This window comes from Oryzias latipes, chromosome 7 (assembly GCF_053564925.1).
Source record: "Oryzias latipes strain Hd-rR chromosome 7, Olatipes_Hd-rR_3.1".
Taxonomy (NCBI): domain Eukaryota; kingdom Metazoa; phylum Chordata; class Actinopteri; order Beloniformes; family Adrianichthyidae; genus Oryzias; species Oryzias latipes.
In genome coordinates, this window is record NC_136243.1 from 3,226,755 (window position 1) to 3,370,933 (window position 144,179).

The following is a 144,179-nucleotide window of genomic DNA, read 5'->3' on the forward strand; positions in this document are numbered from 1 at the left end:
TGGATCCGCATCAAGACCTGGACCCGCACCACGACGTGGACCTACATCTAGACCTGGACCCACATCAAGACCTTGATCCGCATCAAGACCTGGATCCGCATCAAGACCTGGATCCGCATCAAGACCTGGATCCGCATCAAGACCTGGATCCGCATCAAGACCTGGATCCGCATCAAGGCCGCGACCTGTTTTTCTGAAATTACTTTCAAAATATGTAAGCCTCCAGCAGGAAGCAGCGTCACCCTTACGTGTTTCTGACATTATCCATACAAATACCTCACAATAATGGTGCGTTTCATTTTCATGACGTTCCTTGAGGTGGCTGTACGAGTGTGGAGGGAACTGTAAGACACACCTGCGCTCCCTTTAAGATCCAGCTGCTCCACTCTGACCCTCCAAGGGCTCAGACAACCCAAAAACCCTCCAGGGCTCACATTAGCCCCAAGTCTTTGTGTTTTGGGCTTCACTTAGAGCTCAAAATCTGATACTGTGGTTTATGATGACAGCTGCAGGAAATAGATGCAGTGTGTAAAGTATGTGGCAGAGAGAGCAGTAAGAGAGTCAGAATGCAGGGAAAGCCTTTGGCTAAACTTTAATCACCGGACTGTTTGGTTCAGGGGTCAGCAGACCTAAAGTCTAGCAGCCATTTGAATCCACTTCCCAAAAACCCAACAGAAATTCCATCAACCCCTTCAATGATTACAAAAACACGTGCAGTTTTATTCATCCTGTATATGTTAGTGGAAGAAATTAAACTTTAGAACTATAACGTTAAAATTGCAAATGTTTCTGTACATAAAACCAGACCTCTATTGTGAACTCCATCTTGAAAATACATGTGCATGTTCAGGATGAATACTTTTCTAAATTAAACGTAATTTAAGAAATTATGGACACTTTCCGCTTTTCATATCAAGCATATGCATCATTTTTGTTGAGAAAGTGTCCTTCCAGGTAAAATCAACACGCATTTCACCTTAATTAGAAAAGAGAGAGAAGGAATGATCCAGGGACATCTAGGAAGCTGTGCAAGCATGTGTGCGTGTATGGATGTGTGTGTTTATGCTGCACGTGTGTTAGGTATGTGCGTGTGGGATGTGCATGTGCTGCACACTACATGTGTATCCTGCATGCTGTGTGTGCTGCAAGTGTGCGTGTGCAGGGGCGTGCACAGGATTTCAGAGGGGCAGGGGCTCAAAGTCAGAAAAGGGCAACAAAAACACTTTTTATGTCCTTTAAACAATACGGAAATCAGGTAAACTACTAATAGATAAATACTCAGCTACTGTAGGTTTGTCATTTCTTTTATGTAAATAGCTATTGTCAACATGAGTTTGCTCACTTTATCACAGACGTGGCAGACATCAGAGCAATAAAACACTGGAGGCTGTTTCTGTTGGTACAATGTGCTGCAGGCAGAATCACGAATCAAGTTTAATCCAGATGGGAATATATTAAACGTAGACATTCTACAAATTTTATTCCCAGAATCTTGAAATTATCATTAACACTCAATGATATGATAGTGTTGCTGTGAAGATTCTGCAGTTTTTCAGTGTTTCTGGTCCTGTTCTGTCCTCTGTCAGTCACTCCAGGGTCATGTCAATCATCCACAGCTGTCTTCATTTCTGTTCATTGTCTTCAGGTAGTAGAAGTGTCTGGTTTTCAGTTCTTCATTGTCAGATCATCTGCTTTTTCTCCTGTTTATTGATTAAATGTTTGTTTCTGCCTCCAAGCCCAGTTTCCTACATTTTGGTTCCTACACCTCCAGTTCCTGACAGCTGGATCCAGTGTGACTCTGGTTCTAGATTGGGATTCACAGCTAAATTCTCTTTTGCATCTTATCCTCCAAACACAGGTTTGTGTTGTGATTGGCAAGATTTTAACACATAGGATTGTGAAACTGAATGACAGAGTTTAAAGAAGACGATTGTAATCAGAAAATATTTCGTTTAATAGATAAATGTAGTGTCAGACCTGTAGTGAGGAAGCTATGAACTCTCCATGAATACTGTTCATTTATTCTGAAAATTCCCCCGGTGTTTTTTTTTTTGTTTCCTGTCCCTGAACCATCTGTGTTGAATTGATGAGCCGCTCAGAGGTTGATGTCAGGGTTGTGTTCAGCTCAAGAACAAAAAAACAGCAAATGTGGCAACTTTTGGCAGAAGCAGCCTTCAGACAGAAAACCAAAATGGACGCGTGTTCAGTCTGAACTAACTACACACGATGGCTTTAGTGGGAATTTAACGACACAAGTGTGTTTTACTAATATTTATTGATAAAATAAAACAAATGAAACATTTTGTGTTTGTGTGTTTGCAGGCTGGGGTGGGGCTGGAGAGGGGGGCGAAGGTGGGGGGGGCCATCCAGTGAGTCGCCCAGGGCGTCAAACTGACCAGGACTGCCTCTGTGTGTGTGTCATGCGCTGCTACTACACGTGTGTGTGTTCGTGGTGTGTGTGTGTGTCTTTGTGTGTGTTCAGTACTTCTTGTGGATGTGTGAATGTGATGCGTGCTTCAAGAGGGGGTGTGCATGTGCTGTGTGTGTGTGTGTGTGTGTGTGCTGTATATGAGCTGGACTTTTCAGAACTAGTTTAGGATCCACTCCAATCCACCCCTAAACCGCCCGTAAACGCCGGTTTTGCGTTCAGTGATCTTCACGGGGACTGCAGGCTCCTGGTTTTCAGGATTATGAAAAAGCAGATGAAACGCACTCGCACAGGCACACACACTGTCACGTAACTGTAACCCTTCCAGTGTGAGTCCTGCTTTGCCACTAAGCACACTGTACCGACTGCTACACAGTCACCCAAACACACACATGCACACACAAACACAGCTTTTGGGTTTATTCTCCTTCAGTGGAGCACAGACCACAGACGTCCAAAGAGAAAAACTCAAGAAGGAGAAGAAATGAAGTGATGGTGGAAATGAGAGGACTGTCACATTAGCTAAAGTGCTTTACAGCTGTGTGTAAATATATACACACAGTGTCATGAGTATATATATATATATATATATATATATATATATAGATGCAGTCCCTAAACACTTAATTAGAAACACCTGTTTAGTCTGCAGTAATGTAATCCTGCAGCTCTGCCTTACTTTCTGCCCCTGACGAGGTTCCACAGTTTGATGGTTCCAGCTTCCATGCTGACAGGTTCTTGTGCTGCTGGCTTTGGGGAGATTCTGTCTTTGTTTCTTCAACTCAACCAATTACTTCAGTTGTAACAAGCTGTGATGGACTGTGGAGATGTGGGGCTGATGATTAAGTGATCACGGGGATGGGCTCCAGCAGAGGTTACTGCTCCCTCAGATCCAACAGAATTGTGTCAAATAACTAATCCAGCTGTTCAGAAACGCTCCTGTTGAGTCTTTTGTTAGCCTGCAGTGCTCAATGCAGACACATTCTGAAAACACTTCGGTCCAAGTGAGGACTTTGATTACATGGAGCAAGAAGACCCAGGTTGGGTCTGAATTCCTTCACTACTCACCCTTTTCACCATTTTCTAGTGCATTTCCAAATCCAGTGTCCTAGAAATTTCCCAGAGGTGTCTGCGAAAAATCAGTGTGCATCAATGCTCACTAGATCGGCAAATATAGACCACAATGCATTGCATCAGAACAATTTATGCCAAACTACTGTATTTAAATGTATTTTTTTAATAAACCATCAACGTTTTCATCTTCACAGGGCAGTGGACTCATAAATAATTATCCCAAAACGCTCCTATTACCGGTAATTAGATTTTAACTTTGTGAAATCAATGACGTCATTTCCGCCATTAAAAAAAAAGTAGTGAGCATGTTTTACGATTGCCTTCAAAATTCAGGGCACTGCATAGTGCTGCAATATATAGTATTTTAATAGTTAGGGGTTAGGGTGGGAATTCTGACACAACACAAGTGTCTTGGGGAGTCAACAGCAGGGGTCAGCAACCATTAAACACTAAAGTTTGGTTCAGGTTCTTAACCAAACCAGGTCTACAGATCATCTGTGTATTAAATATATATTGGATGCCCCAAGATTAAGGCATGAAAAAGCCCCACAAGTGACAGAAAATGAGCACATCAAGATCCTGTGGGACCAATGGAATGGACAATCTGCTGATGGATGCAGCATCTCTGATGGCAGCTACACCAGGATGAAGAAAAAAGTTTGAAAATGGCTGAAGGTAGCCCTGGAGAAGATGCTGTGAGTGAATGACAAGGATGACAACAGTATTAACAGCATCGTCAGGGATCTGCATAAATCTGATTCCTCTGAAGGAAACTGACAAACTGTCTCACTCTCCCTTTGAAGCAGGAAAGCTCCTCCATGCTTTTATCTCCTCTAGACTTGATTACTGCAGTGCATTTCCCACTGGGAAAGACTTGATTTCAATTCAATTCAGTTTTATTGGTATAGCCAAATATTACAACACAGTTGTCTCAACAAGCTTCACTAATTGTACAAAAATAAGATCAGTTTTAAAATAAAATAGCTTATTGCTAAAGTTAACTAAACAGAAAAAACGTACACTCTCCTTCTCGATAACTCCAAAAAAAAGAAAAGAAGAAACCTCAGGGATGATTTGTGGTGTCAGAAGTCAGAACTCTGTCTCCCCCTCTGGTCACCAGCAGGAACCATCTCCAGAGTACTCAATGCACTACAGCTCCCAGCAACCCCAGCGTGCACTTCATGGATCCCACAAACCTGACTCTCAATCAATCACAGCATATTTAAGCTCTGCACTGAGTGAGACTCGGTGAGAAGTATTGTTTGTGCAACTCTGCCTTCATTAGCGGTATGTCCGGATCTGATCTTCTGTTTCCTGTTAGCCTTCCGCCTGCCCTGACTCTCGCCTGGACTCTGACTATCCTGTCTCTTCTTGATGATCTCATGGCTGTTGTTGACCCCTGCCTGCCTGACCCTGATTTAGCTTTAGCAGAGCTAATGAACCTGCTGCATTTGGATCCAGCCATCTGTCTGTTCTTGTAACATATGGTTAATCTGAACTCATCACATCTGTGCTGGCATCTCCTCTCCCGCATCTTTTACAGGGTTGACTGTATAGACCCCTCCCCCTTCATGGTCCAAACAGGAAGTAACCACCATTCTTACTTTGATCTTTTTTAACATGTTCTTTTAAAACCTTTTTAACAAATATTTTTTTCTATAGTTCAAGTCAGTCAAGTTATAAACTGACCAATTAGATGCCTCGTTAAATGAGGTGTTCTTGTGTCGAACCGAAGCGCTTGTTTGATAGATTCTCCTGAGCCCTCTTTCAATGGAATGGGTGTGGTCTTCTAATGTGCTCACCAATGATTGGAGAGAACAGTTGCCATAGAAATGTGGAGTCAGACCAATCAGTGCTTACTGATGATTTCTGGTTCCAATATTGCGACGGCCGTATTCCAAAAAAATGGCAACTGAATTGAATTCATGGAACTGGAACCAGGAGTAAACCAATTTCTAGGGGTAACATGACACTCGCTCAGTCCAGTTCCCTTATACAGTCAATAGGTTTAACACAACTTTTTTTAAATTATCACAGTAACCATGGAGTAAACCTCCCCAACCAATGAGATTCAAACTGCGGTCCTGTCCAACAGATGACTGAGCTGCTACTTCACAGTAACATGTCTGCAATACCGTCTGCTATTACCTCTTATTTTCAGACATCCTGTGTGTCATGTATCTGCAAAACAACATTGAGAGTGGTGCTTTTTCACGACGATGGAGCGGAGAGGATCACAACTGAACCTGTCAGAGTTATGTTCAGGGCAGAATAGAGAGGCAGGAAAAGTGTTTAGCAGCTTTAGGCTCCAAAAGGGATCTGGGTGGGGGAACAATGCATGATGCACGTTATTAGCAAACATTTCATTCTGTAGAATCCCACAAAACCTGTATAGGACGCGGGGGGGTGGCTTTGGTAGTGCATGATGGAGGCTGTTTCCTTCATCAACCATAGACTGGTGCACTCAAAGGGTTAATCATGACAACATGTAATCACAAAATAGATGGGAAAAATGCCTTATTTTAGATGGCACAGACTGAGTGAGATGGAAAAACAGAACTAGTGAGAGACAAAGTCAAAGAGAGATAAAAGTGGGATGATGAAGTGATAAAAGAGGGAAACCGAGAAAAAGTGATGTGAGCAAAGGAGGAGGCCTGGAGAGAGATAGAGCAGAGCGATAGAGTGATGAAAAGACAGAAAGTGATTTGAAAGAGAGAGTGATAAAACCAAGGGATACACGGAGGGGGGAGCAGTCCTGCCTTGTTGCTAGGCAACTGAGCAGCTCCTCTTTGAAGTTTTCTGCCATTGTTTTTTTTTTCAACAATCAGGTCACTGCCAGGCTCAGCAGTAACCATAGCAACCACCTCAGCACCACACCTGCTGGCTGTCCTGTCCTCCAGCAGTGATCCACCTCAGGCTGACACTGGACACCTGAAACCTCAGATTTTCTAAGTCCAGTTTGACAAGGATTGGAAGGGCCTGGGGTCTCATGAGCAGAATGTGTTGGTCAGTCAAATCCCCTCAAAGATGTCAACGTCAGCTGCAGAAAAAGGCCTGACTCCTTAGGTTCTTCTGTTGTCAGACACGGTTGTGTTTTTTCACATACCTGACGTGTTTTGACCTACGTCTTCGTCAGAGTCGTCATTGATGATGAAGAACCTAAGAAGTCAGTTAATAATACAGACACTATAAACGTTATTGAACTAATACGTGAAAGACCTTAGGGTTTACTAATCTCACTTTGAACCACGAGCACATTTCTGTCAGTTCTCTTCTTTGGACGACTGGATTGTCAGTTTGTGCTCACACTTGAGAAACGCCCCCACCCTCTGAAGGGGTCAGGAGAGTTTTCACACCAGTCCAAATGGAGTCATCGACTTTATCTGGGAAACTAGCTCTGGTTTAGACCAAACAGTCCTGGCCTGCACAAACCCTAAGGTTAAATGTTTTGATGCTTCAGTCAGAGCAGACGATCTTGTCTGTCACCCCGAAGCTGTAGACTTGAAGTCAGAGTGGCCCAAACACAGCAGCATCCGCTTCAGAATGGCTGCTGTTGATAAGAATCTGGCAACAGCAGCGATCCGGTCAAGAGCCGAGCAGAAAGCAGACATTAGAGAATTGAGCAACTGACAGAAGAAGAGCGGGCCAAATGACGTGAGACTGATAAACCTCCAAGTCTTCTGGAGAAGTTAAAACTCACCAGCATGTCTCTCATTCCAACTTTGATGACTCAGTCTGCTGATACCATTATTCTCAGAATCATTTTATCATCTGCAGCAGACCTGGTGCCCCTCCTTATAAACTCATTCATAACACCTAGGAGTTAACAGGCCATAAAAGTTTCTGTTTCATCTCTCGACAAATCACACTCTTTGTTAAAAAAAAAACTCCACATAAAGAGTGCTTCAGACGTTAGAAGTCTGTGACACTCAAGCAGATGTGTTGGATATTATACAAACCTCAGAGAAGTCAAAGTAAATACAGAGTGAAGCTCAGAGAAGTGGCTCTGCTCTGCAGCTTGGACTTCATAAACCGTTCTGAAGTCTGAAGCAACAGCTGCAGGCACACACACGTTTTCCCGCACATCAGAGTCCGCACATGCTACTGTTGCAAGACTTTAAAGAAGGAGGCACACACCCTCACGCCCTCACTCACATTGTCATGCATGCTGCTGGTTGTTTCATGCCAACTATAAAGATTAATGACAGATAGGCATCGATTTACACTGTGGAGGGGGAGAGGAAGGGACAAAAAGGGTTTCTTTGGAAGTAAAAAATAACTGCTGATGGAAACTTAAAAACACATGTGAGGAAAAATGTTTTACCTCAAGCAAAGAAACGTTCAGCCTTCCTCAACATCACCAAAGTTCCTTCCGTCCTTCATCCTAGAAAATGACTGAAAAGTGGAGAATGTGAAAAGAGAAGAATGATAAACAAAAAAAGGGGAAATCAAAGCAAAACCAACAAAGCAATAAAGATAGGGGGCTAGAAGCAGTAAAAAAAAACATTAGAAAAGTGAGGATGGATCAAGAACTAGACCCTCAACTGGCTTTAATTAAGAAAATTACAGAGACTGACAGAGAGGTTAAAACCAGAACTGTCAGCTGATTACAGGGTGATGGCGGCCCCAGTCTAAACCTGAACGTAGACCAACCCCAACTTTACGTTATTTTGGGCTCCAGCTGGAAACTGGGAGTCTGCCTCTGCAAACTAACCACATGCCTGCAGGCTGAATTGGGCTGGCATTCACTTTCACTGCTTCAGAAATGTTAAAGTTTTATGCCAATGGAGTCATCTCTGCCTAATTCATCGCATCTTCATACAGTGTTTGTTCAGTAGATCCTTCAAATCGTCTTTGACTCTCAGACCTTTGCTAAGATTTCTTGTTGATAGTCTCCTTGATTGGGGACTTTTTGTAAGAGCTTCTTTTTGCTTCGTGACAATGTCATGAGTTCCCCTCTGGCTCTCAAGCAAGCAATCAAATGAGCAACTACTCAATCAATTATTAAAAGCACCCCCCCTTCATCCACCTATACGTCTATCCATCCATTCATCCATCTGCCAGCTCATACATCAGTCTGTTCATCCACCCACTAGTCCTCTGCTACCTGTGACTTCATCGTTCCACTTCACTTCCTCTCATTTACACACAGATTCTCTGTCTTGCTGCTGTTGACCTTCATTCTTATCCTTTCCAGAACAAATCTGCACCTCTCTAGATGTCCTACCTCCTGCTTTCACTACAGAGCAGAATGTCATCTGCAAACATCATGATCCACATCCTGTGTATTCTCATCTGTCAGTCTGTCCATCACCACAGTCAACAAGAAAGAGTTCAAAGCTGATCCTTGGTGCAGTCCAACCTCCACCTTCATCACCCACAGAACATCTCACCACTGTCTTCCAGCTCCCATCCATGTCCTGAACAGCTCCAACGTTCCTCTCTGCTGCTCCACACTTCCTCATCCAAACCAGCTCCTCTCTCTGGATCCTGTCCTGGACTTTCTCTACATCTGCAAAGACCTGATGCAGATCCTTCTGACCTTCTCTGTTCTTCTCCAGAAACACCCTCAAAGCAAATATTTCATCTGTGCTTCTCTGTCTCTGCATGAAACCAAACTGTTGCTCACAAATGTTCACCTCTGACGTCAGTCTAGCTTCCTCTCCTCTTTCCCATAATTCATTGTGTCTCATCAGTTTGATTCCTCTGTAGTTTCTCTGCACTTCTCCATTTTTCTTCAAAATGGAACCAGAACTCTTCTCCTCCATTTCTCATCACTCTTTCATTCTCCAAGATCTTGTTCTACAGCCCAGTCAGAAACTCTTCTGCCACCTTTCCTAAACTCTTCCAGACCTCCACAGGTTCATTGTTAGGACCAACTTCCACTCTTCATCCTCTTCATTCTCTTCTTCCTCACTTTCTCATCACTGATCTTTGTCGCTCCATGACATCCACCTCTTCTCCTCTGTGTTCTCTAACATGTTCCTCGTTCCTCAGTTCTTCAAAGTTCTCCTTCCATCTTTCTATCACACTGGTTGAACTTGTCGACACATTTCCATCTCTGTCCATCATCCTCCTAACCTTCTGAACATCCTTCCATCTCTGTTTCTCTGTCTCGCCTGTACAGATCCACCTCCTCCTCTTTTCTGTCCAACCTGTCATTCGAGTCCTCATACACCCTTTGTCTGGTCTTTGCCACCTCCACCTCCACCTTTACCTAGTGCTGCATCTTTCTGTACTCCTGTTTGCTGTCCTTTAATTGTAACCTTTTGCTCTTAACACTATCCTGAACTTCTTCATTCCAGATGAAACACCAAGTAAATTCCTCTCAGTTGCCTTCATGACTTGCAGAGACTCTTTCTCCAGAGACTCTTTCCACTCCTCACTGAAAGCCACACTCCACTTTTTCCTTTTTGGCCTTCACCACTGAATCCTCTGCTCAACCCTTTCCTTCTTCATCTTCATCACCACCAGTATACAGTTTTTTTTCTCCAGCTTTAGACCAACCTGAATGGCCTGGTTTTACTCTAAGATAACATAGAATTTAACTTGTTTGTTTCATTTATGTGAAATGTTTGCCCATTAAGTTGATAACTTCTAGAAAACAGAAACATTTTAATATGCAGTGTTTACATAACAGGTTCACCAAAAGCTTTTAATGATGTGTAGTCAAGATCAATCAAAATAAAATGCTCTTTAACTCAGACTTTGGTGTTCGAGCTTCCCACCAGGGATGTCTGAAGTTTTAGTTTGAGCTTGAGGTTTTTTCTCAGATTAATGCGGCTCTTATCAGTGAGACGGTGGTGGAGAGGAGGCCTTCTTTTTGGTCACAGACTTTGTTTAGCTGTGTGACAATGCTCAAGTTCACCATTGGTCTTTGGATGCCACAGCCAGATTCAACTTAAAAAACACCATTTTATGCACAAAACGAAAATAAACTGTGTTTTCCTCCCTCCACTCCTATATAGTAGGGCAAAAAAAGTATTCAGTCAGCCACCAATTGTGCATGCCTGTAATTTTCATCATATGCAGACCTCAACTATGAGAAAAAAGGAGAAAAAAATTCAGAAAATCTCATTGTCTGGTTTTTAAAGAATTTCTTTGTAAATTATGGTGAAAAAAGTATTTGTTCAATAACAAGACTTCAACTCAATCCTTTGTTATATACCCATTGTTGGCATTGACAGCAGTCAAACGTACTCTGTAAGTCTTCACTAGGTTTTCACAAACTGTTGCTGGTATTTTGGCCCATTCCTCCATGCAGATCTCCTCTAGAGCAGTGATTTTTTTTTTATTGGACAACACAGACTTTCAAGATTGTCTATGGGGTTGAGATCTGGAGACTGGCTAGGCCACTTCAGGACCTTGAAATGCTTCTTATGAAGCCACTCCTTCGTTACCCGGGCAACAGTGTCTTTAGGATGGTTGTCATGGTGAAAGACGTTTAATCTTCAATGCTGATGGAAGGAGGTTTTTACTCCAAATCTGACCATACATGGCCCCATTCATTATATCGTTTACACAGATCAGTTATTCTGGTCCCTTTGCTGAAAAACAGCCCTAAATCATGATGTTTCCACCCCCGTGCTTTACAGTAGGTCTGGTGGTCTCTGGATGCAGCTCAGCATTCTTTCTCCTCCAAACACGACCAGTAGAGTTCTTACCAAAAAGTTCTATTTTGGTTTCATCTGACCATTGGACATTCTCCCAATCCTCTTCTGGATCATCCAAATGCTCTCTAGCTAACTTTAGACGGGCCTGCACATGTACTGGCTTAAGCAGAAGTGTGACTGTTTGAGGTTGTGGACAGGTGTCTTTTCTATAGATAACCCTAACAGGTAACCAGTGGAGGACAGAGGATCCTCTAAAGAAGAAGTTACAGGTCTGTGAGAGACAAAAATCCTGCTTGTTTATAGATGAACAAATACTTATTTTCCACCATAATTGATTGATCTTGACTACACGTCGTTAAAAGCTTTTGGTCAACCTGTTATGTAAACACTGCATATTAAAATGTTTCTGTTTTTCCTAAAAGTTATCAACCTAATGGGCAAACATTTCACATTAATGAAATGAACAAGTTAAATGTTATGTTGTCTTAGAGTAAAACCAGGCCATTCAGGTTGGTCTAAAGCTGGAGAAAAAAACTTTATACTGGTGGTGATGAAGATGAAGAAGGAAAGGGTTGAGCAGAGGATCAAGTGGTGAAGGCTAAAAAGGAAAAAGTGCAGTGTGGCTTCAACTTCCAGCTTCAGACTCCTCATCCTCTCTGACTCTCTCTTCATCTGTAGAACATTCTTAGCAAGCTCTTCCTTGCAGATCTTTGGATTGCAGCTGTGACAGTGATGCTAGTCTTTCTGCTGTTTTGTAATTGTAATGAAATCAAAAATAGTTCATCACATTTCCTATAAAAGTGCATCTGTTTAACACTTTGTGTTTTGCTTAATGTTAAATTTGTGGTTGTCCTGAAAGTGAGTGAGTAAAAGTTCAGCTGCAGCAAATCTTCCATGATGTAAATTATGTCATTCTGTTCAGTTTCCCCTGATGGTTTTCTGTTGTTATTTATCAAAATGTGTATCATAAAATGAATTATTTTGGGCCCTTTTTAGCATTTGTGACAACAGTGAGATCAAGACCTTTTTCCAGTCTTGACTACTGTTGGGGAACTTGGTTGGTGCTTTATTTAAAGTTCACCTTGAAACAAACATCGACATTAACTGATGTTGACAATCTTGGAGCCACACTTGCATTATTTTGAAAAAATCTGTTTACTAAATCTTCTCTCAGCTGAGAAAGTTCAGTTCTGAGTAAAATGACATGGAGATTTCTGTGGCAGTCATGGTGACACTTTACCATCGTACTACCACCACAATGACTGACTGTTGCTCTGATTCTTAAGTGAAAGGATGTGACAGTTTGAGTCCAGGTGTAACGGAATGCACATCTGTGCAATTCAGAATTGATTTTAAAGTTCTTTTATTGGTTTACAAATGTTTTTATGGTCTCGGGCCTTCATATTTATCTGACATGATTTTAAAGTATGAGCCCTCGCGGACCCTGAGGTCCTCTGATACCGGCCTTTTGGTTATCCCAAAAGTTAGAACAAAAACATACGGCGAGGCCTCATTCAGTTTTTACGGACCTCGCCTGTGGAACAGCCTCCCAGAGAGCCTCAGGGCCGCAGAGACTGTTCATGTTTTTAAAGGAAGGCTTAAGACCTACCTTATTAATTTAGCTTTTAGCTGAATTTTAGGATTTTTTTTTTTATATTTTTATTATTTATTATGTATTTATTTATTTTTTATTTTATTATTATTTTTTTAACTAGTTTTATGTATGTATGTATGTAAATACATTTATTTATTTATTTATTCTATTAATTTTTAAGTCGCTCTTACCATTTCATATGCCTATTAAGGTTTATGTAATTATTAGTTTTTTGTCCATGTTTTATATATATTTTAATTTTACTCCTTTTACATTTTATTACACTCCAGTGTTTTCCTCTGAGGGATCCTCCATATCTGTGACTGACCCTTCTCAGTGAGCGGGGACGCTGCAGTGGGATCTCCTGGGTCTGACTCTTTTGATCGGATCTGGGGGGTTCTGTGGTAGTGTTCTCCGTGAATTTGGGTTGGGGGGTCGCTGATGTGGAGATGTCGCCAAAATATCGTTTCCCCACTTCAGGACAAAGCCAGGTCTCTACATTCTATCATTTTATCACTTATTTATTTATTTATTTATTTGATGTGTGTGTGTGTGTGTTTGTGTTTTTGCGGGGGGGGAGGTTGTCGCACGGTTTGTCTTGTCATCTTGTTTTTAAATTTTATTGTATTTTATGCACAGCACTTTGAGTGACATATGTTGTTGAAAAAGTGCTATATAAATAAAGGTTGAATTGATTTGATTTGATCTTAAGAGAGTTCCTGTCTATCTCATCAACAGAACATTTGTCCAAATGTGTTTTTTGGTGATCTAGATGTTTCCTTGTGTTATTTTTTCCTCAGCTGTATTTCTCTTCTTCAACTCTCCCATGGATCCATTTTTATCCAAGCATCTCTGTACTGAGCTCCTGGATGAATCCTTCTTGGATCCATTTTTGTCTGTTTCAGTCTCCATGTGTGGATGAACAGTGGCTCTCTGGAGAGCTGCAGAGATGTATTTTAACGTTCTAAAACATGACAGAAACTGGGATTACGTTTCTGTCAGAGATCTTTCAGCTGCTAAACTGTCAGACAGTTTCAGGGATTTCTTCATTCTGCAGTTCTGACACTGATCAGGTCTGAGTGGCTCCAGGAGAAGCTGAACTCAGCTTCAAAAAGTTTAATTCTCCACATTTGGAGTGAGGGCAGTGCTCTTAACATCAGTCACTCTGATTCTCTGAGGTAAGCAGCGTGTTTCTAGTTTGACTTTATTAACTTCAAAACAGTTTGGATGAGTCTAAAAGGATCCTCATGTCTGTCAATCAAATGATGTCATCTTCTTGTCCTCCATGTTCTCATGGGATCCCACATGACTGCTTCTTCATTCCAAACTGAGCTCAAATACAGCTCTCCTCTTCTGCTCCTCCCCCTTTCTATCTCCCCTCTCATGTGCGTACCCCAACCCCCATCGCCTGTGTTTTTGCATGGATGTCCTCGCCGCATGTGCACATGGCCCTGCATCGTCAGTGAGTCTTCCAGCTAAAATGAAAGGGTTGCTCTGCAGCTCAGCAGGTTCCACTCACCCTTCAAACCGCTGCAGACATGGACAAGTTCATGGTCGTCAGTGTGTTATCAAATGCAGAGAACAGTAGTGATGTTTACACTCTAAAAAGAGTATTTGGGCTGTAGTTGGAAAGATTAACTTTTTTACAATGATCTAACTTAATTATTTAGTTTGGTGAAAATAAATCTTTTTTTTTAGTTCATTCAACTTTAAAATAACACGTAGTTGTCTGACATAGTTATTTTACTTTCAATCAACTTAATTCAATTAAGTTGGTGTAACTTTGGTGTGAAGCTGTCATGATGTCATAACGTAAGGGAGTGCAAGGAATTGTGGGATACAATTTTCTTTGCCTACCTGGACAGATTGGGGTTTAAGTGTGAGTTTTTGTCCATGGGTTTTGTTGTCTAGCTGTTTTACTCTGTTTTAATTAGTAATTTAACCTGTTATGTTTTATTTCTTTCTGCACCATGAGTTAGAGTTTGGGAGAGGATGATGACCAACACCCTTGCGTCACTGTATGTCCCAATATTAAAGTCATTTTGTGATGATAGATGATAGATTAAAAAAAACTGCCTTTCTGAGCATTTCTTTGATCAAATCAGGGTGAATCGGGAGAAGAGTTTTGCTGTTGGAAAATTCTTGTATTTGTTATGTACTAACTTCAATCGGTAGCCAAAACCTCCCTGCTCCGCTCTATTCTGATTCCTCCACTGTCAGACAATTAGATCCATGAACGTCTTTGTTTTCCTGGTCTGAGCTGGAATCTGGATCTGAGCTGTACGGTTGGACAGCTTCAGTATTTTTGTTGCAACGGTTATGTGAGCTTGGGGTTGAGAGAGGCTATAAGCGATAGTAGGAGAGTTTAAAAGGAGGGATGATGGGAAATTACTCTGTGTCAACAGCCACATCAGTGCTGCTAACATTTCTACTGAACTCCTGTCACTCTGCAGAAACTACTGTATGTCTTAGATAACAGATTGTAGGTTTGAGTCCATGATTGCGACTCGTTGTCCCAATGGCTCCCTGCTTGTCCCTCAGCATGAAGGGGTTGGATTCGGGAATTCAACCCTCAACTTCAGCCCCCCTCAGGGGAGGTTCAAATGCAGAGAACTAGTTCTGGGAAACTCAGTGGTGTGGAGCACTGATGGGACAAAACATCACCTTCCATCTGACCACCAAAGAGCTGCTTCCTTAGAAGACCCAGCTACTGGAGCACGAAGCCAAAGACCCGGTCCAACACTTCGGACTCTGAGCTGGAACCGGTCTGATGGACCAGGGGCCTCAGGATTTCTCTCTCTCTCATTCATCTCCTATGTCTCTCTGTCAGTCTCTCTCCACATCTGGCTCCTGGAGGAGAAAAACAGCAGATTAAGGAGCCGGACTGAACCAACGAGTAGCGCTGGAAGGGGTGTCTTACAGCTGCGTGTTTTCCACGCACGCACCGTTGCCTCCGCGCCCACAGCTCTCACTGCCCGTGCACGCATGCGCAAGTGTGTGCTCCGGTTTGAGGTTCTCCCGACCCGGTTAGAGGACGTTCACCTCGTTAAGGTGACCGCCTGTGGCTGCCGTCCCCCCGTCGCTGGGTGGTGCAGTCTGGCAGGGGGCTGGCTGTGGCTGGGCCGCTGCAGACGAGCCGAGCCGAGCAGAGTCAAGGCAGGCTGCGAGTGTCCGGGAGAGCCGCCCCGTTCTGGAACAATTTCTCTCTCTTGCCTCCGGGGACTTTTTATTTTTATTTTTTACCTGCGTGGGCCCCGCCCTCACTGTGGGACCACCTGAGCGCGAGCGTGTGTGTGAGGAACACGCAGCGGCGGCACGCGCGCGGGACTCGGGACTTAAATCACGGATCGGACTCTGCTGCTCGATACCCGCAGGTAGGTCTGCGGGACAGCGCACGCGCTGGGCCGCAGGGGCCGGGGCAGATCCTGATGGTGTGTGCCTCTCGGAGCCCGCGTGCGCGTGGTGTTTGGGGGTGAACGCCGCATCTCTGCTCACGTGCACGTGGAAATCTCCCTTTCCAAATCAGTGAGAGGTCGTGCAGGACCGGGTTCCACGGGGAGGGGGCTAACTACCCCAGGTGGGGCTGCCCCCTCCTCCCCCCGGTGCGGTTCTGAACGTGTTCGGTTCGGTGCTTAAGGACGCTTTTTCCTCGTTGGGGTGGGGGGTGGGGGGGTGAATAGGGGGTCTTGGAGGCAGCAGGGCTCCAGACGCCGATCCATTAAGGAAGAACAAAGGGGGGAGGCTGCAGAATCCGCTCCGGCGGATCCGACCCCGCGCACCGTCCTCCCGCCGTCCGCGCGCCCTCTCCGGTTCTGCAGGTTGTCCGCCTGCATGCGCGCGCCCGTGCATCCTCCGAACCTGCAGGCTGCGGATCGGAACCGTTCCTAGCCTGTTTGGCCCATACCGACGCTGGGCTGAAGTCTACCGATCTGACAGACTGATTTAGACTGAAAAGCCGAACGTGATTGATGTGTGTGCGTGTGCGCGCGCGTGTGTGTGTATCAGTAAACAGTAAACAATCTACAGGAAGTCATCTGTGATTAAACAACAACAAAGCTTTATTTAAACAAATCAAACTTCTGCAGCTGTTACATCTCACCTGATGGGGTGGCCTCTCCAGTGTGAGTTGTGTTCAGCACGTGCTCAGATGATCAATACCTGATCCATCAGAGGTCATCACGGATCAATAAGAAAGGAGATGAGATTAATTTATGACAGAAACTGCCTGAAGATCAGCTGCAGCCTCCAATATCAGTCAGAGCAAAGCAGGACCTCTGACATTCTTCCCTTCACGTTCCGTCTTTGTGAGGAGCAAACAGCAGCTGTCTGACGTTTCAAATCAATCAGGTAATCAATCAGCAGAGCAGATCGCCCGCTTTGATCCGCAGAGAGCCTCACCTCTGACCTGCAGGAACTCCGTCCAGGTTCCTTCTCCTAAATCATTCACAGGAAAATGGTCCAGAATTGACGCCTCATTTTACATCGAAAGCATTTTTTCAGTTTCCAGCGGACAGAAGACGATAGCTTTTTGTGAGAGCAACGATGATGAACAATGATGTGAAAGACCCGAGTCTGGACCTGAAGAGTCTCGCTCGATCTGGTCAGAAGGTGAGGAGCCACAGAAACGGGGTTTTGGGTGCAGCTTGCAGTGGGTGAAGGTCACTCGTCTGCTGTTGGCGGCGGCACAAACGGTCTCAGCGTTTAGCGAAGAGAGGAAACTGGAGCCGCTCTCCCCATCAACTCTGATCGTCCTCCTGCTCATCTCATCTACAGGCTCCCATCTCTGACCAAAACCATTCCGAGAAATCAAGTGTTTGTTGGGCTTTTCTAGACGGATTTACCCGTTTTTCCTGAAAGAATACAGCGCAGATCTGAAGCTGCTCTGCACCATCCTTTTTTAGAGAAGCACCCATCTGACTCGTCAGTAGAGAAAGCTCTGTCTGACTGCTCATTCGCTGGAGTCCAAGGACGAGTCACCGTCTTTTATCACATCAGCAGTCTAATACCACATGTTCTTCCAGACCCAAAGGCCAGCGCTGCTGTCGTTCAGAGCTTTCAGCTGCTACCGATGAACACCAACACGCTCCGTTTGTCTGCAACACTGAACGGCCGCAGTCTTTCCCGCCTTCCGCCGGCTTCGCTGCTGGTTCTCAGGTCACAGTGGGATTCTGCTTTACAGAAACCTCACTTTTCTGTGAGCCGTCACACCTTCATCTGAGTGAAAGTCCCTAGAAAATAGAGGAGTGTGGGCACTTGCCTCAGAGAAGGTCTGTACTTTATTCTGTGTAGTTCCTTTCTCTGTAAAACCACTGCCAAACACTAGATGGCATTGTGGGCTCTTTTGCTGTAGCTGTAGTTAGGGAAGCACAATAGCAAAATATAGATTTTTGATATGCATGTTGGCTAAAAACAAAAACAAAAATCGGATATATGAACCTGTTTGAAACTCTTGGAATCAAAGTCCCAGCTGTGTTTTCAGTCACACTTTGTAGTCTAGACTAAAAGGAGACAAACATTCACCTTAAGAGTAGAACCATTTTCTAAAGGATTAACAATACAGCTCACATCTGGGGTCTAAGGTTTTAATTCAATTAAGAAACACCGTCTTCTCCACGGTATATATGGGTACCATGTCTTTGGCTATGCGAAGCGACCGCTTTGGTTATTGTTCTCCACCGTGCCCCTTTCCTAGGGAGGGGTACCGAACCCCAGTATTGAACGAGCCCCGGGGCAACATTCTGCTGCAAATGAATACCGGTACAAGTAATAATTACAATGCAGTATTCTTTATTAACAAATAACTGTAACAACTAACTACTATCTAACTAATAAACTAACTACCGTATTTTCCGGATTATAAGTCGCCCTTTTTTTCATAGTTTGGCAGGGGGTGCGACTTATACTCCGCAGCGACTTATATTAGAACTAAATTGAAATAAATACATTGTTAACCCTCCTGTTATGTTCATTTGTGAGGAACAGAGATGATGTTCCTGGGTCAATTTGATGTATGAGGTATGTTAAGTGTTAAGAGTATGTTAAGTGACTCAGCAAACTTTTTTTTACAGTAAGATCTTGAAGGCTAACAACATAATATTCTATTTTCCAATGATTTCATAGATTCAGAAATGCAATAAAAATGACTACATTCTACAAATACAGGATGAAAACAGAGTATTAGTTGGACAGTGATGCTTCATGAAAAGAATAAATAAATAAGTATGAGAAAGAATTACTGTGAAATTATGAGATAAACATTCTGCTATGATTGTGTCATATAAGGTTGTGAAAGTTATTAGTTCTTGGTCTCAGATTTTGTCAAATAAATTTCCTGTCAAAATGTGACTTATAGTCCAGTGTGACTTATACTCCGGAGTGACTTATAGTCCGGAAAATACGGTATATAGGTGTTGTAGAATGAGTGTGCGTGTGTGTGTGTGTGTGTGTGTGTGTGTGTGTGTCAGCACACTGCGTGTGCCGTGCGAGAGTGAGTGACAGCGTGCAGAAGTGTTGGGGTGCGTTCATGTTTGGAGATACGGAGTGAAGGAGATCAGTAATAAAGGTTTCCCCAGGTGTTGGAATAGGTTTGTGGTGCTGCTGCCTTTGACTGCGATGGGCTGTAGGGCAATGTTGTAGCGTGTGGGGGGGGTGGGGGGGGGGGGGTCTCTTCTTCCACGTCTGTGGCAGTAAACCCAGACCAGTTCAACAGATGATTTGATTCCTGTCTTGGGAAAAAACTTCCCTCTCTCACCGGTAGCCATGCTGTCTTTTGCTGTTACATGTGTGCTATGTTGTTGTTTGTCACTTGTCATACCGCCGTGTGAAACTAACGCTACGGAAGCTCTGGGGAGCCAAAAATGCGCCATCACACAAAAACTAGATTTAGTTATTTTTTAAATCACCCGTAACAAAAAATTCGAATTAATTCATTCAATCGATTTTTCGCCCAGGCCTTATTCCATATTAATTACATCTAATCCAGTTCACTTCAGTTTGCTTCTTCAAAAAGGAGAAAGGAAGGAGATGAGCTGCAGAGAGGAATCTCTGCAAACAGAACTCCAGAAACGATGAATTCTGGTCCTTCAGCTGAGTTTTCATTGGTTCCAGGAGTCAGAGTAAAAGCAGTGCTTCTGGGGGTGTGGCTTTATGATGGAAACAGGTGGGAAAACTGGTAGCTGTTACAAAGCAGGTTTTTTTGGATACATGTACAGGTATCAATGCTTTAGCCGCTTTTTAGCAGGAGCTCTGTATGAATTCACATGAGTGTGTATGTGGAAGTGTGTATTTTAGCTGGAGAGGCTCTCTGTGGCAGTGAGTTTGGTGTCTTTGTCCAGTCATCAGCAGACGGTAATGAACTTCTGTTTAGTTCAGGACCGCTTGATGGCTGCATTCCAACATACCTGAACCAGGTAACCGGTCATGAGTATGGCTTGGGCATGTGGGAATCATGCAGACATGTTGCCCATCCCAGTGAGTAATCTGACTACTGTCATGACAGATTTGACATCACAGAATTGAATCATTTGGTTTTGTTATTGCAAAGGTTTTCAGAAACATTGTGGCTTCAGGACTGCTTACCTGAACCCAAAGGATCAGAACCATTTCCTGGATGTTCTGGAAAAGTTTGTTTTCTCCAAGAACACAAGCGAAGCTTTCCACCTGATGGATCATCCTCATGGTGTTACTGGAAAACCATAAGAGCAGTATTGATCTGGCGTGTTTGTGTGACCTTGTGTCAGTGGTCATCATGTCAGTTTAAGGCCTACTGTGTTTTGGTTGGATCTCCTCAGACATGGAAGCAGAGGGATCAGGGTTCCTGATGGAGATCATCGTCAAGGGCATCTTCATCATTGGTGCCCTTGATGATGATGGATATGAAGCACTGTTGGCGTGAAATGACTCAGTCAGTGGTGAGGAAACACTGATTCAGTGAAACTGCTTTGATAGTTGGAGGAAACAAAGGGGCAGAGGATTATTCCTTAGCTTTTACAATTCTGCTCAAGTCAGAAACCAAAGAGACTGAAGTGTCAAAGTAATTTGATTTAGAATAGAAATGTCTTCTTTGACTGAGGAGATGATTTTTATTATGATGCCAATCAAAGGCGTGTATTTTCTCATGTGAGCTCTTTTCACAGCTTTTGTTTCTAATTTGTTCAGAAATGACAAACACTGATCCTCAGCCAGGATTTGAACCTGGACCTTCTCACTGAGGAGAGAGTGCTAACCACTGCTCCACCTACCTCACTAATATCTGTTAGTTTATCGTTTAATGACTACATGTCAGTGATGTTTGAAACAAATATGCTTTGTCCATATTGTCTCCAAAGACTGTCCCCATCTGTAACACAAAGCAGAAACTGAGTCCCAGTTTAATCCTGAAGAAAGGCTAGACGTCCTCACAGCTCTGACACTTACCCGAGTTCACTTACAAACACCTTTTCAGGATGGGAAAGCCTGCAGGAAGTAATCTGCTGACTTTCTCCCCCCTCTGGGAGCGCTGACCTCCACTCTGCACCGGCCGTGTTTGGATTTTGTCCTAAGAGGCCAGGGTCAAAGGCATACATGGCCGTGTGAGAGCGTGTCTGTTTTAGCAGCAGTTACTGCAGTACTATACTTAGGAATGAGAGTATTCCAGTATCCCTGCTCTGTCAAAGAGGGGCTGGATCATGGATTCATCAGAAACCAGAATCAAACACCTCCTCTGCTGTGTGGTGAGAGCTGGCCTCTTTAATGTGAAGACTACAAAAGAACTTTACATTTTCAGGTTGAGAGTTTGTAAAAAATACACTTTTTCCCCCCAGAAACACCAATCTGAGTGTTATTTCAAACTGATGGCAGGAAATTAGAAGTGATGTCGTCTTTAACTGACTGACTAGTTGGTTGAATGCTATAAAGCGTTGAAGCGGTTAAATACTATAAAAACTTCATCCCACTGTTTTCCTGTTTCTCTTTCTTTATCACTGTATCTTTCACAATATTATGCCGCTTACCTCCTTCTACATCTTTTCCACTATGTTAACCATTCAACTATCAAAATGTTCAGCTCTTCCATCTTTTTCCAGCTCCGACTTTTGGTTCTTCAAATCCTTGAACTTTTCAAGATATTCCAGGATTTCCAGGAGTTTTGCTTCCATTGAAATACATGGGAAATCCTTGGTGCAGAAGCTCGCTGGTTCAATACCCAGCTCTGGCATTTTTCACAAAAATATCTTTTTTTTATTGTGCTGTTTTACTTTATTTATGGTCAACTTTGATCTGTATTTATTCATTGCTAATTATTACCCTTTAGGTTTTATTTTCATTCAGCAGTATAGCATTTAACCCTGCTTTTTCTTCTGGATATACAGCTCCTTTTAGTTTTAGCTGATGTCATGGATAAGCTCAGCTGAGAATAATCTGACCAATCATTGCATGTTAATCCTGTACTACATACATGATGTCATATTACCAACAGAAGGACTGTGTTCCTTTGCCATATCATGGTTTACCTTTGGCAGTTCTGCTATTTTGCAGATTTTATTCATTGCAGTTTTGCATACTTTTTATTTTTACAGTGCATTGTGTTCTGTGTCCTGATTGGCTGTTGATCCTGTCAATCAATCTCCTCTGTGCCAAGACTTCTGCACAGAATGTGTTCAGCCTGCCAGAGTTACATCTCAGATTGTGAAATTGTGATCAGATTTTTGTATTCATTCCATAATTCCCCCCCGGATAGATGAGGGAACACTGTCCACATAACAGGAAGTGCAGAGGTGAAAGCTCAGAGCCCTGTGGTACACCTGAACTGACTGCATAGTTCAATTCAAACCATCCTGTGATGGTTATGAAAAACAGTGCAAAGACAGATCTATATGTTAAGACGCTCTGGATTCAGTTCTGTGACATTCATCCCATCACTGGGGTTCCTCTTTAAAGCCTTTTTTCTCTGCAACAGCCATTTGTAATCCGAATCACACGTGTCACATTGATGCAATTGGGGTCTGATGTTAGATGTCCAAGACTGCGGTTTTCAGGTTTTCTGAAGCTCAGCACCGCTGCTGCCGGACCTAAGATGAATGTTTCAACATTCATAACATTTCAGTTCAGAACAGCAATCGGGCAAAAACATGAATTCTGCAGCAGCTTAATGGAAGCTCCGGGATATTTTGCAGGACTTTGTATTTAATCATTTATATGCTAAATACGTTCTGAGAAAAACGCCTTTGAGCATTTCAGTGAGACAGAAAATGACTGAGCTCTCCTTAGTGGCGTTTAACATTCGTCTTTCAGACCTGGGGGGTGAACATTTATTATAAGAGTTATAATTTAAAACTATTCTCTTCGTGTCTTTTTGTCTTTGCGTTTCAGTCTCTTGTGAATGCATTTCTCTCAATCAGGATGGCAAAAGTCCATCTCTCCAATGAAACAGGAGAAATGCATCATCTCATGCCACTGAGGCCTAGTGTGGTTAGAGGGTGCAGCCGCTCAGAGTGGACGGGCATGGTCCTGGTCAGGGCTTCTCTGGGCAGTGTCGGCTTTGACAAGTGTTTCTGCAACAGTCCGAGGTCTGGAAGTGGGTCAGACTTTAGGTGGTGGTGTGTGAGGGGGATAGAGATGACTGAGCGTGCTTTGATGTGAGTTGTAAATGTGCGTCCATCCTCTCTGCAAACATCGATCCCGTTTTCACCTGGTGGTCGTGTGGCTGAATGCATCTGAAACTGTGGGTGAGGCTCACACGGACCCATCGTCATGTCAAATGTTGGATGAGCTGACCGGGATGCTCGGTACCTCCATGTGTTGTTCTTCGTGACAAAGCCGTAAAGTCATGTGTGGGTGTTTGCCGGGATGATCCCTTTCCTCAGGGACTCTGCTCAATCAATCAAGCAAACGTGCACCGGCTGGACCACAAACAGGATTAGGACTCAAACCTCTTGTTGGGTTGAGGTCCAAGCTGCCAGATGGCCTCTGCTGAGTGGAGACTTTGGCAGGTCCATAACATCAGGTTGCATGTTTTCAGTTCACTGGAACTGCTTAAAAAGTGTTCTTGGTAATAAAATCTGAATTGTGTTAATTGAAAACATATTAAGATGTTTTAATTTTAGGCAGATGAGTTTCAGTAGATGCATAAGTGCTGGACTGAGGGGAGCTAGGAGGTAAACTGATCACTGCTGCAGGTCCTGGTGTGTGAGAGTCTTACTATGTAAGTAAATGGTGTGTACTTATAGTACACACATATGTATATAGTGCTTTACTACCTTCTGAGAAGCTCCAAAGTTCTTTACAGTCACATTCCCATTCACCCATGCACACACATTCACTCTGCTGCTGAACACTGTCTGGTACCAACTTAAACCACCTTGGCTGCCCCTGTGTCTTGCTCAAGGACACTTTGACACATGGGAACCAAACCTGCGATCTTCAGATAGCTCCCCCTCTGCACCACAGCTAACCACAAACACGTAAACATGAACAAACTGGACCTTCAAGCTTTGCCCTCTGTTGGAGGAGGACGATTTGAAGATTTTGGGGAGGGAAGGAGCTAACTGCCCCCACCACTGGGTGGATTCTACTCTGATGTAGTGGAACTCAGGAGTTCTGTACGGGTTCGGTTCTGGATCATCTGGATTGTGTGGCGTCATACTGTAACCGTAGTGTAAAGAGAGAAATCAGTACAGTGCAAATCCTGAGGATGTCTTTGTTCCAAAACATTGTTGTCTTAAGAAAAGAATATTTTGAATGAATCCTCTGAACATGTTGAAGCTGCTCTTTATGATAAACTTTATGATCCTCACTCACATCAGACGCACTTTATTGTCCTGAAGGGAGCTTTGTCTTATTGTGCTTCTGCAAAACGCCTCTTTAGATCCATGACAGCAGGAAGAGTCATAACCGTCAGCACAGTTTCTGCATCCACATTTCTCTTCTTAACACGCCACAACAGTATCAGTAAACAACAGTAGGGTGACTGAAATGTGGCTGAACAGTAATGCCCGGCGTCTGACCTGTTTGCACCAACAGAAGGATTCAGACCCTTGACATCAGGCGGGCCAGGTGAGCGGCCACACCCGCCTCAGCCATCCTGAGGAAACCTAGAAGCCTTTCTCATGAACACTTCATTTAGGGGAGAAGACTGTTGGAGATGGTTTAAAAAAGAAACGTCTTTAAATTTAGAACTTCATTTACACAAATGTGGAGAAGATTGTTTGGAACATATTCTGGGCTTTCATCTTTCACCCGGGTTTGAAGGCTGAACGTTGCTGTTTGAACATCTGAGAAAGGCTACATTTTTTTACTTGATGTGTTGTATTGTATGATTCTTGGATGTCTGTGACCTTGCTGTCTGCTAACAGCCAGTTTTCACACAGAGGAGATTCACCGGCACACAGGAGGAAAGGTTGGTATCAAACCTGGGACATAGCAAGCTGGAAAACAGCCGGTTCTGCCTCTCTGTCAGTGACTCAGTTGATTATTGATGGTAAGGAGGCACCAAAAGGTTAGAGTAATAAAGGGGGAGCAGGATACCAGGAGAGTCTTTACAGCTGCAGGTAGTGGGAGCTGACATTGTTGGTTTTCACCGTCCTGTATTCATCAAAGGCAGGATGATGAACGGAGCCGGTGCTTCTCTGTTCCTGAGTCGCATCAAGGCGATTCCTGCAGTTTGTCTTTCTTTTTTCTGTCTAAGCACTTTAAGCTGCTGAGTTTCTGTGCAGCAATGATGACTTTCATTAAAGTTGCAGCATGCGGCCCTCTTAGGGGATGTGCTTCTGTGTGTTCTTCTGCTGCCTCTCATTTTTCGCGTCCTGCTTCTAATTGAGCTTTTGCAATGTCCTGATTTCAGAGACTTGCATCAGCCTCTGAGGGGCGCCGCTCTTGAAGGACTGGACCAACGTGAGCTTCAGGCTCCTCACAGGCTGTGAAATTATATCCAGCAGGTTGTGGGCTCAGTCTAGAAGGAAATCAGGATTTCTGGAGAATAATTTGGTCTAGAGTCCTCCCCCGTCCCTTCATAGAGTTCTTCTGCTGTTTCGTCTTTGTGTTTCATTTTTCGGTTAGAAAACTTGAAGGTTTTGTAAAGTCTAAAGAACGTGTGGCGCTGAATGTGGCCGGCAGTGCCTAATGACTGAATTAGTCTGGTGAACCTCCCTCACCTCCTTCCTTGTCTTCATTTGTGATGGATGAAGTCCAGCCCTGGCTTTCACTGCTCATTCATCCAATCAGTGATCACTTTCAGAGCTCTTTATGACCCCTGCCAGGGGTAAACACAGAGCTTGGTGCAGTTTAATGCAGCGTGACTTGGCTGACGGTGGCAGGAGTACACTGTTGGGTTTTCTGTCAGAGTAGCATCCTTCGGGTCACAAGTCACCTACAACATCCAATGGATGAACGGCTTTCTTGATGTTACTTTTTCAAGTTTAAAACATTCAACTATGGTTGCATACAAATACAGATTCCAGTGTTATCATTTTGATTGACAGAGTTCCCTCATTTTTTGCAGGAGTTATGGACTAAAGTTAACTAGTGATAGGTGTAATCCACAAAGTAGGAATTTAGATGTTTTGAGCCGTAAAACTCCTCACTACACACTTTTCCACTTTTTTCAGAAATCGGGAACATTTTCACCCTTTTTAGCTGTTAAATTTAATAGAAAAATAAGTCATGGATTATGGAATAAATTAAAATCTATGCTGTGATCTGAGATTCGATAAAAAATTGTCCAGGAGACACCGAGGAGATTGATTGACGGTGTCTACAGCCAAGCATGACGCAGAAGCCAATGCGCCGGGAAAAAAAGCATGCAGAACTGCTTCATGAAAAATCTGCGACACAGCAAGAGCATGAACGGTCTGCAATTTTCCGAGGAACCACTGTTGCCCCTCCTTATTCTCTCATCATTATTTATTAGGGGTGTAATTAACTGAATCAGAAGAAGAATGCGAAACTGTCTGGGGCAGAATCGAATCAAATCGACCAACACCATTAAAAATGGTTTCAAAATGAAATAAATCGATAACCGGATTGGAAAATACCATTTGGATTGAAACATAGTAGGTTTATTTGACTACACGGTAAAACCAACCAATTGGAGCGGACAACACACGTGATGTCATTAAAACGGATCAGTCCATCATTCCAGTCCAATGTGTGGACAGACTTTGAATAAAGTCATGTGATTATCCAGTGTCTAGAATGTTCTAAGAATGTTCCCTTTGGATTCTTTGGATGTGGGAAAACAACAGTGGTGAACTTTAGGAAACTAACATGTGAATGGATTTGACATTCATTCTAGTTTACTTGTTTGTTTGGACACAGATTTCATTTCCACTTGATGATCTGGAAGAAATCCAAGAATCTGGAAAACTTCATTGTTCAGTAGCAGGAATTTCTGTCTGAGTCTCACTGGCTTCATTTAGACAACTAGCCCAGATGGTTGTTTTCATTTTCTTATCAATCGTTACTGAAGAATCCCTTACGTCAGGATTTTTGATTTTTGTTATTTGATTTGATTTGATTTGTGAAATGGTTTATTTCAAGCAATCAAATATGAATAATACACAAAACCAATACAATCATCAGTTATACATTCATACAATGACGGATCCTACTTAGGATAATTAGACGTATTAATAAATATTGCTTGAAAGGGAGTGGAAGGAAATGAATTTATATAATCCCACCCCTGTTCTACCGTAACCATTTTATGACATGATTTATCAATATCCGGTTCCTAACTTCTATCAGACAGAATTAAGATGATTGTTGAAGTTTCAGTCTGTTCCATCATCATAACTAGAAGCAGAAGAACAGACCATGACTGGCAGGTACTGGTCTGTGAATAGACCAGTACCTGCCAGTCATGGAATCCTGGTGCCTTTAATGTCAGACAGTCGTCCAACAAAAGTTGTCCTGTTTATATCTGATTGTCCTAACTTTACGTCCCAACGTGGGATCAGTGTGACAATGTCCTCAGACATCATAGATCGTCCTTTTTCCTTTTTGATCTCCATTCTCATTTGTTCTCTCCTCTGCATCATGTAGATGACGCCCCCCCCCCCCCCCCCCCCGGCAGCACCTGCATAGGTCCAGCTACCTGTATGTGGCGGGTAAACCTCTGTAGGCATCTTCAAGAGCACATGTGTAGATGTGACTGCCGTGTGGTTTTACCTGCCTCTGCATGTTTTCTGTTGGAGGGGAAACTGGTCGGTCATTGGGTTTCATGAGGCCCCCGTTAAAAAAGGGACGTAGGTCAAACTGTGAAGCAAAGACGGTCAAAGACCAGGGGCCTCATTTATAAACGTTGCGTACGCACAAAAGAAGGCGTACGCCACTCTCTACGCAATAGTTGAGATTTATAAAAAGCAAACTTGACGGGAAAATGTGCGGTCCTTCACACAAGCTCTGACCCAGGCGTACGCACAAAAACGGGTGAAAGGAGAAACGGCGACACCGTCGGCAGATGGAAGAAACACGTGAAAGTGACAGTGTGTGCCAAATTGTGCTGGCATGTGCTGTGCTACACAATGTGGCACAGCTTAAAAACGTGCCTCTACCCCCTGGCGCTGATTGCTGTGTTGGCCCCGACCCTGAACCCCATCCCCACGCATTTGAGCCAAATGCTGCTGCTGTGCGCCAGCGTTTGGAAGTGATGCGTCGCTTGTAAAGAAAAAGAGGTGTGGAAAATATTATTTATTTAAGAATTCCCTCATCGTGCAGTTTATTTCAGTCAGGGCGATCTTGATTTCGCCCAACTCCTTGGCCACCTCTCTGATTGAACTACTGACTTCCCTCTGCATTTCAAGGACTGCATCGGTGAGGACGCGTCCACTGCTGGAGGGTTGAGAGCCGCGTGCCGTGGAGACGCTGGGTCCAGACGGCTGCTCAGCTGCAGCATCGTAACCACTGGAACACCCAGCAACTAAAATAAAATTGTTCTATATTAATAATCTGTAATTGTGTAGCCTGCATACATGTGACTTGACTGCATTCATTTGAATTATTTCTCTTTCCTGTGTCAGCCTGACCCTGGCGCGTCGGCGTCCCCTCCGTCTCAGTCAGGTGACTGAGGCGGAGGAGGACGCCGATAAGGGGGACTTAATAGGGATTCCCCAATAATAGCGGCCAGTTTCTCATCAAGAGGGGTCAGCTCCGGTCCCCCACCCCCCCACGTGGCAGACACACTCTGGCAATGCAGCGCTAGACGTTTCTTTGCCTCGACTTTGATGTCCGATCATTTCTTTCATTTCTTTTTTATTTCGGCCACGTCCGAGGTTGTGAGGCTACAGCATTTACGCGTCTGCCACCGTTTGCCACTCACGTGCCTTTTTGGCATTAGTAATGCCCACACTGTGCCCCAAACAACACTTTTCTCCTCTTTTCCACCTCGCCAACGATAACTTCTACTTCACATTGAGTGAAGTTACGTTTTTTTGATTTCCCCTCTGTGTTTGCCATGATTTAGCAAGCCATGAATATTAATTTGTGGGCGTTTCACGGACTATTTATGGGCAACTATGGGCGTGTCATGTAGCCGCAAAAGCTGCGCTGCATTTAGAATCGGTTGTGATTTATAAAGGGAAAGATGCGTAGGATGTGCGTGCGCACGGTTTTATAAATCCGAATATTTCTGTGCGTACGCACGTCCTATGTTTCATCCGTACGCCACTTCTGACGCAAATCCTACGCAAAGTTTTATAAATGAGGCCCCAGGACACCACCAGGCCCACCATTAAACAGGCTCGCCATTTTAGGGCTGAAATGACCCGTAGCATGGAACAAATGATGGGTTATTGGTTTTAAGGTCATTATTTTACCCTCATAAATCTCTAAGACAGATTGAAGTTCTGCAGCTTCTTTACTGATCATATGAAATCATTAACTTAACCTCACTTAATGTTTATCAGGTTTGTTAGAGCTTTTTTGTTATTTCTATGATTCAATGTCTCGTGTGCATTTGATTATACATTAATATACACCGATTTTTCTCAAGATTAAAGACATACAGTATATAAAAGCATTTAAGATTAAAACTACATTTCTGAGTATTTCTTTATTGAAATCATGATGAATCAGGAGCAGATGACAACCTGCGGATTAAAATAGCTCTGGGTTTTAATGTAGAAACAGAAATGGTGGGGCCAAAAACTCCCTGCTCTGCCACATTCCGATGCAAAGGAAATGATGGGATATTAGTGGAGGCTTACTTCTATGCCAACAGTCCCGACCAACAACTCAGAAGTGAATTTCTAATAAACTCCTGCTGCTCTGCAGAAACTATGTCCTAGAAAACAACACAGCTTTTTGAGATTTTGGCTAAAAACATGATCATCATAATTAACAGACCACTGGGGAACATTTCTACAAAAGTAAAAGATGACTGGAGTGAGACTTTAACACGTCTAACTCTAATGTTGTTGCTGGTTACTGATGGTTTTTTTTTTTGGATGGTGTGATTTTTACTGACTCTGATTTCTTTGTGTAAAATGTAAATTCATTTAAGTACAAACATCGATGAATGTTTTTTTTTTTACCCAAAAGTTTAATTTTTATTGATTTTCCTTGTAAAACTTGCCGGTCAGGTGGAAAACTGGGCCAGTTCCCAGGTGTCACAGCATTTAGACCTTTAGACCATTTAAACCTCAGGGGGGTCAACATGAAGGAGGGATCCTCCCCCAGGACGGACAGGCGGTGTACCAGAACTCTTAGAGAAGAATTAACTTATCTAACCCTACAACTACATATATAAAGTCCAGCAGACGAGCTTCATCCAGATGGAGTTGGGGGACGGCTGGGGGCCTGTCGGCCCCCTTTTCTCCCTTTTATTCCATAAAACAGGAGCTTGGTGGCTAAAGGCTCTACCTCCAACTGTAGTTTTACTAATTCTAGGAACCACAAGCAGTCCTGCATTTAGTGAGTGAAGTGTTCTGATCGGGCGGTGAGGCTGTAGGAGGTCTATGAGCTACCACGTCAGCTGCTATCAGGTTATTTTTCTCAGTCCACGTGTTTGTCTGTTTTACTCATATTAGCAGTTCAAAGACAGTTTGTGTATTTTCACAAGAATGAATGCCTGTTTGATGGGGATCATCAGAATGTGGATCTGATTTTGGCCTAGGCTCTATTTCCTTCTGTGTTTGTGCGGGTCTAAGGCCACACCGCCAGTGTGTTGTTTCTTTGTGTGTGTTTGTGCGATGCTCTTCTGATCTAATGGATCAGCTGATGGAAGCTGAGGACGCTGAGCCTGTAAACACGTCTGACTCTTAGTGGTTACGGCGGAGGCTACATTAGCCTCAGCATTTAGTTAAACAAACACGGTTCAGAGGCAGAACGGAACAAGCCATGGAGATTAGCATCGACGGACGGTCCCACAGAGACACAACAGACCAGCTGATCATTTCCTCATCTGCTCTCTCCATCATGTCTCCACACTCGCATTCACCATAGAAACAAAACAACAGAGGCTAAAATATAGTTGGTGTCATTGCTTAGCTAATAATCAAGCTACCTGATGAAAGGTTTGGAGTAGAATGTAGTTGACATATTTCAGGGTGACATTTGTGATCAGAACCATAAAAGATCCACAGAACAATGTAGACAAACAACACATGAACACTTCAGGCACAGCTGGGCTTATTGTCTTTTAGAGGTGCTGGGAGTGATCATCACAATGTCCTTTTCAGTCACAAAATAGGTAGGAAAACCGAATTTGGGAAAAGTTTTCCTGAGATTTTTGAAGTGTCGGTTTGGTCCTCCGTCCCGGCGCTCCTGCTGCGCCTCCTCCCTCCCTCCTCTGTTTAATGAGCAGTGTCTGATTGTGCTGGGAGCTGCAGAGTGTAATTAGCAGCTCGGACTGCTGGAGCAGAGCTGACCTGCATCTCCAGAGAGTCGCTGTTATTTACCTCAAGTCATCAGCAGCAAGGCGAAGCTGAGATTTACAGACCGACAGTGAAGCCGCCTCGCTGTGGGACGGCGCGCCGGCATGTTAACCATCAGCAGCCGCATCAGACAGTTTACAGCGGTTGGTAATTACAGGGGCTGGCTGAGAGGAGGACGCACTGAAATGAAAGTGGACGTGTTAACAGACTGTGTGCTTTACAGCTCATTGTGTTTATATAATTACAGGAAGTCACACAAGAATCAGGCTAAATCACATCAGTTATTTTGTCTCTAACACCGTAAATTGACTTCTTTTTTACAGATGAAAACAATGCCTGTTTTTTACATTTAATTATTATTTATAAGTAGAACAAATGACACAACGCCAGAGCCTCACAGAGGGAGCCGTCTGCTGAAACAAAGCGAGGCATTTAGAGGGAATGTCTTTGAAGGAAAAGCAAACGCAAAAAAAAACAAAAAACAAATGTTCTGTTTGGAGTCTGAAGAACTGGTTAACCTGGACCTGTTGAACACAAACCTTTAGACTTCAATATGTTTGGACAAGCAATCCAGAAAAAGCTAGAAAAGAGGACCCAAAGTCTGTAAGATAACTGACGGTGTGTATTTCCTCTGGAGGAGCTCCAAACATGGTTTACATCACAGACATTAGAATGAACAGGAACTGCTTTGACAGGTTGGAATGAGTCCTCAGTGGATGAGGTGGATGGTTGTTGGCTCCAGGCTGGATGGACTGTAGGTACTCAAACCTTCTAATGCTTGTGAGAAAATGTGACTTTCACCTGTCAGTCATCTGGAGGGCCCCCCCCCACGTGTGCAGGAGAAGCCGTGTTTGCTTTCAGGTTCTGGAAAACAGGATGTCTCTGGCATCTGAGTGTTGGGGGACATCTGAATGAAGCTGAGAGTCACAGAGACTGAACCCCTCTAGCCAACCCAGATTATCTTCTTAAACTATTTCCTTTTATTTATTTTTAATCTTTAACCAGCAGAATTCCCATGAGATTTCAAATCTCTTTTGCATGAGAGTGGAGCCAAAGAGAACAGTCATCCTGTCAGAGAAAGCCAAGCAGGCAAACGTCTGTCTCTACCACCATGTTTAAAGTCGCACTCCCATCATCTGTCATCGATTTCACAGTGTTCCCAGTGGTCTTTAATGATGATGATGCTGTTTTTAGCCAAAATCTAAAAATTCTAGGACATAGTTTCTGCAGAGCAGCAGCAGTTCATTAGAAGTTCACCTCTGAGCTGTTGGTGGGACTGTTGGCGTGGAGGAAGCTTTTTCCTCATTTTTCATCATCCCTTTGTTTACGCTTTTTCCCGCTAGCTTACAGCCCCTCACACCCCCGAGCTAACATTAGGAGTCCAACAAAAATGGCAGCAAGATGGTATCTATTCATCCGTCCAGTTTAGATCCAGGAAAACAAAGACGATCATGGATCTATGTGTCTGCAGGTGGATGATCAGAATGGAGCGGAGCAGGGAGCTTGAATCCTGCCAACTCTAGCAGCTGCATCACAGCTCAAGGCTTTTTCCAACTTCCTTTTTGTTGTCTGCTCCCGATTCACCATGATTTGAATCAAAAAATTCTCAGAGATGCAGTTTCAATCTGATTTTTTCTGTATACATCTCCTCCATCATATGAGCAATGCTACAAGAACATGTTCGAAACCCAAACAACAGGATTGTTATTGGAGTGGGTCTATGGTCGCACACGTCAGTGAATCTGACCAAAACAAAGAGTGAGGGTGTGTAGAGTCTGCAGGTGACAATGTAGAGAACTGTGGTGTGTTCAAACAGAACCTGTGGGATGCTCTAAACTGGACCCACTGCTGACTCTGTGAACTCAGAGACACTGTGGGTGACTCCACTATTGAAGATGTTTGGACTGGCATTTGTGGTCCTCTTCATCTGGATAGCCTGAGCTGGACTGAAGGAGCTTTGATCCTTGAGGGGAGTTTAGTAGGTACTGAACGGCCTTCTTGCTCTGTTTTTTAAATGGAAAAGCTAAAAGTAAAAATCTAAATTCAATTTTGAAAAGTGTTTTCTCTTGGTTTTTATTTATGAAAGCTTTAGACATTGGCTATTGTTGATATCAGCAAAAATTCATTTTCGTCTATCCTGTAAACAAGACTGTAAATGAACTTAATTCTGTCAACAGTTGCATGTTTTCCTTTGTGACTTTTATACAAACAGACCAAATGAATGGGCTTTAGAGCTTATCAGCATTCTGACCTTCAATGGAGAGTTCAGTTAAAACATTTCTTTCTAAAAATATGTTGGTATTTGGATTAATAACGGCCTTTTTCATCTCTTTCATTAAAAGCTTGAATCTGAGACGCTTTTCCCACAGACTTACCGTCTGTCTGTTATCGTTAGGAAATGTCTTGACACCAGGAAATCACGAATTCAATCCATGGTTGCGTCAGATCAAAGGATCTCGAAACCCGCTGTAGCAAAGGTGCTACAAGCGCTTTTTTGTTTGCCTTCCCTTACTCCACTCATAGACTATTTCCCAGCAGGGCTCAGGCACGGATGACATGTATGCCGGTAATGTAGGGGGCAGTGCTTAACATGGTTATGCTATTCGTGTCGGCTCGTGCTCACAACAGTCAGTGCCCGGGGATGCTGACAGAGCCGTCACAACCACCAGAAGGGCCATATGTTGGGGTTAGATGGCCATGGTATGGTCTAACTGCTGAGCTGTAAATGGGATCCAATAGCTCACTGCTTAAATGTGAAAAACTGAAGGAATTGGGCTTGGATTGAGGAGTTAAACCAGCAACTGATTCCTATTGGAGATGTAACTGCAGGTCACCACTCTCCTAGAAGATGGGAGAAGAAGGTGTCTGATAATAATGAGCTCTTAACTTTACTTTCCAGAGTATGCCATAGAATGGGGCCTCATCATCATTATCATCATCATCATCATCATCATCATCATCATCATCAGATGTCAAAATGCTTAAAAGATCATTAGTTCTAGGTTGAAAATAAAAAAAATAAACATAATTCATCAAATCCACAAACTGGTTTTATTTAATGCTGGAGCCGTTCCTGGTGACAGAAAAAACACGCTCCTTGAACTACAGTTGACGTAAATCCAACGGATTTAGAAGCGGAAAAGCAGCTTTGCATCTGTATGCAACACTAGTCGCTTCTCATAGAGTTACGGTAATTCAAAAAGTGTCAACACTGGAGCCACAACTGGGGTGCTAAAGGGTTTGAGAGCAATTTCTTTTTTTTTATTCCAGCAAAAACAATGCTTAACGAACATCAGTTAATCCTTCATGTAAGAGCTTGGCTTCATTAAGGAATGTTCCACCCTTGATCACAAACAGAAGTGGTCCCTGGATCAGGTCATTATATCATCAGTTGGTCCGTTTATGTCACTAGTTATGTGAAAATGTCCTTCAAAAGGGAAATTGGTTAGAAATGTTCATAAAAAATCAATCTGAAATCTAATATCAAATCTAATCAAACCTTGAATTTGCTAATTCAAATTAAATTGATTGGACATTTTAGCTGTCCAGCACTTCAGTGTATAATACCATGTCCTGTCATAACACGCCATTGGGAATTATAGAAGTAAATCTATTGACTCAGTCAAGTCTCAATAGACTTGCTTTGGTTGTCACTTTACCTCTCAGCTGTTGTGTCTCATTAGACGAATCCAACTTGCATCACTTTCATTTAAAGTTCCCACAATCTTTTTATCAGAACTCTCAAATAATAATTTGCAATGATTAATTTTATGACATTTACACATCAGATAAAAATTCAAAATAGATAGTTGCGCCTTTTCTCCTTTACCGACTCACTCTTTCAGATCTGACCAGCCAGAAACTCTGCAATCCACTCCAGGGGAGAAACTCAGGTTTGAAATGACTTTGAATGTGAGAAAATGTCCAGTTTGGTTGGCATTAAAAGAAAGTTTTACATCCAACAAAGGACTGCTCTGTGGCATGTTGCAGTTGAGAGAGACCGTATTAGATAATCAAAACTTGACACTCTGAGTTTTATCAGAAATCAACAGAAGAGGTCCTGAAACCATGCCATGAGGAACCCCTTTGGTCAGGTTAGTCAGGTTCTGGCGCTTAGACTTGTTGGCTGCATAATATTCACCATTCCAGGGTATGTGTGTTTGCCTTTGGTTTTACCTTAGTACTGCACATTGCTAGTGTTTAGTCTGCAGAGTGGTTTTGGTGTCGTTGAGTGAAGCTTGACCGAAGACGTTTTTAACAGAAGCTTCTCTGACATTTTTCCTCTTCTGGTCTCAGAGTTTGTGAAGAACATACAGCTTCACGGTTCCATTCAAGAACTTCACCAATTGACCGTTTCTCAGGCTCCACCCAGCTGCTGCATCACTGCCCACCAGGGACTCGTAAACTCAGCGCTCCACCCTTCATAATGCAGTGCCCCCCACCCCCTTCGCTTGACCCTCCCATCACCCCTCGGTTTCTGACAGAGGCTCTGTGCGAATCTCAGGCTCAGAAAAGCACACAACAAAGACTCATTGTGCCACAGCTTCCTGGTGAGAGCGGCTGCAGGGAGGTCTGATCCTGAGATGCTCAGAGATAAGAGCCCAGAGGGGAGCTGGGGGGTAACGAGTTACTCATTGAGACCGTGTCAAAAACAGCTGGTGTTGGATGGCTTTGAGTCCACACTGAGGCTGAGTGTTGGCGCAGACAATGAGGATTGGGGGTCAGCTCTGTAGTTTTGACAATGAAAGAAAGAAATGTTTTCATTTTAGACGACCAGAAAGCAGGCTGTACAGGTGTGCACAGGTGGTCAGATGCACCTCCATTGCTGAATGTGACAGGACTTCTACCAACACAAAGATCAGCCTCTGCAGGACAAGTGTGGCTTATGTTGACTAACAGGAAAATATAAAATATAGAAAAGAGTTGTGTTGATTTACCATAGTCAGTCAATTAGATGAAAAGGTTCTCATTTTAAAGCAGGGCTTTTCCTCTTGTTTGAGTGTGAATCATTTGGAGAATCAGAGAAACACTGCTGCTATTCAAGGAGTGTGTGTGTGTGTGTGTGTGTGTGTGGGGGGGGGGGGGGGGGGGGGGTTCTGGTACCAGATAATAAGCACACACTTATTTTCAGTGAAGGAAGGAAGACTGATGACGCTCCATGAAGGCCGTTTGTGTCTGTGCTGCTTTTATCCAACTCTGTCTCAGATGCTCAGCATCTTAACGTCTCGACGTGTTAAAATCAAAGTCCTCGCATCAAATGTTATTCCTTCTGATAATTGAGTACAGCTTTCATAATTACTTAATGACTTGAGGTGAAGGATCTGCTTTTGATCTGACAGCAGAGCTGACGTTAACTGACTGCAGCTCCAGTCAGTTAACGTCATGGACTTTGCATTGAAAAGCTTTTCATACAGTCGTGGAGAACATTCAGAACCAAAAGTGATGCCATAGATCATCTGATCCAGATGAACACAGATCTCAACTTTACCAGGCTCTTACTGTTCATGGATTTTTAAATCAGGGATCTGACTCGTTTAAACTGCATGGTGCTTTTGGCCTTCGACTCAGTGTCTTAACTTAAGGGTTCTGACGGGTCTGCTCTAGTTGAATACGGAAATCAGATTTGGGGTCTGTGAGGACAGAAGTTTTGGAGAACAAACGTCCTCCCTGCTGCAGTAAAAACAAACACGTGCACACTGAGCATGTGCAGAGCGACTGCTTCAGTGAGGCGATGGATGCTCCGGAGAAACCGCAGTCCAGTTAGAGAAACTCTTATCGGTGTCTTGTGTCTGGCCAGCTGCCCGCCTGTGCACACTTTCAGACCCACACAGGGTCCATCTGTTGACCTCTCTGCTGCCCCGCCCTCAGCTCAGCAGGGTAATTAACTAATGTGCTGATCTTTCACTGCCTCTTTGTGTTTCTGCATGTGTGTGTCTCAAGGTTAAAATTATTATCCTCTGAATTTCTCTGCCATGGCAGTAAAACCTTTATCTGTAAGGCCTGGTCTGGTTCCACTTGCATTAATCTGACCTTTCTCAGTGTTAATCTGAGCTCTGTCTGTATTAAACTGAGCTCTGTGTTCATTATCTGAGCTCTCCCTGCATTAATCTGAGTTCTGTCTGCATTAATCTGAGCTCTGTGTGCATTAATCTGAGCTCTGTCTATTAATCTGAAATCTATTTGCGTCAATCTGAGCTCTTTCAGTGTTAATCTGAGCTCTGTGTGCATTAATCTGAGCTCTCACTGTGTTAATCTCAGCTCTGTTTGCCATAATGTAGTTCGTTTTTGCATTAAATTGCCCTCTCTTCCCTAATATGAGTTTTTCCTGTCTGCGTTAATCTGAGCTCTGTTTTTAATCTGAGCTCTGTCTGCATTAATCTGAGCATGATCGTAAGGTTGAAGGTTCGATTCCCGCCTTGCACGCCCATGAGTCGAAGTGTCCTTGGGCAAGACACTGAACCCCACCTTGCCTCTGGTGGTAGGCGGGCGCCTGTGTTTGGCAGCGGAGCGACCACCAGTGTGTGACTGTGTGTGTGAATGTGTGTGTGACTGGGTGAATGGGTCTGTGACTGTAAAGCGCTTTGTCCTTGTAGGAAGAAAGGCGCTATATAAGTATACGCCATTTACCATTTAGCTCTGTCTGCGTTAATCCAAGATCTGTCTGCATTAATCTGAGATCTGTCTGCGCTAACTGAGCTCTGCATTAAACTGAGCTCTGTGTGGATTAATCTCAGCTACTCTGCAATAATCCGAGTTTTGTCTGCAATAATCCAAGTTCTGTGTGCATTACTCTGAGCTCTGTCTGTGTTATCTGAGCTCTGTATACATTAATCTCAGCTCTGTCTGCATTATCTGAGCTCTATCTGAATTCTTCTGAGTTCTGTCTGCTTTATCTGAGGTCTGTGTGCATTATTCTGAGCTCTTTCAGTGTTAATCTGAGCTCTGTCTGCATTAATCTGAGCCCTATGTGCATTAATATGAGCTCTATTTGCATTAATCTGAGCTCTCACTGTGTTAATTTCAGCTCTGTTTGCCAAAATGTAGGTCGTTTTTGCATTAAATTGCCCTCTCTGCCTAATGAGTGTTTCCTGTCTGCGTTACTCTGAGCCCTGTTTTTGATCTGAGCTCTGTCTGCATTAATCTGAGCTCTGTCTGCATTAATCCGAGCTCTGTCTGCATTATCCGAGCTTTGTCTGCATTAATCTGAGTTTTGTGTGCGTTAATCTGAGCTCTGTCTATTAATCTGAAATCTATTTGCGTTAATCTGAGCTCTGTATGCGTTACTCTGAGCCCTGCTTTTATTTTGAGCTCTGTCTGCATTAATCCGAGCTCTGTTTGCATTATCCGAGCTCTGACTGCATTAATATGAGCTCTGTCTGCATCAATCTGAGCTCTGTCTACAGTAATCTGAGCTCTGTATGTGTTATCTGAGCTCTGTGTGCATTAATCCTAGCTCTCACTGTGTTAATTTCAGCTCTGTTTGCCAAAATGTAGGTCGTTTTTGCATTTAATTGCCCTCTCTGCCTAATGAGTGTTTCCTGTCTGCAATACTCTGAGCCCTGTTTTTAATCTGAGCTCTGTCTGCATAATCCGAGCTCTGTCTGCATTAATCTGAGCTCTGTGTGCATTAATCTGAGTTTTGTCTATTAATCTGAAATCTATTTGCGTTAATCTGAGCTCTGTCTGCATTAATCTGAGTTCTGTTTTAATCTGAGCTCTGTGTGCATTAATCTCAGCTCTGTCTGCATTAATCTCAGCTCTGTCTGCATTAATCTGACCTTTGTTTTAATCTGAGCTCTGTCTGCATTAATCTGAGCTCTTTCAGTGTTAATCTGAGCTCTTTCTGCATTGATCTGAGCTCTGTCTACATTAATCTGAGCTCTGTATGCGTTATCTGAGCTTTGTCTGCATTAATGTTAGCTCTCACTGTGTTAATCTCAGCTCTGTTTGCCAAAATGTAGGTCGTTTTTGTATTAAATTGCCCTCTCTGACTTAATGAGTTTTGCCAGTCTGCAATAATGTGAGCTCTGTTTTTAATATGAGCTCTGTGTGCATTAATCTGAGTTTTTTCAGTGTTAATCTGATCTCTGTCTGCATTAATCTGAGCTCTCTGTTCATTAATATGAGCTCTATTTGCATTCATCCGAGCTCTGTCTACATTAATCTGAGCTCTGTCTGCATTAATCTGAGCTCTGTCTACATTAATCTGAGCTCTGTCTGCATCAATCTGAGCTTTGTCTACATTAATCTGAGCTCTGTATGCGTTATCTGAGCTTTGTCTGCATTAATCTTAGCTCTCACTGTGTTAATCTCAGCTCTGTTTGCCAAAATGTAGGTCGTTTTTGCATTAAATTGCCCTCTCTGCCTAATGAGTTTTTCCTGTCTGCGTTATTCTGAGCTCTGTTTTTAATCTGAGCTCTGTCTGCATTAATCCGTGCTCTGTCTGAATTATCCGAGATCTGTCTGCATTAATCTGAGCTCTGTCTATTAATCTGAAATCTATTTGCGTTAATCTGAGCTCTTTCAGTGTTAATCTGAGCTCTGTGTGCATTAATGTGAGCTCTGTCTGCATTAATCTGAGCTCTATGTGCATTAATATGAGCTCTATTTGCATTCATCTGAGCTCTGTCTACATTAATCTGAGCTCTGTCTGCATTAATCTGAGCTCTGTCTACATTAATCTGAGCTCTGTATGCGTTATCTGAGCTTTGTCTGCATTAATCTCAGCTCTGTCTGCATTAATCTCAGCTCTGTCTGCATTAATCTCAGCTCTGTCTGCATTAATCTGACCTTTGTTTTAATCTGAGCTCTGTCTGCATTAATCTGAGCTCTTTCAGTGTTAATCTGAGCTCTTTCTGCATTGATCTGAGCTCTGTCTACATTAATCTGAGCTCTGTATGCGTTATCTGAGCTTTGTCTGCATTAATCTTAGCTCTCACTGTGTTAATCTCAGCTCTGTTTGCCAAAATGTAGGTCGTTTTTGTATTAAATTGCCCTCTCTGACTTAATGAGTTTTGCCAGTCTGCAATAATGTGAGCTCTGTTTTTAATCTGAGCTCTGTGTGCATTAATCTGAGTTTTTTCAGTGTTAATCTGATCTCTGTCTGCATTAATCTGAGCTCTCTGTTCATTAATATGAGCTCTATTTGCATTCATCCGAGCTCTGTCTACATTAATCTGAGCTCTGTCTGCATTAATCTGAGCTCTGTCTACATTAATCTGAGCTCTGTCTGCATCAATCTGAGCTTTGTCTACATTAATCTGAGCTCTGTATGCGTTATCTGAGCTTTGTCTGCATTAATCTTAGCTCTCACTGTGTTAATCTCAGCTCTGTTTGCCAAAATGTAGGTCGTTTTTGCATTAAATTGCCCTCTCTGCCTAATGAGTTTTTCCTGTCTGCGTTATTCTGAGCTCTGTTTTTAATCTGAGCTCTGTCTGCATTAATCCGTGCTCTGTCTGAATTATCCGAGCTCTGTCTGCATTAATCTGAGCTCTGTCTATTAATCTGAAATCTATTTGCGTTAATCTGAGCTCTTTCAGTGTTAATCTGAGCTCTGTGTGCATTAATGTGAGCTCTGTCTGCATTAATCTGAGCTCTATGTGCATTAATATGAGCTCTATTTGCATTCATCTGAGCTCTGTCTACATTAATCTGAGCTCTGTCTGCATTAATCTGAGCTCTGTCTACATTAATCTGAGCTCTGTATGCGTTATCTGAGCTTTGTCTGCATTAATCTCAGCTCTGTCTGCATTAATCTCAGCTCTGTCTGCATTAATCTGACCTTTGTTTTAATCTGAGTTCTATCTGCATTAATCTGAGCTCTTTCAGTGTTAATCTGAGCTCTGTCTGCATTAATCTGAGCCCTATGTGCATTAATATGAGCTCTATTTGCGTTAATCTGAGCTCTGTCTACGTTATCTGAGCTTTGTCTGCATTAATCTGAGCTCTCACTGTGTTAATTTCAGCTGTGTTTGCCAAAATGTAGGTCGTTTTTGCATTAAATTGCCCTCTCTGCCTGATGAGTTTTTCCTGTCTGCGTTACTCTGAGCTCTGCTTTTAATCTGAGCTCTGTCTGCATTAATCCGAGCTCTGTCTGCATTAATCTGAGCTCTGTCTGCATCAATCTGAGCTTTGTCTGCATTAATCTTAGCTCTCACTGTGTTAATCTCAGCTCTGTTTGCCAAAATGTAGGTCGTTTTTGTATTAAATTGTCCTCTCTGACTTAATATGAGTTTTGCCAGTCTGCATTAATCTGAACTTTTTTTTTAATCTGAGCTCTTTGTGCATTAATCTGAGCTCTATGTGAATAATATGAGCTGAATTTGCGTTAATCTGAGCTCTGTCTATGTTATCTGAGCTTTGTCTGCATTGATCTGAGCTCTGACTGTGTTAATTTCAGCTCTGTTTGCCATAATGTAGGTCGTTTTTGCATTAAATTGCCCTCTCTTCCCTTATATGAGTTTTTCCTGTCTGCGTTAATCTGAGTTTTTCTGAGTCTTCATTTTCCAGCAGAAACATTTAGAAACTCTGTGCTGCCTGACTGAGAATGTCTCTTTCTCCTCTCTCTACAGTCATGTCCACCTGAAGCAGACTCTTCATCAGACCTGAAGCACCTCCTCCTCCTCCTCCTCCTCCTCCCCCCTACTCCTCTCTTTTCCCCACGTCCTCTGCTCTTCGGAGTTTTTCTCTTCCTCTTCACCATGCTTTCCTTTTCTCTGCTCCTTTCCGTTCTTCTTTCCCTCCTCCCCCCTCTCCCCCTCCTGTCTGCCCCCGCTGCCCCCCCCTCTTCGGGGTCGGGCAGGGCGGTGTACCGAGTCTTTAACACCTCGCTCACCCACCTAACCATCCACCGTAGGACAGGTGAGGTGTTTGTCGGTGCCGTCAACCGTGTGATCAAGCTGTCCCCCAATCTGACGGAGCTGAAGAGTCATGAGACCGGACCTGTAGAGGACAATGACATGTGTTACCCCCCTCCCAGCATGAGGAACTGCGCCCACGGGTTGGTCCTCACCTCTCTATCTCTTCCACACGTGCAATCGTTTTTTTGGTAACTTCCTGTTAATGTTGGGGTCACTTCCTGTCTTGAAGCGTACCGTCCACTCATTCATTTTCTCTCGTCTGACACGGCTGCTCTCTCATTTCTCCCGCCCCTGTCTCCCCCACAGACTGGTGAATTTGGATAACGTGAACAAGCTCTTGCTGGTGGATTATACCGGGAACAGACTGGTGGCCTGCGGCTCCATCTGGCAGGGAGTCTGTCAGTTTCTTAGACTGGAGGACCTCTTCAAACTGGGAGAGCCGCATCACCGCAAGGAGCACTACCTCTCAGGGGCCAGAGAGGCTGATGGGATGGCAGGTAGGTGATGGCCGAGGGAGCACAAAGGGCAAGAACGGGCCCTGTTTTTGAGAAGTATCAAGAAAGAGTAAGAATACCTGAACCTGGTCAGAAGTCATCCGACAGACTCCAGCCTGACCTGATGTACCAACATGGAAAAGATTACCTGGACAGGTTTAGCAACAGCCGGTTAGCATTTTCAAGAAAATGTTTAAACTAGCGTAAACTGGTTTAGTCTGCTTTGACACTGGGATGTGTGGTCCACACATGTGAGCAGCAGTGTAAAGTATTATTCATTCATTCAGGTTTCCCTGGTTTGGGGGATTTTAAAAAGCTTCCTGTGCATTCCAGAGCAGAGTACATTTAGAGCATCACAATATTTAGCAGTTCCACCTTAAATCAGCTGCTCCGGAGTTGAGATTGAATCTGAATCTGAATGAGCAGCCCAGCAGCTGCTATGTGTTCATGAATGCCACCAGATCCTGTTCTGCCCAGTGTTGGTCTGGTCATCCAGCTGACTGTTGGATTCTGATGAAGACTACATCCGTTGTTTCATGGCATCAGTGAAGTCACTTGGATTTTTCTATGGTGCGCCTAAAGAAATTCCATGATTGCAGCGGTGAGCCCAGCCGTTCTGTGGGGAAAAAGCTAAAGTCTGTGCCTCTGAAAGTCTCCATCCTGTGTGAGTTTGTAGGTGTAACACACCGTTGTTTATGAGAGTCGTTCAGTTTGGGTCTGTGTGCACAAGGTGTGTGTGCACGACAGTCAGAGCAAATCTATAAAAAGTCTGTCAAAATTCTTTAGAAAGTGTCTATTGGCACGTCATTTTTAAAATATGTACGGTCAGCCCTGAACTTATTTTGGCCGCATGGACCTAGAGGAAAGGTTAAGGTCAGGGATAAACCATCAAATAGTTCCGGGGCAAACTGTTTCTAGAGTTCACCGTCTTGCAAGGGATAGATCAAATGTGGAGAACAGATTTCACACACCTACAGTAGGTGTGTGGCAGGCAGTACATGCGGCCAACAACAAGATGCAACATTGAAGGCTCCTAGAATGAGTGTGGGCAGCGCAGGGATGCACATCTAGGCTGCATGTGTGGCCAACATGGATTTCCATCAGTTTGGAAACCTTGAGATTCGATCGGTTGGTGGATCTGGGAAGAGCCACTGTTTCGTCCCTCTGCACATTAGATCCATGTTGTGAGCCGGGCTTACGCTAGGCGTCTCCTGAAAACCTCTGCTGTCAGTCCAGCAGAGGATACGCCTCTTCGGCTACATGGTTTCTGACAAATCTCAAATGTTCTAATCAGTTTTGACTGATTGTGTGGAGTCATGTCCAGATTCAGCTGTTAGTTCCAGACCTCCAAACAGTTTCTTCATGCTTCTGTGCTTCCACTCACACGTCCACAGAGAAACACACTGTGATGAAGAAGCTTTGGAGCTTTGAGGACTGTCATTCACACCGGACACACAGATCTAAAGCTTTTCCCCAAGTCTGCTCCATACAGGTTTTGTTCCAGGACAGTTTGGACTCTTTTTTTGCTGAACATCTTTGGAGAGTGAACTGACCCTCTTCTTCCTCTGTAGGAGTGGTTGTGGATGAAGATGACTGGATCTCTGACCCCGCAAAGAAAAAGCCGGTGAAGGGCAGCAGTCGGCTCTTCATCGGCGCCGCCATCGACGGGAAGTCGGAGTATTTCCCCACGCTGTCCAGCAGGAAGCTGGTGGCTGACGAGGAGAACATGGACATGTTCTCTCTGGTTTACCAGGATGAGTTTGTGTCCTCACAGATCAAGATCCCGTCCGACACGCTGTCGACCTATCCAGCTTTTGACATTTACTACATCTACGGGTTCTCCAGTCGCACGTACGTGTACTTCCTGACCCTGCAGCTGGACACGCAGCTGACCCAGATGGATGCGGGCGGGGAGAAGTTCTTTACCTCCAAGATTGTCAGGTTGTGCTCCAACGACACACTGTTTTACTCCTACGTGGAGTTTCCTCTGGGCTGCACCAAAGATGGCGTTGAGTATCGTCTGGTTCAGGCTGCCTACAAGCAGAAACCAGGACGTCGGCTGGCCCAGGCGCTTGGATTGTCTGAAGATGACGACATCCTGTTTGTCGTCTTCTCTCAGGTCCCAGGATTAGTTGTTTTCTGGCTTTAGGGTTTTCTAGCCAGTATGGCAGCTGAAGCAGTGATGCTGACACTCTGGCTGTGGTTTGTGTTTGTTCAGGGTCAGAAGAACCGCTCCAACCCGCCCAGAGAGACGGTCCTCTGCCTGTTCACGCTGTACAACATCAACATGGCCATCAGAGAGAAGATCCACTCCTGTTACAGAGGAGAGGGGAAGCTGTCGTTGTCATGGCTACTCAACAGAGAGCTGAACTGCATCCCCACAGTAAGTTACCCAACACCGCCACAGGGCGTCCATTAGAACCTGACACAGTCCTGTGGATGCGGTCCTGAGGTCTGGTTCCTGTCAGAACCGGTTCCTATACTGTCTCCATGTTCTGAATCATTCTGCAAACATGAGACGGAGCGAATCTCTCTTCCTGTGGAACGCCGCCGCAGGCCGCCCCCTTAGGCTACAACGCCGCGGTCATGTTCACATCCCTTTCACAATATTTACCCAAACCCTGCCTTCCAGTCCGAATTCAGCTCTCCAACAGAACCGGGTCCCCCCCTCTGCCTGCCTGGACCGTGCTGGATTGAACTGCTTCAATTCAGGGACACCAAAACTATTTAGAGTCCAGAATCAGGATAAAATGTGAAGAGTTAGAGAGGCGAGTGTGTCTGCAGTGGGGTTACTCCAGGTCGGGGGTAGATGATGTTCTTATTCATGACGGCAACGGCCTGCAGTCGTAACCATGACAACCCGGCAGGGAAACCCGCCAGGAGTCAAGTCTCTGGCCCGGCCTGGATTTGTGGGCAGGGGACTGGATTGGATCTTGAGTTTAGGTTGCCCATGGCAACCTACCGACTAGCCATCCAGTCACAGCCGTGAGCGCAAGAAAGTGATGACAAATAACCCAACTGTCAACGTGTGTGTGTGAGTGTGTGAGTGCTTCCTTTAACAGTCAAAAGAAAAGAGGAAGGATGGGGGTGGAGCTTACTTCCAGCTCTGACCTCCTTCTTTTATCAGAAACCACAGGGATTGTGTGGGTGTGTGGGTGTGTGTTAGTGTGTGTGCGCTTGCATCCGTGTGGGTGTGAGAGTGTGTGTGCGCGTGCATCCATGTGTGTGTGTGTGTTAGTAAAATCTGCTCAGAAGAGTTTGTTGGGGGTCAGGAGCATGCTGTGGGCGTGGCTTCAGGGTTCAGAATACCTGTCTTCAGCTCTGCACCTTTGAAGCAAATGTAAAGGACCAGAGAGAATCACTGATCCATTGAAGGCTAAATCTGACAGAGACGTGAACAGCAGGAATCCTGCTTCTATGGAAGAGGAGCTCACCCTTTGTGAGGGTTTCCACACACTTTCTTAAACGCCGTGGATTCTATCCTGCAACATGGCGTAATGTGGCGTTCGCCCAGGTCTTCAATGTGCACAGAAGCTCAGAGGCTCAGCAAGGAACTGCAGAAAAACTGAATGTGAGGTTTCCTCTTACAAAAGCTATTTTAATACAATTTAGGAGGACAAAAAAAAACAGTGAGTGAGTCTGTTCTAGCAGATTCTAGAAAATGTTATAACATTTTGAATTGGGACAAGTTTTGGTTTGAAACTAAATGTACATTTTTTTCAAAGAGATGGAGGTCAGACGTTTCATCCATGTTTGCACAGTAAACCTGACCCACATGTGTGTTCTCCTCATAAACTATGTGACAATTAGAACAACTCAGAACTGAACGGATGAACTATGCATTTATGCATAACTGCTATAAACTCAGAGCTCACTAACAGGGATCAGAACAAACCGCTGATGTTCAAATGTCTCTGCGGATGCAAACGTAAAGGTGAAAACTTTACACGTCTTTTTTTTTCTTAATAAATTCAAGCATTTGGGTTAAACTGTTTCAACAACTGTTTGCACATAAAGGGCTTTCTGGAAAGGGGGGGGCTGGTACAGTTCCAGGTGGGACACCATGGTTTCAAAGGCATACCAGGTTCCTGTCTGATGTCGCCTTTATTTTCCAACATCTGTCAAGAGTTCTTTTCTGAGAGGATCGTCCACATGGAAGCTGACACCGTGTTTTCATGGGGGGGGGGGGGTCATAAGAGGGGATTTCTTCCCCACAAAGGTAAATGTCAGGGAATTCCACACAGAAGAAGCTTTGAGGATGAAGAGGAAGTCTAAACCCACTCAAAGAGGCCCTGAAGCTTTGCCTCTAATCCCCACACCAGCTTCTAGATTCAGAAGATCTGACCCTAAAAGGTGAAAACAAGAATGGTGGTAAAAATATCTGCCCCCAGACCTGTGCTGCAGGGTTCATCCGGGGATCACCCACCCTCAGTGAAAACACGTCTACCAAAGAATGGTTGCATGGCGGTGAGCCGCTGCTTTGGAGTCAAACGTGGCCTTCAGTCAGTCTCATCTGGCTCAGACTGGGTCAGACTTAGGTCCCAAACCAGTTTGGGGCCATAAACCTACCAGTGAAGTCAGGAAATCCAGTCCACATGCAGCTCTTAAGATGTTTACCATGTGAATCTGTCATGAAACGTCTTTCTACAGGTCTTCCTGCAGATAAACACCCGTTTGTGTCCTTATCAGATAATTCTGATCCACACGTGTGACGGGCAGAGAACAGAACAAACGTGTTTTAGTCGGGCTCCGCCTGCCTGCAGCAGACCTTCACGGGGAAGGAATGGAGTGCAGATGACTCACCTGTAAAGGTCTTGGATTGCCTGTTTGCCCACACTGAGCATGCATGGACTGTCAAACAGTGCTGCTTTGTGGAGGAGAGTGTTGTGGTCCTCTGAGCCTGAACCCTTCAGCTGAACCAGGCAGCATGCATGAAATCATTATGTCAACAGCTGATTCTGCACCGGATCTTTCATGGAAACAAAGCATTCTACTTTTGTACAGGTCATCCAGCGACCATGCGGATTTGCTGTCATTTGTTCCCGGATTCCTTTCAGCTTCTGCGGCTCCTTCCGCTGACCGTCCCTCACCGGAGCAGCATTTTAGCTTTGGAGCGGTTCAAGCCCGCTCTCTGCAGGAATGCCATTCCTCCTATTTCTTCTTTTGTCCCTTTTCTGGTGTAACGCCGTGTTTCCTGCCCTGACTCCACGGTTTGTTGACGTTTGCTGCAAATGTCAGAGTCAGCTGACAAACGTGGATTAGCGTGTAGTTTGAACCAATCTTTCTTCTTGAATTAATTTCTTGACGGGGTTTCATGGCAGCCCCCATTGTTGCAGCTGACAGCTCTGTTGTTGGGGCCATGCTTCCTGTCAGTCAGCTGATCATCAGTCTCCAGACGCTCACTCATTTGCATTTTTAGAGGAGCATCTTGCTTTTTACTCCAGAAAGGAACCAATTAAAACAAAAGCCTGAACAAAATGCTTTGTAAATGATTTTTAAATGATTCCCCCCCCATGTTTCCCCTCTGAAGCTGAGATGAAACAGGAGTTCCTGATGTTTACATTTACTCCGCTCTGCGTCTGTTGCATCAGAAGCAGAAAACACAGAAACGGCTGTGGTTTCCATGAAGCTGCTCTTCACCATGAAAGCCTGACAGCAGAAGAAAGGCTGCTGCAGCGTTTCAGAGCCTCAAAGTTCTGCTCTGTGAGGCACGGAGGCCTTTAACCCGCTGATGAGGGGGTGTTGGCCGACCTCTGAGGGAGAGGCCCCTTTAATAACCTGTTTCCTAACAGCCAGACTCTGTGAGGGAAACTCCACCAGAGCTGCACTTTGGAGCAGACAGAACCAGGAGAGGTCAGGGAAAAGAGTTTCCTGCTGAGCAGAGGTTCATCACTGGAGAACGGTGACCTTTCAGCTGGAACAGCTGAGATCCACAAACGAACCCCAATACTGAGATGAGGAGCGTTGTTTCTGAGGATGTGGGCTAAATCCTGTCTCTGAAGCAGGAGAACGGATCTGAAAGGTTTTTGGCCTCCTCAGCTAAAGTTCTGCTCATTTCACATTTGATACATCCTTCGGTCATTTGAACAATGAAGGATTCTGGATATTCTGTGCTGTCAAAGGTCAGATTGAGTCAATGGGTGACTGACAGTTCAGAGATGGGGGGGGGGGGGGGGTAGCAGCTGGCTTCCTGTGGAAAGCTTCTATGGTTGGATGAAGCCCAGCGTTCCACAAACGCAGGTTCCTCTCAGATGTGGCCCTTTTTGCAGAGAAACAAACATTTGTGTTTTATAGAGAATTGTTACTAGTAAAAAACTCTGTTTTGGTGCACTTTGTGCTTCTCCACTGACGTTCCTCTGTCCGTCTGCAGCCCCACCAGATTGGAGACGACTTCTGCGGCCTGGTGCTGAACCAGCCCCTCGGAGGCCTGAGGGTGATCGAGGGCTTCCCGCTGTACGAGGACCGGACCGAGGGCATGGGGGCCGTGGCTGGCTACACCTACGGGGAGCACACTGTGGTGTTTGTGGGGACCCGGAGCGGCCAGCTGAAGAAGGTAGGGCCCGGGGGGGGGGCAGATTAAGGTGCCTTTGGTCTCTGTGCTGATTCTGAGGTGTGAGTTTCCGGCATTTGGTGAGAAAGGAAGGAGGGAAGTGAAACAAAGAAGAATAGACAGGAAAAATGATGAAAAGTGTGTGTGTGAGTGTGGTGGTGGTGGTGGTGGGGGGGTGTCAGCGTGCTCTGTGCTTAGCTTATTTAGATCTGGTTCTGGTTAGCTCTGTGTGGTATTCGGGTTCTGAGGTTGAATTCTCCCCATCCTTGAATTTGTCTGTTGTGTTCTGTTGTCTTTAGAACCACCTTTCCCGGTTCTGAAGCTGCTGTTTATGCTTTAGTCACATGACCTGCGTGGGGGTCGACCCGCACGGGTGCTCTGGGTTTTTGGGTTGTCCTGGCCCTTGGGGGGTCGTAGAGGAGCGGTTGCATCTTTACGGGAGGGCAGGTTCCCATGACGCTCATGTGTCCACCTTAAGAGACGTCATGAAAATGGATTGTACCGTTGTGGTGCATGTGCTAAATGTATCATGAAGTATTTGTAGGGATGACGTACAGGTGATGCTGTCGTACGGTGGGAAAAATCTTTTTGTCCTAACCAAATAAAATAGTTTTTACAAAAATGTTATATTATATCAGACAGCACAGAACTCCCCTTATGTGTTGTTTAGGTGTTCAGTTCGCCGCATTGCCCGTAGGAAGAGAAATCGGCCGTATCTGCCCGAAGGGGCAGCAGGGAGGAAGGCTGTGATCCATGAACCTGGTCTCTGTGTTAAGACGCCTTTCATCAGCATGACATTCAAAATGAATGCTCCTCTGTTGTAATAAATGTATTGATGGATTTGAATCCCTCTGTGTGTCCAGGCTGCTGTGTTGATCCATTACTCCTATGATCAGTTTTCTGAAAACAGCTTTTCTGTTAGTTTTTGATGCAATGGCTCACATTAGTATTGATGAAGTTTCCTTCTTTGTTCAGTTTGGGATGCTAGAAATGAAAAATCTTTTGATCTTAACTGAATAAAACTGTTTATAAAAAAATGTTTAGATTGAATTATACAGGATTGAAACATAAATCAACTCATGATCCTGTGAATTTAAATCAGTCCAGGATTTGGCAGTGATGCCAGGCCCTATTGTAAGTAATCTGAATAGTAGTACTATTAGTAGTACTATTGAAAGAATAAGATGATCAGACCTGAACCGCCTCCCCTGAAACCTTTCAAAGCAGGACTAGAAAGTGCGTTGATCCTGGTTGTTTAGTGTGAGATCTTCACCTTCTGACAGTCTCCCTCCCTCCCACTGAATTCCAACCCCCCCCCCTCTGCGAACCTGCAGCCAGACGTTACAAAACACAGCTGCAGGCTATACAGTAAATGCAACCGTCGATAAAAAGAATGTCAACATTTCAGAGAGAAAGACAAACAAGGAAAAACAGTGGAGGTCTCCTCTGAATAAAGAACACGTCTCTAAAGTCGCCCTGCGATCATCTTTTGACCAAAGGTCTTCAGGTCATGTATGTGCCGTCTGGTGTTTGGTTTGGGGATATTTTAGAATGTCCGTCATTATTTCTTCGCGGCAGTGTAGACGCTACTTGGCGTCTATCTTCTTCGCTGGTATGTGTGCTCAGCAAGGCAGTTTTGTGTTTGAGCGCCCCCAAGTTGTGTTTTACTGTAACTTCAGAGGCTCCAGACAGGTGTGCAAATGCGCCGTTCTCATTGGTCGTTTAGTTTCCGACGCGGCGCGTCGAACCAAAAAAACGACTCGAGGCGTTTTTTAAAAAGTGCCGCTTTGACGCGTGGCGTTATTTCGCGTCGGTGTGCACACTCACATTGGTGCCCTTTGTTTAGTCACGAGGCGTTACACGTCGGCGAATATCGCGCGCGAAATTCGTCCCGGTGTGAACAGGCCTTTACACTCCCGCCCACAACAGCATACTCAGAAATGCAATTTTTATCTTAATTTTCTTTATCTTTGTCCTCCACCATCAGGAAAATGCTTCTAGATCGTGTTAAAGGCACCAAAAACACCATTTTCATTGGAGTGGGTCTTTCAAAGTACACTATAAACAGTCACAAATGCTATAGAATATTAGCATAAACCCCTTTAGACTGATCTCATCTAAGCAAAACTAGTCCAGGGGGGGTTCTGGCCCGATTCTTACCCAGAGAGTAAAACAATAATAATTATAATACATTTTATTTAGAAAGAAATGCGCTTTATATTTAGAAAAAAATGTCAAAGTGCTAAAACCTCCACACCAACTTAAGGACACTTTCAAAATAAAACTCCAAAAAGGATGCAGCTGTGGAGCTACAGGTGAGTTTTCTTTCCTTTTCGTCAGACAAATGTAAGAACACAAGAAGTGGTTTACCGTCTCTGTAGAAACCAAGTCAGGAGTCTAAACTGGCTTCTGGACCTCCAGAGGTGGGCTTGGAGAACGGTTCTCAGCAGAAGATTGGTCCAGTGGAGCTGCTCCCACATCTGCCCACAGTCCTGATAAAGTGAGTCAGGCTCCACCTTCAATCCTTCTGCCGGTTCATCACCGCCGGCTTAGTTCCTATAAAACAACGTCCAAGAAGACATTTGGGCCTTTAGCTTAAAAAAGACAAGTTTGCCGTTTTAGACAACATTCTAAATAAATAAAGAAGTTTAGAATAAAACAATCAAATTAAACTGATTAAACTGTGTTTAGGCATTTAAGGCATTGATATCAGATGAAAAGTTATGAACCGGATAATGATTAATCATGTAATAAAATGGTTACATTAGGACAGGGATTATATAAATTCATTTCCCTCCACTCCCTTTCAAGCAATCTTTGGTTTAATATCTAATTATACCAAGTTTGATACGTCTTTGAATGAATATCTGAATGCTTATTGTATTGTTTTGTCCATTATTCTGTGATTACTTGAAATAAACCATTTCAAATCAAATAAAAACTGATTGTAATCGCATTCATCCACCAACCCAGAGAGAGACGCAGCACTTCCTGTAGTCTGTTTGATGGGTGTGGTTATAGCACGTCTTTATTCCAAGACAGCTGTTTCATTTGCTTTTCCATTGGTTCTCCTAGTTGAAGGTTAATCTTGTAACTAGTTATTTCACAATGTCTTAAGGGTACGAGAGGTGTGGCAGAGATTGTACAGGTGAACAGGGGCATGTCATCCTTTTTCTAAGCCCACCTTCACTGACCTTCACTGACCTTTTCATGGTCCAGTTTTGCCGGTGTTGAGGCGGTGCGGCTTATTCTGCTTGTTCTCATTTCTAAGGAAATCTGAATCTTTGGTGACTGCGTTTTCTACATTGATTATTGTAGCTGTCATTTCTGAGAGGAATCATAGATTTGAGCTGGAAGCCATTGTTGTCTCCAATGACAAGGAGCCACTATTTCGTATTTTGCTTGGAGATGGGCTGGTATCCCACTGGGTTGTGGGACTGTTGGGCCTCATGATCTACTTTGGAATTCATTTTCCCTAAACATGAGTCACTGTCATCAATATTCAGGGTTATGAATGATCCCTTTGTTGTCACAGCACATTTTAAAGACTGCATCAGTTTAGCAAACACAACAAAATAACTTCTATAGGGAACGCCAGCAGGAAGCCAACTGACATGGTCCATGGTCCATGGATGGATGCACTCCTGAACTTTGGGAGTGTTTTCAGGACCTGTTTGTTCATGCGTCACTACCAGAGCAGCAGCGTTTCACCAGGCCAGGCTGACGGCTCACCTGTGGCTCCGGCACAAAGCATTCCTGTGGCTCCTAATTTGAAAGCTCTGACTGTCTCTCTGTGGGACGAGAGCTTCAGCTAATGAATTGAATTAAGCAGTGTATGTGTGTGTGTGTGTGTGTGTGTGTGTGTGTGTGTGTGTGTGTGTGTGTGTTTGTCTGGGGGGGGTAACTTGAATGACTGATAAACAAAACGACGAGACGTTATAAACTGAGCTTCATGCATGGATAAGGCACATTCTGACAATTGACTGCATAAGAGAGCTGGACTGCGTGACCCCGCCCCCCCTGGCGTTCCGAACAGGAAGTACCTGGTGGCTCCAAGAAGCCAAAATCCCACAGACTTGTTTAGACATAAACAGCTGTAATCAGTCATTCTATTGGTCAGAAGAAGCATTCTGGATCTGATACCTTTGATGATCCTCATTTTGTTTCAAGATATTTTTTCTTCATTATAAGTTATTTAAGATAAACTTGCCAATCAGATGCGTCAATAAAATCATGTGGTGCCCGCTGGCCCCCACCTCGAATGTTTGACTGACAGATTGATCTGAACGCACTTTCAGTGGAAGGGGTGTGGACTTTGAACAAGCTTGCTCCTGATTGGTGACAGTAGTTGCTATAGAAACCAATGCTCAGACCGCCTCACTGTCGTCTGGCTCCAAATGCCGCCGTCTGTTTCCTGGAAAACTGGCTTCTCTTGGCTGGACGGGAGGGCGACCGTTTTTGTTAGTCACGTCACACCATCTCAGTCCAGTTCTCGGAGACCGTCAGCGGTCCTGACTCAGTGGTGAAAAACCTTCATTTCTGCTCTAAGCAGCGATCTCTTGGTTTGGTCAGGGGGAAACTTTGGGATGTCAGCGATGAAGATGATGAAGACGAGGGCTGGATCTTTCCTCACAGGTGAGCGGCCCCCCGCCCTCAGAAGAGGAGCGGTTCAGTGCAGAGATCCTGCCGTCTGAAAGCCGCTCCTAACAGCAGCCATGAATCTTGGTTGGGGGAGCGCCGTGGGGGGTGTGCTGCACCTCGGGCTGTCCCCCGACACTTTGCTGTGATGAAGGAAGAACAACAAGTCATAACTCAGACCCGGTGTTGACTTTATCTTCCTCAGACAGGCTGCTGCTCCTCCTCCTCGCTGCTCCCTCTCACTTCAGCACATCTTCCTCTTTTCCTTCAGCATTTATCTTTGTCAGATTTCACGTTTCAAGGTTTAATTTAGCTCGTTTGGTTTTGAACAAAAACTTGATATCATTTTAAAACAGGTTTTATGACTGAAAACTCAAAACTACAAGAAAATGACTCAAACATCCAATGTTAGATATCAGATGATGTTTATCTTAGAAACAATCCAACCACCATGCTCAGTAATAAGCAGCGTTTTTGAGTTGCGCAGAAGCAGCGTCATCATGAAAATGTGATGAAGAATGCAGACGGGACAGACGCTTCATCGCTGCAGCTCTGCTCTCAAAGCCGATGAAGAGCAGCAAACAGGTGAAGCTCCTGCAGAAACTGCTTCCTCTGAAGCTTTAAGGCTGCATGTGGATCCAGAGCAGGCGGCTTGGTCCCACAGCCAGACTCTGATGAGCTTTCCCTGGTCGCCTGCCGCAGTCGGGGCGACACCGGCCAAGTCTGAGGATGGTTCCACAGACCGGGAGGGTTTGTCCTCAGTGGATCAAGCTCCTCACATTTTACATAAAGTCAACAAGAAGAGGTGCCTGTAAATCTCCACCTTAATTGGAACATTCCACCTTAACAGAAAGGAGGAATGTTGTCTTGTTTGGGTCCTTAACAGATGAGAATAAAGGAACTCCATAGAACGACTTTGGTACCAAACAGAACTGGATGGTTCTGTTCTGCTGAAACATGAGCCGACACCACAAACCAGACCCTCCAGTCAGCGAGGAAGAACCGGCTTCTGTTTAGTGTCTCCTCAGCTTCACTCATCATGAAATGACCGCTGCTCTCTGTCCTCCTCCTCTTCCTCGTCTTGGTTCTGGATAAGACACAGCATTTGGTTTGCATTCAGAGTTTATTTACCAGACTTGAGCGGAACCGTCTTTGGCTCTGAGATCCTCTTAGATCTAGTCGATGTGCAGAATTCTTTTTGCTGTCCTCAAATGTTCTTCCTCAGAACAAACAGACTCCTCCTCCTCAGACCCACACATGGATCTCCTGCTGCAGCCCAGCTGAGGAGGAGTTTCTGTGGGAGCAGGAGCTTCACCACGCTGCTGTCCTCTTCTGGATTAGTTTCCATAGCAACAGAAGTAATTGTTTGTATCAGCTGATCTGACAGCAGCAAATGAGAGGACGGGAACCCGGAGGTCCCAGGAGGAAGGGTGTGTGTGTGTCGGTTCAGGTCGTTTTTCAAATGGGTCCAGACCAGCTGGAAGGTCCGGAAACAGATTCTAAAGATGTTCTGGGTTTTTGGGGTGAGGTTTGACAGTGATGGGCCCACACAAGTGTGTGTTGTTTAAGTTGCGTTCTCTGGTGAAACCACTGACCCATTCGGGCCCAGAGCTCATGCTGGGGCCTGGTTTTGAGGTTCTGCAGGTTCTGGAACCCACTGAAGGGTCTGCGCTTGTTGATGTGAAACAAAAAGACTGGAATGAATGTAAAGTCCTAGTAAAGCCTTCCCTGCAAGCTTGAGAGTGTGCGAGAGAGTCCTTGTTGTGCTTCCAAAACAAACAGGCCTGGGGGGGGGGCATCCTGCAATGACCGCAACCCCCCCCCCCACCCCACCCCCCCCACACACACACACAAACCAAACTTCATGCTGCGGAGCTCATCTGCAGATCCACATTTGAACAAAAGCTCAAATGTTTCTGAAGGAAGTTGCTCCTCCTCCAAGAGACGGGAGGCAAAGGCTGGAGGCTCCTCCCACCTTAACCATAGATTCACAGATGCACACACTTGTGCACGCGCAAAGTCACTGATGTAGCACTAAAAGAGACCCACTCCTCAGACCTTCAATGAAAATGGGGTGACTGAATGCAGGAGCCGCTGAGGAACAAGAAACGTCCAGAGAAACAGCTTAAAACAGGGGCCTTTTTTCTGAGCCTCGTATCCCTAAAGTTGACTGAATTGTGCGGCTTCATGAGCAGAGATCAGATCCTCCACCTTCCAGCCTCAAGACTGAAGCAGCGCTAAAGGACCACAGCTCGTCCTTTCATATGGACTCATCTGTGTTTGTCTTCAGTCTGAAGCAAACGGTTAAAACAAAGCCCACCACACTGTAGTACACTGTGTGTACTTTGACTACACACATCTGTGCAGACACTGTTACAAACACACATGCAGACTCCTGGACACTTTAAAAAACCCATTCCAATGACGGTGGTGTTTTTAGTGATTTTAACATGTTCTTGTTGCATTTTTCTCCTAATTGAGAACATTGGCGGAGGCCCCAGGGAACGTCTTGGGGTCCCCCCAAAGGAGCTGGAGGAAGTGGGCGGGGGGAGGGAAGTCTGGACATCCTCGCTTTAGACTGCTGCCCCCACAACCCGGTCTTGGATTAGCAGAAGATGAACGGATGGATGGATGGATGGATGGAGGACATGTAAACTAGAATTTAACATTAAAAGTGGGTTTATGACCATGTTTTTATTCAAATCGCCTTTGACCAGTAGCAGATGAAGACCGGATGTTTGAAAATATCAGACTTATGACGCAGCTACTGCCAAAAATCTGGCTTTTCTCCGCTCCAAATCTAAATCCTCCACTTGCAGAAAGATTGTCCTCTCCGAGCTGCCGTCGGCTCCAAAGTGTGCACCTGGATTCCTCTGATGGTGCTTACAGTTGCGTTGCTGGCTTAATGTTAGCTCGGGCTTGTCAGGTGCTTGTCGCTAGCAGGAGAGAATGTAAACAAAGGCATGCTGGGAGATTAGCTTGGCTAACTTGCGCACCAACAGTCCTGTCCAATCCAAAGGCTAATTTCTGAGTTCCTGCAGCTCTGCAGAAACTATGTGTACCACACAGACTTTTTGATTTTTGACTAAATATTGCAGAATTATAATCAAAAGACCACCTGAACGATTTTACAGTCGAGAAAAATCTAGTTGGAGTGGGACTCAGACTGAGTTTGTGAGGTTAGGTGATTGACATCTGCCAGTTTGTTGTCGGTTATCTGAACTGGTCGGGGTCCAGCCCCGGGTACCCGGGACCCGGGGTCCAGCTCGGACGCCGGGGTCCAGCTCTTCATGTCAGGCCCGCCTCTCTGTCCGTTCCTAAAGCACCACAGCTGAAACTGCTGCCAAAGTAGCTGGTGATTAGAGATGCTCTGCTGCGCCGCCTCCCTGAGTCAAGAAGAAAAATGAGAAACTGTTGTGTTTTTTTGGCAGATCGAGTCTGACAGCCTGAAAGGTTTTTCAAAGAAAAAAGGACTTCCTCCTCATCCTTTTATCCACGAACACAAAGTGAATTAGTGGAGACGAGTCGGCCAATCAGCTGCAGCATTCAGAGGAAAGAGAGCCATTATTGGCTAATGAGACGACGGGGAATTAAAGCTTTTATTCTAATAACAGTAATGTCTGTTTGCAAGCGAGCTGCCTGCACCTGCTTCCCTCCTCTGCTGTTTTCAGCTACAAGTGGGGAGTGGATCCTCACAGCGAGCTGAGAGGGAAATGAATCTGTTGATTCAGATTTTTATGGATGATTATTTCCAGAAGAAGGCTGCACCTGCTTTTCTTTCAGAGCGGAGCAGAAATCTGGAGGCGAACCAGACCTCAGCCGATGTCAGAGCGAATGAAGAGCTGCTTCCTCTAATGATCATTATTGATTAGCTAGGGATTTGTGAGATGGCTGCACCTGTGCAGCTCACCTGACAGCACGTCACCTGCTTTGTTCTCCCCCTCACCTGCAAATACAATCTGAGGAAAAACGAGTCATCGGTGGATTCAGGCACAAAAGGAACTGTGCCGAGACGGCAAGCGGCGTTTTACTCAGATGGAAAACGATGATGATGATGATGAAGATGCAGAGAAAAGCTGGTGCTGGGCTGCTCTGAGCGGAGTTTTCAGTCTGGAAAAGAGGTTTCTCCTTTGAGGAGACGTGTTTCAGCTGCTGGAAATGACTAACGGCTTCAAAGCTATTAACTGCAGTTAAAGATCAACAGCAGTTTCAAAATAAACCGTTTCAATCTTAATTGTGGTCACATATGAGGGAAGGAAAATAACTGTAAATTAGTCCTGAAGGAATGGATTTTTTAACTGGTTAATTATGCAGACAGCTGATCCCAATCTGCAGCAGTTTACTGTCAGCCTCTGTCGTCTGAAGGATCAGTCTTTACTGAACCTGCAGCAGCTTCCAGATGCTGTATTTGTATGAAGGGGGGGGGGGGGTGAGTTTTCCTCACATTTTCAGGTGTTTTAAGCTCATTGAAAACGGTCGGGACAGGCTTTCAGGTTAACTGAGTAACTTTCAGTTAGAATGCTTTTAACACGTTACAGTCTGGCATAAGTTGGGTTCCTGTGGTTTTGGTATAATCCCTTCTTAGGCTTTCTTAAAGTTTTTAGTTTATAATGGGCTATAATGAGAAGTTTTGGGGGCGCTGATGTGGATAACTGAGGCAGTTTGACTAGAATATCTCATTTGTATTATTTAGTAGTATTGAGATTTTTGAAGCATACTAAGCTGTAGTCACAACTCATGATGGCCTTAATAATGACTTGGGCCGCCGTATGACCCGTACATGATCAGTGCATGTAGCTTCCATTATTCTGACAAACACTCATGATACACTTACCACACGCATGACAATGGTACATTCCATCCTGACATTCCTTAAAGTCCTCCTCCAAAGGAAATCATGTTTTTTGACACATTTAGTCAAAGCCCCCTGATCTGCCCCGTCCAGCGTGCACAAGCCCCCTGATCTGCCCCGTCCAGCGTGCACAAGCCCCCTGATCTGCCCCGTCCAGCGTGCACAAGGTCAGGTGTGAGAGACGTGAAGATGGAGATTGCTTTCTTCTATTTGCATCCAAGTTAAAGTCTGAAATGTGTTCTCCACATTCGTGTTCTGAGAGCGGGTTTGAAGGCTTACTGCCCCGCATTAACCAGAGAGGGGGAAAATAAAAACAGGAATAAAATCAGGGACCTTTTTTTACTGTTGCCTGCCGCCAGACTTCTTTTTTACCCACCAAGTGATTGAACTTAAAGGAATTTACAAGAGAACTGGCAGTTTTTTCTAAAAAAGTTCAGAACTGACATATGGTCAGTTAACCCCCAGATAGACTACCTAACTCACTGGCATGACCTAATTCCCCCCAAACCTGGGACAAGTTAAGCTACAAGTGCTTTTTTTGGAGAAGTTATTATTTTGGTCAGCTTTGGTAGAGATTCCTTCTGATAATGTGATTGGATAGAAGACATCCTAAATCAGATGTAAATGTTTTCCTTCACTCTGTGATGCTCCTGACTGCTGTGGCCGTAGGCGTACTGACTCGTGTTTCACAGTGTTTAGGTTTCATTCATCAAGCCATGCAGGGTTTCACTGATCCTCAGCAACACTTTTGGATAATGTCCTGCTCTCCTCATTGAACAGCTTTGCTCAGCATTGCCACCGGCATCATCAGGAGTCAGTTCTCTGAGACCAGGATCTCCTGTTCTGAGCTGCAGTAGGACATCTACAGAACTTTTTGTTGTAGTTTCTGATTTCGAGTCAGCAGACAGTCCAGTAAAAGATCTGTGAGGGGAGAAGATGTGACTGAATGGAGAAACAGGCTCTGACTGTGAGTGAGGATCACGTCACCTTTAGTTTGGGACCAAAGGCCTCATTTCCTCCTGGTTCATTTTGATAAATAGAAAACAAAATGATCTGATTTCATTTCTGGTTTTGTGTCACGTTTGAAGGATTTGCTGAACGGAACGTTCTTCAACCAACGTGGAGAACGTGGAGCACAGACCTTCATGTGGTTGCAGCGTCAGACTCAGTCTTTGTCCTTTGGTGAGGCTGAGCTCTGAGTCAGTGTGGTTTCCTCTGGAATCAGCTCCCGCTGCTTCCCTGCTGCAAATAAACAACAGAAAAACCATGAAGCATGTGCTTCTTTGCAGCGTTTAGCCTCCTCGGGCCTGAAAGCTGCTTTGTTTGTGCAGAGTCTGCATTTGCAGACAGAGTATTTGTCTTTTTTCATTATTCATTGTGTTGAGACAGAAGTCATGTCCCAACATTTGTGTGAGACATCATCACCAAGATGGAAGATGTGAGCGCTGCAGAAAGACTGCTCAGTGGTTTTGGGGTAGAGTGTTATGGGCTCAAACCCGGTCCGCGTCCTTCCAAAGACTCTAATAATGGGACAAATGCGGGGAACAAATGTCACACACCTAGGTGCGTGACAGCTAATGGGACTGGTGGTTTTCTCTGACCCCTGTCCCTTCTTGATGCCCACCTGCCCTCTATCAGCCTCTAATGATCAGCAGCAGGCCGCAGCTGAAGCCTGGGTGCAGATTTATGTCCTCTCCCGGATGAGCAGCTGCTGTTGGGGTTTGAACAGACACCCATAAATCCAGGCCGTGTTTCTGCGCTTTCATGCTCCTGTTTGCCTGTTTGTGCATTCAGCCCCCCTGCCGGAGCGCGCATGAGTGTGTGTGTGTGTGTGAACTCTGCGCTGGGATTTGGTTTCCATGGCGCTGGAGCTCAAGCGTGTAGTGAGCGGGGCGCGGAGGTGGGCGTGGTCCTGCAGGCATGAATCAATGTGTCAAAACGTCATCTTGAAGCTGTAACTCTGAAGGGGGGAGGGGGGCGTCCAGATGTGGGAGCAGCTCCTGTGATAAAGTTATAAGCTGCTGTCAGAGGCTGTGCTGCATCAGTACTCGTCTGCTTCATGGAAACACGATATTCCAGAAGTTAAACGTCCACAGAGGCTTCTTTAAGATGCAGATTCTCTTCAGCTAAACTGTAAACAGCAAACTTAGATGCTTTGTGTTTGGTTAATCACCTCTTACCTGTTGCTTTAACACTTTGATGCATTTTAAGCAGCATCCTCTGCATGAGAGAGAGAGAGAGAGAGTCTGCACAGAAATACGTTTCACCTCGATTCTTCAAAATGTTGCATAGATCTGTCTGCAGTCATCGTACCGGAGCACTGCCATAGCTCTGTGCCCCTGACTGATGCTGACCGCTGACCACTGTGGCTTTAAATGGGGGGGGGGGGCTTCAAAGACAAGCAGCTAAAGCGGCTGCTGTCAAACCAAAGCCAATGAAAAGCTGCACGTCTGTGTGATGTGTGTGTGTGTGTGGGGGGGGGGGGGGGGGGGGGGGCACATGTGGGTTGAAGACTTTCAGGATTTCTGTAGACAAAACTTCAATGAAGGCGCGGCTTCCATCAGATCCACACCTCCCTCCACTTTCCAGCCTGAAACGTGTGTGTGTGTGTGCCTGTGGGTGTGTGTGTGTGTGTGTGTGTGTCAGCGTGTAGGAAAGCTAAAGTTTGCATTTATTTTCTTTTCTGATGACACCCCTCAATACCCCGACAGAGCTGTCAGTTTCCAGTAGCGTTGTGTGTCTTTCCCCCTCACATAATCGCTCACACATCTTCACACATGGTCCACAAATCAACCAACTGTGTGGCGATACAAAACAGTCTCATTCTTTTACCTAGATGACAACAATCTACTTTATTATTCATTTACCTTTTAATACCCTTTTAAACTACTTTATTAGAAGTTACACAGAAGACCTCAGTATCCTCTTAGTTACATCATGACTATCGAATAGGTTTTTTGAATGATGATCAGGTAAATGTTTTATTTTGGAAAGGTTACACGTCAGAAGAGCTGAATTCCACTTGGGAGTCTTTGAGGTTTTTATTGTAGTTCCACAGAAACAAAATCAAGCTCCTTGTGATATTTGTGGATCAGAAATGTTTTCTGGGTTACAGCAGGTATATTTTACTCCTAAAAGGGTGACTGGGTTAATCTAGCAATCAGCGGAGATCTTTGTGTCCACTGATCATCGATTGATGGCCTCAGATCTGCTCCCACATCTTCTAAATGGGGCGGCCCGTTCCAGGAAGCGGACTCTGGTCTGGATCAGGCGGACAGTTTGTGTCTGAATGAAATGATCCTGGTTTCTGTCATTCCAGGCTGTAACAGGAGAGCGTCACAGTCTCAGAGCGGCGTCCGCCATTCTCCTTCTAGGGTGTGTCGGTGCAGCAGCCATTTGACCTCTTACTCAGATGTACGCTTTGGGAAATGACTTCATCTCCATCCCTCCTGCCCCCCTCCCCTCGTCTGGGTCTCTCTCTGTATTGACCATCTTTTAGAGTGAAACCCATAAAGACGGTCCCGAAGGACGCGTCTCAGCCTGACGTCACACATGGAGCAGTGTGGTCTGAGAAGACGGTTCACGTGCCGTCCCGTCCCCCCCCCCCCCCCCCCCCCCCCCCCCCCCGTGCAGTGGTGAGGCTCGTGAAGGTAGATGCTCACGCCATCCTCTCTGGAAGCTGATGGACAGATCCATCCCACTGTCCACCTGTGGGTGGGGGGCAGGTGTTCTCGCGTGCTGCTCATAAACAGCTTAAGTCGATGGTTTTTGGTGAAACTGTGGAGGTGGGGGCCTGCTCTCCCCCCACATGCTGTAATCTGCCCTGATCTGTGCCATGCCCCGATCGCATGACTCTTCCTGCAAGATGAGCAGAACCGACAACCTGGACCCACACCACAGCGGTCAGCACCCAGCGTGTGGTTTTGACGGGACCCCCTGAACCGGCCTGGAGAGTCTTTTGGGGGCCTTTGGGGTGGTGCAGTGAAGAAAGCCTTCCATGTCTTTGTCTTCACTTGACATCATCTCATCCTCCGTGTTGAAATCGGTGTTTTCTGAGATTGAAGCGTCTTGCTCTGGTACAAAAGGTTCTACGTTGAACCTTGTCTCCTCGTGTTCAGAGCCCGTGTGGGTGTCCTGAAACTGCCTCCACCCATCTCGCCCTACCCCACCCCCAAGTGATGACTTGATTCCGTGTACATTTTTCCCCCTGTGAAGGGGGCAGATCTCCATCATGGCTGCCTCTGCATAGGTCATGTGACCAGAGATCAGGCTGACGGTCTGCCATGGTCCCTCTGAGCAGAGGTTCAGCAGGCTGAGAACATCTGGACAGTCTCACTGTTGGTGTTTCTGCACTTTTTTCCACAGAAAACTATGAATCGGCTTCAACTCCGGGTCAGAAATCTGCGACTCATCTGTAGATGAGCAATAATGATTCCTAACAAATCTAATCTGGAGCATACTTTAAAGGCCGAGTTGATTTCTGCGCCGTTTGAGTATGAAGCATGTTCTTCTGGGGTTGTCATGACAACTCACAGCAGATCCTAATCCACTCTGCACACCAACAGGAGCTGTTATTTCTGCTCCTCATCAGATGCTGCAAAAGCAGAGCAGAAACTCCAAATGCTGTAGCAGAGCAGCAGGGATCTGCTGGTGTTGCTGCACTCCGTGACACAGCAGATCATTGTGGAAATCCAGGGACAGCAGAACAACTTTTGGACGTCTCCTTTGTTTTTTTGGACATCTTGAACCCAAAATGCTTTAACTCTTCCAAAACGTTGTTCTCTTTGAGAATTAAGAGCTTCAGATCTGTTGAACCTGAATGCAGCAGGCAGCCGGCTCTTCCATTTAGCTTAAACAAATCCCTTTGAGTTTGTTTCCTTCACAGGCAAAGTTTCCAATTATTTCTGTGTTTAGAATGAGTCTTCCAACATGTCCTGTATCTGAGCTGAAGGCAGACATCAGTATTCTACCTGGAAACATTTGAGAGAGAGAATGAGACCACCTCCCACTATTACACTTAGTCTTGGACTCATCCCTTTATTGCTATATTTTGGTCCACCGGTCATCTACATCAGTGTTTTTCAACCTTTTTTGAGCCACGGCACACTTTCTCCTTGACAAAACTCCCACGGCACACCAGCATCCAAAAATTAAAAAAGGAGAAACTCATATTCTGTTTTGATCTACAGCCCCTCTCACATGTATTTTTGTGATAATTGTGGCAGAAAAAGCAGGAAGTTGCAGCTGTTTTTTTCTAAAAGATGTGATAAAAGTTAAGGTAGAAGATTTAAAAACTGTTTGATTTGTGTTAGTTGTAGTTTCAAGACGTTTAAGAGGAGAGACTCACTGTGTGCCGAGACGCTGTCATTTTCACCCAATGCATCATGGGAGATGTAGACCAAGAATCCGCCGATCACAGAACTACTCTCTTCTCTGATCTTCATTGTTTTGTTCACTTGTTCCACGGTCTGGATCACGGATCTAGAAGCTACACCGCTAAAGACGAGCTTTAGCTGGTATTTTTGTTGGAACTGAGAGACTTTATGAGCAGAATCTGAACAAGGAAGTGAAGACTTTAACCACTTCTGATTGGTCAGACTGATGACATGTGATTAATCCTCCAAGAATGATTGGTGGAGACAGATAAAGGGGCGGGACTTTTCCTAAAACAGCTTTAGCTGCAGCTAAATCGCGGTACTGTCATTCTTATCAAAGTGTCTTTAATAGAATCAAATAAACACAAAGAAAAAAGTATTTTATGATCTCTCATATTCCAAACTCCTCAGTGTTTTATCAGGACCTGTTTGGATGAACACAGAGCTGATATCCTGGAGATGGGAAATGTTTTTAGATCAGTGAATGAGGGCAATTTCCCACAGCACATTGGTAGAAAAACACTGCTGTAGGGCTGTGGTTCAGGTCCTCAGTTCAAGCCCTGTTTTCCCAGTCCTCTCACATGTTTCTGTCATTACTATGCAGTATTTATACTCCAGTATTGAGGACGTTATAGGAACAGTGTTGGAAGCTGAATAAGGCCGTCATAATGAAGATGCTGCTGTTCATTGGCTGTTTGGTTCCTCCAGTCTGCTATGTGCAGCTTCAGCTCCATTTCTGTCAGTTATTGTATCTCAAAGCGGCATTTCTCAACCAAAACGGACAGAAAGAAGTCTGTAAGTTTTGTGAGAAGCAGCTTCTGTTAAGGCCGCTCTGCCGCTGAGGCAAAGACGGAAAAGATGGCATGTTGACAAAAACACACAGACTGGAAGCATCTTCAGCTGGACGTCAGATTAGAATGACACCAAAACTGCATCAGAAAGAGAAAGGAAGAAGACGTGAGCTTGGAGAGAAGAGCTAAAGTGAAGGAGCAATGAAAGGGGGGTGAAGGGAGAAAAGCAGGAAAATCTGCAGTAAGAGGCGCCGAAATCCACCCGCCACCTGAAAGTGGGTCACATCAGAAATACTGAAGAGGAGGGGATTGTCTCTGCAGCAGAATCCCGTCCTGAAGCCGCATTGGTAGCATCAGCTGATCGCAGAACGGCAAAGATACTATGTTGGGGGGGCGGGGGACACTGCCTCAGGTAATCACGGCTTCCTGCTCGCTCTTGAATGTGTTTCCTGAGGTTTCGTTAAGCCAAACCTCGTGGGACTGCCTTCCTGCAGGCTGTAATCCCAGTGCTGATCCAGGATCACGCTGATCCGTGCTGACGGGCTTTGGGCCGGACCTGCGGCTGGGTTCTGTTCAAGTCCAACCCCAGTGCTCGTCCCACTCTCACGCTATCTGACCCAAAACAAAGCAGGTCACTGCGGAAAGGCTTCCCCCAAACTGAAAGGAGGTTTTTCTGAAATCTTCTTCCTCCTCTGTGGAGCCAGGCTGGTTTGAAACTGCCTCCAAAGGGTCAGGATGGTCTTCCTGAGGCTGTTTGCTCTGCCCTTTCATCTATTTTCACGCAGACCATGTTCTTGTCAGCCCAGAACAAACCAATGGGTCACATGACTGCAGATTCTGTCCATCTTCTACGTCTGGCGTCTCTGTCTGTGAGGATAATAAATCTGCCTTCTGCACATGCTCTGTGTTGCTTAGAGTCAGGGGCCCCTGGAGTCTGTCCCAGATGTCTCTGGAAGGTACGGGACAGGTTACAGGTCCACATACAGATACACAACCACACAAGCTTAAAGACCATCTAGAAACTGGGATTACACAAAGAGACTCGTCTGTGGACTGGAGGAGGAGGAGGAGGAAGAAGAAAGCACGCACATGCTCAGAGAGCACTCGCAGTAATCGACCTGAGTTTTGGAAAACTCGTAAGTAAGGAATGTGCAAAAGACATTTATATGACACTGGGTTGACATCCCTGAGTGTTCGGCGCTCCCTCACAAAGACGAGCAGACACAAACACTGCTCTTAAGGTGGACTGCTTCCTTCTGCAGCTTCCCAGGGCTTGTTCCTCTTTGTTACATTTGCATCATCTCTGCTCCACGAGACACACTAAAGGGTTCGTGTCCTTGCATCACTACACAAAAATATCACAGACGCTAAGAAGAAAGCCAACCACACACACACACACACACTCAGAGAGAGTTGGATTAATTATTCGGTTGCCAGGGAGATGATGGAAGAACGAGCAAGTCTGTCAGCTCCCCAAAGAGACTGAAGACTCTTCACACTTCCTCTCTCTCTCTCTCTGTTTGTTTCTAGCTCGTTCTACCACTCAGTCCAGCAGAGTGTCTGGCTGGGGGGCACATTATGGGTTATGTCATGTATAATTGTTTCCATGGAGATAATATTTCCAGTTTGAAGGGGGGACACTCCTGGAGTGTCTTCTGGGTCGATGAGAGGAAGGATTCAGGCTCACCTCTCTCTGTTCAAGCAGCAGCTTTAGAGGAGACACAACCAAACAGGAACCCTTTCTGAGCCACAGCTCGTCAAACTTCACCTCATCTACACTTTAACTGTTGGTGGAAACTGTAAACAAAGTTGAAGCCATTGCACAGTTGCTGAAGTTTGAACACAGACATGACCAATCTCTGAAAGCTGATCCCTTCTGAGAGGCTCCATCTGTTCCTGCTTGGTCAACATTTGCAACCAGTTCATTCTCAGTTAGAATGTTTCATAAATAATTATCCAAAGCACAACTATACCTGAGTAACTACTAGAAACCTCACAATAACATACACAAATCTAGAAAACGAGGAGTTCCACACAAAGATCAAAAAGGGAAAAATAAGTTTAAAAATGATGAATAAAACTATTGATAGAATTTCTTTCAACTGAATGTTCTACAGCCTGTGAAGAAGAATCTGTTTCTATTTCTAGGTAGATGATTTGTATTTCTGAGTTTTTATGGACCTGTAGTCCATACAAACCTTGTAGTTTATTTTGATTACAGTGACAAAAAAGCTCTAATGTAATAAATGGAAATGACTCATTTTAGAAGGAAATGTGAACAAAAGGAGAATCTTAGTACAAGTTAGTCCATTTAAGTCAATCTTCCTCAAATCTAAAACTAGCACTAATTCTTAGAACATAAATCTAAATACCTAGGTTCTAACAGAAAATGACAATGAACGCCAGTCTATACTTACATAATAATTACAGTACACTTAAGGTTTCAAATAGTTTGCAGTGAACCTTTAAAAAAAGTGTATTCTTTTCCATAATTCCTTTGAAAACATTAAACTTCCATGAAATATAGATTCAGGGCCTACTGTTGAATTGATTTCAAGTATTTATTGATCTGTTTTTACATAAATTGGGCTTCTAGTTCATTAAACGTCACATGTTGTGTGGCCATTCTTGTGCCTCCTGGAAGCTTCACCTCACAGATTCTATAGAAGCAGAAGAATATCCAGACTTTGAAGAACTGGAAGCCCAGTTTATGTAGGAATCCCTGAAATCAATGAAAAGCTCAAATGGTTTTTGATGGGATTGATTTAGTTTCTATCTTTCTTTCCCCTTTCCTATGTTTGAATTTTACTCTGGAAACCCTCAGAGGTGATGCCGCTGTCTTGAACTTCTCTCCAGTTTTTTTTTTGGTTTAGAGCTGAAAAAAGGTCAAATGAATGTATGAGGGATTGGCAACTAAAACTAAGCTTTGAAGCTAATCTGTGGCTGATTGTAAGCGGAAACCAAACCCATCAGGAACTTTAGAGAACCTGACTGCAAAGCCTAGACTTCCGTTATCCCAGAGTTTGCTGTGGGACTGTCTGGTCATGGGGGGAACAAGGTCCTGCCTTTCTGCCCTTCTCCATGGAGAACTTCTTTTATGAAATGAAAGCTCTTTCTACTTGGCCTCAAAGGCGTTAAAGCTAAACTGTTGCTGCCCCAACGCTGAATGGAAGCAGCAGAGGAGGAGAATGAACCCGAACCCCCGTCTGACCTGCTCCTCTGAACCAGGCCGGCCCGGTCCGGTCCGGTCCGGTCCGGTCCGGTCCAGCTGGGACCGCAGCAGTTTTCTTTTACACACACTTTAAAGTGATCTGTGAACTTCAGCAGCTTTAACCTCATCAGCTTTCCCTCTCCGGATTTAGGGTTTGAGCTCCAACACGCTGTGGTGTTGGGTGACCTCACGCTTCACCGCGTGCACTGTGCACAAGGCCTCAAAGGTCAGAGGTCAGGATATCAGCCGCTTGAAAAACAACTAGGAAGACAGGAGCCCCAAACAGACATGTATAAAAGGGAACTTTTTGGTTTTATGCCTCTGATGAAGGTTATCCAATGAGCAGTTTGGACATTTCTAAGTTAAATTAATGTGATTCTTTTTTTTAAATATTGTCTTCTAATAACGGCTAATAATCGGTGAGTGTGTCTGTTGTGTGTGTGTGTGTGAGACTGCCTCGGGGCTTAAACCATCAGTTGGTGGTTCTTGCTGTGTGTGCATTGGGGGGGATGGGCAGGAACTAATAAGCTTAACTGCCTCCCCCCCGCCTGCTTCACCCTCAGATGCCCTTCCTCCCCCTTGTCTTCCTCCCCCAGCCCCATGGCTGTCTGAACAGGGTTTTGTGTTCCTCTGAAAGAGCCCTCCTGTCCTTTTATCACCCGGCCCCATTACACGCACACGGAAACAGGATAACGTGGAGGGATCAAATATGTACCAATGAACTATGGAAATGCAATCAGGAGACAATCCTGCTCCGCATGGTAGCCCATTGTGTGATTTATTTTGAAAAACTGCATAGCTTCCTGCTGCTTAGGAAACCTCTGCAGGCCTGTTGGGTGTAAACGTGTCAACAGTAGCGGTGCTAGCTTTGCTAATGTGGGCGTGTTGCAGCACACGCCCACATTGCATGCAGCTCTGCTCTGCCTTTGGGCGTCTGCCTCTTCTGACAGGTAGAAATGTTCGGCATGGAGGTGGAAACATGCAGGCAGAGAAATCTGCACGTGGCTGAGAGGACTTCAGATCTTCTGTTTAAAAGCACAGAAATCCCACAATAATCAATCAGATATTTGCTTTGCCTGTAAACCGTCTCACTGTGTGGCCTGCCTCCTGCTAGGAATTTGTTTTCCACTTTTATCAAGACATGAGAGAATCATGTGATCAACGCTGGGTCATGTGACCCTTCTGAATTGTCCTGATGAGCAACAGACAGATTTCTGTGATTTAAAGACCATGAAAACGGTGTTTTTGGTGTTTTAATTAACGTATTGTAGCCTTTTTCTGACGATGGAGGACATGTAGAAAGAAAATTCAGATTAAAGCTATATTTCTGTGTATTTTATTTTTCAGGACATTATGACCAAACAGGTTTGAAAAATGTGTAGTTGTTAAATAAAATCTACAATCGTCAGACTACAAGCTCTATTCTGATCATCCATCTGCAGACAAACAGATCCATGAACGTCTTTGTTTTCCTCATCTGAGCTGGAATCTGGATCTAAACTGGACAGATGGATAGACACCATATTATTTACCATTTTTGATGCACCGCTAATGTTAGGTGGGAGTTGTGAGATACTGTCTTTAGTAGCCGTGGCGTTTATAAGAGACGGGCGTCTACTGGAGACCGGCGTTTATTCCATCACACACCGAATGCTGATGACTTATGGCTTCATTATGCAGTGAAATCCTGTCACCAAATGCAAACATCACCAGATGAACATTTCAGGATTGATTGAAATTCAAAGAATAACTTTTTTTTACAAAGCCAGATAGAGACTTTAGAGGAAGTGATGGACAGAGGCCGTTATCACTGTACAGGATGGAACTTTGAAAGGACTTTCATGTGAAAGACTTTAGGCTGGTCTGAGTTCTGACCTGTTTATAAAAGGCTGAGAGGGCAGCCCAGCACTCCGGACTCAAACCCGCGGTCTAGTCACTCCGTGCTCCAGCTGCTCGCCTTTCAAAGGAAACACGGAGGAAAACATCATTTTCAAATTTGTCCACATTAGTCAGAGCAGAGAAGCAGCAGCTGGACGAAACCTGAGAGGAACACGCTAACGGGCCGTTTGTGCATGTGTGTGTGTGTGCGTGCACGCTCTCACACAGCAGTGAAAGCAGTGCAGGCGTTACGTTTCAGCCTCCTCTAATGTGTTTGTGAATGACACAGGAAAGCAGACAGATTGAATGAGAGCTGAACGAGTTTGTTAACAGACACTAATAGGTCCAACACAACAGGCTCCTGCACAACCAAAACTCACAGCTACGGGAGCCTCAAAGGGACAAATGCTTCCGTTACATGCCTGGGATTTCTTTTTTTATTTCTGTTTGGTAAATAAAATAAACAAATAAATGAACAATTTACATGAAAAATTAGTTACAGCTTCAAACAGAAGACAAACTTATTAATAATGTTTGTGTGAATTCTGGGAAAATCTCCTTTCCAGGCTTTTCCTGCACCTTTTAACTCACGCTTTGTTTTTTAGCTACGTCATTTGTCCTCAGCTTTGGAAATGCTTTTGGTTTTTAGCCGTTTCCATTTCCGCTACATGACTCCTCATCATCCACTTCAGAGAAAGCTGGATGAGGCTTTGATTGATTCTCTTTAATCTTTTTGAAGCTTTCTTTGTCATTCATTTCTTTATCCATTTTCTTGAGTGGATTTCTAAAAAAACAACATGAAACCTGGTGGGGGTCCCTTTGCTCTGAACCCCTGTTGTCACGTTTGGGCTTTTGAACACATGAGATCCCAGCCACAGACCACTTCCTCCAGTAATTCCTCCACCTTCTTCTGTTAGGCTTTGCATCCATGTTGGCTTCTTCAATGTGTTTGTCTTTGCATGAATGAAAGGTTGGGAATTCTTTCTTACATTTAACTGAACCAGCTGGAGCTTTTGGTCAAAGCACTTCTAGAAAGATGACATTGATTGACATTTTAGCCGTGATCCTCAGATGATCTAACTGTGATACTGCACTGCAGTTTTACTTATAAGACTGTCTGCAAAACAGTTGTCCTAAAATCTGCACTGTGTAGCAGAGTGTGATAAAGGCTGTGAACTCCTCTAGAATTCTTCTAGAACGTACGGGACAGAAAGCCAAGGGTTAGTTTTTGTTTTACGGCTTCAGAAGTGAATAGATTTACTCAAATTGATTATTTTTTGAGAAAAAAACTGCTTTCTTTTTAATGTTCTGTGTAAATTCAGCTGAAATAACATTTTCTGGGCTCTCGACTGCCTGCGTGATTTAAGGTCATCCGATAAGAATCAATCTGTAACTTGATTGTGAGCGTGTGCAGTGAACTGAGCAGAAGGACTGATTCACAAATGGATGGAACACAAATATCCATCATAACCAGCAGCTGGGACTCTTGGCCTTCACAGAGGAGAAAATGCATGAATGTAGCATGTTGCTACATGCTAGAATTTCAGTCTGAAGTCTTCCTTTAGGTCTGAAGGCGCTGGCACAGAGACACCATCCTCTCTGGTGTTCACCTCCAACAACTCTGAGTTTTGTCACTCAGTGAATCACAGTGAGTTCTTAAACAAACATTGTACCCAGTTTGAATCATTCTGAGGATCAGCTGTTGAAGGCACGAGGCCGCGATGGTCACGGAGGACGTTGGATGTCAGGACAGGACCCACAGGTGACGTGGGCCGCAGCAGGATCATCAACTTGAAGGGAGTTGTTAGTGAGCTCTGAAATGTCATGAATGAAGCAGCTTTTACTCTCACCACCAGACTGGAACTTAAAGATATAGATGTCGTCTGTGCACGCACACACACACACACTGAGGTGTTTCCTTACAGAGGAATTTGGGGCAGCTGCATGCAGGCCTGTGTGTGTCCGGTGTGCGTGCCGGACTCTCCGGTTTCCCGTGGTATCCGACCAGCTGAGCAGGAACGGTTTTCCATGAACCTCGCACGTCCGTTTTGTGTTTGCTGCGGTGTGACTCCCTCTGCATGCCAAGGCGGCTCCCAGAACCCTCTCTGACGCTACCGTCCAAGCAGCTGCTGCAGGATGAGAAAACCAAACGGGATTCAGATGTTTGAGTTGGTTCTTGTCACATGATCCTGTTGTTAGTGAAACTGTGAGGTCTGGCTGGACAGAGGGGGCACGTCTGTCAGCGCACGCCAAAACAAATGCTTGTGTTTGTCTTCCGAGGACGCCACCTTGGGCGGCTCTCGCTTTGGGACAGTCTGGGGCTCCGTTGGAATGCTGATGATGCCCCCCCTTCATCTAGTTTGGATTGCTTTGACACACGACCCTCTCAGGAGAGAACCAGGACCACAGCAGACCAAACCATCTGGGAAAAATCACGCAAAACCAACAGCTGCTCACTGGAAGGCACTTTTGCCCAAAACGAGTTCTGAGCAGAAAATCCAGGAAGGACAGCAGGTAGTCTGTAGTCCTCTGACTGCTGCAGGTCTCACTAAGCCACGTTGACCCAGCAGACACTTTCAGCATCTTTGCTTCTTCAGATTCATGCTGTGGAAATGTTGGTTCTCCTCCGTTGACTCTCCTCTTCTCTGTGTTCGTTAGAAAGTCTGTATACATTTACACTGAGGTGAACCGCACCAAAATTCATCTGCAAGTGAACAGAGACCCTCGTTGTCTAGAGGACTCATAGGACCAAAGTTCAGGGGAGTGGTCACACCTGCCAAAGACCATCAGGGGGGAAACCAGACCTGGATCAGTCCAGGTTTAAACTACCAGAGCAGATCTTCACTCTGGCTTCATTTTATTTTCTAGAATAGGAACATCATGTTGTGTGTGTGGGTGTGTGTGTGTGTGTGTGTGTGTGTGTGTCCTCCCCTAGGTGTTGAGGGTTTGAATCCCTGCCAGAGTCGCACTTTGCAGGTCAGAGGTCACTTCCTGTATTGCTCCGGACATCCTCCTCCCTTCCCTTCTATTAGCTTCCACACTTCTGTCTCAGGCATCCGTCTGCTGCTCAGGAATTCTGCTGAGCTTTTCTGTCTTTCCCTCTTTTTTGGAAAATTTAGTTTTCTTTTGTGCCGAGATGATCCGATCTGTGGAAGACTTCACAGATCAACCATGTGTGCATGTGAAAGTGTGTGCTATACATGTGTGTGTCATGCCTGTGTACATGTGAGTGTGTGTGTGTGCATGTGAATGTGTTTGTGAATGTATGTGAATGTGTGTGTGGTATGCATGTGTACATGTGCATGCGTGTGTGTCAGGCATGTGAATGTGTTTGTGAATGTATGTGAATGTGTGTGTGGTATGCATGTGTACATGTGCATGCGTGTGTTAATGTGAATGTATGTGCATGCGTGTGTGTCAGGCATGTGAATGTGTTTGTGAATGTATGTGAATGTGTGTGTGGTATGCATGTGTACATGTGCATGCGTGTGTGTCAGGCATGTGAATGCGTGCAGTTCTTGCCGTCTGCTGCAGTGTCCTACTTAAAAGTCTCCTCCCTTCATCTGCGTGTGTGTGCTTGCGTTTGAGTGTGTGAAGCTCGTCAGCTCTAATTAAACCAAGCTTCTTAACGAGCAGACAGCTAATTAACACACTGAGAGAAAGACACACACTCGTCCTTCATCTATGGCTTGACATCCTTTCTCTTATTTGTGTTGCTCTTTTTTCTGTTTTCATTTTCAATTTTTGTTGTCTTTTTTTTTACTCTTACTTTTTTCTGGTATCTTTTATTCTTTTTTAATTTTCTTTTCCTTCCTTTCTTGCTTTTCCTTCCCCTCCTCTTCCTCCTATGTGGTGTTTTTCTGGGTCAGTTGGGGGAGGGGTTTTTGGTGAGATTTGGGGAATCTTATTTCCGTCGCTCTTCATTTTTTGAGCACTAGGCTCTTCATCAGTCAGCAGTGTGTAACATCACACACTCTCCCTTTTTCCCATCGTCAGCCTCTCCTCTCCATGGATCCGGTTGGTCACCTTGGTGAACGGCTTCCAGTCAGACCTGCTGTTGTTTCTGAGATCTTTGTGGCTCAAAGGCAGACATAGACGTTGGTCCTGGTGTTTGTGTGAGTCCAGAAGTCCTGTGTGAAGGAGACAGTTTGTTGAGATTTATCTGGAAGAAAGAGAAAAACCAGTATCAGGTGAGACATATTAGAAACAGAATAGTTATTTTCTTTCAGTAAGCAGTTTTGGTGCAAGAGGCGGGGATTCAAATTAAAGTACTGACCAATTGTGTGGAAAATGCTTCTTCTTTTAGTTAGAAAACAGTTTTTCTAGAAATGAATTGTATTGTCTTGTGAATACGAGATGACATAATGAAAGAGTTGTCAAATCAGCACCATGAGCCAATATTCTAAGGGGTTTGAAGATAGACTAGTGAGCGCCTGGACGGGAGACCGGGCCTCGGAGTGAAGCTGGTGAAAACCAACACCAGCCCACGTCCAGCTCCGCCCCCAGGAGTGTGGAAAAACGATGACATCACAGAGAATACCGGGGTTGTCGCCCAAGCACAGTTCACTTATTTTGTGCCTGTGTAAAGCCGTTTTTTTAGGTCCAGTGTCACTGTCATCTTTAGAGGATGTGACATCATCAAAGAGCAAACGGGTGGGACAGACCTTTCAGTCCTTGGAGGACATAGGATGCTGAATGACAGAAACTAAGCCTGAAGATTGATGGGGCTGGTGGCCCTGGTGTAGTGGTAGCGTGGTCAACCTCTAATCAGAATACTGCAGGTTTGGTTCCCACCAACACCTGTTGAAGTGTCCTTGGCCAAGACACTGACCCCACATTGCTCCCGGTGGTTATCGGTTGGCAGTAGTAGACGGCGGAGCGGCCATCAGTGTGTGAGTATGGGTGAATGGGACTGACTGTAAAGCACTTTGGCCATTCAAGGAAGGTTGTACGGCGCTATGCAAGTATGCACACCATTTGAAGTCCACCTGTCAATCAAAAATAACCTCCTAATAATGCAGAAACTTGACCTCCAAGGACATCAAAATAACAGGCTGAATAAAAGTCATGTTGGCTGTAAAACGGTCTGTTTTGAAGTCAAAGGGAAGTGGCTCCCATTTGCTATCAGCCTCTAGTGGTTCTTTGGAGAACTGCAGCCTTGATACTTGCAGGTTTGCCTGAAGAGATAGAACAGAAGGTGAAGGTGAAGGCATTTGTTCTGCAGAAGCTCTCAGAGACTTGATTGGTTCACCATCTTCTAAAACGTCATCTTTCCATGATTGGATCCAACAGGGAGTCAATAACAAAGCTGCCCCTTGGTTGAACAGATTCTGTCATCTATGGTCAACATCAGGCTAACATGCTCTGTCTGTTTCAGATCCGTGTGGATGGGATCCCGCCCCCGACCCAGAATGCCTTGCTGTATGAGACTGTGCCAGTGGTGGAAGGGAAGCCAATCTTGAGAGACATGGTGTTCAGTCCAGACCACCAGCACATCTACCTTCTGAGCGACAGACAGGTAAACCCGCTGGATCAGAACGTTGGTCACGCTTGAACTCTGAAGAAAAGGGGGAGGGGCTTAGAGAGAGCTGTGGTACCTCAGTGGGTCACTCGGACACTGCAGAGGACTGTGTGCTCTCTGTAGAGTTTCTGTCTGCAAACCTCAATGGTCCAGTAGGTTGCTGTGTGCTGTGAACTCAGGAGAGTGAAACTCACACAGAAACACAGTCCCTTCCCTCCCTGAACTCCCTGAAGCTCCATAGCACCATCACAGTCATAGAGAGGTCCTCACAGCTCCAAACAGCTGCTCAGTGCCGGCCAGCTGTGCATCTCACAGGATCATCCTGATCCAGTCTGTGGGCTGCTGGAGCTCAGCTGGATCCTGAAGTGTTCCAGTGGCATCATGGAAGCTGCTGAGCAGTAGAGCTGCGAACACGCCGGGCATTTGATGTGCATTACAGAACGCGCCAAACAGCCACTCTTGATGGTTTCATGGTGTTCCCACTGGACTATTGCAGCCCGATACTATGAACTCACAGATGGAAGAGGCTTGGTGAGGATCTCCAGACTTTTTCTTTCACAGCTCTATTCCGATACATGAAAGACATGGTGCAACAGAATTCCAGCCGGACACAAACGCAGTTATTCATTTCTACTTCATAATCAAGTTTCAAATGGTTGGTACGTCCGTACGCCATCTACACGTCACTAATTGCCAATCCGAGAGTTCTAAACGTGGAAGGCCGAACCGCGCTTTAACACTCGTTCTCATAAACGGAGCCTGGTGTGATGGTAGAATTAAAATCAAACATTTTGGAAAGTTTCCCAGCTCAGCTGACTCAGCTTGGGTTTTCCATCCATTTCTCTGAGACTCCTTTTTCTGGTTCTGACACACCAAACCTTTGTTATCGTTGGTTTCTATGACAACAGGAAGTATGCTCCTCATTTTCAAATGTTTTAATAAAATCTGCAGGAAAAGTGAACCACCTGAAATAGACCTCTGTAGACTTGTAGAATTTGTCTGCCATGATAGACTCAGGTTAAGGCTGTGAATGAACAGAGCTAACAGAAAGCTCCACAGTGGTCTAGAGAAACAGAGCAATGTGATGGTTGGGGGTTCAAGCGTCTCCTCCACTCGCTGAGCATCTCTGTCTGATCCACTTCTCTTTCACTCGCTCTGAAGGTTTTTGTTAATCAACATTAGGTTCACACAGAAAGAGGGTGTTGGTGTTTTTGACCCCAAAGATGTGCACACCGACCACATAACTCTGAGAAACTGCAGGGAATCCGACTTTCAGTCACGCCTGGGAATTGAACCCCCGACCACTTAACGGGCTGATGCCCCACAGCCGCTCCACACTGAATAGTGTGCTGCCATATCCAAGCCTGTGCTACGGATGCTAATGTTTGAGGCCCGATGGTGTGACAGCAGCTGCTCTGCGGAGGACAAACCTGTCTGTGCTCTTCATCTCTGCACCGGTACAGGAGTCATCATCATTTACATGTTATCATTGAGTTTTTCTGGAGCAGCCAGCGGATTAATTTGAGTCCACAGACTGTTGTGAACGTCGGAGCACGTGTTTGAATGAGAAGTGCCGAGTCAGCTGGTCTGTTGGTAAAAAAACACCCAAAAAATGCGGCGACATCTCTTCAGGGAAGAGCAGATAATGAGGTCAGAGAGGAGACAGCGCTGTCTGTGAGACACAACGGGTGTATTCATGCGTGATCGCATGAATGACACAGTTCTGCCCCTGTTTACTGTCTCCCTGCTGCAAGGGCTTGTGGGAAAAGATTGTGTGGGATTTCACCTTCTGTCTGTGGAAGAAACCCCTTCAGCCTTTAAAGAGTGAAACTGCTGTGGGTCATGGAGTCTTCTGGGTGTGATTCCAGCTCGGAGCAGGGGGAGGGGCTGAGTGATGACCACCATACTGGCTCTTAACTCTGTGAGCAGCCCTCATGTCCATCTGACCCACCTGCCAGCAGATCGTGGGAGACCTTCTCAATGTGAGAGGAAGACAATGATGACCTCATCAGTCAACCAACTTGATCTGCTGCACAGACAGACTGCAGACTCAGCAGGGCGACCGTAGAACCGTCAGGGAACTGCAGTCCTAACTCTGACCTGTGACTGTTCCGCTGCTGGATGACGGCTCACGTGCTCAGTGCACAGGAGCCGTCATGCAAACGTCAGCCTGAATGCTTTGGTCTGCACGTCCAGCTCCGTAAAAGGTTTTGGTCTGTTTGTCCTTCTTCTAGTTAAACTGCATTAAAATGTGTTCAGAAACTGGGACAGACTGGATGGTGGCTGTCGTGGATCAACTGCACACTTACATTTGTTAATGAATGACATTAAACTTGATTCCTTTCTGACACAGAGCACATTCATCCTTGCAGGAAATGCATCGGCCTCCATGCCAAGTCTGCTGACACGTCGCACTAGCGAGCTTGGGTTCAGCAGGGCTGCGGCGGTTGGAGCAGTGGCTGCGTTTTATAAACCAGGCCTGTTAGCTGAACGTGTTTGTGTGGTTTCCAGGTGAGCAAGCTGCCGGTGGAGAGCTGCGACCAGTACAGCAGCTGCCCCGACTGCCTGGGGTCAGGAGACCCGCACTGCGGATGGTGTGTCCTCTTCAACAAGTAAGACCGCGCTCAGGTCGCCTGCAGCCCCGTCCGCTGCCCCCCTGTGCGTCCCGCTCACTTCGAACACAAAGATGTCCTCTTTCAGAGTGTCCCATGTGACTCGTAATGTAAATCATCAGGAAATAATAAGCTTTTATCAGAGAACAGCCACATATTCATCCTGTTTTTACCCCCGTCAGAGTAAACGGAACACAGTCAAACCGATGGTTCTCCTGACATTTTGGAGCCGACTCCTCTCCAGGAAGAGGACGGCAGAAATGCCGTCAGTGAGAAAAACAAGGGGAGAATGTGGATGTGTGTTTGTGTTTGTGTGATTCCTGTGAGGCATCATTAATGCTTCTATAAATGCCTCTCACACAAACACACTCATCAGGAGGTTTGATCTTCAGCACCCTGGCAGGTGGAGGAAGTTCCTTCACTTTACTGCCCCTTCAAAGTAAAAGCCTGCCAGTGGATTTCTGAACTCAAAGGAAAAAAAACTCAAAGACAGCTTTTGTTCCTTTGAAGCTTCCAGAGATGTTTCAGCGGGATGTCTTTGTGGCTACATCAGTCTCTCAGCCTCACGTCAGGGATTGATCCAAGAATTTTTCCGTATGACAATCTGACTGCTGAGATCAGGCATTCCAACGGGACAGGAAGACGTCTGAGTGGCAGAAATTTACCTTGTTGGCCTCAATTTAGCTTCCCAGGGGGGAAAAAAAACAATACAATTCTCTATAACTAAAGGTGTCCAATCTAACCTGGATTCAGAGTCTTCCATATGAAACTAGAAAACAGAAATCTTCTCACAGAATAGATGAACTGTTTCATCTGTCCTCCTCCTCCTCCTCCTCTGGGTTTCTGTCCATCTGCTGTTGATTAGAAGTAAACAGATCATTACTGCAGGCCGCTGCGTCGTGTGCCGAGCTACATATGTCAGAGCTGCTGTTCTCCGCAGACTCGCCTCACCTCCGCCTGTCCGACTCCACCTGCACTGCACCGATAACTGCATCACTCACCGCTCCCCTCTCTTAATTAATTCTGCCATTAATCACATTCAGAGCAGCCCCACGGAGAAAACAACATGTCATGTCACACAGGAAAAAATGTACAGGAATCACGTCCCGCAGGGCAAAATGCTTTTAAAAGTGTGCAAAAATAATGAGCTTGTCATTTACAATTAAAGATTAAGGAGAACATTCAATTACTGAATAAATACACCAATCAAAAATTCCTAATTCAATCAAATATCATTGTTCATTAGAAGAATTAAAAAACATACAGGGATGTAGGCCCAGTGTCCCACAGTCTGTGTGTCCATAAAGACAAATTTTAACATTATTTACAAAAAATATTGGCATCAAATGTAACCTTTGATGTCCTGTCAATAAGGAACATAATGGTAAAGACCAAGTTGTGCAATACATACATAGAATACGTACACATAACGTTTAGTTTGACGTCTGTTTCGAATACGACTATTCTTTGTTTCTACTATGACGCCGCGATGAAGGGGAAATGTCATACTCAAAACAAAGAAAAATCATATTTAAAACAAAAATGTCAAACATAGTCGTCACAGGAACAGGCTGGATCCAAATGCAGCAAACGCAGCTGAAAGTCCACAAAGCCAAATCAGGGTCAGACAGGCATGAGATCATCAGAGGAGAGACAGGATGGTCAAGATCCAGGGGAGAGTCAGGGCAGACAAACAGAGTCAGAGTCCGGACACAGAAGATCAGCGTTGTATCTGGATACAACACTCGGTAAAGAAAGCAGAGTGGCACGAACAATACTCAGAGCTTAAGCATGCTGTGGTTGATGAATGAATGAGAGTCAGGTGTGCAGCATCCAGGAAGTGGGCGCTAAGGTTGCTGGGAGCTGTAGTGTGGTTAGAACTCAGGAGACAGTTCCTGTCTGTAACCAGAGGGAGAAACAGAGCTCCTACTTCTGACAGTACTGTAAAGTAAAACTATATGTTGTATTCATATAACTTTTGCAAAATTTGTGCAAACTTTGTCTTTATGAATACGTTTCTTATTGACAGATTCTTTACCCATGAATGTCCATCATATAATGAAAAATGTTGAAAAAGTTGTTTGTTAAATCTGACCTTTAATAGGATAACGAAGTTTGAAAAGATTTAACTGATCTTATTTTCACATAAGAAAAACGGTTACATTTACTGGAATTCAGCACCAACTGAAGTGAGTAAAAATGAAAGCACAAGAGCTTTGTTCAGAAAAATGAAAAGCTGGTGTGTTCCTGCAGTAGAGTAGTAGATCTGGTACTTTGGGTCAATTTAAATGTAGGTGAAGACAGGAAAACCTCAGCCGGTTTTCTTTTTCATGCATGACCTTTGACCCTTGCAGGTGCTCCAGAAAGGAGGCGTGCAGCCGGTGGGAGGAGCCTCAGCACTTCAACACGCGCCTGGACCAGTGTGTGCACATCTCAGTCAGCCCGAGCAACATGTCTGTCACGTCCCCGCCAACACAGGTGGAGCACACGTGCACACACACGTGCACACACACGTGCACGCAGGCCAGTCCAAAGCTGTGCAAAAGCCGCTGACGTTCCTGCTGTGTGTCCAGCTGTCTGTCCAAATGCAGAACGTCCCGGCGCTGTCGGGGGGCGTGTCCTGTGTGTTCGAGGACCTGACTGAGACTCTCGGAGAGGTGCTCTCCAAAGGTCAGGTGAAGTGCACCTTGCCGTCATTCAGAGACCTTCCGTCAGACTCGCACACCCACGGTGAGCGGCCCCGCCTCCCCTCCAGCCCGGCTTTGATGCTTGTGCTGATGCTGACTTTCACGTGTTCTTCATCAGAGGAGAAGAGGGTGGTGCAGCTCAGCCTTCGCTCCAAAGAGACCGGACTTCAGTTCATCTCCACCACCATCGTCTACTACAACTGCTCCGTGCTCAGCTCGTGAGTCCACCCCCACCCCGGCGTTCATTGCCTGCACCAGGCCATGTGCCCCGACCAATCAGATGTCTCCCTCTTGATCAGGTGTACGTCCTGCGTCAGCAGTTTGTTTCCCTGCCACTGGTGCAAATATCGTCACATCTGCACCAACAACCTGCAGGACTGCTCCTTCCAGGAGGGGCGGGTCAGCAACATGGAGGTACGACAAAAACGCATGCAGGTTGTTGTTTGAAAATTCAGAGACCGCAGCTTTGGCTGCTAATATGAGCAATTCTATAGAATGATATGATAAAACAATGTCCATATAGAAGGAATCTGGAGATTCACCTCAAAACAGGAAAACATGGATGGAAAAAGCTCTGAGTCCCCACGCAAAAAGGTTTCTCATAGTGAATTATACGGGTTCTTATGCCAACGTTTGTCCCCATGAAGTCATCGTAACTTCCTGCTGCTCTTTAACTTAAAGTCTGAACCATCAAAAATGACCTTCTCTGCTTCCAGACGAGCGCTCTCACAAATAGTTTGGCACACAAAGAAACTCTTTGTCACGTTTTATCTTTTTTTTTTCTGCCTTTTTTCTCTGAACTTCTGCCTGAGGTTTGAAGACATTAAGGACCAAGAATATCATAGGACTATCAAAGTGTCTCTAACATGTGGACGGCACTGTGAGCGGGGGGGACAACCTGTATGATGCTGGTCTCCTCGGTTAGGGTGTAGGAAAATCAGCCTGTGGAGATGTTTGTGAATTTCCAACCTGTGATCACCTGAAAGCTCTTTGTTCACAGTGCTCCAGTGTTTATTAGCCCTAAATGTATTATAACTGTCCATCAGATCATGCATTATTCACCAGTCCTTTCAGCTCGGTGAACACAGACGTTGCACTTGCAGTGTATCATTGTCTCCAAGCTGAGAGGCTCGCCGTTTCTGTAGGAAGGAGCGGCGTTGGAGGTCAGAGCCGCTGCCGCTCTGTCATTACACGCTCGAGTAGACAACAGTAAAGCGGCAGGTCAACAGCCAAGGGCAGAAAGACTGGCACGTTTAAATCTGTCCCTGCTGATGCGTTCAAGGACTCCGTGACCGATGGGATTTCAGAGTGGGCTGCTGAGGACAGAATTGAGGGACAGGCAGAGCTCGGGCGTAAAGGCCAGCATCCTGCTGGAAGAACGCTCCTGATTGGTTTGATGGAAAATCTGAGCTTCTAAATCACTGGAACAAACCCCTGGGTGCTAAAGCGCTCTTACACTTCAAACTGTGACGCACCATCAGAAATCCTAAAGGAGTTAAAAACGCTGTACTACCAGACTTCCACCTTGATCACAGTCAGGCATTTATCGGTTCATCTAAACCAGGGGTCGGGAACCTTTTTGGCCAAGAGAGCCATAAACGCCACATATTTTTAAATGTAATTTCGAAAGAGCCATACAATAATGTAGAGTTTCCCACACTGAGGCACGGAGACTTAACCTCTTTTAAGGTTCTTTATTCTGGTTACTGTAGACCACAACAAACGCCGTAAAATTAATTCAGCAACTCCTTAATCTCTCCTGTCGACACGAGACGAGAGAGAGCGCTTCTACCAACTTTATATTCACCTGCTCCCGCTCCAGCCCTCCCATTTCCCTTATTCGGCCCATAGCTGAACCCCATTGGTCCAAACTACCTAACAACAGGCTGAGCGACAGAACTGAGAGCCAATCAGATCTCTGCTTGATGCGGTCAATGAACTCCAGAACTTATAACGCGGCCCAACAGCCATCCAACTCAGTCCGCGACAATATGTTTAAAACTAAATATACAAATGAATGTGTGCATTTGATGTAATTTCAACATTTTTAAAGTACAATAAGTCTGTGGATTCTTTTTAATAACATGGTTATGCTGTTGCTGATAAATGATGAGTATTTCTCGTGGTAGTTTTGCTGATGGTCTAGTCTGGTTGATACGTGGTGAGTTTCTGCTTCACGCAGGCGTTGAGACTTTAAACGTGATCTTAGGTCTGAATGTTCTGTAGATGTGACAAAGACTGTTCACATGCAGACGGGGAGCCAAACACACACTCACACGCCGCAGTGAGTGACGGGCAGCGGGTTTTACGTTTTTACAATCCCTGCGCGATTCACCTGCTGCCTGTCCCCACAACACCTCAGCCCCACCCCCCTGCTTTCTCCCTCACACATCCCGTCCCCGCATCTGCGCGCTCTTTCTCAGAGACGGGAGCGCGCACTTTTAGGCACGGCAATTCACAGGTTTCCAGTTGGTACAAACTCTGTGAAATTATAGATAATAGTAAACTGATAGCGCTGGCGCAGATTTTTCTCTCCAAGCACCGCTACTATTGCGCGCCTCTTTTTTTTTTTTTTTTTTTTTTTTTCGCGCCCGAGAAGGACTGGACTAATGATAAAAAAAGTATAATTAAAGATTTGTCTGCGAGCCACATGTGACCATCAAAAGAGCCATATATGGCTCGCGAGCCATAGGTTCCCGACCCCTGATCTAAACTATAAATAAAATTTTGCAGGAAGCAGCCTATCTGGCGTTTGTCCCTCCCCAGCCCAGATCAGGATGAACTCACATCCCGATCTGCACTCCCCAGGACAGAAACCACAGTAGTGGATCCAGGACTTCATGCAGCCAGTCTGCCTAAGGTCTCCAGACTCCACCCCACAAGTCTTCCAGCAGTTCCTTGGTATCTTGGAGCATCTTGGACTTCCTGTTCGCCAGAACTGGAATGCTGAGGATGCAGGGTTCTTTGAACTGGATGGAGGAGCACATCCTGACCCGTTACAGTCTGTGGACCGAACTGCAGACAAACATTTGCATCATGTAGGCTGTCAAGAAAAGATCAGAGCAGCATTTGCTTTGTTTTTGAATATTGAAGCTCCTGGACGAGGAGCCGGCATCCAGCTGTCTGGATGCTGCAGTAATCGCTGCTGAGTGTCACTGCGCAACGCCGTTACAGACTCTGCTTGGCTAATTAGTCAATGGTAGATGAATAGCCACTTAATTGACACCAAAGTGTCCAATCACAGCAATTAATGTTAATTACCAGGCAATTAGGTGGAGAAAAGAGAGGGAGCTAAGAGGGAAAGAGGAGCTGAGGAGAGAAAGAGGAGGAGATTTCATTATTTTTTCATTTGACCTTTATTCAGGCAGGTTGGAGTCTGTCACAGAGGGAGGGTCTGTTTTTCATCTGTCGGGGAGTTAACGAGGGAAGTCGACAAAGAGAAGCTGCCCTGATGATCGATTCCTCCACAGCTGAGAGATAAAAACACTGTCAGCCGAGAGAGGCGGCGGCAGCAGCCTTTACCTTCATTCATCTTTCCGGTGACAGCGGCAGCTCCACTCATAACTCTTCCCCTCCGTGGAAGCTGCTTTCATGGATCTTTGAGGCTGCAGCCAAACACTTTAATCCTGCAGCAGTGCTGGTCAGAGCTGCGTGGAAAAGACCCGCCGGTCTTTAGTGCTGTTGAGCAACATTTGGATGACGGACTGACCTGACTCTCACTCTTTCCTTTGAAAGCAGAGAAACAGAAACCATAAATCCAACATTTCTCTTAAGTTCAGATTCAAAAACATCCAAACGAGGTATGTAAGTCCAAAAAACGGACATAGATTAAACGAATACATTCGTTTCATCTGTTGAACACCTGGACACCCACACAGAAATGCACAAACGTTTCTCACGCTGGCCATGGAGGTGATCATGTGACTCCACGCCACAGGCCACAGTATGGGTCGCCCCACAGACAAACATAAATCCCATCTAACCTTCATACATGACCCATGTTTGCCAAGGAAAACATGGCAGAGTACAGCTCACACACACCAACCCCAGCCTGGAGAGGGACTTTCAGCCAGTAAATACCAGGAACAACAAATGATACCATGGAGAACACGTTCAGAAAGTTCACTGGGTTTGCTAAAAAATGAAATGAATAAAACTTCCCTGATTAAGTGCCAACTGCTGCACTCAATAACTATTAGTCAGGGAACTCATTTACATGCCGCTGAAATTTAAATAAAGGGCAGTTGCCATGGATACACAGCACCAAGTTTTATGTTACTGGTTCCTTTTTGTGTTTACACACCGAAGGTAAAAAAACAGAAATCGGACAACAGGAAAATATCAGGAAGAAATGTAAAAGTGCTGATCCTGGTTCTCTTCATTGGATTAACCCGTAGTCCCATGCGTTGGTACTCCGGGTTTCTGGGTTGTCTGGGCTCATAGAGAGAAGTGGCTGCGTTTTATGTGTGTCTCACCTCCCTTAAGGCTCGTGCGTCTACCTCATGAAAATGGAACGTACCATGTATGGTCTAATTCCTTCATTTCTAACAGTCAGACTGGAGCACAAACTCACCCCTGAACAGTCAAGGGACGTCCTGTATAATGCAGGGTTTGGGGGGGTCAAAAAGAATGACAAATGTGTCCGACACGCCCGCGTCTCACCTACCTCACCCTTTACCCTTACATGTAGTAGAAGTGTACACTACAATCCGCACCGTGTCCCTGCATGAAGAGTCTTCACCTAACAGGTTTTTCTACCATCTTCAAATTTCCTGCTGGCCCCCCCACAGGTTTAGCCCCCCCCACAGATAGCCCATATCCACCCATAAGGGCAGTTGTGCCTAAGGCTTACCTGTTGTTGGATAAGGGCGTCAGGTGATCCCCTCCACTCCCCACCTGGAAACGCTAAAATGATTGAAACTTGCTTGCTGTGCATGTGAACCGCTGGTTTGAATGTTGTTTCCAGAAAAACCTTCTTGTGTTCTCGATTGTTTATGAGTGCTGGTTGGAAAGCATTGTGCACGTTAGCGCACGAGGGCAGCTGTGTCCCGATGAGAACCCGTCAGCGGTGACGTCAGTGACCGCTCGGCTTTTTGTTCCTCAGGATGTAGTTTGAAACCAGAGCCTGAATTTTAGAACGATGAGAAACGAAACATTTATCTATCTTTCTTCCATTCATTTTCTATCTGCACTCCATCCTGTTGAGTTTGGTGCTGGGAGGGAAAGTGGTGGAGGCTGGTGGGGGTGTTTGAAGCTGTAACCATGGCAACAATGATCCTCTGTGCCTGACAGGCAGCTCTCTGAAAGGTCAGAATTACTGTAAATGAAAATCCAGGAGAAGCATGAGGACATGTTGGAAATGGGGGTGTGAGGACCCCCCCCCCCCCCCACACACACACACACAGACTGAAAGAGGGACACAGACGAGTGTGCAGATATGGATTTGATAAATATGTAGTCTTTGCTGACAGACTCAGCCTCACACTTGGCCTTTGTCCTAACCACACACGTGCACACACACACACATATGCACACACACACGTGCACACACATGCACAGGCACACACCCCACTTTCTATGATGGAGTCTGCTGTGCCTTGGTCCACTTCCTGTGGAGCTATGGCCTCCAATCAGTCATAATGCAATTAATTACTGTTGTGATGCTCCTTAATGAAGGTTTTCCCACACTGAGGCGCAGTCAGAGCCTGTGAGTGAGGTGGGGGGTTATTCTCTAACAAGTGTCCAGATAAATGAGAAACTATTTTTAATCAGAGCATGTCTTTGGGAGCAGATAGTTCAGGAAGCCTTGATCTTTCTGCAAAATGATGACCTTCAGGGTCAAAGCAGGAGGAAGCAAAAACCTGATGAAGTAAAAACTGATGAATAAGGAATTTAAACTCAGATCTTTTTACCTTGTAGGTGTGTTTCTTTGGGGTCTCATGTAAAATATTCCGGATGAGCTTTCACCTGTTTTGACCCCACCCCCCACCCCCACCCCCTGTCTGTGATTGCAGGGTTGTCCTCAAATCCTCCCCAACACTGACATCCTGGTCCCTGCTGGGATGGTGCGCCCCATCACCCTGCGCGCCCGTAACCTCCCCCAGCCTCAGTCGGGTCAGAAGAACTACGAGTGTGTGTTCAGCATCCAGGGCAAAGTGCAGCGCATCCCCGCCGTGCGCTACAACTCCTCCTGCATCCAGTGCCAGAACACCTCGGTGAGAGTTTCCTACCCAGCATGCTTTTCTGTCCACTCTCTGCTGATCCACCTGATCTGCCTTTTCACCACACGGTTTGTTTCTATGCTCTGTCCTAACCCATAGTTTCTATTTGGGTTTCTGTCTAAATATTTCAATTTAGATTTTTAGAGCTAAAATCTATTTAACTAAACTCCAAAGATGTAGATCTACATCAGGTTGTCATGAGTTTTTTATTAGATGGAGCAGGTAACAAACCAAAAGCTGTTTTAAAAAGTGCAACAACGATGAAGCGACCCCCCCCCCACACACATTGGCCTCATGTGTGTTGTGTTGTCCTTTCTGTTCTTTGCTCTGATGCTGGGGCGGGGAGGCTTTTCGAGATGCGACTTCCTGAAGGTGACAGACAGTGTTTGATGTGAGAAGCAGACCGACACACACTCAGGTTAGCCTACATGTCCTCGTGGGGACATGTAGAGCCAGGCCTCAACTTTCTTTCATGTCCGTAAACATGTTTTGATAGATATTCCAAAAAATATGTCATCTAGGAAGAGATTAAAATAGATTTAGGAGATGAAAATATTGTTTCTGGTTGCAGTTTTTTGCATAGACAAATGTAGCATGAACCAAAGGAAAACCTCAACACAAAGGCGGTGTCCCAGTTCCCTCCCTACCATCTAAAAAGCTATATAGTGCAGGACTATACTTTTAAATACATCGACATATTTGTTATATTGAAAATCGCTCAAACCTAATCCACACTGGTTTTTCATTGAGACTTTTCCAGGTCTCTGGATTTTAGATGTGAAGATTGGGACGGCTCTAAAAAATGCCTAACGCCCTGTATTCTGCTCTGGGTAGTGAGTAGGGAAGGAATTCTGACAAACCGTACTTATATTTTAAATGATCTGAAAAATGATCTGAAAAGTGAAAGATTTTTATATACAATGATTAACACACTAACACTGTGATTGCTCACTGTCTGGTTCAGATTTTTCCTAAAAAGAACAATCAGAACAAAACAGTAAAGCTAATTTTTACCAGCTAGGCTTTCAAACTGTCAGAACAGGGACAGGACGTCCCCCCACCCCCCACAGTGATGACATCACCTGCTCCACAGACAGGCAGCCTTTTAGCTGCAGGTCAGCCTTGGATGAGCGCACGTCACCACTGTTCAGACTGTTCAGGTGCTGATCCTTCTGCTGAGCTGGAGACACTAGAGGGCAGCTGCTGCAGCCTCTGCAACCCCCCCCCCCCCCCCCCACCAAACCAGGCAGACCGTCACCAAACATCGTCAGTAACACCAGAAATGGTTACTGTTAAAGCAAGAGGTGCTCTCAGGTCTGAAAAAGACAAACAAACACACAGAAGACTTCTGCTCCGCTCAAGGTCATGAGGGAAATCCTTCTACACGATCTGATCCTCTCTGCATCCAAGACAGGATTTCAGCCATGCTTACTCACGTTCCAGCGCTCATGATTGAAACTGTCCTTACCAGCTGTACTAGTCAAAGAAAGAAAACATTAGTACTCGCATGTGTTTGAGAGGAATCTCCTTGAGTTTATTGTCCTACCCTTGACCCTGACTGGTGGAGACGTGTGTAAACCGCACCGGGTTGATGCAGATAAATGATTCTCCTGTGCTTGGATGACACTCTCCATTTCCAGTCCTGCATAACAACAACAAACACGCACATGCAAACACAGACACACACGAACACACACACTCTCCAAATGTTGACCGTCTGCTCACGCTCATTTCCTGTCCTTCATCTGTCTTCCTGTCGTTTGACGCTGCCCTGAGGAAAGCTCGCACACAAACAAACAAACAAACACACACACACACACACACACACACGGACTTAGTGCTGCTACGGCAGCCACACACAACACACGTGCAGATGGCTGCTGTCCGTCTGTATGTAATTACGTCTGCATTCCCAGTGGAAATTGAGCATTTAGTAAAAGCAGCAGACTCACAAGCACTCACAGCATTTCAGTGGTCTTCATTGATGTGTTTACCTTTACGGTCAAAGCTCCCACAGGAAAGATTACTTTCTCTGATTTGTTTTTTTAACTTTGTAAAAGTTTCTACTTTTCCTGAAACCTTCTGATCATGGACAAACCATTTTTCAGGAACCAATGATGGGCCAAAGATCTGATTTTCTGTGCTTTTGCTTTGTGCAGGAACTGACACTTGCTAAATGATGAAATGGACCAGACTTACCTTTTCATAAATCCTTCCCAAATAGTGGAGCACAAACAAAACCTCACACGGATGCTCCTTCAAAGCTTTCTGAGTCCCAAGTGAGGACAAAGCAACAAAGCCCTCACTGGATCTCTCACTGGTTAACTGATCTTTATTCTTCCTTTTTAATCCCAAAAACGCTGCGTCTCTGCAGAAGTTGGGTAAAAACGTCCATTGACCATCCAGATTATTACGTATTTGTCGAACTACAGGGTCTCTGAAAATCAATTATCATTCTGCAGAAAGTTACCAGCTAAAACCTGCGCAGTACGGAGGGATGCTTTACATCGTTCAGTTATTTGAAGTTTATTTCTTTTAAAGAACACTTTGCAGATACTGAAAGAAATGAAGCTGACACTTCCTGTAAACGCAGAGTTGACATCAGGAGTTGATCAGAAGTCAGTTGTCCGAGGTTCAGGTTGAAGAACATGAACGTCTCAGCTCCTTTTATAATGAACAATAATAATAACACATTTTATTTTTTTAAGGCGCCTTTCTGGGCACTAAAGGTCGCTGCACGGCATGTTTACAGTATTAAAAATACAATAAACAGTTAAAACAGCAACAACAATTTAAATACATACACAATTAATTAAAACAAATATAAAAACATGAAAAGGTCAATGTTAAAGTGAATAGGCCATCTGGAAAAGATGAGTTTTTAGCTTTGATTTGAAATGTGGGAGTGTGTCAGTGTTGCGGAGGTCAGGGGGGAGTGAGTTCCAAAGCCGGGGAGCAGAGCAACTGAATGCCCCACTCCCCATGGTGACAAGACGGGTGGAAGGGACAGAAAACTGGATAGAAGAGGAGTGGAGAGAGCGAGCAGGTGTGGAGATATGAAGGAGGTCAGAGAGATATGGAGGTGCAAGGTTGTGAAAGGCTTTGAATGCGTAGAGCAAGATTTAGAATGGTATGGAATGGGATGGGGGGCCAGTGAAGCTGATGAAGGATAGGTGTGATATGGTTGATGGAGGGAGTGCGTGTGATGATACGAGCAGCTGAATTTTGAACCAGTTGAAGTTTATGGAGGGTTTTTTGTGGGAGACCAAATAGAAAAGAGTTACAGTAGTCCAGGCGGGAAGTAACAAGACTGTGTACGAGGACAGCAGTGGACTGGGGACTGAGGGAGGGCCGGAGACGTTGGATGTTGCGTAGATGGAAGTAGGCTGATCTGGTGACGCTGTTTATGTGAGAAGTGAAAGAGAGACTACTGTCGAGGATGACACCCAAACTCTTTACCTGAGGGGAGGGAGAGATGATGGAGCCGTCAATGGAAAGAGAGAAATGGTTGGTCTGGCTCAGGGTGGATTTGGTGCCTATCAGAAGAAGTTCAGTTTTATTGCTATTGAGTTTTAAAAAGTTTGAGGTGAACCATAATTTGACTTTATTAATGCAGTCAACCAGCACTAATGGAGGCAGTGTGGAGTTGGGTTGGCTGGAAAGATGGAGCTTTGGATCAGCTTTTTGACTGTTTTCTGAGCAGAATTACTGAGAACATTCACCTTTAGAAAACATGATGGCTGGCTGTGGTCTGTCTGTTCAACTCAAGCTTGATGCACAATCAAGAGATGAGCTGGAGCTTGATGGATGAAAGGCTGATGTGGACTGATGGCTGATGGTAAATGAGCTGCCTCCTCCTCCTCCCTTTATTTAAAAGCACACTTCATCATCTCACTCCATCCTCCTCTGCAGCTGCTCCTCAGGGATTCTGCTTCTGATTTTTTGGAACTTCTCTCTGTTTGTCATCCTTCATATTCATTCAATTATTCATCCTCTAAACCTGTTTTGTCCCTTTCGGGACTTGAACCAGGGGCCTTCTTGCTGTGAGTGCTAACCACTGCCCCACATGTGTCAGTCATGTTGCTCAGACTGTTTTCCCACTGAGCTCAGCATCATATTTGACAAAACAGCTACACACAGCTTCATTAAAGTTCCTTAAACCATGGTCCGGATGAATCCTGGAATCTGATTGGCTGCTGGGTGTGCATTAAGAAGTGATAATCCACAGTGATAACCACACGCCTAAAGAAGAAATTCTGGTCACATATCTTAAATGTTTTGGATCCCTGTGCTGGCTTCTTTAAAACAAACTTTATCTTCATCATCCGGACAAAATCAAGCGGTTAGAGGAGAACTTTCTCTCTGATCTGATGCTTTATTCAACCATCGTGACCATCAGCATCGATATATCGCTTTCCTTTGGCGCTGCAGAAGAGGTCCATGCCCGCTCACGTTACCATGACAACGCGCCACACCACGTGACAAAAAGCCGACAAAAGCAATGAATAACAAGAATAAAGGAGTAAAAACTGAATATTTCTTTCTTTTGTGTGTGACCATGGTAAAGGCGGGTTAATGGCCTTTGATGTGTGCATTATTAGAATTAACGCACTTCACGGAAGTAACCGTCCTCCGCTTCACGTCGGATGGTTCAGGCTTCCACGGCGTGTGTTTATTTCTAATGCACCCTTCGTCGGACATTGAACCTTACGCGTGACGCTGGTTTCAGCTTCATCCTGTTTGCTCTCCGCTGGTTTAGCTGAAGGAAGTTTGACAGGATCCAGGAGATCAGCAGCAGAATCTGATGGTGGTGGTGTTTAGGGGAATGTTGTCCACATTACTAGGATGTGAACTTCAGAACGGCGTCTTCTCACAAACGTATAGTAAGGCTCCTGAAGAAACAGAAAGGTCAAAAAAGTGCTTCTGCGTTTGTACCACACGCTGACTGGAGAGGGGTTTCCATGGTAACAGCAGAACCACACAAAAGTCCAGCAGAGCCCACCAACGCAGGAACATTCAAACCCGACAGGTGGGATGCAGGAAACAGACAGGAAGAGGGAGAAGAAGAAAAGCAAAGGATGAAAAAGGATTGGGAGTTGGAATCAACCTGAGCTTTATTGTCCCAGCGGGAAAAGTATTTCCCAGTGAATGAGTCCAAATAACAAGCCAAGTGACACAAAGCATACATCACACAATTACACAGGAGCACTCAGCAGGGCCCAATGAAGTCAAGTGAGGGGCTTTAGAAAAGCACGGAGACGCAGCAGGTCCATGGAGCGGAGCTTCCTGCAGTCCTACATTCTGACCTGCAGCACAAAGCTGTTTCAAAGCTTTTCTAGCTCCTCCCTCCTCCTCCATGTCCTGTCCACCAGGAAGGAGCACAGGTTAGCCAGAGCTTTTCCGTTGTAGAGCATTTTATATTTTAAAGTATTATCTTTTTAGCATGGTAACACACCGGCCCATTGGTTTTGAGGACTTGGTATGAATGTGCTGCTTCTGTCTTCTCTGTCCTGGTCCTCCTCGGTGTTGGACACCTGCAGGTGTTTCCTGCTGTGACACCTTTGATTCGGTTGATGATGTTTGAGGATCCCAGTGTTACTGCAGACCCCCACAACCCCCTTTTTATCAATCACGCTTGTTTCTAGGTTGTGAGGAGAGTCCTGTTTTCACTGGGAAAAAACATGCGGGTTTGGAACCAGAACCTGTGCTAGCTATCAGACCAACCAACAGCCAGTTATCATTCTATTTTAGATAACACATCAAAAGGCTCATGCTAAATCATCTTTTTGAGCTTTTAAGTCTATTATAATGTTCATTCGTTCCTCAGAGGTCAAGTCGTCTTCAGGAGTGAAAATAAGTTATATTGGATGTTAAAAATTGTTCTTTGATGTGCCGAAGGTAATATATGATCTTATTTATAGATATAGTTTACTCTGAAATGCTTAAGAATAGCAGAATATGGGCCCTTTAGGAAGTTGATAAGAAAAATCCATGTTTTCTGGGACCAGATCCTAACCTGCGATGATGAACGGTGAGACAATCAGACAAAACCTGTGAAGATGAACTTCCATGAACAAACGCTTGTCCATCTGTAGAAGTCAGAACAAGTTTGGAAGCAGAAGAGCGGAACTTTTTGAGAACACAAAGCAGCCTCATGTTTACAGTCTTTGCCTGTGCGCTTCTCCTGGTTGAGGGCAGTGCCAGAAAAGGATTTTGGTGGAAATGGGTGAGAGAGCGTGCAAACCGTGTGAGCAGAGCTGAGTCAGAGCTCCTGAATGCTGAGATGACAAAGAAAGTGGTGAGGAGGAGAAGGATCTGTCCTCATTCAGCCCAGTGATGCTGCCAGTTTGGCTTTTGGAGTTATTGCGGTCACCATTTGCAGAGTTTTTCAGCAGCATTTTGTTCCCTCTTAAATCCTGGCTCTGTGTGAGCGTGCATGAGAGTGTGCACGTGTTTGAATGAGTTATGATGCTGCCCTGTTGGGCTCAGCTGGCTGCGTTTAATGGAAAATCAGCACATTAGACACGCAGCTCTCTGCAGATCGGTCCTGCCGTATCACATTTTTCACTGGAACACGTGCGCGTTTGCACAGACTTCTGTTCTTTGAAACAGGCTGACCTGCAGTGTGAGCATTGCCCTGAGCCGTTTTCATGAATGTCTCTGTTTTGGTGGATGCTCCTCAGAGGCAAACATGGTGATGCCGACATCATGTGGCTCTTTTCAAATCATACACCTGCATCTGCCTCAACAACTAAACCAATAACACAAACAAGTGCAGGGGCGGACATGATGTGTGCAGCATGTCTGTAAAATATTCAACCATGAATGCTCCAGCCACAGCATGTCATCCAGCAGAACATCTGAAATGCCTTCTGAATCTGACTGGCATTCAATAAGGAGTCCCTGCAGACCTGGAGGCCTCTTTTATGGACTGCAGCATCTGCAACATCTGCAGCAAAAGTCTGAGGAGCTTCCTTCTGATCAGGCCTGATCAACCTGCTGATCAGATGTCTCCACATTCTGATTGAGTGAACACCTGCAGAACCGGGAACCAGCCCTGGTTCTGCAGGGCTGCGAGACAAAGCCAAGTATTTGGACCAACCTCATCACGTCTGGTTCTTATAACGCAGCTGAAGCAGCACTAGTGCTAACTAATGAAGGGAGTGTCTATTACTCTTCCTCACAACTGACAGAAGGATCTTCTGCAACCTCCTTGCAGAAGATCCAGACCTTTTTGTCACCCATTAGCGTGGAAGCAGCGTCAGAATTCTCTGATTCCACTCGTGCCCCTCCCGAACAGGAGGGGTTTCTGCTGAAGTCCAGCAACAGCACTTCATAATTAATCTGTGTGTGTGTGTGAGTCTGTGTTTGTGGGCGGCTGTGGTGCAGGGGAAGGGCGGTCGACCTCTGATCGAAATGTTGTAGGTTCGATTTCCGCCTTGCCTGTCCATGTGTCGAAGTGTCTTTGGGCGAGACACTGAACCCACCTTGCCTCTTGTGATTATAGGTTTGGCACCAGTGATTGGCAGCGGAGCCGCCATCATTGTGTGAATGTTTGTGTGACTGAAAAGCGCTTTACAAGTATACGCCATTTACCATGTGTTTGTGTGTGTGTGTGTGTGTGTGTGTGTGTGTGAGAGAGAGAGGGAGAAAGTCTGCTGTAAGTTAATTAAATGAGCAGGTAAACAAAGTCATTAAGAAACATTGATTTTCACTCTTTTATAAAAGACGTTCTCAGCTTTTCTCTAGAGGTTGCTCGTGTGTGTGCACGTGCACATGCACATTTTGTTTGCATGTCTTTGTGTGTTTGTTACCTCTTAAGTGGAGCTGACACATTCAGGACACCATCTCTGTCTCTTCAGTGGGTCTGAAGAAGAGAGCCTTGTCTGTCTCAAACACACACACACACACACACACACACACACACCCACACATTGGTCCGTGCAGCATTTTTGTTGTGGGAAAATCCCACTCTTTCCTGGTACGGATCTGCAGGTGGAGCCGCCTCCATCGGTCCATTATCGTGTTTCTCTGAGGGAGTTTTTGGTAGTTTCCATGGTGAACGCTGCCTCCATGACAACACTGCTCTGCTGGGTGTGTGTGTGTGTGTGGGTGTGTGTGTGTGTGTGTGTGTGTGTGTGTAATCTTGAAGCCTTTACCAGCTGATTCAACACACGTGTCCATTTACCTCCTGTTGTCCTTGTCTAAACTGTTGTCCTTTATTTGGTTTCATTAAGGATTTTTCTTGATGAAAGTTGCATCCTTGTTAAGTTCACATTATTAGTTTTGGGAAGACATTTCTTATCAACCAACAAATTCTGGTTAAAAACAGTAAACTGAAATGGTTTGACGTGGAGCTGTGTCACGACTCAAAGGAAGCGGTGGTCTTGTGTTCTGACGCGTCCCCGTTTGTCTCTGCAGTACTGGTATGACGGCGACGAGGCCGGCGACCTGCCTGTAGATTTCTCCGTCGTGTGGGATGGAGATTTCCTCATCGACAAACCTGCCTTCATGAAAGGTAAGCCCCCCCTTACAGTCGTGTGAGCGTTCTGCTGTGTTGCTGCGCGTCTCTGAGCGTGTCTGTGCTTTGGCGTCCCTCAGCGCTGCTGTATAAGTGTGAAGCCCAGCGCTCCAGCTGCGGTCAGTGCCTCAAGGCCCCCACTGCCTTCGAGTGCGGCTGGTGCACGGAGAGCAGGAAGTGTCTTCTGCGGCAACACTGTCCCTCCCCAGAACAGAACTGGATGCACCACGGCCGGCACAACCTGCGCTGCAGCCACCCGCGCATCACAAGGGTACGGCGCCAAACCTCCAACCCACAGCCTCTGCCTGCTTCAGAGGGTTTTAGTTGACGTTATCTTTATTGATTAGCACATAAAGGAGATGAAACTCCTGCAGAAGCTTGGATTCTGTCGAGGTCATTGTCTTGAAAATGATGAATATCTGAGGAATGAGGCGCAGCAAATCACTGCTAACTAAGAGAGGATCGATCCCCTCCGTCCCTGCAGATCGATCCTCTGACGGGACCTCGTGAGGGCGGGACACGGGTGACGATTGAGGGGGAAAACCTGGGACTGCAGGTGAAAGAGATCGCTCAAGTGCAGGTGGCTGGAGTCCGCTGCAACCCCGTACCTGTGCAATACATCAGTGCAGAGAGGTGTGTGCATGTGGAGGACCTTTCTGGCTCCATGGTGGAGGCCTGGTCTGACTCTGCCCCTCTGCAGGATTGTGTGCGACATGACTGAGGCCCTCCTCCCCCATTCCCTGGGCGGGCCTGTGGAGGTCTGCATCGGCGTCTGCAGCACTGAGTATCGAACCACCTCCACTCAGATCTACTCCTTTGTGGTGAGTCCTTCAGACCGAGGGGGCTCTCTTCCTGCCAGACCTTTCAATCTTCTCTGTGATGGTTAAGCAAAGCCAAAGACGGCTAACCCGTTCATCAGGAGACCCTGACAGTAGAGGATGCAGCCATCTAATAAATGAATCCATGTTATTAAGAAAGAAACATTTGAAAGAATCTCACAACTAAACTAGTTGTTCAACCGTTTGAACACAAAGAAACATGGTTCAAATGAAGGTCCGGCTTGAACCACAGCGCTTTCTAAACGAACATCTTTCTCTGAAGCTCCAGCAGAAACTCTGTTTTCCCTGAAGAACATGGGCTGAGCCACAGCTTAGAGTCGGTGCTGCAGACCCGTTAGCTCTGCAGAGAGCAGCAAGCTGTCTTGTTGGTTCAGCTCTTCTCTAACAGTGTTTAACTACTAACTACCAATATTCCAAAGAATTATTCAGTAATTCACAGAAACACAAATGAAATCAGACAGAATGAATACAAATGAGAAGATTACAAAAAGATGCCAACGAAACGCTGTAATCAACGATCGGCTGTAAGGAAGGAGGGTTTGTTGAAAACGTTGGTCAGGTGACACAAGAATGAAGGACATCAAATATGTCAGAGTTAAAGTATGTCAAGTTCAACTTCCTCTCTGTCTGCCCCCAGAGCCCCAGCTTCAACCGCATTCGACCAGCTATAGGGCCCGTTTCCGGGGGAACCAGGCTCACCGTCTTCGGTCGGCACCTGGACGCCGGCAGCTCGGTCGTCGTCTCCATCAACAAGGAGGAGTGTCTGTTCGTCAAGTCAGTTCCTTCTCTGCACTGTCTGTGTAACAAATCTCTGACCCAAACACTGAACACTCATGAACCCCCCCCCCCCCAGGAGGACCAATCGAGAAATCGTCTGTATTACCCCCGCCTCTGTGTCTGGCACTGGCTCCGCCTCCATCCGTCTGATGATTGACAGGGCCGAGGTGACAAGCTTGGAGGTAAAATACACGTACACCGAGGATCCGACAATAACCAGCGTGGAACCAAACTGGACCATCCTGAAGTAAGTCATGGCATCTCAGTAACAGGTAATCATCCCATCAGAGTTATTGATCTGAACGTTGTGCGTTTGCAGCGGCAGCACCATGATTACAGTGATGGGGACCAACCTGTACACCATCCAGGAGCCCAAAGTCAGAGCCAAATACGGAGGCCTGGAAACTACAAACGTAAGCTGACCTCGTGATGAGGCTTTTCACCTCACTCCTGTTCTGAACCTGGTTGGTTCACATTATGGTCTGTGTGCTGAGGTCCAAACAGGAAATGATGTCCAAATGCCAAACCTGAGTTACTGAGAGGTGATGACCGTCACAAAGCTCTCATCCTTATTCAGAATCTGATTCTAAAGGCCATTCAGCTTACTGTGGGGGTCAGAGGTCACGGCTCCACACTGCTGCGGGTGTGAGGTCATGATGACATACCAACCAAACGTCCATCTGTCTCTGCAGTTCTGCACATTGGTCAATGACAGCGCAATGACGTGTTTGGCTCCTGGACTTGTCTACAACAAACCAGAGCCCCCGGATGGGGCGCTCCAACCCGATGAGTTTGGCTTCATCTTTGATCAGGTAACACTGACCCCTGGTGTAAGAAATGTATCAGCTGAAGCAGCCTCCTCATGGTGATGAACATGTGCAGGTCTCCTCTCTGCTGGTGCTGAACTCCACGCCTTTCATGCATTATCCAAACCCCACCTTTGATCCTCTTGGGAACGCTGGGGTCCTGGAGGTGACGCCAGGCTCACCCATCATCATCAAGGTGGGAGTGGATGCCCTCTGCTCTGGACGCATGTGTCTGGAGGCAGGTTGGCTGAGCTTGTGCATGTTTTCAGGGCAAAAACCTGATTCCAGGGAACAACCGCCTGAACTACACCGTCCTGATCGGAGAGTCTCCCTGCGTCCTGACCGTTTCTGAAAGCCAGCTGCTCTGCGATTCACCAGACCTCACCGGAGAACAGCGCGTTCTGGTGAGCATTCTTGATGTTTGAGGCGGTGCAGAGATCGCCGCATGAATGGAAGCATGGAGGTCCGGCCAGAGGGAGCTCCACCTGAAGGTCATGAAGTCCTGACGCGTCTTTGATCCGGACATTAACACCTCAAACGGGACTTCTTTAGTCGCCCTTTTACTATAAACGCCCCCCTGCTTGTCTCTTTTTGTTTTGGAGTATTAGCTTAAGCAGCATTGAAGTGACAGAAACCTGTAATTGAAGTGCTTTTGATGATAGGAAAACATATTAGTGTGGTTCTAAAAGCTTGATTTACTATATTTGTTGTTTCAGTTTGGATTTTATGTGTCCCAACCTGGGCTGTAAGATCCCTTTGTCCCCTGGAGCATTAGCTAATGCGCTTTAGCCAGCTGTCACAGCAACCCTTAGCAAAGAGACCGGCAGAAATGAAGCTTTCTGAAGACGCCTGAGTCACTGCTGCTGTGTTTACACGGACACCAGTGGGCAGCTCATAACTCACTTTTGAGAGGAGGAGGAGGAGGAGGAGGAGGTCTCTGGAAAGGTGAAAGTCATTAAGTGCTACTGCATGGAGTCACGGGTTATTGACCTGATTTCACAGATTACAGGCTGACACAGACACACAAACTCTAGATTGCACTTGGAGGCTCTCACTCATCAAATTAAACCTCAAATCAGCCGAATCAAACCGTTGCAGGCCCACCTTTTCCTAATCTTGCAGTTTTCAAGGACAATAAACTAAATAAAAAAACACAGGAATCTAACAGGTCTGTCTTCTGCGAGGTCCAGTTATTAGCCTTCAGAACCAGATGGCAGGTGAGCACCTCCTGCTGACAGAACTTTACACATCCATACGGGTCGGACCCCACAGGACCGGAACAATGAGACCATTTTTGTTTATGCGTCAAGTCAGTTCTAGTCTCATCGGGACCAGTAGCACTTAGATAATGATCACAGAGGTCTCCATGAGCACTGGGTCATAGCGGATCTAAAACCGGACTGACTGTGGACCAGAACCACAGAAACAGCCACAGAAGGTGAGCGTACGCGTGGTCAAGGCAGGTTTTACATGCCTGCTTTATGCATTGCAGATCCTGGTTGGTGGTCTGGAGTACTCCCCAGGGATGCTCCACATTTACTCCAACAGTGTTCTGACACTTCCCGCCATCATCGGGATTGGCGCCGGTGGAGGGGTGCTGCTCATCGCCATCATTGCTGTGCTGATCGCTTACAAGAGGAAGACGCGGGACGCCGACCGCACCCTGAAACGCCTCCAGCTGCAGATGGACAACCTCGAGAGCCGGGTGGCGCTAGAGTGCAAGGAGGGTGGGTCTATGCCCCCCCCCCTCATTGCTACAGCCTTCTTCTTTCTTTAAAAGGGTTTCTCTCACATCCCCCCTCCCCCCACAGCGTTCGCAGAGCTGCAGACGGACATCCAGGAGCTCACCAACGACATGGATGGAGTGAAGATTCCCTTTTTGGAATATCGCACCTACACCATGAGAGTCATGTTCCCAGGAATCGAAGAGCATCCCGTTCTCAAAGAGCTGGACGTACGAACATGAAAACAGCACACACTTGCATGCTGATTTTCAGAGACGCACAAAGAGTTACGACTATCGATGTTCCTCCATGCTAGCTTATTTCCTTCCCATCTGCTTATTGTCTCTGCAAACGTTTAGAAACAGTAATGGTTTGATGGATGACAAAACCTGTGAACACAACCACTGACTGTATATGAGAACTGGACTGAGTGACTCCTCCCCCCTGGCATTCCAAACAGGAAGTATGGTCTGGCTCCAAGAACCAAAACCCCATAAACTTCTATAGAGAAATAAACAGCTGTTACTCTATTGGTCAGAATCACCATTCTGGATCTGATACCTTTTTAATAATAATCCTAATCTTTCCATGATATTTTCTTCTGTAGTTAAAGTTATTCCAGCTATAAACGCATCAATCAGATGAGTAAAGTTTGTGGTTCCACGTCAACAGTTTGAAATGCTTGGTTTGCAGATTCTCTTGAGCCCTCTTTTGTGGGTGTGGACTTTTGAGTTGGGTCTCTCCTGATTGGAGAGAGCGGTTCCCATAGAAACGTTGACTCAGACCGACTTGAACCAATCACTGCTTACGGGCAATTTCTGGTTCCACCATGGCGCCGTCCTTATCGCGAACAAATGACGCCTGGATTGACTTCCTTTGGTTGAAGGCGGAGGTAAACCCTTTTCTGTGGACGAGGTCACTGTCACTCAGTCCAGGTCTCATACTCCGTCAGTCTCAGCACCTGATTCTGGTCCAGTTCTCTCTGCTGTGTGAGGACTTTGATCACTGATCCGCTGATATCTCTTTTCAGTCTCCAGCCAATGTGGAAAAAGCTCTGCGCCTCTTCAGCCAGCTGTTGAATAACAAGATGTTCCTGCTCACCTTCATCCACACGCTGGAGGCCCAGAGGTCCTTCTCCATGAGGGACCGTGGGAACGTGGCCTCGCTGCTCATGGCTGCCCTGCAGGTGCTCTTCACAACAACGGTTGCATAAGTTGGTTCAGATGATACCCTCTTAATTATTTGTATCCGGACTTCAAAGATGAATGTGCATATTGTGAATATAAAATGAAAGCGTTTTCCTCACTTATCTATGTGAGAACCTGGTTGTTTTCATGGACTGGGAGGGGCTGCTGCTCAGAGAGCAGGTTTTCATAAGAAGACTCAGAAATGCGTGAACAGACCAAAACCCCACTTTGGGGTTGTTTTCTGTGAGGAATGAACATTATAACACTCAAAAAGCGTGATATAGACCCTTCAGGATCAGGTGTGTATTGTACTATAAGCCCTGTTTTTCCACATTCAAAACCAACCCTGAAGTACCAAAGTTGCAGTTCTTCAAAAGACCTCCAGAGTTTGGTTTTGGAATGGAGCTTATTCCCATTGACCCTAGCTGAATAACAGAAGGCTCAACACCCAACCCTGGTGAACCCCATCATGAAAACATCTGTTAGAAACATGACAAAGCCTGGAAGGAGGGCAGCTGTTCTTTCACGGCTGCGTGCGTCACGGATGCTTCTCTGCAGGGTCGGATGGAGTATGCCACCGTGGTGCTGAAGCAGCTGCTGGCTGATCTGATAGAGAAGAACCTGGAGAACAGGAACCACCCCAAACTGCTCCTGAGGAGGTGGGTCTGCCGCTTTTTCTGTCTGGGTGCACAGCAGCCATTTCTCATCGAGCTGCTCATTACTGACTAAATCAGCTCATCTTCAAGCTCTTCTTCACCTTAATGAGAACAGGAATGCAGCAGCTTCTCTGTCCACCTGTCCCATCATCACGTCCTCTCCTTCCTTTGGCCCCGCCTACCCTCACTCATCCTTCAGATCTGAGCCACAATTCAAACATTCACCTCTGACCTCTGACCTGTGTGTGTAGGACTGAGTCTGTTGCTGAGAAGATGCTGACCAACTGGTTCACCTTCCTGCTGCACCGATTCCTCAAGGTATTCCCTTCATTCCTCTGCTCCTCTTTCCTGTCCTCATCGCCATTCCTTCTCAGCATAACTGTGACCAATCAGATTAGAGCTGCAGTTAATGTATTCCTAAGAAATAATGCTTAGATTCAGCTGCTGAGGGCTTTTCGGGATTAATGTGCTAACAAACCGTCCTCCCCCCTCAGGAGTGTGCTGGAGAGCCTCTCTTCATGCTGTTTTGTGCCATAAAGCAGCAGATGGAGAAAGGACCGATTGATGCCATAACAGGAGAAGCTCGATACTCTCTGAGCGAAGACAAACTCATCCGGCAGCAGATCGACTACAAGCAGCTGGTAACAGCTTCATTCACCAGAGATGGAAGCAGGATTGATGGTTCTGGAGCTGGTTGTCACATGAGCAGCATCAGGCTCAGAGTCCTGTTCCAACAATCATGTGGCTTATTCACTGACTGTGAAGCCAGAACCTGCTAACCACATTCCTGTTTCTTAGTGGGGCTTCTCGAAACCCATCAGCCGATCTCATTTTGGCCTCGGCACACCTCGTTCCTTATTTAGTCCTGTTTACAGCGTTGAGGGTCCGGCCTGCGAGCCGTCGATGAACGGCGTTACTTCTGTTCAAAGAAAACCTCCCAAAGTCCACCTCCTAGAACAGCACGACCACGTTTGCTCACAGAGATGTGTGGGTTAGTTTGAGCAGAAGGGTGTTTGTGAAGAAGAGCCTCCTAGAGTTTCTAGAAGCAGCTTCTCAGTCTCTCCTCTGCCAGCACCCACAAGCCTTCTGCTTCTTCACAGCCCTGTCAGGTCCAGGTCTGGCGTGGTCCTCCTTGTTCTGCTGTTCTCGAGGTCCAGATCCTCTCTGAGCCATTGTGTGATGAACTGACTCAGACGTGCTAGTTTCTGCACTGAAGCGTATCATAGCAACAAGAGCACAGGAGCATGTGTTTACCACCCGCCTGCTCACTATTAGAAATGAATGATGAATGATTCAGAGCCACTCTCCGTGTGTTTGCTCGTGCACACGCTGGACGTGGAGAGAAGAAAAATCCACTCTGGGTTTGGTTTCTGATCCGTTGAAAGATCTGAGGGAGTCCGGTGTGACCACAGGTCCCGGAGCGAAGCACCAACCGGAGTGTGGTTGTGAAAAGGGTTAAACCTAAAACGCTTCTTCAGCACATAAATGCAGGAAATAAAGCTGGACTCTGCCTCCCCCAGACGCTGATGTGCATCCCTCCGGAGGGCGAGGCGGGCACCGAGGTGCCCGTGAAGGTGCTGAACTGCGACACCGTCACTCAGGTCAAAGACAAGCTGCTGGACGCCGTTTACAAAGGAATCCCCTTCTCACAGAGGCCTCAGGCCGACGATATGGACCTGGGTATGTGCTGGTTCCACCCCTGCCTCTGTTTTCTCTACAGCCCCCAGTATTTTATTTATTTACAAAATATTGATAACTTTAAACTGAAAAAAGTATCTTAAAAGGGTTCAAAATCTGACTTTCAGCATTTCACATCTTTTCTAACTTTCATTGACAGTTGACTCATCACACTAAGTTCTTGTGGTGGTTTGTTGGCTTTTGTGATGATGTGGCTCACAGTCTGTTGTGTTGGCAGAGTGGCGTCAGGGTCGACTGACCAGGATCATCCTGCAGGACGAAGACGTAACAACCAAGATAGAAAGTGACTGGAAGAGGCTGAACACCCTGGCTCACTATCAAGTAAATAAAGATCTCCAGAAACAAAGCTGGATCTCTGCAGAACTCGGTTTCTGATTGAAACAAGAAAAGGCTAAAAATCAGAATTTTGTTCTGGTTATTGTATCCTGATCATTTTCCTTGTGTTTGTTTTGTCAAACTTGAAGTTCTTGTTTTAGCAAAGACAAAAACTATTGTAAGGACTAGCACCAAACACATCTAAACAAACCTAAAATCAAAGTACTAAAGCGGGAAATGACACTTAAAAATAGCACCTACAGGCTACCCAGAAATGAGATGAATGTGGCCAGACGTGGGTGTTTGTCCCATCAGACGGCTCCGGCGCTCTCTCGGATCACGGACGCCACGCAGACTGAGCTGTGCTCGTCTGAGCGCGCTCAGTTTCATGGCCAACTCCTGCAGTCACACTCTCAGTTCACGGGGACTCTTGGGAAGATGAAGATGGACAGACTGGGAGGCCAATTAGTCGGCTGACCGAACGAATGACTCGCTGACAGACTGATGTGTTACTGTGTTGCTAGGTAACAGACGGCTCGGTGGTGGCACTGGTCCAGAAGCAGGTTTCTGCCTACAACATTGCCAACTCCTTCACCTTCACCAGATCCTTGAGCAGATATGGTATGTAGCAGTACACACACACACACACACACGTGGACAATGGTGTTTGTCTTTGCATTGGTGAGCAGGTAGACGGTGTGGCGTGTCTCCTGGTATTAACCCTCACAAAAACCAGACTCAAGAGAACTAAAACATGAGGACAGTCTTTCTGACAGCAGGAGGAATTCATACAGAAACATGTGTCAGGCTACTGGATTAGACAAGCTAAATGTGGTGCCTGTTATCATTTCTGGACCCCTAATACAAAAGAGAGGACTTCTCCCACTCTTTTTTAGTAAGGGGGGTCCTTTGTAGCTCTTCTTTTAAACACAACCCTTCTTCTTCCCACTCGCTCTTCCTCTTAAAGAGAGTCAGGAACATCGTACCCTTCAGGTGTAGTGATGGGGGCTGGGAGGCAGAACAGGGGATCTAACACTTTTCCTTCATTGACTCTTTAAACCTGTTTGTGGTTTCTTTCTTTGTGTTTGTGGATTGATTTGTGTGTGAGGAGGTCAGGTGTAGCCTCAGGTCAGGTCCCCATAATCTTACTTTTATGCAGTTCAGTCTGAACGCTTTCTTCATCAAATCTGAATCAGTTTCTCTGCTCCTGTTGAACTCCTGAATGTTTCCTCAGCTCTTCTGCCTGAACTCAGTGATTGTCTGCATCACGTTATGCGAAAATCTAAATTCAATTGAACCAATGAACTTCATTTACATTTGTTTGAGGATAATCTAGTTTGATAGTTGAAGATTTGTCAGTGATCTCCTGACAACCAACTGGTAATAGTTTCTAGTTTGCGTAGATGTAAAAATGTTGGATGAGCTTCTTGTTGTTTATCTTCATAACGGCTGAAGTTTGACTCTGAAACTGGGAGCTGAATGTCTCATTTCTGACGCTCCATCGTCCACATGGAGCCTTTTGTTTCAGGCTGAAACACAAACCGGCTCACTTTAAAAAGCTAATTACAAACCGTATTCTATAACGTGAAGTGATGGTTGCCTCAGCGTTGTCTTCTGTGTTTGTTGGTGGCTGCAGAGTCGTTGCTGCGGACGTCCAGCAGCCCGGACAGCCTGAGATCCAGAGCTCCCATGATCACTCCGGACCAGGAGACAGGTGAGGCCGCGGCCTGTCAGCAGGCCCTGTCAGGTGGACAGATGCCTGTAGAAATGTTGACAGCTCTTTGGAACAACCCACAGTTATCAGTTCCTTCATCAACCAACCCACACAATGAAGGATCTGTGGGTTTTTTTCCTGTGATAACATGATCAGCTTCCTCTGCTTTCTGGCTGCGGCTTAAGCAGTGATGTGTATTTCCAGGAACTAAACTGTGGCATCTGGTAAAGAACCATGAGCACGACCAGAGGGAAGGAGACAGAGGGAGCAAGATGGTCTCTGAAATCTACCTGACCAGACTGTTGGCCACCAAGGTGATACAGCGCCCCACAGACCTACAACAGAAGCTTTCTATTAAACACTTTGCTCAACACGTTGCAACAACTCCAATGCTGTGGCGTCACTTCATAAGAGTGGAGAAAATGGAGGCAGTGGTTGAGCTGATTGGTGAAATGAAGCAGGTAAACCAGAGGCCTGAAGCTGCTGTCCAACCCTACTCTGCATGGTTGGAACTACAGCTTGGACTGTTGTAAAAAACCTACAGGCTGCCACCCAACACTAAATGTAAAAACTACAACAAAGAGCAGGAGTGAGCAGAACAGGGCAGGGCTTATGTCAGCTAATGTGGCTATGAGGTGTATTCTAAAGCAGCATTCAAGGGAGGGAGGGAGGGAGGGGAAGGAAAGGTTGTGGTTTATTTATTTATTGGACATAGATAGTTTTTAGAGGTCGTGTTTTTACTCTCCAGTTCCCTTTGGTACAGATCATGGTCCATGTTTTTAGCATGTTCATAAACACGTTATAGAGGGAATCCCCTCCCTACACTTTCGGGCGTGTCAGAGTCCAAGGATCACTCTGCGTCTGATGTGGGGGTTCATAGTGTCCTTAGTGTCACCTGAAGTCCCGATCTTCCATTTGTCTCACAATGTCTGCGGAGGGAACCTCCACACTCTACATGGTCACAGCTAAACTTCAAGTTCAACATCTTTCATGGGTTTTGTGTGATCACTCCTGTACATTGGTCCTCTCGCCACTAGGGGACGCTGCAAAAGTTCGTGGATGACCTGTTTGAGACTGTGTTCAGCACTGCTCACCGGGGCTCTGCACTTCCACTGGCCATCAAATACATGTTTGACTTCTTGGATGAGCAGGCGGACAAAAGACAGATCAGCGATCCAGACGTCCGGCACACGTGGAAGAGCAACTGGTGAGACACTGTGACATGGTTGCCGGCAGTTTAAACAACGTTTCTGTTTTCATGTCAGAAACATGTGTTCTTTGGTCTGCAGCCTTCCTCTCAGGTTCTGGGTGAACGTCATCAAGAACCCTCAGTTTGTGTTTGATATCCATAAGAACAGCATCACCGACGCCTGCCTGTCGGTCGTAGCACAAACCTTCATGGACTCCTGCTCCACGTCTGAACATCGGCTTGGGAAAGACTCTCCGTCTAACAAGCTGCTCTACGCTAAAGACATCCCCAACTACAAAAGCTGGGTGGAGAGGTACGTGTCCATGTTATCAAGCAGTGACACGACGGGTTGTCACCACAGACGCACATGAAGCAGATAAATCCTGTTCATCCTCTGAGTTGGATTGAGCTGATCTGAAGCTTGAATTTCAGCTCCGCGTTCATTACATTTCAGCTAATGCAAAGTCATCAAACTCCACCCCTTCTGTAAACTCACTTCACATTCTAACATATATCCAAACATGCTTGGACACAACTTTGTCAAAATCCATTCCAAATTTCCAGTTAAACTCCAGCAACACTTCACTTTCTCCGTCACCAGTCATCCGTAACCCTCTCTTTGAAACCAATCTATCATTTGAACAACATGTCAACCTCATTCAAACCTCATTTGAAACCCTCATTCATGCCTTTATTACCTCCTGGTTAGATGACTGCAACAGCAAACTTTATGGTACATCCTCCAAATAATCAATATGCTGCAGTACATTCAGAACTCTGCTGCCCGTCTGCTCACCCTCTCTAGTGAACACATCACCCCCGACCTCCAGAACCTTCCCTGGCTCCCCATCCCTCAGCCTATCAAATTCAAAGTTCTCACCACCTTCAAAGCCCTTCATAACCTGGCCCCGCCCACTTCACCAATCTGCTACATCCTGCTCTCTGCGCTCGTCTGATGCAAACCTTTTGTCCCTCCATGACGAACTAAGCATCCATCTGGGGAGACAGAGCCTTCTCCATTGCTGCCCCGACACCTCAGAGACTGTCCTGACCTCCCAATGTTTAAAAAATCACCCAAAACTCATCTTTTGAAAACAGCTTTAATCTTTCATCTGTCATTTTTCGAGTTTGTTTCGATTGGCTAACTGTAGTTCCTTGCTTAACCTGTGTCCTGCAGGTACTACAGGGACATCACTAAGATGCCCAGCATCAGCGATCAGGACATGGATGCCTACCTGGTGGAGCAGTCCCGCCTTCATGGCAACGAGTTCAACACACTGAGCGCGCTCAATGAGCTCTACTTCTACATCAACAAATACAAGGAGGAGGTGGGGATGTGGTTGTCTTTTCCTTCAGCCTTGTCGGCAGCTGCCAGACTCTAATCTTCACTTTCTTGCCTTTGTGTTCAGATTCTGACGGCGTTGGACCGGGATGGGTACTGTCGCAAACACAAACTGAGGCACAAACTGGAGCAAGCCATCAACCTGATGGCCGGCAGCAGCTGAGAGGAGGACAGCTGGACTGATGGACCAAAGGGTGGACTGATGGGAGGAGGGGGAGAGGCACAGAAGGAGGGGGGATGAAGGCATTTTCATTTTTCTGAGCAGAACGTCATTCTACTCTGTGTTGGGACACACTGGCAGCCATGTCTCCAGCCAAACTGTCAATTGATCAAACAGTAATTTATTAGTTGATTTCTTGTATGTCTAAAGGGGGAATCCCTGCCACCTCCGCCTGGATAGGTGGCGGGAAACTCTTCTGTAACAAGGCTTCAACATGCCTTTGAGTCATTGTAGGGACGTGGTTCCCACTGCAGGTGCCAAAGTGGGGGTGTGACTGAACTGCACTAGAGGCTTCAATGAGACTGGCACCTGACGTCTAAGTGGCCCTATTTCAGGAAATCTGCTGACTGCCTGGAGCCTCGGGTGTCCTCTGAGCAGTGGCCTTCCTGCTCCGACCTGCAGGATGAAGAAACGCAGCAGATGTTTGCTAGAGAAGCTCCTGACCGAAGAGTCCACATCCACGGCCTAAATCTGGTTCTGCCAAAAGCAAACTTGGATTATAGGAGTTCTCTGGAGCTTTAATGAGGCAGAAGTGATGAAGAGAATGGAGGGCTTGACTTGAAATCAGGGTTCAGTTTGGGTGAAATGTGAGCAGAAGCGAGGTCTGTTCTGCTGAACTGTAGGCTGTCTGGCTGAGCGGTCAGGATGGAGATGCCCCTATGTTGCTGTTTTAAAACCACTTCACGTTCTTTCTCTGGACAATCACTCTGTATGCAGCACACTGAGCCCGGTGCCTACGGAGCGACCACTTCCTGTGTCCACAACCCCAAACCCCCTTTTTCCCCTCCCATGTTTCCTACTCTTCTTTCCTTTCTTACCTTTAGCTGGCCAACAAGACTTTTTAGTGATGTACTGCCGACCAATGAAGACTGTGGAACTCAACAGACCCTCAGCAGACGACGTGGGCGGAGGCGGATGCTGAGTTATACCTGAATACATTCCAACACATGCAAACAGGCAGGGTCTGTAAATATCACTGGCTGCTGACTCGCCATTTCTCCCACATCCTGAAAACGGACTCATGCTGTTTCTTGGGACCAGAACAGCGGTCCTGGATCCAGCAGCGAAATGGCGTGAGGGCGTGCATGCGCCTGCACACAGCCATGCTAACCCTGCCCGCGGGGAATACTGTGCAGAGCTACGAGCCAGTGCCATGCAAAGACTGGACCGGATCACACCAGAACCGGACAGTCCCAGGACCAAATGCAAGCTGATAACCACCCAGAGTGGAGGTTAAGCCGGAAGGAACTCCATCATTCTTCAGACCACATTTATAAGGATGGTAAAAACGGATAACAACAGTAACAAAGAGCTGAACTTGTACAAAGATGGACGTTTGTCTGCATCCAGATGAGAACCCAACCGGACCCACAGACTCTGAAGGGTTTCAAAATTTTTGGTACTTTTCTATAAACATAACAGCGGGGGGAGGGTTGTAAGTGAGGGGGGCGGGCGTCATTGGAGGGCTTCTGCTCACCTCCATCACCTGAGCCAGGTGTGAGCTGCTGTCACTGTGTGGATGAAGGACACCCTCCTCTCCACACACAGCCCTGCTCTTTGAGCCAGAACGCGTGGATGCTGCTCCCCAGGCTGCCCGCTGCTCTCATGGGTCCGTCTGAAGCAGGAGCTGAGCGGGACCAGCCTGGCCCCTCTTCATTTGGGTCAGTACAGCACTGATTCAAGCTGAGACCTGCTTTAGTTCATGTTAGAGCCTCAGGTGTTCCGGCTGCAGGTTCAGGTAACCTCTTTGTTTCCGCTCATCTCCTGTGATGGAGTTCAGGTTCTGAGCTGTTTGCAGCTAAATGTCCTTTTGACGTGTTGGTTTTTGTTGTGAACAGCAGGAGGTCAAACCTGAGGAGCTGTGTTTGTTGTAGTTCAACAAAGAGGCGGCGTGTCTTTGGCGAGCAAGTGTTCTGCCTCGGCCGGTCCGGCTCCGGTGCCATAAAGCTGCATAAAGAAGCACCTTTTTTTCTTTCTCGCCAACCTAAAAGTCATTTCAGTCTGTGGGGCCAAAAGAAGCTGAATGAGGAAGAGGAGGGCGGGGCCTGACAAAAACGGCCTTTCTGTGGGGATTGGCTGTGTGTGCACGTGCACACGCGTGTGCATGCTGCTGCTGTGGAACGCGGTGCGTTAAATCGGTGATAGCATCTGCAGCTCATTTAAACGCTTCTTTCTGAGAAACCCTTCTCTGTTGAAATGTTAAACTACAAAGATGTCATCTTTACCTCCATCCTCGAGAAGAGGAGCAGGAAGAAAAGAAAAATGAAAAAAATCTAAAATTAGAAGCAGGTTGATGGGGAGATGGAGGAGTGTGAGGAGAGGGGAAGGGAGGGGAGGAAAGGGGGAGGTCAGATTCTCACCACATGCAAAGGTGGGAGAAGAGGAGAGGGATGGAGGAGGACCGGCATGGAATACTGAGAGGGAGGAGAGAGGAAGAATACAGATGAGGGAGAGATGGAAGGAGGCCTCCATCACACCGACTGACGCAGGGCAGTTTCCTGGGAGGAGGAGGAGGAGGAGGTGTAGGGATGAAGGTGGAAGGTGCAGATGTACAACCAGGAAGGAAGTGCGAGTGTTTATCACTGTTCGCCGTGACATCACAGCGACCGAGGTGTTGGGGGGGGGGAAGTGGCAGGCTCAGATTTGGGTTTCTGCTGTAGCATGCACATGTCTGTGAGCGTGCACGTGGAGGAAACACTGACAGGGCAACAGAAAGGGTGGGGTCTAATTCCTGGAACCATACACAACGTGCATGAGCGCTCGCCTTCATCGTGGTTTTTACATTTTGCAATAGTGGGATATTTTTTATTGTGTTTTTATTTATTGTCATCATGGGTTGTATTTATTGTACACAGGGTTGTGCCCCATCCTCTGGAGATGGAGTTTATTTAAACTTGTCATGTCTTTTTGTTGAGGGTGGGGGCAAACCACCACGAGTCAGTTCATCTCAGTTTTATCGCTTTCTTCCCCTTCAGCAAACCAAACTCTCCAGCTGCTGCTTCTTGACAGGAGCTAACGTTTGTGGACTGGGTCTCCCGCGGCGTCTGCTGATCAGGATGGACCATCCTCACTGATCAGCAGACTCAGCAAAGCTCTCCAGTCATCCGACAGGTCATTTAGGAGGAAGCAGCGAGTCGCACACTCATCGGGGTGTGGTTTCACTCCCTGACTCCGCCCCTGAGGGAAGCTGAGCCATCCTAAGACCTAAACAGCAACTTCCCCAGAAGCAGATTTGATGCTGAAGTAGAACAGAAATAGGTGTTACCTTAAAAGACAGTCCTGTTGAAAAGGAAAGAGGCGTTTTTGGTTCCGATGTGATGAAGATGAAGAAAAGGAGAATCTGTTTGAACCAACAGACCAAAACCGAAATGTGGAATGGAGGTCTGCTGCAAACCCCCCAAACTGTGCCCAGCAGGACTGTCTAAGCCCTGTCTATTAAGCTCCGCCCACACTCCAAAGATTAAATCTTACCCTGTCTATTTTTGCTCAAATGAACCTATTGGATTATGAACTCACCTGCTAACATTTTACTGAGATAAAAACTGTTTTTTCAAGAAGAAATATTTGCTGAATATAGTAACTGCAAGTGAAAATTTGCCATATTTATTAAAACGAGGTATTCTGTCTCAGTGAAATGTTCCCTAAGTGGTAATAGGTACTATTGACTGTAAATGTACTTGGTAAAGGCTGGAGTGCACTGCTGCAGGCTGCCACTAGGGCTCTGGGGGGGATTACTGATCCCACCGAATGTACATTTATCATAAGAACAGGGAATCCGGCAGGGACTCCCATGGCTGCAGCTCTCAGCGTGCTCCTCAGCAGCCACAGCTGCAGGTCTGCAGGTTTTAGACCAAACAGAGACCATCTGGGAGGAAGCCCATGCTGCTTTCTGGGTCTCACATCCTGATGGAGTCGCTCTTTTCTGCCAACGTTTCAAAATAAGAGCTCAGATGAGGAAGAACAGGACTCCGTCCAGCAGGGAGAGGACACTACTGTGAGAGCATCATCACACGCTCCAAAGAAAAGCGCCTGCCCCCCCCCCCCCCCCCCCCCCCCCAACTGCATCAACCACTAAGAAGTATTATTAAATGTTTTGAAAGCCATGACCTCCATGTGACTGAGCAGTGAAGGGGACCTGCTCTCTGTGTGTTTGCTGTAACATTTATGTCTTTGTTCTGCACATCGGGCCGTGAAAACAGAGCCACAGCTTCATAACTGCTGACTGGACTAAAACGAGCAGAACTAGGGACCAGGTAATAGACCCGCCGGGCTTTGGTTGAAAGAATCTTCTGGGACACGATGAAGTTCTCTCTGAAGAAGCCAGAACAGGAAGACGGCTTGTGTGTTCCTGTAAGGGCTGGGGCTGAGCATTACAGACAAATCAATCCAGAACCATTAACTCATGACTGGACTGGATTTGGAAAACAGTCCCATGAAGTCCAGCTCTGGGTAATGAGAAGGAGTTCCTCTTAACTCCTTTTCTTCAAATCAAACTGCCTATAAACTGAAAAAGTAGCAGAAACACAGTTTTCCCTCAGGGGTAAAGCAGGAGGACTTTAAATTCAGATGTCATTAGTTGCATTAAGTCTGTTCTGCTCTGGACCCAGACCCAGTTGGTGCTGACAAACAGGACAGCCCGCGTAAAGGTACGGAGTTCTGCTTTAGGTGTGACAAAAACAAATGTAAGCCACTGGAAAACAGAATTTCTTCATGCAGTCCAGCTGGATTCTGTCAGCAGAAGTCTGACGCATGAAGGAGAAGGTCACCATGGAAGCCCCACGTCCAGAACCTGCAGCTCCACAGCGCCACAGCACCCGGAAAACTGTCTCCCACCCAAAGTGCAGAAAAAGCTGCTGTAATACAGCAACGTCCAGGATGTAGCCAGGGCCCGTTTGTGATGCCATTGCCTTGTTTTTGTCATTTTTGCTAAGTTAAATTGTAATGATGATGAAACGTGTAATAGCCTGTGTCAGTTTTCTATCATTGCCATTGCCTTCTGCTGAGTTTGTATATTTGTGTGGTTTCACTAAAGTGTAAATGAAATCTGGAGCTGAACTGTCGACCTCTTTGTTTGACAATAATGAAAAACGAGAAAATCAGAGCGCTGGCAGACTCCATGAAGGAGACGGATGGGTGTCGCCTCACGGATCAGATAGCGTGGTCTTCATGTGGCAACTCCAGGGTTCGACTTCCTGCTGCACTGCCAGGCAACACATTCTGGCGAGGGTGCAGACTAATTAAGGGTGACGAATGATTGGCGCATTGGAGTGCTTATCAGCAGCCAGAAGAAAGATCTGTTATCAAATGTTTTCATTATGGAAAAAGACTTTAGATGAAAGTGAGTGAGAGGAACAGACTGAGATCCACCTCCCATCTCCATATGGAAGCTTCACTTTAACAAACTAAAACTTTGTCTGTAAACTGACTCAAAGTCAGGTCTGTCTTTACCCAAATCAAGGAGGTTTTCTTCACACTTCCATAAACCTCAAAGCGTTTGCTCTGCTTCCATTAGGAGTTCATCGTTAAAAAGGTTTTTCTTCTGTTCGCATGGCAACTAAACACTGCAATATTTATGGAGCCGTGCTCTCCAGCTCCCAGCAGCCACCATCTGCTGGACTTGAGGTAACAACCCAACAAAGGTAAAACCTGAGGCTAAAATGTAGACTCCAGTTAAGGTTAGTAACTTATCGCAGTGATGTTTCTCACTTTGTGAAGATCCAGGTCTTTCAAATGACAATAGAGAGCTCCTTTACCCCTTAAATAATCCCCACTCCATCACTTCAGGAGCAAACTGTTCTTAATAGATGCACATATCAACACTATTACCATGAAGTTACCATGAACAAAGAATCATTGAGTAAAAGCACTGAAAGAGCAGCAGGACTTGTCATGATGATGATGGTAGAATCATTACCTGATTTAAAGGTTGGTTTGCATAAAACGCACAACGAGTCATTTGTGTCAGAAACACAACAAAGCAGAGCAACAACATAAACACACTGGCATTTTCTACAAACTGTCCTTGTTCCACTAATAAACCTGAGACCGTGTGATGCAGCAGGAATGCTGACTCGTCATTGGCAGATGTAAGCGTTCATTTGTGAAGCACATTTACAACCCAGATTTCCCAAAGTGCTTTGCAGTCCAATGTCAGGGAAAAACACAATAAAAACAACAATATTATTTTTTTAAATGCAGACTCTTAATGTTTGGGATTTTTAGTAGTAATGGTACAGTTATAATGCATGCTTTAATAAAAATGTGTCGGGGGGGGGGGGGGGGGGGGGGGTCCAGGAGAATCAGCATTTGGTTCAATACTGTCATACAAATACTGTAACATTTTTAGTTTTAGGTCAATACAGGAACATTTGTAGTAAAACAAACAGGAACCTCTGACCCTGGGGTTACAGTGTCAGTTTTTATTTCTGTTTGTGGTTTTTTGACTTATCTGGTCATCAAAGAATATTTTCTGTCACTGTTTTCATCAACAAAATTATTACAACTATCCAAGTGTTTTTTTAGGTGATTTTTCCAAATGCTTTGAAGTCAGAATAAGCAAATGAAGTGGGCGGCATAGTGGTTAATGCTCTCATCTCACAGTGAGAGGGCCCTGGTTCGAATCCCAGCTGGGACCTTTCTGTGTGGAGTTTGAATGTTGGGTTTCCCCCGGCGCTCCAGTTTCCTCCTAGGTGTGGCTGTCTGGTCCTGTCTGGTGACCTGTTTGGGGTCTTCCCCACCGTCACCCAAAAATAACTGGGTTGAATCTGATCAGTGGGATCTGAAGACAGACGGATTTTATTTGTACAGCCCAATATCAAGACGACAGTCGTCTCAATGGGCTTTGTTGTATCGGTAACTGTTCTACTATGGTTGAACACAGTAGTTGGATTCTCTGCTCATGTGGTGTTCCCCAAACCAGAACAAGGTTTTAAAAATATGACTAGAAATATTATTTTAACAAATGTTTGAATTTTAATAGACAGTATTTTGCTATAATTACCAATAAAGACATGTATGTCATTGTATGCAAATATCTTTATATTCTCATGGATATAATTAGACTTGAACCTTTAATGCATCAACCTCTTGGACATTGTGACACTTTGGTGTGTGTAACCCTTCCAAGAACACGTCAATGGAAGGGGGGGGGGTCATCTAAGATAGCACAAGGGTTAAATGGACATTGAAGTCGTTATGCCCTATGTGACTTTTTTCCTGCAGAAGCTTAACCCTTGTGCTATCTTAGATGACCCCAACCTTGCATTGACGTGTCATCCCTACCATGACAAAGGTGGATAAAGGTGGAAATATTTCATGTAATCCATTGACACCAGTGAAGATCACAAATCATTGAAGAAAAAAGGTTCAGAGCACTGTCTAGTGGGTCTAGATGACCCAACTCCCAATGTTAAAGTGCCTAGGACAGCACAAGGGTTACACTCCTTACAGCTAACTCTAATGATGAAGCAACATGTGACAAAGGCAACATCAATTCCCAGCCCTTGTAACCAATGACAGCAGAGCTGCAGTGTGCCAGGACCCCTGCAGGAAAGAAACAAATGAGCTCCTCTAAAGCTGTGATTTGATTACAGTCCAGTGTGTTTGTGGAAAGCCCTGACTCAGACTCTGCTGCCAGTCACCCCAAGCAGCGCCAAGTCAGCACCTTCCTGTGGCTCACACATTAATCCTTTCAGGACAGTCTGAGACCCCAGGGCCAAACCAAACCAGATCAGACTTAAAAGGAGATGAAAGACGAGTGTCTTGAACAGAGCATCTGAAATGTCTCTGTGACGGTCTGAGCTTTTAGAAATAAAATGCTGGCTTTCTACTTAGGCTGCTCCAAAGTAGCTAAAAAAATTACGGTGATAAAGTTACAAGGGATTGGGCCCATTAAAATGGGATAGCTAATTATGACTCATCTGAGGATATTTAACAGTAAGTATAACCCAAGACAAACTACAAAATGACAGAACTTAGAAAAGAACCAAACACAGCCAAGTAACCTGAGTACACAATAGAAGGCTTACCTACTAGCAAACTGGGGGGAACTACTGAAAATATTGAAACGTGGGGCAACGCAGACGTCAGCGTTAACTGCTTGGCTTAACATTGTCTCCACATCACAACTATTCCACCCCCCCAAAGCTCCCCAAATATTTTGTAATCTATCATTAAAACGTCTTCATTCGATTGAAGTGTGTTTAACAAGATTATTTTGTTAAAAATGCTTCTGTGTCTTCATGTCTTCAGAAAAATGCCACAAGAAAAAGTTAAAAACAGAAAAAAGACCGTTTTCATTGAAGTGGGTCTTCAAAAGGTCCAAAACTCTCTGTGATCCACAAAAAGAGACGTGAACAAGCAAACCCACACACAGCCACTCTCTAAAATGAACTGTTAATCATAGACGGTAAGAAGAGCTGACTCATGACTTTTCTTTTCATTAGCTTACCACACACACAGACACACACTCACACACACACACACACACTGTGTTGCTGGTAGCATTTATATTAATTTCTGCTTTCAGCAAGTTGTATTTTCTGCTGATGTTTGTGGGAGACCACTGACTTTTATTACAAAGTGTGTATATCTGACCCATGATGTGATTATCCGATATCAACCAAATCCATAATTAGGAGCAATTTGTCATCACAAAGCAAGATGTCCTCATTGTGAATGTCTGACACAGACCCAAACAAACCTTCCTTGATAAGCTATGTTCACATGTGTATGTGACACATGTGTAAAGAACGCTCTAAACACGTGTTTTTGAATGCACGTTTAGCCCATGGTGTTCACACTGGACACGCAGGTTTTTTAACCTTTTTGAAGTCAAGGCACACTTTATCCTCGACAAAAATCCTGCGGCACACCAGCATCCAAAAAAAGAAAACAAAGGGAGAAACTCATAGTCTGCATTGATGTTAAGTCCCTCCGCAATGTTTTTTCTAAAAGTCGTAATAGGCCGGGCCTGTGGGTATCCTGTCGGCTGCGGTGATGGTCGGGCGTGCGGCGCTAAGGGGTCGGTCGGCCGAAGGGGGTTACTGCGTGACGACGGGGGGTGGGAGGCAACCAGAAGATTGTGAGTATGTGTGCGAGAGTGCATGAGTGGGATGGACCTGGGGCCTGGGATCCTCTGGGGCTCTCCTTCTCCATCACAGGGTGGGGAGGGCTTTAGGGGGGGTATGGGAGGAGGGGTCGGATAATATGGCGGGTGAGGAGGGTTGTAGAGTGTAGGGTTATGGTGGGGGGGGGGGGGGGGGGGGGGCTGTGGGTGCGCGGCGATCTCTGGGTTGCTCGGGTCGGGTGCCTGGGCTGGCTTGCGGAGACGGGCGCCGGTTGGGTGGTGGGCGGCCCATGGGTCCGCGGGCCCTGCCCTCGTCCTTGTATCCAGGCACGGACACCTCCGGCTCAGGTGTGATGTGATCCCCGGCTTCTGGCCTTGCCAGAAAGCTCAGGGATCCCTCTCCCTGCGTGGAGAGAGGGCTGCCGGGCCCAGGAAACCAGCACCCAGGGAACACGGCCGCCGTTGCCAAGGGTCCAGTACCCCCTACCAGATGGTCCAAGGTCCCACCTTCCTTGCGAAATGCGTGTGTGTGTGTTTGTGAGGGTGTGTGCGTGCATGTGTGTTGGACTGTTTTGAGGAGTAAAGGGTGTGTGTACTAAGGGGGTGCAGTTAAAATTGGCGGGCATAATTTGTTTTATTTCTTGTTCTGTCATGTTTGGTTCTGTTTCCTGTTTTATTTTGAAAGGGTTCCTGTCTTGTCATGTTTTTGAGTTTTACTTCCTTTGTCCCTATCTGTCCTGATATTCACCATGTTCACCTGAGTCTTGTCTGCCCTGTCTGTATTTAAGTCTCGTCTCTCCCTTTCTCTTGTGCTTGTCCATTAACGTCTTCATGTGTCTTCGTCCCTTCATGCCATGTTCCATGTTCCTCGCCACGCCACAGTAAGCGTTGTTTTGTTTTGATTCCTGCTCTGCAGCGCCTTTTGTTTGTTTAATAAACCCTCTAGCCTTGGAACCGTTTGCCTCCCGTCTCTGCATCTGGGTCCTACCTGCTCTCGAGCCCCCTCACCGTGACACATCTGCTGCTTGCTGGCAGTGATGTACAAGCACCCCCCCCCCCACCCCAAGGAGCACTTTTTGATCTGAATCAGTTAAAAACAGACTGACTGTAATGTATTAATTTTATTGTATTTTATTTGTATAGCCCAAATTCACAACAACAGTCGTTGTGAATTGGGGGCTATACTTACGCCTTCCAGGGAGACTATCTGATCAGACAGAGGGTTATGGCTGTGGCCGTATTTGGTTTTGTTTTATTCTGTTTGTTCTGTGTTTTGTGTATTTCTGTATCAGAGTGGGACTTGTGTTTTTGTGGATCTTTGTGTGTCTGTTTTTGTCTGAATATTTTCCGGTGTGGTGCATGAAAGTGTGGCCTCCAATTGGTCCAGAGCTGGAAGACGCTGCCTTAAGAGCACCACTTGGACCTCTACACCTTGAGAAGGGAGTTTGGCTGCAACTCGTCTCCATTGCAGCTTAACCCACTTCTACATTTTGTTTTTGATTTCACCTCTTGTTTAGTTGTGTGTTGCACTTTAGTGTTGTGTTTTAGTATTTTGTAGTTTTGTCCGTGCCCACTCTGTTTAGTCATTTGGTTTATAATTTTGTTTAAGTGAAGCTGTAGGGGTGAAGCGCCATTTTGGCTACGTTCACACTGCAGGGCTTAATGCTCAATTCCGATTTTTTTTTAAAAATCCGAATTGTTTGCTAGACCGTTCACATTTCCAAGTAAATCCGAATTTTTGTGATCTACTGTGTGACCGTGAAACGACCCAGAGTTGACCCGCATGCGCAGAAGAGTACTCAACGTCAAATGACGTCACTCGTTGTTTGCGGAAGTAGCTAAAGTTAACATGGATGTCAACAACAGTGTTGTCAACAGCGGAGCTCTTTTTTCATTAATACATTTATTTTCACAAAAGAGCCAGCACAATAACAATCTTCCCATTTTTAAGAAGGCATTGGAGCGGGGATCGTCTGTAACCACTGTTGTGGAATGTATCGGGCCCACGCGCGTTTGTGTAAGGGACAGGAAAAGAGCGCGTGCAGCGGGAGAGAATGGGGGGGCGGCAGTGTGGGCGCGCATTCATATTGTGTGTTACGGAGGAAGGACAACAGTAATAAAAGAAGGTTTCCCCCAGAATAAATGCTATGGACTCTTTATTAACCCATTCCGGAGAATCCTGGAGAATCTAAGGGTCAGAACAGGGAGGAGGAGGAGGAGGATCCGCCTTGGGTCCCCTGCACTTCTGACCACTGTCGGGAAGGGGGAGAAAGAAAAAAAAGTACTCGCGAGAAATGTTCAACACCACGCTCGGCCATTTAGCTGTTAATTTTTTTTCAAAAACCGCCCAGTTGCGATAAGAGCCCTGGAGTTTGGCCTGAATAGAGCTGTCACACCAAATATTAATACAATCGGGGACATCGCTTCCCTTCCACTGACGGGTCTCAGCAGCATCGTCCGCCATGGTTGCTGTTTACGTTCTCGTTCCCGCCTATTTCAACGCAGAATGATGACGTTTGTTGCGTATCGATGACGTACGATTCGGATTTAGGTGGCCTGGCCGGTCAGACGGCGGTCGCAATTGAAAAGATCGAATACGTTTCGGATTCAGGACGGCAAAACCAAGTGGCCTGGGTCGCATTTGAAAAGATCGGATCTGTGTCATTCAGACTGTCATGAAAAGATCGGAATTGGGTCGCATAGGGGCAAAAAAATCGGAATTGGGTCGTTTCAGCCTGCAGTGTGAACGTAGCCTTTGTTTAGTACATGTTTTCTCCTGCTTTTGTTAAGTTAGGGAGGTTAGTGTTTTGTCTTTGATTTCACTTTTCTTTCTTTTGCAGGTAAGTTTTCATGTTTCAGTTAGGTGGGGTTTTGTTTTTTATTTTGGCCTGGGTTCACCCTGAAGCTTTTTTGCTTCACTTTTAGTCTTTGTTGGTTGTTTTGTTTGTAAATAAAATGTGTTACCTTTTGGTATGGAGACATTCGTTTGGTCTTTGTATTACAGTCAATTTACTAGCCAAAACTTTATTTTTTTTATGTTATGCCGCCTCGTTGCCCCTAGACTCGGAAGGGGGCGTAACACAGAGCATCTCTGAGGTTTTTAGGACCTAGTATGACCTCAGTTTTTTCTGGGTTCAAGAGGAGGTAATTAACCCTTGTGCTATCTTAGATGACCCCCCCCCCCTTCCATTGAAGTGTTCTCCCTACCATGACAAAGGTGGATAAAGGTGGAAAGATTTCATGTAATCCATGGACACCAGTGAAGATCACAAACCATTGAAGAAAAAAGGTTCAGAGCTCTGTCTAGTGGGTCTAGATGACCCAACTCCCAATGTTAAAGTGCCTAGGATAGTACAAGGGTTAATTGTCATCCAGGTCTTGATGTCTCTGATGCAGCCATTCAGTTTCCCTACATCGTGTCATGGTTTGAGTTTGTTTTGTCTCTGTTTTTGTTTTAGTTCTTGTTCTGTCTTGTTTGGTTCTGTTTCCTGTTTTATTTTGAAAGGGTTCCTGTCTTGTCATGTCTTGAGTTGTACTTCCTTAGTCCCCATCTGCCCTGATCGTGTTCACCTGGGTCTTGTCTGCCCTGTCTGTATATAAGTCTTGTCTCTGCCTTCCTCTTGTGCTGGTCCATTAACTTCTGCTCATGTTGTTAACGTCTTCTTGTCTAGCGTCCTTGTTCCATGTCCCTTGCCACGCCACAGTAAGTTTTTGTTTTGTTTGGTCATCCTGCTCGGCAGCGCTTTTTGTAAATTAAACCTCTAGTCCTGAACCCGTTGGCCTCCCGTCTCTGCGTCTGGGTCCTACCGGCTCTCGAGCCTCCCGTACATGACACATCGTCATTCTGGTCAGGTTTAATGGATAAATACAACTGCGTATCATCAGCATAACAATGTAATGTATCCATGGAGGATTTAGCAGGAAAATCTCCCACTGATCTCCTTAACTTCCTTCATCAGAAACTTCTGAGTGAATCATGAAGCAGCCGTACAGATTAGTGTGTTTAGACTGACCGTCCCTGTGTCCACTGTCTGACCAGCGGACATTTTCCGCTCTAAAGTTATTTCAAACCTACAGAAACACAACAGGACAGACTGGGCTCTCAGCACTGATGATGGAATAGAAAAGGACTTCTGGATGGAACTGAAGACCATGATCTACATGACAGGGAGATGGACTGTTAGAGGAAAGAGAGGAGGATGGATTTGTCTTCAAATAATACCAATTTTTGATGAGTGAAATGATAAATATGAATAATATTAAAAAGTTATGTGTTTTTTTTAATGTTTTGTGCTGGCTATAGTTCCATAATGAGATTTGTTTACTGTTTTGTTTATTTAGTTTATGTAGAGGCATAAAAATGGTTCATACGTAGCTCTACTGAATGTCCGGGTTTGTTTTGCACGGTCTGCACTGAATTACAGGTGTACTTATAAAAATGTCAACTCCTCAGTGTTGCTCAGAATCTTATGGGGAGACAGTAGGCTGTCATCACAGTGAACCCACTGACAGTTTGAAAGTGTTTTCTGATGTTTATTAACAAGGCCTGATCATCTGAATGTTTTTCCCTTCTTTTATTTCTTAAAGTGGATGATCACTGCAGCTTTAATGCAGTGAATTTGTGTTATTCGTTTTTTTTTAGCACAACACAAAGCTCTTTAGTTCAAAGCTGAAGACTGTTGAAGGTTTGTCTGTGCTTCATCCTGCCTGTGTGATATCACTGATCATCTGAAATAATGATCTGCTGGCTTATTAAGTCTTAATGAATGAGGCTGCAGCTCCATTCTGCTCAACATAACTGGATTGTTTCATCATCAGCGGTCAGATCTGCTTCTGCTAATTACTCTGTGGATGGAAATATACTCTCCCCCAGTGTTACATGTAGGTTCAAAACCTGCAAATAATACCAGCAAGAAACATTGCTCATACATCTGTTTTTCTTTTTCAGCATTTGAAGAAACATCAGAAAGCTGGGAGCTAAAACTGTCCATGTTGCTGATTATTTTTGTCTGCCTCCTGAAGTTTTACTCTGTGCCGACGTGACAGAAAAAAATTACAAAACAATCAACTGCACCATCTGCAGAGCTGCAAAAGAGGGGAATAGGACTCTTGTGGCCATTGTCCTGCTTATCATCGTCCCCATTTTTTTGGCAGAACACTTCAGGTATGAGTAGCCTGCAGTGGATGTCGTGAAGATACCTGAAAAAAAGGTAGAAGAAGCTAAAGAGGCGTGTCTTTTGTTGGTTTACCTGGAAGGGGGTGAGTGACTGCAGCTGTGACTGGACAGAAATTTATTGCTCAACAAGGTTTACCAATTGTGACTGACAGGAGAAGACCAAACCACTGATTTACCAGTGTTGTGGATCAGTGGCCCATGGTGGCAGTGGAGTTATGGTATGGGCAGAGCCTTAATCGCCCGTTGGGTCTCTCCTCAAAGCCTCACAGTAGCTGCGTTTACATGGACAAAAGTAATCGGAAAGAACGCCTGATCGGAAAAAAACTGCGTCATGTAAACACGCCATTGGAATAGTCTGCCCCGATCAGACTCGTTTGGATCAAAATTTCTTTCCGATAGAGATAGGTGGGTTATACCGATTGTTGTGTCACTACTGCTCTGGTTTAACATCATGCATAGACGATGTTTTGCTTCAGAGAAGACTTTGGAGCACAAACAGGACCGACCGGCGCTCCTCCCCGGGGGCGCCAGGGAGGAGCCCTTTCTTCCCCCCCGACTTCCGGACCCTGCCCGGCTGCCGGTGGACCAAGCGAGGCGTGTCTTTGAGCAGAGCAGACGGACTTATAGCTTTGTGTTTGAGGGGAAGGGAGGATGCTTTGTTACGTGTGCGCCATGTGTGGGAGACTTCGGACTGCAATCCGTCCAGCCGCTCTAGGTGAACGAGCTGCCGAACTCAGGAGAACCATGTCTCCCGGTAGAACTATTTCTCCAAGCAGAGCTCGGACCGCCGGCTTTGGGGCGGTGTGTGTGAGCTTTTCAAAGCAGAAATGTCTTCCGGTATTTTCAACACTAATGCGCATGTGCAAATGATTTATTCCGACTGAAAGTGTGACCATGTGCACGTACGTTCTAATCGGAAAAAGTTTTTCTGGGCCCATGTACACGGTTGAATTCTAATCCGATCTTTGATCCGATCAAAACATTTTGCACATGTAACCGCGCCTATTGTTTTCTGCTTTGAAACTGCCAGATAATCCAGAAATCTTCTGAATCATCTGACATCCCAATAGATGTGCATCCACAGACATTTGGGACAGACACATCGAGTTCCACTTTTCTCAAGGATCACTGGTTTATCCAGCCGCCTAAGTTCTGTCCGGGTTGGAGGGGTTTGCTTTCCATTTCCTTGGCGTGGAAATTTCTTTTTGCTCAAAGTCAAAGACCAGCTGATCAAATCCACTTTCAGAGAGAAAGGCAGAAGAGTACACATACAGGCTCAATAGGGAAGACAGGACAGTATGTAGCTCCAGCAAATGCAGCAAGCGTCATATGTTCCTACCCTCACCTATGGAGCACCTTAGAGTTCCACCAGAAGAACTGGAGAACTTTCTGTGGGGAGGGAAGTCTCAGCAGCTCTGCTTTGAATTTCAGTGGGATCTGGAAGTGTGACTGCTGATAAAAATAAAGGTCGTGAAAAGACTGAAATCCTTAAAGTCCCACACAAATAATATATTTTGATCTATTGTGAAAGTGTTCCTAGTGCTTTTTTAATTATTATTATACTTTTTCTTAGCTAAAATCAAAAAGCCTATATTGTTTTTTAGACATTTTCTGCAGCACAGCAGGAGTTGATCAGAAATTTGCCTCTGAGCTGTGGGCCTGTAAGCCTCTGCTGAAGTTCGACTCTGCCAATTTCCCATCAACCTTTTGTTTTAACCAATGAGCTATATCGCCACAGGAGACTCGCCCGCTTGGGAAGCCTGGCTGACGGTGGCGAAGCGTGACGCCATCTTGGTGAGGGCGTCGGCGCCCATATGAAGATACTTTCTATAGCCTTTAGTGGCATCTAAGTAGCTTTTATGTATATATATATATATATATATATATATATATTATATATTTATACATATATATAAGTATATCAAATATATGTATATAATTTATATATATGCATAATTTGTTGTTAAATAAGAGAAACAGTCAGCCTTATAAGCTCAAACTTTAATAAAAAATGCATAGTTGCAGGACTTCTTACAAAAAAACATTATTACAAAGAAATTTTCAAAATAATTTCTAAACATTTAGAAGTTTTAAACCTCTTTGACATGTAACTTAAATTATTTAGAAAAGCCCAACAATAAGTCAATAGTAAGTCAATAATAGTAAATAATAATAATAATATATAAATAAAAAGTCAATAATAATAATAATGAATCAATAAATAATAATAATAAATCAATAGTAAGTCAATAATAATAATAAATGGTAACAATAAATGAATAATAAGTCAATAATAATAAATAATAATAATCAATAAATATAAGTCAACAATAAGTCAAAATGTCAACAACAGATTTACCCTAAAAAATAAAAAAAAAAGGAACAACAATAGATTTACTCTACTGATTCATGTGAGTCATCAATTTGGTGTAACACCGATGGTATGGTGTTGGGTTTCAAGGCATCAGTCTGGCCTCTGTATTGACTGTATTACTAGTTGGTAACCACAGTGATCCATCTGGGTTAACTCTTTTTTTTGCTAAGGCCCACTTTTTCCTGAAGTCTGAATCCATTGGAAACCTGCAAGTAGAGTTCAGTCACTGAGTCAGAAATGTATAAATCTATATTACTAGAATAGCCTAGTCCTAGTATACTGTATACAGGTTTAACAAAATAAAGTTTATATTTATGTCGACAGCAAATTATACTTACATAATGCAGCATGTTGATAATAGCCCTGCAGCATCATGCATGTCAGCATGTGTAATATTAATGATGCCCCTGCAGCATTAAAAGAAAAAAAAACTATCGTACCTACATGTGAAATGTTATGCCTTCCTCCTTCTTGGAATTATTTCTCCAATTTTGGCAATTGAAACCCGCACAATAAACTGGCATTTTGTAAAAAATGTCTTCACATGCAATGAACTGCAGCAGTGACTTGACCTCACTAAGATAGCGGTGCTCTCCTCCCATGAGGAACCACGTGATGTCTCCTCTAGCGATATAACTCATTGGTTTTAACTCTCTCCCACTAGCTTATAGTTCCTCATAGCCCTAAGCTAACATTAGCAGACTACAAAAGAAGCTTTTTAGCTGTAGAGTTTTGAGTCGGATTTCAGCTCAGACCAGGAAGAAAAAAGCGTTGATGGATCTGTTTGTCTGCAAGTGGATGCATTGGAATGGAGCAGAGAAGGGAGACTTTGGCCCGCCTGTGGCAGTTAATGTGTCACAAACCCAAGCTTTTTCTAACCGCAGGTTTTCATCTGCTCCTGATTTATCACGCTTTGAATAAAGAAATACTCAGAAACACAGTTTTAGTCTAAAATTCCTTTATATAAGTCCTCCATCAGGAGTGAAAAGTTTCTAACATGTTAAAAACACCAAAACACAATTTTCATTGAAGTCTGTCTTCAAAGTCTCCAGCTAAAAACTCAAAGGCAATGCCTTCTTCACAGTTAAATTTTTTTTTTGAATAGCCAACATTCACTTTCTCTAAATGGTTCTGATTAATTTGATACACACATTTTATTTAATATATATATATGAGTATTTAGAAAACAACAAGACTTTCAATTAAAAATTTAAAATAGGATAAGTAAATAAATAATTTATTATTAAATGATATCATAACTAGTGAGCTAAACTAGTGAATGATGTCATTGCTCCCAGAACATAAACCAGTGGACTCTGTTAACATGAATGATGTCATCATGATGTCATCATGATGTCATGATTTCATTTGACATCATGACATCTGGTAACATTTGATGTCATCAGATGTCATTTGACATCACACAATGACATCATTTGAAGTCAGAAGGCTTCCGAGAAAACTCTTGTATACGTGTGCTTTCAAGCTTGTTACAGTTCTGAATGAGCACGTGAAAAAAGCTGGACGAGAGCACAAAGATGTCCAACCACACAACAAAGACAGCCACCAACGTTCCAACCCAGACAAAGAACGGAGAGGCAACACAGAGTCTGGTCTTCATCAACACCCACTTTAAGACACCGTATCAAACACCAAGAATGTCTGTGAACACAGATTTCAAAAAGGTGAACCCTAAGGTGTCCGTTCAAAAAACTGAAAGAGTGGGAAAACAGTCTCCAAAAAAGACAGACACCAATGTTCCAACCCAGGTCAATAACGGAGAGGTCAAAAAGAAGAAAAAGGTCTTCAATAATGCCCATAAAGTAGTGTATAGTTTCATGTCAACATCTGAGAACAGGAACTTGTTCAGGACAGCCCCAGAGGGGAGCAATCACTACACTAAAAATAACACTAAACATGTGGAATATTGGACCAAAAAAGACGGATATCAGCCTCAGAAGAAAATGGAAACAGAGAACGACCTCCAAAAACAGATCGAGACATTGAAAGAGAAACTGCAGAAGAAGGAAATTTTTCTAGATCTGGAAGAACAGAGGAGACGTTCAGCTCAGATAGATTTGGACCTGTACATCCCAGTATTGGCACAGATGGAAAAAGAGTTCCAGGTGGAGCATGAACGTGGGCAGGTTTTGGAGAAGGAAATCTCCAAACATAAACAGGTCATTGGTGATTTCCAGAGTCATGAGGTTGAATTTACCAAAGAGGTTCAACCTACTCAATCCAAACTCAAGAAAGGACAGAAAACTCTGTGTTTGAATGAGCTCGATGACTTTGGGGAAGTTGAAGAATTGAAAAATCTCAATTCACAACTTGATGAGTTGGTGATTTCCACTCTGGACCTGAAAACCAAGTTGAAGCTGCAGGAAAAGGAAACAAAAAGGCTTCAAGAGCAAGTAACTGAGCTCACCAAACAACTGGATGGTTTCAGCCGTGAGTAATTGGGATGTCATGGTTACGGGGGGTTAGAGTTGAAATGACTGTAGGTCATTCAGCTGTAAATGGTTAGGTTGTTATGAATACAGGGGGTCAGTTAGAGTTGAAAAAACTGGAGGTCATTAAGCTGTAAATAATTGGGTTGTCATGGTTACAACCCAACTATTGGTTAGGGTTTTAGACAATTTGGGCTGCAAAGAAAGGTGTGTACTTTAAAAATACTGTAAATCAGGCCTGCTCAATCCTGGTCCTCTGGATCACTTTTTAGATTATTATAGATGATAAAACACACAAAGGCAAAGTTTTTTATAATTGTGGGAAAATGAACTTAAAAAAGAAAGACTGTTCACTATGGGGGGGGTTGAAAAAACAGGGCGGCACGTTGATTTGTTTAGTCGACTGAATCACTTGTCAGGTACAGATACATGTCACCACACTAAACATTGGGTTAGATTAAGGATTTCAGAAGCTAAGTACACAGAGGTTTTGGCTGTGAATATATAATTGGCGCTTAAAAAAACAGGGCAGCACGTTGGTTTGTTGGGTCAACCTTATTACCTGACAGACCCGTCCGTGTCTGTGTGGGTTTTCTCTGAGGGCTTCAGTTTCCCCCACACATCCAAATTTACTTGTGCTGACAAACTAAATGTATCTACAAACAAAACAATCAGTCACCCAAAATGATTGGTAACAAATTAAAAGAGGTTGAGCGGGCCTGTGGGTTTCCCCCGAGAACTTCGGTTTTCCCACACAAATTCTTAGTAATTGGCTAACAAACAAAATTTTCCCCTCCCTGAATCGCCACCTTATCGTGGTGGAGGGGTTTGAGTGCCTGTGAATGTACCCCCTGGAGCAATGTTGTTAGGTGCATTTGCCCTGCTCCTGCAGGACAAATGCCCCATCATGACGGTGTTGCTCCTGGGAGACTTCAGGCAGGACCAAGGGCGATTCAAAAGATCCTCAGAAAAACAGAAACAGCAGAGATCCAGTTCCCATGTCCTAAACAAAAGTCACCACCAACTCAAAAGGTTCCTTTCATGTTTGGTCAAAAAATAAAGAGACTGATAATGGTATGCCTGCTTTAGCAGGTTAGGGTTCGATTCCCTACGGCGCTCTGCAAATAGTTGGACTTTTATACATGAAAAGATGAGCATTGCAACCAGAAAGCTGGATCAATGCTTATGTCCACCTGAGGATCAGAGATGAGTATGAAGACGGCTTTCGTTAACGCAGTGGAAGGGTTTGAAGGCTCAAGTGATCCCAGGAGCAAAGCTTTCTGGGTCTTTTTACACTGGTAGGGTCTCCAATGCCAGACAGGCTAATTATCCCTTCATCAATGAGAGGTGGTGTGCTCACAACTCTGCATGAAGGTCACTAAAATGCAGGGAACTTGCACATCAGTTGCTGTGGTGGCCCGAATTATTAAATGAGTTAGATCTCTACTGCCCCATCTGCAGCAAAGAGATGTGCAGTCCTGCATAGCCGCTGTGGCCAACCCAGTACATTGGGAGACCGTGGCAAAAACTGGGAGCAGATTCGTTCGTTGTGGAAAATCACTGGAAATCGCTTTGCTTACAACTACAAAGTCATCAAACATCCTCCACTACTAAAAATTCATCATTGCACGCCACGGCATTCCAAAACAGCAGGGGACAGACAGTGGTCCTCAGTTCTCTGGAGCCATTTTTGCAGAGTTTGCCAAATTTTAGGGCTTACATCAAATTACCAGCAGCCCAAACTATCCACAGAGGAATGGTGAAGCAGAATGAGCAGTAAAGACCATAAAATATCTCCTGAAGAAAGCTGCTGATAACTAACTTGTACTGCTTGCATACAAATCTACTCTGCAGAATAGATGGAGGGAGGAGGCTTTGCACCACAGTGCCAACATTTCCAGCTTGACTACAACCTGCTCCTCCCGAAAAGCAAGATGTTTCTAAAAAGTAATAAAAGAGGAGGATGAGGGATGCACACCAGTAAAACCAACGCCATCGAACACAGGACCTTGACCAACTCATTCAAGGACAAGAAGTGTCGATTCCAGATCTAGGATCAACTGGAGCTGTAGTCAGCAGCCACACAGCTCCTCGCTTGTCCGTGGTCAAAGGAACTTATGGAACTTTAGGGAGAAATCGTTGTCATTTTATTGCCATGAAGACTTCACCTGAACAGAGCAAGAGTGACACAGAGGAACTGGTTTCAGGTTGTGCTCCAGAACAATAACCAACAGAGTCAATGATCTAGTACTCATATGAACTGAGATCCACCCCCAGAACCAGGTCTGGCAGAGCTGTTGTAAAACCAACCAGACTGGACTTCTGGATCCTTAAAATAAGAACCGTTTTCAGCAGTGTTGGTAAATAAGAATGGCTGGTAAGCTGGTATTTGTGTTGCTGTTTTTTTCAGAAATAGGTTGAATATTGTACAGACACACTGTCCAACCACCAAGCAGAGTACTTTGTAAGGCTTATTAATCGATTGTCGTTTACCCATTGCTTGTTTTCTTCTTTCTCTTTCGGCTTTTCCCATCAGGGGTCGCCACAGCGAATCATCCTTTTCCACCTCATTCTATCATGAACATCTTCTATCCTAACATTAGCCAACTTCATGTCCTCTGTCAAGACATCCATGTATCTCCTCTTTGGCCGTCCTCTTGCCCTCCTGCCAGGCAGCTCCATCTCCAACATCCTTCTACCAATATATCCACTATCCCTCCTCTGAACATGTCCAAACCATCTCAGTCTGGCTTCTCTGACTTTGTCGCTAACACAGGCAACATGAGCCGTCCCTCTGATGTATTCGTTCCTTATCCTGTCTAACCTGGTCACTCCTAAGGACAACCTCAACATCTTCATCTCCGCTACCTCCATCTCAGCCTCTTGTCTCTGTCTCACTGCTACCGTCTCTAACCCATAGAGCAGAGCTGGTCTCACCACTGTCTTGTACACCTTTCCTTTGAGTCTTGCTGACACTCTTCTGTCACACAACACTCCTGACACTTTCCTCCACCCGCTCCAACCTGCCTGCACTCGCCTCTTCACCTCTTTTCCACACTCCCCATCACACTGAACTGTTGACCCCAAGTACTTAAACTCCTGCACCTTCTTCACCTCAGCCCCCTGTAACCTAACGCTTCTACCTTGATCCCTCTCGTTCAGACACATGTATTCTGTCTTACTATGACTGACCTTCATGCCTCTTCTTTCCAGAGCAAACCTCCACCTCTCTAGCTGTTCCTCCACCTGCTCTCTACTCTCACTGCAGATTACAATGTCATCCGCAAACATCATTGTCCAGGGAGATTCCTGTCTTACCTCGTCTGTCAGCCTGTCCATCAGCATAGCAAACAAAAAAGGACTCAAAGCTGATCCTTGGTGTAGTCCCACCTCCACCTTGAACTCCTCTGTCTGACCTACAGCACATCTCACCACCGTCATACTTCTCTCATACATGTCCTGAACTACTCTGACATACTTCTCTGCCACTCCAGACGACTTCATACAGTACCACAGCTCCTCCCTCGGCACCCTGTCATACGCCTTCTCTAAATCTACGAACACACAATGCAGCTCCTTCTGACCTTCTCTGTACTTTTCCATCAACATTCTCAAAGCAAAAATGGCATCAGTGGTGCTCTTACGGGGCATGAAACCATACTGCTGCTCGCTCACAAATCTCCACCTCTTTCCTAAGCCTGGCTTCCACTACTCTTTCCCACAGCTTCATTGTGTGGCTCATCAACTTTATTCCTCTATAGTTGCTGCAGTTCTGCGTGTCACCCTTGTTCTTAAAGATCGGAACCAGACCGCTTCTCCTCCATTCCTCAGGCATCTTCTCACTCTCTAGAATCCTATTGAACAACCTCGTTAGAAATCCACTGCTGTCTCTCCTAAGCACTTCCATACCTCCACAGGTACGTCATCAGGACCAACGGCCTTTCTGCTCTTCATCCTTTTCAGAGCCTTCCTAACCTCCTCCTTTCCAATCTCTGCTACTTCCTGCTCCACAACAACCACATCTTCCTCCCTTCTTTCCCTGTCATTTCCCACGTTCATCAGCTCCTCAAAATACTCCTTCCATCTTTTCTGTACACTCTCCTGGGTTGTTAGCACCTTTCCGTCTCTGTCCTTAATCACCCTTATCTGTTGCACGTCCTTCCCATCTCTGTCTCTCTGTCTGGCTAGCCTGAACAAGTCCTTTTCTCCTTCCTTTGTGTCTAACCTGTCAAATAGCTCATCGTAAGCTTTCTGTTTGGCCTTTGCCACCTCTCTCTTCACTCTACGCTGCGCTTCCTTGTACTCCTGTCTACCTTCCTCAGTCCTTTCTACATCCCACTTCCTTTTAGCCAACCTCTTCCTCTGGACGCATTCCTGTACTTCCTCATTCCACCACCAAGTGTCTTTACCGTCTTTCCTCTTTCCAGATGACACACCTAGCACCTTCCTACCTGTTTCCCTGATAATCTCTGCTGTAGTTTCCCAGTCATCTGGAAGCTCATCCTGACCACCCAGGACCTGTCTCAACTTCTGCCTAAATTCCTCACAAGTTTCTTCATTCTGTAGCTTCCACCACTTGGTCTTCTTTTTTGTTTTCCCTCTCTTCTTCTTCCTGACCTCCAGAGTCATCTTACACACCACCATGCGGTGCTGTCTGGCTACACTCTCTCCTACCACCACTTTGCAGTCATTAACCTCTCTCAAATGACCTCGTCTACATAGGATGTAGTCCACCTGAGTACTCCTACCTCCACTTCTGTATGTCACTCTATGTTCCTCTCTCTTCTGGAAGTAAGTGTTGACTACAGCCATTTCCATCCTCTTCGCAAAGTCCACCACCATCTGTCCCTCCAGATTCCTTTCCTTCACACCAAACCTGCCCATCACCTCCTCATCACCTCTGTTGCCCTCACCAACATGTCCATTAAAGTCTGCTCCAATAACAACTCTCTCTCCTCTGGGAAAACTCTCTATGACCTCATCCAACTCACTCCAGAATCTCTCCTTCACTTCTAACTCACAGCCAACCTGTGGCACATACCCACTGACTACATTCACCATCACCCCTTCAATTTCTAACTTTAGGCTCATCATCCTGTCTGAGACTCTTTTCACCTCTAGAACCCTGTTTACAAACTCCCCCTTCAGAATCACTCCTACCCCGTTTCTCTTCCTATCAACACCATGATAGAACAGTTTGTATCCTCCTCCAATACTACGTGCCTTGCTGCCCTTCCACCTTGTCTCCTGCACACATAGTACATCTACCTTCCTTCTCTCCATCATGTCTGCCAGCTCTCTGCCTTTCCCTGTCATTGTGCCAACGTTAAGAGTCCCTATTCTCAAACCTATGTTCCTGCCTTTTCCCTTCTCTCTCTGGCCACGGACCCTTCTGCCTCCCCTCTTTCTTCGACCAACAGTAGTCAAATTTCCACCGACACCCTGTAGGTTAACAGCATCGGTGGCGGTCGTTGTTAACCCGGGCCTCGACCGATCCGGTATGTCAAAAGTGTTGTGGATGATTCGCATTCGCATTACCCATTGCTTGTTTTATTTTTTAAAAAGGGGAGATGGCCAACATGGCTCACACAACACGCAAAAGAAACAACACAATGGCATAACCCGGAGCGCAACGACATAACCAGTAGTGCAGAGCATAAGCCGCAGCACAATGGAAGTCGAATACAACGGAAGTGAAGAACGGACTTATTTACTGGGAAAAAAAATTATTCCGTTTCAAGCTATTCAGTACTGAGCCCGGGATCTGACAAATCTTCTTAACTCCTCTGCCGCTTCCCGCGCGGATTCATACACTTTCACTCCAGCGTCCCAATGGATTTTCAGCTTGGTGAAAGGGGTCTGGAAACGGACCCCCTTTTCCTTCAGCGCTTTTTTTATTCCGCTGTAAGCTTTGCGCTTTTGGACCACCTCTGTCGGGTAATCATGGTCAAAAATCAGCCGTCTCCCCTCCTCCTCGATTTTCTTCTGCCAGGCGGCTTTGAGAACCATCTCTTTTGTTGTGGATTTGAGAAAATTGACAATGATGGACCTCGGGGGAGCATTGCGGTTTGGCTTTTGGGTGAGCGCTTGGTGGGCGCGCTGAATCTTGAGGTTGGTTTCTGGAGGCAGGGAGAGTTTCTCCATGAGGAGTTTTGTAACGTAGTCTGTTGCTGAGCTTTTTTCCTTGTCCTCCGGTATTCCAAATACGCCTAGGTTATTACGCCTGCTTCTTCAATCGATGTCAGTGAGCCGCTGTCGTAATATTTTTTGTTGCTTTAGCGATTTAGAGAGGGCCTCCTTCACCTCCATGTTCCAGGTTTCTATGTCCGCGATGCGTTCTTCGGCCTCGACAATCTGGGCTCCGTGTGTTTGGAGAGTTTTATTGTTTGTCGCTAGTTGTTGGTATATTTCTTGTTTTAATTCCTTCATTTCCATCTTGACATCTTCTGTAATTTGCTCCTTCAAGGAGTTCATGTCCTTTTTCATGTCAGCTCTTAGGTCGCGGATTTCCTTGCTAATGGAGTCGAGTCCACAGCGCATGGTTTCAGCTAGCTGGTTAGCTCCAGAGAGTTCGTCTCCGTCTTCTTCTGTTTTATCCACATTTCATCCTTTTATCTGATCTTGTTTTTTCATTTTTCATTTGGTTTCTACTCCTCCTTTCATTGATTGTTTTTCTCTGTTTGTTAATAATGAATTTTGAGGAGTCTATTTGCAATTTTGTTGGGAGCAGCAAATTACACAGGCATCACGTCCGCCATCTTATCTGAAGTGTTGCTTTGTTTTTCTTATCGCAAATTTGTCATCAACCGTTTCTTTTAACTCTCTCCCACTAACTTACAGCTCCTCATAACCCTAAGCTGACATTAGCGGACTACAAAAGAAGCTTTTTAGCTGTAGAGTTTTGAGTCGGATTTCAGCTCAGACCAGGAAGAAAAAAGCGTTGATGTATCTGTTTGTCTGCAAGTGGATGCATTGGAATGGAGCAGAGAAGGGAGACTTTGGCCCGCCTGTGGCAGTTAATGTGTCACAAACCCGAGCTTTTTCTAACCGTAGGTTTTCATCTGCTCCTGATTTATCACGATTTGAATAAAGAAATACTCAGAAACGCAGTTTTAGTCTAAAATTCCTTTATATATGTCCTCCATCAGCAGTGAAAGGCTTCTAACATGTTAAAAACACCAAAACACCTTTTTCATTGAAGTCTGTCTTCAAGGTCTCCAGCTAAAAACTCAAAGGCAATGTCTTCTTCACAGTTAAATTTTTTTTTTAAATAGCCAACATTCACTTTCTCTAAATGGTTCTGCTTAATTTAATACACACATTTTATTTAATATATATATGAGTATTTAGAAAACAACAAGACTTTCAATTAAACATTTAAAATAGGATAAATAAATAAATAATTTATTATTAAATGATATCATAACTAGTGAGCTAAACTAGTGAATGATGTCATTGCTCCCAGAACATAAACTAGTGGACTCTGTTAACATGAATGATGTCATCATGTCATCATGATGTCATGATTTCATTTGACATCATGACATCTGGTAACATTTGATGTCATCAGATGTCATTTGACATCACACAATGACATCATTTGAAGTCAGAAGGCTTCCGAGAAAACTCTTGTATACGTGTGCTTTCAAGCTTGTTACAGTTCTGAATGAGCACGTGAAAAAAGCTGGACGAGAGCACAAAGATGTCCAACCACACAACAAAGACAGCCACCAACGTTCCAACCCAGACAAAGAACGGAGAGGCAACACAGAGTCTGGTCTTCATCAACACCCACTTTAAGACACCGTATCAAACACCAACAATGTCTGTGAACACAGATTTCAAAAAGGTGAACCCTAAGGTGTCCGTTCAAAAAACTGAAAGAGTGGGAAAACGGTCTCCAAAAAAGACAGACGCCAATGTTCCAACCCAGGTCAATAACGGAGAGGTCAAAAAGAAGAAAAAGGTCTTCAATAATGCCCATAAAGTAGTGTATAGTTTCATGTCAACATCTGAGAACAGGAACTTGTTCAGGACAGCCCCAGAGGGGAGCAATCACTACACTAAAAATAACACTAAACATGTTGAATATTGGACCAAAAAAGACGGATATCAGCCTCAGAAGAAAATGGAAACAGAGAACGACCTCCAAAAACAGATCGAGACATTGAAAGAGAAACTGCAGAAGAAGGAAATTTTTCTAGATCTGGAAGAACAGAGGAGACGTTCAGCTCAGATAGATTTGGACCTGTACATCCCAGTATTGGCACAGATGGAAAAAGAGTTCCAGGTGGAGCATGAACGTGGGCAGGTTTTGGAGAAGGAAATCTCCAAACATAAACAGGTCATTGGTGATTTCCAGAGTCATGAGGTTGAATTTACCAAAGAAGTTCAACCTGCTCAATCAAAACTCAAGAAAGGACAGAAAACTCTGTGTTTGAATGAGCTCGATGACTTTGGGGAAGTTGAAGAATTGAAAAATCTCAATTCACAACTTGATGAGTTGGTGATTTCCACTCTGGACCTGAAAACCAAGTTGAAGCTGCAGGAAAAGGAAACAAAAAGGCTTCAAGAGCAAGTAACTGAGCTCACCAAACAACTGGATGGTTTCAGCCGTGAGTAATTGGGATGTCATGGTTACGGGGGGTTAGAGTTGAAATGACTGTAGGTCATTCAGCTGTAAATGGTTAGGTTGTTATGAATACAGGGGGTCAGTTAGAGTTGAAAAAACTGGAGGTCATTAAGCTGTAAATAATTGGGTTGTCATGGTTACAACCCAACTATTGGTTAGGGTTTTAGACAATTTGGGCTGCAAAGAAAGGTGTGTACTTTAAAAATACTGTAAATCAGGCCTGCTCAATCCTGGTCCTCTGGATCACTTTTTAGATTATTATAGATGATAAAACACACAAAGGCAAAGTTTTTTATAATTGTGGGAAAATGAACTTAAAAAAGAAAGACTGTTCACTATGGGGGGGGTTGAAAAAACAGGGCGGCACGTTGATTTGTTTAGTCGACTGAATCACTTGTCAGGTACAGATACATGTCACCACACTAAACATTGGGTTAGATTAAGGATTTCAGAAGCTAAGTACACAGAGGTTTTGGCTGTGAATATATAATTGGCGCTTAAAAAAACAGGGCAGCACGTTGGTTTGTTGGGTCAACCTTATTACCTGACAGACCCGTCCGTGTCTGTGTGGGTTTTCTCTGAGGGCTTCAGTTTCCCCCACTCATCCAAATTTACTTGTGCTGACAAACTAAATGTATCTACAAACAAAACAATCAGTCACCCAAAATGATTGGTAACAAATTAAAAGAGGTTGAGCGGGCCTGTGGGTTTCCCCCGAGAACTTCGGTTTTCCCACACAAATTCTTAGTAATTGGCTAACAAACAAAATTTTCCCCTCCCTGAATCGCCACCTTATCGTGGTGGAGGGGTTTGAGTGCCTGTGAATGTACCCCCTGGAGCAATGTTGTTAGGTGCATTTGCCCTGCTCCTGCAGGACAAATGCCCCATCATGACGGTGTTGCTCCTGGGAGACTTCAGGCAGGACCAAGGGCGATTCAAAAGATCCTCAGAAAAACAGAAACAGCAGAGATCCAGTTCCCATGTCCTAAACAAAAGTCACCACCAACTCAAAAGGTTCCTTTCATGTTTGGTCAAAAAATAAAGAGACTGATAATGGTATGCCTGCTTTAGCAGGTTAGGGTTCGATTCCCTACGGCGCTCTGCAAATAGTTGGACTTTTATACATGAAAAGATGAGCATTGCAACCAGAAAGCTGGATCAATGCTTATGTCCACCTGAGGATCAGAGATGAGTATGAAGACGGCTTTCGTTAACGCAGTGGAAGGGTTTGAAGGCTCAAGTGATCCCAGGAGCAAAGCTTTCTGGGTCTTTTTACACTGGTAGGGTCTCCAATGCCAGACAGGCTAATTATCCCTTCATCAATGAGAGGTGGTGTGCTCACAACTCTGCATGAAGGTCACTAAAATGCAGGGAACTTGCACATCAGTTGCTGTGGTGGCCCGAATTATTAAATGAGTTAGATCTCTACTGCCCCATCTGCAGCAAAGAGATGTGCAGTCCTGCATAGCCGCTGTGGCCAACCCAGTACATTGGGAGACCGTGGCAAAAACTGGGAGCAGATTCGTTCGTTGTGGAAAATCACTGGAAATCGCTTTGCTTACAACTACAAAGTCATCAAACATCCTCCACTACTAAAAATTCATCATTGCACGCCACGGCATTCCAAAACAGCAGGGGACAGACAGTGGTCCTCAGTTCTCTGGAGCCATTTTTGCAGAGTTTGCCAAATTTTAGGGCTTACATCAAATTACCAGCAGCCCAAACTATCCACAGAGGAATGGTGAAGCAGAATGAGCGGTAAAGACCATAAAATATCTCCTGAAGAAAGCTGCTGATAACTAACTTGTACTGCTTGCATACAAATCTACTCTGCAGAATAGATGGAGGGAGGAGGCTTTGCACCACAGTGCCAACATTTCCAGCTTGACTACAACCTGCTCCTCCCGAAAAGCAAGATGTTTCTAAAAAGTAATAAAAGAGGAGGATGAGGGATGCACACCAGTAAAACCAACGCCATCGAACACAGGACCTTGACCAACTCATTCAAGGACAAGAAGTGTCGATTCCAGATCTAGGATCAACTGGAGCGGTAGTCAGCAGCCACACAGCTCCTCGCTTGTCCGTGGTCAAAGGAACTTATGGAACTTTAGGGAGAAATCGTTGTCATTTTATTGCCATGAAGACTTCACCTGAACAGAGCAAGAGTGACACAGAGGAACTGGTTTCAGGTTGTGCTCCAGAACAATAACCAACAGAGTCAATGATCTAGTACTCATATGAACTGAGATCCACACTGTTTTTTTCAGAAATAGGTTGAATATTGTACAGACACACTTTCCAACCACCAAGCAGAGTACTTTGTAAGGCTTATTAATCGATTGTCGTTTACCCATTGCTTGTTTTATTTTTTAAAAAGGGGAGATGGCCAACATGGCTCACACAACGCGCAAAAGAAACAACACAATGGCATAACCCGGAGCGCAACGACATAACCAGTAGTGCACAGCATAAGCCGCAGCACAACGGAAGTCGAATACAACGGAAGTGAAGAACGGACTTATTTACTGGGAAAAAAAATTATTCCGTTTCAAGCTATTCAGTACTGAGCCCGGGATCTGACAAATCTTCTTAACTCCTCTGCCGCTTCCCGCACGGATTCATACACTTTCACCCCAGCGTCCCAATGGATTTTCAGCTTGGTGAAAGGGGTCTGGAAACGGACCCCCTTTTCCTTCAGCGCTTTTTTTATTCCGCTGTAAGCTTTGCGCTTTTGGACCACCTCTGTCGGGTAATCATGGTCAAAAATCAGCCGTCTCCCCTCCTCCTCGATTTTCTTCTGCCAGGCTGCTTTGAGAACCATCTCTTTTGTTGTGGATTTGAGAAAATTGACAATGATGGACCTCGGGGGAGCATTGCGGTTTGGCTTTTGGGTGAGCACTTGGTGGGCGCGCTGAATCTTGAGGTTGGTTTCTGGAGGCAGGGAGAGTTTCTCCATGAGGAGTTTTGTAACGTAGTCTGTTGCTGAGCTTTTTTCCTTGTCCTCCGGTATTCCAAATACGCCTAGGTTATTACGCCTGCTTCTTCAATCGATGTCAGTGAGCCGCTGTCGTAATATTTTTTGTTGCTTTAGCGATTTAGAGAGGGCCTCCTTCACCTCCATGTTCCAGGTTTCTATGTCCGCGATGCGTTCTTCGGCCTCGACAATCTGGGCTCCGTGTGTTTGGAGAGTTTTATTGTTTGTCGCTAGTTGTTGGTATATTTCTTGTTTTAATTCCTTCATTTCCATCTTGACATCTTCTGTAATTTGCTCCTTCAAGGAGTTCATGTCCTTTTTCATGTCAGCTCTTAGGTCGCGGATTTCCTTGCTAATGGAGTCGAGTCCACAGCGCATGGTTTCAGCTAGCTGGTTAGCTCCAGAGAGTTCGTCTCCGTCTTCTTCTGTTTTATCCACATTTCATCCTTTTATCTGATCTTGTTTTTTCATTTTTCATCTGGTTTCTACTCCTCCTTTCATTGATTGTTTTTCTCTGTTTGTTAATAATGAATTTTGAGGAGTCTATTTGCTATTTTGTTGGGAGCAGCAAATTACACAGGCATCACGTCCGCCATCTTATCTGAAGTGTTGCTTTGTTTTTCTTATCGCAAATTTGTCATCAACCGTTTCTTTTAACTCTCTCCCACTAACTTACAGCTCCTCATAACCCTAAGCTGACATTAGCGGACTACAAAAGAAGCTTTTTAGCTGTAGAGTTTTGAGTCGGATTTCAGCTCAGACCAGGAAGAAAAAAGCGTTGATGGATTTGTTTGTCTGCAAGTGGATGCATTGGAATGGAGCAGAGAAGGGAGACTTTGGCCCGCCTGTGGCAGTTAATGTGTCACAAACCCGAGCTTTTTCTAACCGTAGGTTTTCATCTGCTCCTGATTTATCACGATTTGAATAAAGAAATACTCAGAAACGCAGTTTTAGTCTAAAATACCTATATATATGTCCTCCATCAGCAGTGAAAGGCTTCTAACATGTTAAAAACACCAAAACACCTTTTTCATTGAAGTCTGTCTTCAAGGTCTCCAGCTAAAAACTCAAAGGCAATGTTTTCTTCACAGTTAAATTTTTTTTTTAAATAGCCAACATTCACTTTCTCTAAATGGTTCTGCTTAATTTAATACACACATTTTATTTAATATATATATGAGTATTTAGAAAACAACAAGACTTTCAATTAAACATTTAAAATAGGATAAATAAATAAATAATTTATTATTAAATGATATCATAACTAGTGAGCTAAACTAGTGAATGATGTCATTGCTCCCAGAACATAAACCAGTGGACTCTGTTAACATGAATGATGTCATCATGTCATCATAATGTCATGATTTCATTTGACATCATGACATCTGGTAACATTTGATGTCATCAGATGTCATTTGACATCACACAATGACATCATTTGAAGTCAGAAGGCTTCCGAGAAAACTCTTGTATACGTGTGCTTTCAAGCTTGTTACAGTTCTGAATGAGCACGTGAAAAAAGCTGGACGAGAGCACAAAGATGTCCAACCACACAACAAAGACAGCCACCAACGTTCCAACCCAGACAAAGAACGGAGAGGCAACACAGAGTCTGGTCTTCATCAACACCCACTTTAAGACACCGTATCAAACACCAACAATGTCTGTGAACACAGATTTCAAAAAGGTGAACCCTAAGGTGTCCGTTCAAAAAACTGAAAGAGTGGGAAAACGGTCTCCAAAAAAGACAGACGCCAATGTTCCAACCCAGGTCAATAACGGAGAGGTCAAAAAGAAGAAAAAGGTCTTCAATAATGCCCATAAAGTAGTGTATAGTTTCATGTCAACATCTGAGAACAGGAACTTGTTCAGGACAGCCCCAGAGGGGAGCAATCACTACACTAAAAATAACACTAAACATGTTGAATATTGGACCAAAAAAGACGGATATCAGCCTCAGAAGAAAATGGAAACAGAGAACGACCTCCAAAAACAGATCGAGACATTGAAAGAGAAACTGCAGAAGAAGGAAATTTTTCTAGATCTGGAAGAACAGAGGAGACGTTCAGCTCAGATAGATTTGGACCTGTACATCCCAGTATTGGCACAGATGGAAAAAGAGTTCCAGGTGGAGCATGAACGTGGGCAGGTTTTGGAGAAGGAAATCTCCAAACATAAACAGGTCATTGGTGATTTCCAGAGTCATGAGGTTGAATTTACCAAAGAAGTTCAACCTGCTCAATCAAAACTCAAGAAAGGACAGAAAACTCTGTGTTTGAATGAGCTCGATGACTTTGGGGAAGTTGAAGAATTGAAAAATCTCAATTCACAACTTGATGAGTTGGTGATTTCCACTCTGGACCTGAAAACCAAGTTGAAGCTGCAGGAAAAGGAAACAAAAAGGCTTCAAGAGCAAGTAACTGAGCTCACCAAACAACTGGATGGTTTCAGCCGTGAGTAATTGGGATGTCATGGTTACGGGGGGTTAGAGTTGAAATGACTGTAGGTCATTCAGCTGTAAATGGTTAGGTTGTTATGAATACAGGGGGTCAGTTAGAGTTGAAAAAACTGGAGGTCATTAAGCTGTAAATAATTGGGTTGTCATGGTTACAACCCAACTATTGGTTAGGGTTTTAGACAATTTGGGCTGCAAAGAAAGGTGTGTACTTTAAAAATACTGTAAATCAGGCCTGCTCAATCCTGGTCCTCTGGATCACTTTTTAGATTATTATAGATGATAAAACACACAAAGGCAAAGTTTTTTATAATTGTGGGAAAATGAACTTAAAAAAGAAAGACTGTTCACTATGGGGGGGGTTGAAAAAACAGGGCGGCACGTTGATTTGTTTAGTCGACTGAATCACTTGTCAGGTACAGATACATGTCACCACACTAAACATTGGGTTAGATTAAGGATTTCAGAAGCTAAGTACACAGAGGTTTTGGCTGTGAATATATAATTGGCGCTTAAAAAAACAGGGCAGCACGTTGGTTTGTTGGGTCAACCTTATTACCTGACAGACCCGTCCGTGTCTGTGTGGGTTTTCTCTGAGGGCTTCAGTTTCCCCCACACATCCAAATTTACTTGTGCTGACAAACTAAATGTATCTACAAACAAAACAATCAGTCACCCAAAATGATTGGTAACAAATTAAAAGAGGTTGAGCGGGCCTGTGGGTTTCCCCCGAGAACTTCGGTTTTCCCACACAAATTCTTAGTAATTGGCTAACAAACAAAATTTTCCCCTCCCTGAATCGCCACCTTATCGTGGTGGAGGGGTTTGAGTGCCTGTGAATGTACCCCCTGGAACAATGTTGTTAGGTGCATTTGCCCTGCTCCTGCAGGACAAATGCCCCAACATGACGGTGTTGCTTCTGGGAGACTTCAGGCAGGACCAAGGGCGATTCAAAAGATCCTCAGAAAAACAGAAACAGCAGAGATCCAGTTCCCATGTCCTAAACAAAAGTCACCACCAACTCAAAAGGTTCCTTTCATGTTTGGTCAAAAAATAAAGAGACTGATAATGGTATGCCTGCTTTAGCAGGTTAGGGTTCGATTCCCTACGGCGCTCTGCAAATAGTTGGACTTTTATACATGAAAAGATGAGCATTGCAACCAGAAAGCTGGATCAATGCTTATGTCCACCTGAGGATCAGAGATGAGTATGAAGACGGCTTTCGTTAACGCAGTGGAAGGGTTTAAAGGCTCAAGTGATCCCAGGAGCAAAGCTTTCTGGGTCTTTTTACACTGGTAGGGTCTCCAATGCCAGACAGGCTAATTATCCCTTCATCAATGAGAGGTGGTGTGCTCACAACTCTGCATGAAGGTCACTAAAATGCAGGGAACTTGCACATCAGTTGCTGTGGTGGCCCGAATTATTAAATGAGTTAGATCTCTACTGCCCCATCTGCAGCAAAGAGATGTGCAGTCCTGCATAGCCGCTGTGGCCAACCCAGTACATTGGGAGACCGTGGCAAAAACTGGGAGCAGATTCGTTCGTTGTGGAAAATCACTGGAAATCGCTTTGCTTACAACTACAAAGTCATCAAACATCCTCCACTACTAAAAATTCATCATTGCACGCCACGGCATTCCAAAACAGCAGGGGACAGACAGTGGTCCTCAGTTCTCTGGAGCCATTTTTGCAGAGTTTGCCAAATTTTAGGGCTTACATCAAATTACCAGCAGCCCAAACTATCCACAGAGGAATGGTGAAGCAGAATGAGCAGTAAAGACCATAAAATATCTCCTGAAGAAAGCTGCTGATAACTAACTTGTACTGCTTGCATACAAATCTACTCTGCAGAATAGATGGAGGGAGGAGGCTTTGCACCACAGTGCCAACATTTCCAGCTTGACTACAACCTGCTCCTCCCGAAAAGCAAGATGTTTCTAAAAAGTAATAAAAGAGGAGGATGAGGGATGCACACCAGTAAAACCAACGCCATCGAACACAGGACCTTGACCAACTCATTCAAGGACAAGAAGTGTCGATTCCAGATCTAGGATCAACTGGAGCTGTAGTCAGCAGCCACACAGCTCCTCGCTTGTCCGTGGTCAAAGGAACTTATGGAACTTTAGGGAGAAATCGTTGTCATTTTATTGCCATGAAGACTTCACCTGAACAGAGCAAGAGTGACACAGAGGAACTGGTTTCAGGTTGTGCTCCAGAACAATAACCAACAGAGTCAATGATCTAGTACTCATATGAACTGAGATCCACCCCCAGAACCAGGTCTGGCAGAGCTGTTGTAAAACCAACCAGACTGGACTTCTGGATCCTTAAAATAAGAACCGTTTTCAGCAGTGTTGGTAAATAAGAATGGCTGGTAAGCTGGTATTTGTGTTGCTGTTTTTTTCAGAAATAGGTTGAATATTGTACAGACACACTGTCCAACCACCAAGCAGAGTACTTTGTAAGGCTTATTAATCGATTGTCGTTTACCCATTGCTTGTTTTCTTCTTTCTCTTTCGGCTTTTCCCATCAGGGGTCGCCACAGCGAATCATCCTTTTCCACCTCATTCTATCATGAACATCTTCTATCCTAACATTAGCCAACTTCATGTCCTCTGTCAAGACATCCATGTATCTCCTCTTTGGCCGTCCTCTTGCCCTCCTGCCAGGCAGCTCCATCTCCAACATCCTTCTACCAATATATCCACTATCCCTCCTCTGAACATGTCCAAACCATCTCAGTCTGGCTTCTCTGACTTTGTCGCTAACACAGGCAACATGAGCCGTCCCTCTGATGTATTCGTTCCTTATCCTGTCTAA

The 144,179-nt window shown here is 45.1% G+C and overlaps 1 protein-coding gene across 1 annotated transcript; it reads left to right on the forward strand.

Annotated features, from left to right (window-relative positions):
* Positions 1–15,763: 15,763 nt before the first annotated feature.
* plxna3 (plexin A3) lies at positions 15,764–110,449 on the forward strand. Its single transcript, XM_023957061.2, has 38 exons — positions 15,764–16,083; positions 42,126–42,553; positions 42,720–42,910; positions 44,479–45,026; positions 45,126–45,290; positions 49,278–49,460; positions 75,580–75,720; positions 78,235–78,335; positions 80,690–80,813; positions 80,909–81,065; positions 81,141–81,240; positions 81,322–81,436; positions 87,037–87,237; positions 95,665–95,761; positions 95,845–96,035; positions 96,249–96,397; positions 96,465–96,585; positions 97,241–97,377; positions 97,457–97,627; positions 97,700–97,793; positions 98,073–98,192; positions 98,263–98,382; positions 98,456–98,590; positions 99,679–99,913; positions 99,998–100,140; positions 100,941–101,096; positions 101,656–101,756; positions 102,005–102,071; positions 102,248–102,394; positions 103,274–103,433; positions 103,669–103,772; positions 104,291–104,387; positions 105,403–105,480; positions 105,685–105,794; positions 106,518–106,687; positions 106,770–106,982; positions 107,847–107,997; positions 108,079–110,449. The coding sequence occupies exons 2-38, from the start codon at positions 42,255–42,257 to the stop codon at positions 108,172–108,174; spliced, it is 5,688 nt and encodes a 1,895-aa protein (XP_023812829.1). The 5' UTR covers positions 15,764–16,083; positions 42,126–42,254; the 3' UTR covers positions 108,175–110,449.
* The last annotated feature ends 33,730 nt before the right edge of the window (positions 110,450–144,179 follow it).

What these genes read in the sequence shown, in the direction of transcription:
- plxna3 (XM_023957061.2), top strand. Translation starts at nt 42,255, where the DNA reads ATGCTTTCCTTTTCTCTGCTCCTTTCCGTTCTTCTTTCCCTCCTCCCC. An exon ending in AGATCGACTACAAGCAGCTG is followed by an intron (nt 102,395 to 103,273) that starts GTAACAGCTTCA and finishes TGCCTCCCCCAG; the next exon opens with ACGCTGATGTGCATCCCTCC. An exon ending in TCAACAAATACAAGGAGGAG is followed by an intron (nt 107,998 to 108,078) that starts GTGGGGATGTGG and finishes CTTTGTGTTCAG; the next exon opens with ATTCTGACGGCGTTGGACCG.